Source organism: Sphaeramia orbicularis, chromosome 19 (assembly GCF_902148855.1).
Source record: "Sphaeramia orbicularis chromosome 19, fSphaOr1.1, whole genome shotgun sequence".
Lineage (NCBI taxonomy): Eukaryota > Metazoa > Chordata > Actinopteri > Kurtiformes > Apogonidae > Sphaeramia > Sphaeramia orbicularis.
Window position 1 is genome coordinate 23,909,510 of NC_043975.1, and position 144,179 is coordinate 24,053,688.

At 37.0% G+C, this 144,179-nt stretch overlaps 1 protein-coding gene and 1 long non-coding RNA gene across 2 annotated transcripts in view; one reads left to right on the forward strand and one right to left on the reverse strand.

The window, feature by feature from the left end:
* Nucleotides 1–45,576: 45,576 nt before the first annotated feature.
* Nucleotides 45,577–90,316, forward strand: LOC115439220 (heparan sulfate glucosamine 3-O-sulfotransferase 3A1-like). The gene is made up of 2 exons (XM_030163010.1): nt 45,577–46,379; nt 89,447–90,316. The coding sequence occupies exons 1-2, from the start codon at nt 45,850–45,852 to the stop codon at nt 90,066–90,068; spliced, it is 1,152 nt and encodes a 383-aa protein (XP_030018870.1). The 5' UTR covers nt 45,577–45,849; the 3' UTR covers nt 90,069–90,316.
* Nucleotides 90,317–136,736: 46,420 nt separating this feature from the next.
* LOC115410737 (uncharacterized) overlaps nt 136,737–144,179 on the reverse strand; it is a 14,967-nt gene continuing 7,524 nt past the window's right edge. Inside the window, exons 2-3 of the long non-coding RNA XR_003934127.1 lie at nt 141,302–141,312; nt 136,737–136,747 (exon numbers count right to left, since the gene is read on the reverse strand). This is a non-coding gene — a long non-coding RNA (uncharacterized LOC115410737). The remainder of the gene's footprint in view (nt 136,748–141,301; nt 141,313–144,179) is intronic.

Below are 144,179 nucleotides of genomic sequence, written 5' to 3' on the forward strand. Positions count from 1 at the left end.
GGGTTTAATTAGTGAAGAATTCAGACCCAAGCATAGCATTTACAGTTTACGTAGACCACAGGGAAATGTTTAAAAATACATAATTCCATTTAAAAAAGCAAAATATCACTCATTTAACAAGATAGTACTTTGTGAATGGTAGTGCATACTGTACTATGATGCCACTGCTGGTGTACTGTATGAATTTCTCATCATTTAGATCATGTTATCTGCTTGTCAAGAACTAAACCGCAACACTTAGAATGACACCACTGTAACAGCAAAGCCAACAAGACACTTACACTTCTCAGCCTTGGTAAAACAGCAATGGATCAAATTCCACAGTGTGTCAGTTTCCTGACAACAATGTATTACTACATGTAATTTTAAGGAGCATCCACCAGTGCACTCAGTTTATTTTTTTCAGCAGTCATTTTTTTCAGGTAAATTAAAGTATTTGTGATGCAGTGACGCAAGCCAGGGCAGGCAGTCAAATCTCAGTCTGTAGCTGACACAGCATGCAGGCTGAGGCATACTGTACGGAGCTTAAACAGCATCTATGCATTATGTACTAGATGTCTTCATAAACAGGAAAACTACTTTCTGTATGAGTCATCATAAAAGTCACACGTAGCAACAGACAGCGCCGAAATCTCTAAACAATTTCCTAGTCATTGTATTTTCCACTGCAGAAAAATCCACTTATCTGGTGCTACAAGCTGTTGTAAACAAATGTTAAATATACTATTTGACCCAGGTCTAGGGCCCATATGGTTTCCTGCTGTACTTGCATCCCACCAAATAAGAGCACCCATGAATTCTCCATTTATTCGATGGCATCAGCTGGCACGTTGCATAAAGCCAACGGACAAGAGCACAGTGTTGGTACAACACCGCGGTCCTCAGGCAAAACAGCGTGGCACTAAGCCTAATAGAGACATCGCAGAGGCCTATTAGCACAGATGGTTGTCATATGTATGCAAATAAGGAGCAAAGTGAATCACGTAGCCCCATCAGCACCACCTGTCTGCCTCACACAGCTATACCAGAGTCCCCCTGCAGCATCCTCACACTCTCACACACACACACATCACCAACCATCCAAATCCCTTTGGAGGGACGAGTCTGTTCTTCCCAATCTACAGCTGTATATTAATTAGAGTAAAGACATTAATCATCATTTTGTTCTTTTTCAACAGCAGACGCGAGACTGGCAGAGCCACGAGATGGACAGATACGAGCGACACAGAAGAAAAGGGTGGATCAGTTGTTCTTAGTCTTTGTTGGGGATGTGCCTACTTGGTTGGGTGAGGTGTTAAGTGGGCTTTGTGGTCAAGGAGCGCTGCACCCAGGGGAGCTGGCACACTGCCCACTTCCACTGTGTCAGAGAGAGAGAGAGAGAGAGAGAGAGAGAGAGTGCACTTGTACTCTTTTGTATACATGTATGTTTGACAATGCCTCTGGGGAGAAACGATTCATTCCTTTTGCTGACATTAGTCATTTTAACTATATATGACACTCTAAGGCTATTATTGTAATTAAACACCTGATTAAGAAAAGATATCTGTGAAGTTACAACAAAAAGTCTATCAAGAACTGATATTGAAAACTGAAAATTAAATTACAGTCTGTTCTATGTACAAGTTCTATCTGAAAACTTCAATAGATGAAGTCTAACTGCATTTCTAAGATATAACTTCAGTGTCCACTGGGGGTGAGTCAATCCCCACAGACCCCCATATTAAAAAGGCCAACTTTAAAAATGTGTTTACTTTAAGAATCTGCTGTTAAACAGAAACAGAGCTACTAAACTGATTTTCATTGTTAATGTAAAAATGATAATAAAGATCTGAATAAAAACTGAAATAAATATCTTTACAGCCAGGTAAAAACATATTTTGGACTTTATAGTTTATTTCTCTCTTTGTGACAACTGTTCAAGGGGTTAATTATTATTATTATTATTATTATTACTATTATTATTATTATTGTTTTGTTTTGTTTTCAACTCACCTGCAAAGCTAAAAAAGTATGCATAATTAAGAGAGTGGCCACTGAGATTGACAGGTGAGTACCGTCTGCTTTACCAGCATTATCACAGGTGCTGATTCAGACATTCAGAACAATTGTTTATTGAATAAAACATTTTTTCTGTTGACAGGCAGCATCGTTGTAGTTGTGCTCAAGGAATTACATTAGAATTGCCATCAAACGATTCTGTCACGAAGGTCGCTGATTACACTTAGCAGCATATATTAGCACAAGTTGATGTTAGCATTAGTTTGCATTGTATTATAAGGTCTGTCAGCTAGCCTGCTAATTAGCCCAAGTAGCTGGAATTAGTGTGTTTATACATTTCTCAACACTGACATTAGTGTTTCCAAACATAACTGTATCTGTTAACATTTATTAAGCGGCTAAAATAATTTGATGGCGTTTGTGTTGATTAGATGTCATCAGTGTTTTCAGGTCCCACTTGGTTCTACAGAAACAACATGGTGACATCCATGTTGTTCATGTTGAGGGTTCAGAATTGCAGTTCAATCCAATGGGAGATGTCAGGGAAGGGTTGTCCCCTATTTATACACCTTCTACGATCGTAGTTAGTGTTGCACATTTTTGCTGCTGTGAAGGACCAGAGGAGAGGTACTAAAGAATGAAGGGCTTAATATTAATAACATGAGGATGCACAGTTTTCACACATACAGTCTTTTGAGTCAGATTGACCCATAAAGATCCAAACATCCATCTACCAAAATCAACTACTGTAAATGTTTAATACCTGTTGATCCACTAATCCTATCAATCCATGTAAATATTTGGTGTGAAAAGCAGTTTGTCATCTTCTCATGGTCATCAGATATGACCCGTTTGGATGCTCAGAAGCTCCATAGTGAATGTAAACACTGCAAAAATCTAAATCTTACCAAGTGTATTTTTCCTATGTCTAGTCAAAATATCTCATCACACTTAAAATAAAGCATAATCACCTTAAGAGTAACTTGTAAGTCAGATATAAGAACTTATTTTTAGACAATAGATCTTGAAAATCATATTTCAAGAAATCTTACCTCGATAATTTTCACTTGTTCCATTGGCAGATTTTTTTTTTTTTTTTGCTTGAATTAAGTAAAAAAAAATATATCTCACTGAAAAGTTACTCTTTAGGTGATTATGTCTTTTAAGTGTGATGAGATATTTGACTAGAAATGAGAAGAAAACACTTGGTAAGATTTTGATTTTTGCAGTGGAAACACCGTAATCTTCGACAACATGGATTCATTAGTAAAACCCATGAAGTTTGATAAATGACAGTGGATGGAGACACTTGGTTTATATTCAGTTAATAATAGATTTTACTAAAAAAGTCACTTTTTCTTCAGTTTTGTCTGTTTTTGATATAATAACCCTCTACTTTACTCTGAGCTTTAATGAACATCTACAAACTTAGTAAATTAAATATAGGAAAATACCTGATTTTCACTGAAAAAACACAAAATACAGAATATAATATTACAATAAATGGTGATAAATCACTTAAGGCAGGTTAAATATTGAGAAAAATTCATTTGGGAACTGCCTCAAAGGTAACACTGGGTCCTTATGGGTTAAATGATAGGCAGTTTAATACTAACGTTGGGGTATATTTGTACAATATTTGGTTGCACCAGAGAGACGCGAGGCCCATCGTAACTATTCTGGCTCTAAGTCCAAACTGTAAATAAAATATGCAGAAACTTAAAAACTTAAAGGAGAATTTATTAGTCTGTGAATATTTTGCTACAGAATAGGAAACAGGCAATATAAATATCTATATTTGGGGAGATGTAAATGCAACAGAAGAAACATAATTTTGAGTAACACTGACAAACTGTTATAAATTAGAAGCTGTTAGTCAGTGAGTTGTCTAAGTCTGCACATTTGCTTGCCATAATATGACATTGCTTTTCCCGCCCTATAATAATATGCTGTTTGTAGTTTATGTACTGTAACAAGGATTTGTCCAGTATTTGTTTTTGAACATGTCTTTTTTACTGTGTTTATTTCTTTTCTTTCCTGTTTACATCCTGTCTCAGTGTAACCTCATTGTACCGCCGTTCTGATAACCCTATTTTTGCTGGTGTTTCTGATCGAACGCCAATACAGCATTGCCAACAGACGCCTTTTGCAAAACATTTAGACTGTGGTTTCACATATTACGTGACACTAAGTAGTATTCAAGTTGACATTTTGCAGCATGTTTTTATTTTGGAGTGCTTGTGTTTTGCTTTTTTCCTCCCATTCCTTCACATTCTTTCCATTTTTGAAGCTGGGAAATTTTGAAAACAGACTATTCCCAGTGTTTCTGAATTGACAAGCTCGATGTCCAGCTGCTTATCACAGGAAATAAAGCAAAATAAACTTTGTAATCCTATGGGTTTAGCCACTTCACACTCATATTAATCCCATGTTATACTAAGAAAAATGTGTTCGACTAAACCTCCTCAGGCACAAACTAAGCAAGGATTAAAGCACAGAAAGAGGAGGATGAAAAGATGTTAATGCAACATTTTTAAAGTTGTGTATACATCACCCTGTTTACATGTAAAACACTACTAAGCAGCTCTAATTTTCAACAAACCTTATTACTGTTTGGATTTATTAGCATTAATTTCAGTAAGAATATTTAACAAAGGCTTAATCTGTCATTCATTTTTTTTTTCATCTGGCCCAAAACACCTTCCATCCTTGGTCTGCTTCATTTGCCTCTATTCAACTCTAAATTCCCTTTCCAGAGAATCACTGTACATAAGCCCGCAGCCCCGAGGAGATTAAGTTGGCAAGATTGGCATCTAAATTTCTAAATCTCTTCTTAAAACATACTTTTGAAGTCGTTTCTAACACACTACTGCTTATCCTTTCTCTTCCCTCTCACACGAGGATACGCATCGTAATGGCTTAATGTTGGAGAAAATGTGCGAATCATTGAAAGGAGTTTAGCGAGTAGCCTGGTACATTCCCTTTTCCCCCTCACAGACCCCCAGAGGGACTGTCTTGTCCTTTAAAGCCTCTTTGGACAAGCGAACACATCACTAAACCTGTTGTCCCCGGAGATTTCGCCTCACACGGTCATCACAAGGAGATTTTAGTGCCTCTGATGGATGGAGCTCAAACCACCGAGTTACTACCCATAGTAATGACGGCAATAGAGAGGGGCCACCCACTGATGAGTCACTGCCTCCATTACGTATTGCGTGGAGGTCCCGGCACCGCTGTTCAGGTACAGCTGGAGAGGGCATCAAGGGAAACGTTAGGGGAATGTTGTATAGTCACCATATGTTTTCATTATAAGCCAAAACCACAGTACTTTGACATATATATCACTGTTCTTTCTTTCCTTTCCATCATATATATTGTATAATTTTCCAAACTGTATTTAAAGTACTTGTTTATTTATGACCGGGCATTAATGGAAAATTAATACACTGGTGACACTTACTCCTGAATGTAGAAGTTTTAACCCTTTCATGCATAGTGGTCACTACAGTGTAGTTATTTTCCAGCTGTTCTCTTGTATATTCATGGGTTTTGTTGTTTTAGTTGCATATCAGCCAACACAGTGGACGCTTATGCACCATCCATTAAACTGACATTCATACCATAACTGTAACTTTCCTGTTCTTAATAAACCTGATCTGCAGTAACATGTTAGAGTGTAAATCAATTGCTAATTGTTATTAGACTGTAATTTTTTTTTTTTCCCACAAAATGTTTTTTTTTTGCATATAATCTCCATCAAGTGAGTAATAACTAGTATTAGAGTATGTTAAGATGTAAGAAAACATCAGATTAGCTGCATTAAAAATGTTCTTATTCCATAGTTTTCACACAGTTTATCACTTTCTGATATTGCGTTTTAAATACATGTTTCTTTGCTTCAAAAAATTAAACACATGGTGTCCAGCTGAGTGGACATTTTTGTAACTCCGTGAAAAACAGGTTCATTAAAAAATTTTCCATCACATTTTTTTTTTTTTTCATGCCTGAAGAGGAATAAAAACACTCGAGGAAAAAAAATCTTGACTAAGGTTCACATAATTAATGCATGAAAGGGTTAAGCTTATGTTACAGTCAGTGTTTCCAAAGTTCAACAATATAAAACAAAGAAATCTAAGAGCTTATCCACTGTAGTTCCACAAAATGCCAGATCTCTGCAGGTATTTTATCCAGTGTAAGAACTGTCATGTAAAAATCTGACAGCTACCTTCAAGATGATCTTCAAAGAAAGCAGTAAAGGAAAATATGGCAACAAAAAGCAGCTCAGTGTAATATTTACAGGTATGGTTGTCATCACAGTCTGTAAAAATGATGCAAGCTTTAGAAACCTTAAAGGTGCGGGAGACTTTCGTGACCAATTTTTCATCAAATCTGTAAAACTAAGCATCTGTAAAACAAAAGTATCACCAATCTGTAAGTTTTTCTGTGATTACTCACCTGAATCTCTTGCATTACGCGCTGCCGGCAGCTGCGCGAACCTCTGTTTCCCACAATGCACGTCGCGACAAAAAATTCCGAAGATGCCTGAGTTACCTCCCGGCTCTGAATGTAAACACATAGTTTTGTTTATGGTGGATGGCACTTCGAAATTGTTCACTGTAATACAAGAGATTCAGCTGAGTAATCACAGAAAGACTTACAGATTCGTGATACTTAAGATATGACTGAGGTTTTACAGATCTGATGAAAAATTGGTCACGAAAGTCTCCCGCACCTTTAAAGTTTCCGGTCATTGACGTCAAAGAGATTATAGTCGCTATGGTTACATGGACAGTATGTCTTCAATGCAATTGAAAGCTGATCTGAAATTCCAACTGTTTACATGGACGTTAAATAAAGTCATCTGATAAGATGTGAGGTTACATGCCCGAAAGCATTTAATCAGAGCAGAACTTTTTCTGACAAGTGCAAAGTGGTTTCACCTGCTGTGAAGCGTCTAATCTTTTTGTAACCATTCTTGATTTGGTTGATGGTTCGGTGGATTCCAGCTTCATTTGTCTTTTCGGGCACTTGTTTGAGTAACTCGTTGTTTGGAACCTTTTCAAGTACTGAGGCATTAAATAATCCTTAAATCCTTTAACGTCTTCAACAGAAAAGATGAACTACACCCTAGCTTTGTTTTGCTACCGCTGTTTTTGTCCCTCCCAGGACTTGTCAAATCACCTTATGTTTCCCCCATGCACAGAAAGAATATATTTATTGCCAACAGACAGAAAGAATAAGAATCAAGGCCTTTGCACAGTAAGTATGTTTTGTTTTTTTCATGATCATGTACCAGTTTGTACACCATATGGACAAAAGTATTGGGACATTGGGTGTTTCATTGCTAACAAGGGCCTGAGCTACATGGCAATAATAACAAATGTCATAATATTATTCGTGGGGAACGTCATATTAAAACCGATATCTAGGGACTAAAGTTAGTATTTTTATTTGTATTTGTATTTATTTATTTAGTTACAGGACAGTGTGCATTGGCATTAGTTGCAAAGAACAAGATGCATGCACCAGATTTAGCAGAGAAGCTAATTTCTACCTGTTGTCCTAGACATACGACCAACATAATAAAATGTCACATGGATTACCAAATACTAATATACTGGAAGAAAACCGTTAAACATGACAGATATAGGCACAGACATATTAAATACATAATTCCAGTTTTTAAACTTCATTTCCCATCATGCAGCATGGTACTGCACTTCCGGTCAACCGAGCTATGTGATTATAAGGCTATTGTATTCCAAAATTACTAACATCTCCCAAAATATTGGTCCTATCAACTTGCCGAGATATTTAATGTGGAGATGGAACTATTCCTCAACTGTAGGTACCAAACTGGCCAGTTAAAATGTCTCAATTTCTCAGAACTGTGCAGATACACACACACACGCACACACACACGCACACAAACACACACAGATGCCCTGAGACCTTCCAGTATTATGATATAGATGCAATAAATCAGTGCAACATTTATATTTCATTTCTTTAGAGTACTTATTATCCTCTAAAACACTTTAAAATGCTTCAGAGTTTGTTTTCAATCACTTTACTTAACACTGCATTTGTATTTTCATTATAATTGATAACTGATAAGTGTTCTACCTCTAGATTTCTGAAATGTCTTTTCAGTTTCTTCTCATAAATAGCCTAATCATTATAGACTACAACTGTCTGTTTTCTACAGCTCTCACTCAGGATGAAAAATCTGTATGCCTTTAAACTTAACTTTAAACTTGATGTGACATTTATTGTGATAATTATTGACGACTGATGTGAACTTTTTTTTTTTCATGGTAATATTTTAATTCAGCAGGAACGACAAGTCCTACAAGCTGTATGAGTAATATGTCCTAATAGTTTTGTCCATTTGTTTATGTATTTGAGGTTCATTACCTGCCACACCTCTTCCAAAGGCACAATCTGGATTGCTATTAAAGTCATTAAGTGTGTATTGAAAGGATTACAAAATCTTCCTTATTGCTGAGTCAGCTCCATTTTGGCTCATTTTGTCAAACACATGGGACTCACTGTGAAAACTTTCTGTGTATTTCATCATGTGATGAGAAATTCTAAGAAATACAGTGCATGAAAAGCATAACTTTATTTGTGCAAATGTCCTAAAAATCTATACAGTTTATGTTTTCCTACTGCATAGATATTAAGTGCCTTATACTAATCTTCTCAACCCGAGTGGAAATTCATTCAGATCAGATCAGACTTTTTCAAATGAACAGGTTGGGACATTTTTGCTCTGATTGGTCTATTATTCTGCATATTATTGGAGTATTAAGGTCAATATGAACACAGCCATTGTTGGTGTCTTTACACAGCTGCAATGAAGCTGCTCACATAGTGCAAAAATTTAAAAAGGCAAACTTTCAACATAATTGTTCACACTCTCTGGTCACACTCTCACTTTCACAGGTGGGATCCCTCTCCACCTAAAGTTTACTTTGTGGAAATATTCTGGAGGCCACAGCTGAAAAAACACATCAAACACATGATAAATTGAGTGTCTTATGGGTGTTTGACAGCGCTGGATTTGCAAAGTCTACAAAATATTCTTTGACTGGGTTATCGTGAGTGTATGGCCCTGATTTGGTCCTTGACAGATTTTGGAGTTGATCCCCTTTAAAGGACATCAATCATTTAATTCATGCTAAAAAAAGTGACCTCATTTTGACTTCGTATTCATATCGGTCTCCTTCACAAGAGACAAAGCGGCACATTGTTGAGATACCTGCGTAATCAGGAGAGTCTCTGGTTGGTGCCTCTTGCCTTCTGACCCTGGTTGTATTATCCACTCCACTCCCTCTATGCCTTATCCAAAGTGTGACCTGAGGAATACTGTCAGCCACGGCTAATGGTAAAGGCACTGTATAGCTAACTGAGAAGCATGACATAATGAGCATGTAAAACTGACTTTGGCAGAGAATTCCATTTTAAACACGTAACACCTACACCATGTACTGAGACACATCATTTATTTAATATTTGAGGTAATTTTCCGCAGGAGTACCAAAATCCTGATGCATTGCAGATCTCACAGTGTGCATTCATTCTGTTTTGTTAATTGCCATCTCTAATTCTCCCCCCTGTAACTGCTCTTCAACCCAAACAAAGCAATAACATAGATACAGCACAAATTCCGCCTGTGGACTTTTCAAGGCTGCGTCCTTTATTTGTCAAATCCATGGCAGTTGTTTGGCAGAGCGAGTTGAGTTGGAGTCTGATTAGTCTCATACCTCTGTCTGTAACGCCTCCAACTTTATAGCAGGAGTTCCACTGAGTTAATAAAGACGCTGGAAGCCTTCAAGTAAAGCAGCTCTGTGGATGAACGACATCTCACCACAGTATAATGGTGCCTTTGTGAACCAGTGGCAGGGATGTGGAACTTCATCGGTTGGACATGTCCACCGGGGCCAAATTAACTTTGTCATCCAGTCTCTGTCAGATGTTTGCAACATTTATCAGAACAGCATCAAGCAAATGCACCAAAATCAGCTTTCCATATACATATTTCTATATGTTAATATGAGCTTGACAGTGGGTCATGAACTGCAGAAAGAGCTGATGTAATGAACACAATCACAGAAGCTTTGTCAGCCCTTGTAAAATGACAGGGGGAATTGTCCCCTGTCTGTTGAGTGTTACACTGCAGAAAAACACATTCAACACGTCTCTTGCATTTCAACATGATTACAACATGAAATACAGTATCTAATTTCAGCCATTAGGGGTCTGTTAATCAGAACTAAAACAGAACTTGTTTGGATTTACAGACAGATATGATGTAATTTTTTTTTTTAATATCAGCAAATAATGTTCATATTATGCAAATGCTAACCTAACAGATTAGTTCACTTATGTGATAGAGGGTTATCTATTACATTACCTTAACCCATTAAGACTCAAACAGCCACTGCCAACCAAAATCATCTACTGATCTGAAACGTTTAATAACTTCTGAGCCATTAAACCTATTAATACGTTGAAATAACTGGTGTAAAATACAGTTTGTCATCTTTTCATGGTCATCAGATATGACCCATTTGGATGTTTAGATCCTCCGTATTGAACATGGAAACACCATCATCTTCTACAATATTGATTCACCAGAAAAACCCATGGAGTTGGATCAATGACAGTGGATGGAGACACTTGTTTTTACATTCAGTTATTGATACTGTTGCTGAAAAAGTCACTTTTAAGTCAATAAACCTCAACTTTAAAGTGAACTTTTATGAACATCTAATATGATCAATAAATTAAATATAGGAAAATACATGATTTTCACCAAAAAATACTAAATAAACAGCATAATACTATAATAAATGGTGATAAATCCCTTAACAAAGGTTACATAAGGAGAAGCCATCGATATGTATCACAATACAAATCAAATCACTATTTTTGTCTAGTTTAAATTTTCTGTTACTTATAAGTTAGTTGTGAATACATCAGAAGATTGTTTTTGATTTAAATATGATTTATTTTCTGTCAGAGGTTGAACATGACAGATGTGCTGAAGAATATTATACAACTGTTTCTGATAAATAAAATAGGTACATATATTTAAAACCAAACTATACATCTGACCAGCAGCCAGAAGCTTTCAAGTTTTAAAAGAGAACACAAACAAAACAGACCATCTTCACCAAATAATGTCGGGGGTATATATGTGGGGGTGCGTTCCTTAACTGCCGTAAACCGAAAATTAAACCTAACACACTTTGAACACCTGACTCTCGGCTTCTATGCCGCACTCTACTTTTCCGTAACCCAGTTGTCCGAGTTCTCAGTCAAATTTTCTCCTGAGGGAACACTCATTACCTTCCGCTGCAGCCCAAACATTAGCACGTGTGCTGTGGTTGCTCTTACGCCTGTGCTGTGTGCATCAACCGAACTTGACATGGCTCTAGCATGATCGGTTCAGTGCGTCACTACTAAATTATGATTGGCTGTTCTTATGTCTGTCAAAACATGGACGAATGAATTCTATCAAAATTGTATCGAGCATGTCTCATATTTCTATCGAGGAAAAGTTATATCGTGATATACAGGGTGGGGAAGCAAAATTTACAATGAACATTTAGTTGTTTTTCATAATGTTTTCATAATCATACCTAACACTATTATCCATACCTTTTCAGAAACTTTTGCCCATATGAGTAATCAGGAAAGCAAACGTCAAAGAGTGTGTGATTTGCTGAATGCACTCGTCACACCAAAGGACATTTCAAAAATAGTTGGAGTGTCCATAAAGACTGTTTATAATGTAAAGAAGAGAATGACTATGAGCAAAACTATTACCAGAAAGTCTGGAAGATAGTATTAAAGAAGAATGGGAGAAGTTGTCACCTGAATATTTGAGGAACACTTGCGCAAGTTTCAGGAAGCGTGTGAAGGCAGTTATTGAGAAAGAAGGAGGACGCATAGAATAAAAACATTTTCTATTATGTAAATTTTCTTGTGGCAAATAAATTCTCATGACTTTCAATAAACTAATTGGTCATACACTGTCTTTCAATCCCTGCCTCAAAATATTGTAAATTTTGCTTCCCCACCCTGTATATCGTAATTGTTTTATCGCCCAGCCCTAATTATACCTTTTAATGACTTACAGTAATGGGAATGTCTTTCTCTATTTGAAATCCACAGAACTAATATTCACAAAGTCGTTCTTTCTTTCACCTCTTGCTTCATTTAAACGACTACACTTCAGCCTGACTGTAGCCAGTTATTGACAAGTCATTAACACACATTTCTCTAGTGAAGTTGACAGGCCGTCGTAACCTGTTGTCTTTGTAATGAAAAATGACAATTGCGCACATCCCTTTGATTGATTAGTGCATGCAATTACTGTCTGTGCCATAGAGCTGCATGAAAAACAACCCGCCATAGCTTCCACCCACTACACTGTGTGACATTTTAATCTATCAGCAGATTAATGGGACAGTGGTAGAGTGGAGAATATTCCACTATTGATTTTTGTCTGATGAATCAAATGGCTCTGTTTCAGTGACAGGTTTACCATATATCTTGTCAAATCTGACAGATTTTGTGTGTGGAGAAGAGAGAATAGATACAGTATGAATGAATGACTGTATGAACATGACTTTATGAGACGAGGGGAATGTTCTTTGGCCTATCTATTTTGAAGCGGACCTGTTCACATATTTGTTTGTTGCTCAAGGGAGTCCTAAATATTACAGAGGGAGCCCATTGAGAAAAGAAAAAAAAAAGGATAAAGTAGTGTTCTTTGGCGCTGCTGATTTACAACCCGACATTAATTGGGTTGTAAAATCAAATCCAGAGTTGTTTCAGGAATGCCAGAATGTGATTCCCGGGCTTGTTTACAGAAGAAACCCAGCAGTCAAGGACACAGAGATAGTGAGTTAGAGAAAGTTAGATAGTAAGCGAGGAGGAGGCAAAGCATTGGTGGGAAAGTCGGGAAGATAAAGAGCTTGTTAAAAGAGAGAGGGCAGCTTAAAGAATGGAGACAGATGGACAAAAAGCAAAAAAAAAGGAGTCGGAGTAGGGAAGTTTGGCCCGTCATTTATAAGCCTGGTCTGCTCTGCTTCACTCTGATTAATACTGCCTCTGATTTATTTCAACCTTGCCGCATTGAGAATCTGTCTTACCAAGAAATAACCAGCAGGTCCGACGTGTGAGACAGAGAGAGAAAAGCCCACACTGAAACCAATATGACAGCATGTAACCACTACAAAAACTCAGCTGGAGAATACATGCATATGTAGCAAAACAGAAACAGTCACTGACAGAGAGCAGCTACAAGAACCAATGTTGAACTTGGAATTAACAGTCTAAAGAAGAGGGTTTACAACCCAAACTTTGTGGGTCTTTAACACATCCACAAACACAAACAGTGCATATTTTCCTCTCGTGAAGTGAAAATAAATGACGATGGTGAGACAGAGTTTTCCAGCAGTGCTCATGCAAACCCTGGTGTTTGCCGGCTGGACAGGCTTTGGAAGCCGAAGGGATTTGAGGATTTTATCGGCGACAAGGGGCTAATTTGCACATGATTAAGAAAACACACAGTGTAAAGTCTCTCAGCAACACAAGAGATTCAAAGGGGAGGCAGGCACCAGAGAGGTCAAAACAGAAAATGGATGGGAGCCCGAAGCGGCGGGGGCAGATATGCAGACAGCAATCCTATTCTAAAAGGCTTACAGAGAAATACATTAAAATAGCCATTACTTATATTTATTATGGGTGAGTGCAATGACATAATAGCTTCTTTTGGATTGTATGTGTAATTTCAGTGAAAACGGAGAATTAGATTAAGGTAAATATTTATCTTGATCTAATCCTTGAATCATTAAAATGTCATTACACAAGTATATATTATTGAAAATCAATATTCAATCCAGAGTCTTCATCTGGAATAGTATCGCAGTAAATGCACATTGCCACTTTTATACACTAATGCTCCTGCTGAACTCCTGAACCCTCATTATCCGTTTCTGTTTTGTCCAAAATATTATTCTTTGCCATGATCATTTACATATGCATCAGACTGTTATTATTTCTATTATGATTATGAGACCCTTGCCTCACATCAGTCCCGTGGAGCACTTAGGGTTAATTAGGTGTAAAGCTTTGCAGACAGAAATGCCTTACATAAAATGGCACACATTTGACTAGTTCATATTGCACATGGTTGCATATTGTTATTCGTCCAGACCCCACCCGACCACTTTATGTGTCTGACTCCATTTCTCTTTGGCGTCTTACCCTTCCCTTGTTATTTCTCAGCCACAGAGAAAGAACAATGCATTTCATCATGTTAACCTGCCTCTAGTGACTACTTGTACTTTAATATCCTTCTCCAAAGCATATGGTCCCCACATCCTCAACCACACACATCTAAAGCATATCAAAGTATGCAGACCCCTATATCATTGAAAATGAAATCCATAATAATATTAGATTTTTGAATGAGCTCAATAAACATCAAATCATCATCATTATAGACTTTCATCTGGAAGGTGATCTCAAACTCTAAGCATCTAAAATTAACTTTAAGTGAAAGAATATGTGTATTTTTCCCTATTGTTTTTTGAAACAATATTTTCTTGATAAATACATTTATTTATATTATCTTTGTACATGATTTAATTATATATTTAGTAAAAAGAAAAAAGCTGCCCCATATTTTCCTAGTTTGGATATACATTACATTGGTCTACATTTATTTTTATAAATTTTTTTCATTATCTGCCTCAGAGATTAAAGGCGCTAAATGTTATATATTTTCATAAGACGAATTGGAAAACAAATGACTGAAGTGCTTGTTTGCTGCTGTTTCATTGTGTATGAAAGTGTTACTGCACAAATAATTTGGTTTATCAATACAATAGATTTATGCATTTTCCACTAGAAACAACCTGAAAAGTGAATAAAGTGTCATATGCAGACAGTGTTTTGGAGTAAATCTAAATTTAAATAACAAAACTATTATTATATTATCATTTTTCAACATTGTCGTAGCAAAAGATTTTAACCCTGTAAAGCCTGAACCATTAAATCATTGACAGAAAATTCCAGTTCTTTGAAACTGGAGCCTTTATTGATCCTTCTGAACAACCAAAAAGTTTATTTCAAATATAATATAAAATAAATATATATGAGTTTCAATTTTGTATTGTATTTGATACGTCGGGCCTTAATGCTCAAATATTATTATTTTTTAACAAACAAAAATGTAATATAACACAAACATGTCTAACAAATTGGTAATTCTGTTTCAAAACTGGCAAAGTTCTGCCTCCTTCCTCATTAATGACAGTGTTGTAGTGTCATTGGAAAGGCCTCGGGTGAACGAATTCCTCCCCCTGGTGGATTATCTGTGCATTGCATGTATCTAATTATATACATCAGGTTTTTCAAGAAAAAAAATCACACTGATCATGTAGAGGGCTTCAAAACTCATCTATCAAATATGATACATTTGGCGTTATAGGGTTAAAGTCTGTTATAGTTGAACGTCAGTTGAGTCAAATGGAAAGGTGCCATTTAAAGCATTAAGTTAGCAACGTTTTGTTGGAATGAAATGTTATGTTTATAGAAAGACAAGTAAGTTTTGATCCCATTTAAATCATGCAATCATTAGCAGATATAATATTTTGTAAATTAAAAGCTAATTTTACAGGTCTTGAAAGTCAGTTTGTTCTGTTGAAGTACCCGACTATGAAAATATGTAAATAAAAAGACTACACGCCCAAAAGTTGTGCAAGTGCGGTTGTCAAAACTCATCACAGTCTGTTCTGAGTCATTAAAGATGTCTGTGAGGCTTCGACATAACCAGACGTGGTAATTTTCATCTCTTTTTATATTTTTTTTCCCATTGCAGTCAAAGAACATCATTAAACAGACTAACTTAACCCTTTAACAACTGCAATCTCTCCAGCGCTGCATTTTGCACTTTACAGCATTCATATTACTGTAACTCCTGAACCGTTTGCACTATCCACAAAATTCAAATGGCATTGAAAGCTGAGATCGTGAGCTTTTCACCACTATATAATACTTTACGGCAATAATGTGGGAATCTATTACAAGTAGAAAGGAACCATTTCAAAGACTTCCACACAGGCTAAAAAACACCTGGAAATAACAAAAAATATGAAGCCATAATATGGATTCTGAATGTTCAGGACCTAAAAGCATGTTTGAGCAGGTGTAAAATAGTTGAAAAGTTTTTTTCAATCTCAAAAAGTTTCATTATGGACATTTACAGTTTTCTCTGATATTAAATATGTTAAAAACTTCATGTCCTTTTTTTCTTTTTTACTAAAACACACTGTTTTAAGCATTTATTATTTACAAGAAGGATAATTAATGGCCTGATATTGAAAGTTAAGTTCTTCCTGAAAACAGAGGTGCAAAATAATTGGCAAAAACGACATTTTCTGAAACTTTTAATGCAAAGAAAACATGAAGACACCAAGGCGGCCTGTTATGATGGCAGTCTTAAAAGGGTTTAATGGGTGTTTAGTGTTGGAGATGTGTATCACGTGCAATGATAAACATAGTCCACTGGGTCATTTTACACTAAAGTATATGTTATTCCTACCTTCTTTATGACAAACTGTGACTTCCTTGACTTGTGATATTATATTTCAGATTGATAAACACCAGCACAGATATGTACCAGCACTTTGTGATTTTTATCTGTGAAAAGCGCTTTATACATAAACTTACTTACTTACATATGTGTAGTTGACAGGCCAGTTCAAAAGGCATAAAAAAGAAATTCCTTGTCTCTTACCATGATCATTTTTTCCATCTCTGCCATTCTAATCTTAGCTATGCTCCTATATTTCTGGACAGACGGAAGGCTTACATTCCTTTCCAGGTAGAACAGACTGATAGGTCCCATCATTTTTGAAGTAAATGTGCTCAAAGACCTCAAAATACATTTGTAATTTTATGGCCACATCATTAGCAAACATCTGTTTTCAGCAGTAAAGCAAACTCTTTTGGATGCTATTGCCAAAAAGACAGTTTTGTATATGTGTCCAACTGTTCAGAACTGTTCTAGCTGACATGTACTGACTGGCATCTTTGAGATAAGCTCAAAATGACCTAAATTGTCACTAGTGAAACAGTGACAACTAAAAGCACTTACTGTGCAGCCAGAGGGAGAGCTGCCGATATTGCAACATGAAAATATTAAATGAAATTTTTGAGATATGCTGAGCTTACTGCTGCCTGCTGTTATTTTGGGTTTGAATAGATAATGTAAGGATCTTAGTTTACATCTAATACTTTAATGCTTAGTTTTTGTGCCAACTGGAAGACTGAACCATAGAGGCTCTAATGTAGAAGTGGAGTAGTGGAGATAAGGGCAATAGCAACAGGGAGCAGATAAACAAGAAAACATGGACAGCAAAAATGTCCCCCCTGAGGGATGATAAAGAGTGTATTAAACACTGAATGTCTTTGTTTCACACTTTCCCCGATGTGTCCTAATAACCAGTTGTGGCAAGATGAAGAACTCGTCTAATCTACTGTACACTCGTAATCCTTGGAACATTCGACAGATTTGGACAATAACAGTACACATGGCTAATAAAGCCATAAAGGACAACAACCTCCTTCTGCATATAAAAGTAGGCCAGTCTTTAGGGCTAATGTATCCTACAGAGAAAAGAGGAAAAAAAAAAAAAAAACCAGAGGAAGTCGGAGCTGACACTGAGACATGGAGATGTGCTACAAAATAGTTTACATTAGAAACATGGTGTTCATTTAGCCAGATAAGCTCAGTTCAGAGGTCTTTGCATGGGGCTCAGCCTTCCCTTTGCTGTCAGTACAAAGCCCAGCTCAGTGAAGGAGGAGGAGGAGAGCAAAGAAAAAAAAGGGTAAGACAGCCTCTAATTAGCTATGCAAATCCCAACGCGTATGGCGGATTGAGTTTTGAAATGAAATTGGTCCGTTGGATCTTCTCTCTCTTTTTTTTTTTTTTTTAAATCTCTGCCAATGTGACCAGCTAAGCAGGGGTGGCTTGAAATGGTGAGCAGAGGGGATGGAGAGGTTTTCTTATTAGAATTAGTCCTTCCGACTATAAGGCCCTAGTGAGCAGTTATCCCTGCACTTGCTGCAACACACACACACACACACACACATACACACACACGCCCATCCCCTTATGGCTAAACACTAGGCTGTCAGGTAATGGAGGTTCATCAGTTTTCTGTCCATTACAGCTCAGTGTTCCCCTGGGACTCCTAACCAGAGGTTGGAATCTGTTGCTGCTTGGTTCTGCAGAAAAAAAAACAAAAAAACAAAAAAAAAAACACTACTGACACTGAGGTTTCTGTGACATAGATCTGTTTTGTCCATTGAGTGGTGACAAGAATGTAGCCTCCAAGTAATTTCATGTACATGCTTAACACATACAGTTGTGTCAAGTTCAAATAAGGTTTAGGACCACTAATTAGCACGCTAGCCAGCCTAATTAGCAGGCCGGCCGACAGACCGTGAACGTGGACATGCTTGTGCAGTGTGTGAGTATCGAACGGGTAGTCTTGTCTTAAATTGAACACAGCAGTTGTGCACATACTGGAATTGATGGCTAAACAATCTTTTTTTTAGAGGTGATTTGCAACCAGGAGGAGCATTATCTCCAACATTTAACCCTGACTGCAGCCTCTCAGAATATCTATCTTCTGGAGCAACAAAGACAAGGAAGACAATAAAACTAAGGCTAGTTATGCTGTAGCTTCCTCTGCCACTATTTTCACAAGCTTGCTGTTCTCTCTCCTTCTGCTACGTTAAAAAAGCTGCAAATTGAGACCACAGCTCATCTAATGGGACACCAAATAAACCCTGACATTTGCTAATTTAGCTAAGTCACGCTAATATGATATTGTACATGGAATTGAAACATTAGTGTAACCAAATCCACAACCGCAACAGAGCTTTCTGCCAGGAAAAAAAAGGCAGTTTTACTCAATTAACAGAAGCGCAAGAAGTCCAACTCTGTAGGCGAACAAGCTGTCAGTCAACACCCACATGGCAGACGATGTGGGCGTTGATTGACAGAGGAAGAATTCACAAAAGAGGCATTTATGAGGGTCCATATAAAGTGAATAAGACCAAGAGGATGTCTGGAAAAATAAATGACAGACTTACTATTTCTAGAGAGTGTGTGTTGGAGCCAGCATCTACTGGTCATTTCGTAGTATTACAACCTAAAGACACTCCGGTGTGTTTTCACACTGGGTATACAGATCCTTGCCGTACCGGATACGCTCCTACTTTTCCTGCAGATGTTGCGTTCACAAGCACAGCCCATAACCGAGTACTTGTGGATGTTACTGGGTCGAAAATGTAGGTGGCGGTGTGGAAGGAACTCTGTCGCTATCCAACAAATGCGGAAGTGACAAAACCTTATGTTATCAGCGACTGTTCTGTTCATAGGCAATGCTTTTGTATCTGTTAGCCTGTTTGAGTCAAATAGAAGAAGTCCCTGATATATCGCTGAGTGTTTGATTAGGCGAGCCTTTGCCGCACAGATCTGAGGCTTTTTCAGGAGACCACAGGAGCACCGTCTATGGTCTCGTAATTAAGTCACTTCTCGGATCGCTTTCTCACTGCAACGTACCGTACTGGAGTCCATGTAGGCCATACCCGGGACTATCATCTCAACCAGACTCGGGTACGGTACTTGTGCATGGAAAGTTTGCATTCACATTGATAAAATTAAGCGCACTTTGGGGTCCAGCGTACTCAAATACAGACTCAAGTACATAGTGTGAAAGACATTATCTTAAATATGAAGCCATAGTTCTTTCCCTTTAACTAAAACAAAAACAATACCGATAGAATACATACAAGAAAAGCAGTGATTGATATTATGGGCTTCATGCATATCCCGTCACTGCTCACTAATAACATATTTTGAAATGCTTGACTGCTAACATTGCCAAAAAATGCAAAGCCTCAAACCTCAAAATAATTTTCAACTTGACCAAATAATAATCCCAGTTATATTCTACAACACAATATGTAATTCTGTTAGGAAAAGCTGTATCTTAACAACTTGACTTCATGGTCAAAACTGTTCTCGTTGCCATGAAGTCATTAACCTCAGACAGTGCGGCTGAAATCCTAGCAGTGACTGTGGTGAGTTTTTAGAGTCCTCATGGGCCAGGGGTTAGAATTAAACCATGTAACAAGCCAAAATGTGGCCGTACATTAATAAAAACTGGCCAACTCAAATTTTCCCCCCTTATGTCTAATCCCTAATACTTGGGGTGCTGTCTCAGAAACAAGCTTCACATTGTAATAAAAAAAAGCTTAAATCCTGGTGGTTTTTGAAAGAGCACGGTGTTGCCCTCTCATAAAAGCATGAATGTAATTGGACCAGTGCATGTCCTAACCCCAAACAGATCAAAGGTTAGCAAAGCAGGTACTCATTTAGCACGTCAGGGATTAGCTGCTTCTACTGAAAATGTGTGTGGATCAAAGTTATGTTCTAATATGTGACTTGTAATTAGTTTGGGAGAGGAGAGGAGAGGAGAGGAGAAACGAGGAGAGGAGAAACGAGGAGAGGAGAGGAGAAACGAGGAGAGGAGAGGAGAAACGAGGAGAGGAGAAACGAGGAGAGGAGAAGCTAGGAGAGGAGAGGAGAAATGAGGAGAGGAGACGGGAAATGAGGAGAGGAGGAGGAGGAGGGGAGGGGAGGAACGGGGAGGAGAGAAGAAATTAGGAGAGGAGAGGAGAGGAGAAACGAGAAAGAGAAACGAGGGGAGGAAAGAAGAAATGAGGAGAAACAAGGAGAGAAAAGGAGATATGAGGAGAGGAGAAACAAGGAGAGAAAATGAGAAACGAGGAGAGGAAAGTAGAAATGAGGAAAGGAGAAATGAGGAGAGGAGAAATGAGGAGAGAAGAAATGAGGAGAGGAGAAACAAAGAGAGGAGAGGAGAAATGAGGAGAAGAGGGGAGGAGGAGAAGGGGAGGGGAGGAAAGGTGAGGAGAGAAGAAACAAGGATAGGAGAAACAAGGGGACGAGAAATGAGGAGAGGAGAAACGAGGAGAGGAGAAACAGGGAGAGGAAAGAAGAAATGAGGAGAAACAAGGAGAGAAAAGGAGATATGAGGAGAGGAGAAACAAGGAGAGGAGACGAGAAACGAGGAAAGTAGAAATGAGGAGAGGAAAGGAGAAACAAGGAGTGGAGAGGAGAAACTAGGAGAGGAGAAACAAAGAGAGGAGAGGAGAGGAGAGGAGAGGAGGAGGAGAGGAGAGGAGAGGAGAGGAGAGGAGAGGAGAGGAGAGGAGAGGAGAGGAGAGGAGAGGAGAGGAGAGGAGAGGAGAGGAGAGGAGAGGAGAGGAGAGGAGAGGAGAGGCTCTTAGTGTTGACATTGATGAGTTGGAGCTGTTCATGACACAAGGCCAGCCCCAGTGGAAGCCTTTCGGGCTTTGTTTAGGAGAAAGGACATCTCTAGAAGTTGCCCACATTGCAACATTTGGAGATGTTCCAATCTGTTTGCACCACTGCGCTCCCATGCAAGTAATAAAGATTGATTTAAGTGTAATATAAACTGTTATGTACCAAGGGCACAATGTAAACCAAAGCCCAAAAAAAGAAATCTATCCACAGTGTACACAGCATGTCTCAATCACAACACACTACTGCAAATTAAAACATCCCCCAAGTCTGGTTTTAAAGACCAGCTAAGAGGTTTATTCCAAACTTTAGCCCTCGACATTTTAGGGACAGGTTTATTGTCTGTTATAAATAGCTTTAAAACATCTCTGGCTTTTAAGAAATTCCCATGTGATTTGATGGATCACATATGATCTAATAGGGTAATTTTCAACTTATTCTAGCAATGTGTTCCACTCTCATTTGTTTTCACTGTCTGTCCACTTAACTACAAATTAGATGTACTTGTATTTTATGTGAGTATTTCCATTTTATGCAGCTTTATGCTTCTGCCTCAGGAAATTATTTAACATTTTTTTAAATTCTTTTCCCATTCAGTGTATCTCCAAATGTGTAGAGTTTGAATGTTTGGGATAAACTAAAGTATTTCCATTATGGGTAGAGGAAATTCTCCTCCTCAGCTAAATAAACTGTTTAAAAGCCCTCTTGGATTAGAGAAAGCTGAAAACAGTACTCCTCAAACGTTGTATTTTTTGGAGATATAGGTTCTCACAGGACAGTGATGCTACAAATATGATGATTGTATTGAACAAAAGCACTAACAAGGACTATTTTTCTGCCAGCTTTTACTTTTCATGTGTTACAGACTTGTTGGCTTACATTAAGTTTTTTATTAAAGTCTATTTTATTAGAGCCATAAAAACCCAAACATCCACCATCAACCAAAACCATCTCAACTGTTCATCCACGAATCCTGTCAATACATGTAAATAATTGGTGTAAAATGCAGTTTCTCATCTTTTCATGGTTATCAGATATCACCCATTTGGACTTTCAGAGGCTCTATAATGAACATAGAAAAACAGTCATCTTCTACAACACTGATTCACTAGAGAAACTTGTTTTTATGTTCAGTTTATGATAGATTTTACTGAACAAGTCACTTTTTCTTCAGTTTTTTCTGTTTTGATATAATAACCTTAGTCTTTACTCTGAGCTTTAATGAACATGTACATGATCAGTCAATTAAACGCAGGAAAAGAGACAATTTTAGCCTAACAGCCATTTGTTAGCATTAGCCAACTCCATTACTAAACTAACGTGGGTCTCAGTTGCCTACATCTATGATAACCAGTGCTCAACAAAACTTAGCACGAGAGAATATGAACATGACAGTTATGAATTTGTGGATGAATTACGTTGATTATGTGATCATGTTAATTTTGACATGATGTAAGGCATTGACTCTACTGTTTGACTACTGTTTTAGTGTTCTTAAAATTAACACACCAGTCTCATATACCTCACAGGATTCACACCCCCGTTTCTGAAGTCCTCAATCCCTAAACTGTCCACTCAACCACAGAAGTGTGTGTGAAGAGTTCTATGTAACTATGTAGGCTTCCTACAATGGAGGGTGTAATGGGCTGAAAAGACTAACTCTGTTAACTTTTGCATTTGGAGCAGATTATTTGCGTTTTATTTTTATTCCGGATTTTTAACCCATAAAGACCCCGTGTTACTTTTGTGGTAGTTCCCAAATGTTTTTTTCTCTATATTGCACATTCTTAAGTGATTTGTCACCATTTATTATGAAATAATCCTTGTATTTTATATTTGTTCAGTGAAAATCAGGTATTTCCAATATATAATTCACTGATCATATAGCTGTTCATGAAACTCAGATTAAACTTGAGGGTTATCATACCAAAAACAGAGAAAATGGAATAAAGAGTGACTTTTTAAGTAAAATATATCTTTACCTCACCATAAAACAAGTGTCTACGGCTGCTGTTATTTATCAAACTCCATGGGTTTTACCAGTGAATCAATGTTGTAGAAAATGATGATGTATTCACTTTCACTATGGAGCCTTTAAACGTCCAAATGGGTCATATCTGATGATCATCAAAGATGACAAACTGTATTGTACACCAATTATTTACATGTATTGATAGTATTAATGGATATCAACAGGTATTAGCATTTTAGATCAGTAGATGTTTTTTGTCACTGGTGGATGTTTGGGTCTTTATGGTTTAAACACATCGGTATCTCACTCAAAGCAACTTTGAGACAACCCAGTAAAAAGAATCCAATCACGAGGCCAAGAACATTTAAAAAAAAATTGATAGGCTCATTTGTTCAGCAAGAAGGGAATGTGTTCACACAGAAATCGAATAAATAGCTAAAAACAACTTTAAAAAAAAAAAGTTGATATGGACTAGGGGACACAGGGCAGGCATAATTTATTCCAACATATGCTTTTACTTAAGAGACATTTTTGTGAAAACTAATATGTTTATTATGATCGGGCAAGTGACTATTTTAGGTAACTTCTGCATACATTACAAGACAGTGACAGTAACAGTTACAGTGAGTTAACAATCTCAGGTCCAATGTGGTCTACAGGGTCTGTAAGGTCCACCTCTGCATGAACAGTGAGTGTAGATGCTTTGTTAGGTACCATGAAGTAATGGTACTAATGTAAGGAATGATGTTCAGAGGGATAATGTGGATGTTGATAGGTGTCAGGATCAGCACTTATGCTGTTGTAATGTTCTAAAAGTGATCTTCTAATGTTCTAAAATACATGTTCCTTTCACCTTACATGTGTTTTTCTTGTATTTTTTATATATACTTCTTGGATTTATTTTTGCCACTTATGGGTAAGGAACCAAATATGGTAACTTTATTTACCTTGATTTTCTATAACAATACATACATATATATATATATATATACTATATACTATATACTATATATATATATATATACTATATATATATATTTTTTTTTTTTTTTTTTTTTTTTTTTTTTTTAAATTTCACAAAAGTAATTAAGTTGGTTACAGGGTTTCTGCAGGTATCAGCAAATCTAATTTAATGCTTTTTAATGCCACTTTAAACAAACTTAATGCCCATGTCCAACTCTCTTTCGCCCACAGCATGAGCACACTCACAGCATGTTGCATTCCAAGCATTATGGTGTTGTGACTTTGGTATCGGCCATAAACAATAGTCAATCTAAAGGGTTTCCCCCTGTCAATCCATCACACTATACTTCTGATCAAAATTATTAAATGTTTTATCTAATCAAAATAACATCCTGAATAATGATTGCTTTTTTTTCCATCGAGAGTATTTAATTTTTCAATGCCTCTCTGGACATCAAATTTAATGCTTTTTTAATGCCATTTAAGGACTTAATGTCACAAAATCTATTTAATGAATTTTAATGCTTTTTTAATAACCCCAAAAAACCCTGGATTATGTCTTCCAATACACACTAGGTTGATATAATTATTCTATGAGTGCCGTATAAAGAGTTAAATAGTTCTTTTTAAGTGGGGGTGGTGCCCCCCACAGGAAGATTATTTTTCAGGTTTTATTAGCACATTTACTTAACTTATGGATCTAACTAGTTCTTCCACTACTGCTCTGTATCTTAGTAAATTCAGATTAGAATATTCACAAGGACTGATTTATTTTTGCTGTCGTGTGTTCATTAACAGCCTAAACAACAGTGTAAACACAGCATAAAGTAATTACATCTTGCAGTACATCAACGGCACAGTTATTTTTACAATAACACTAGGTACATGACCATTCTAAAAACAAAACCCATACCCTTCCTGAGCCCTGCATAGTAACTATATGGCTTTGCACATTTTCAAAGGAAAGACAGTAAATCTGCTTTGGAGACTGTGACAGCTGGGGCAGTGTGTGTGTGTTGTCTATGTGTGCATCACCAGTCCCATGTTTGGACTGGGTGTGGTATCCGAGGCCTGTAGACTAGACTAGGATTCATCCTGTCTGACTGAAGCTTATCACCGGACTGGCTGTCACCTAATGAGATATCAGCAACACTGTGTTTTAACCCTGAAGGACAGAAAACACATGCATAAACAGCAGATTGAGCAACGCCTAACCCATAATTTGTCCACAAAACCATTGTTTTAGTAAGGGCTGTCTGAAGTCGCTGATTTGTAGCTTCTACAGCTTTGATGAAAGGCATTCTGGTACAGTTTTTTCTGTCTTATTTGCTTATTTCGAGATGCTTCATAGACATTATTTAGAACTGGATCCATCAACGAGCAGCTGGGATCTATCACAGTGACATTACACTGAGCTTACGGAGTTTAGTCATTACAAAGAGAAACAGCAAAGCTACAAACGTTAGGAATGCAATGGGCCATGTCGTCACACTGATCTTTCTAATGCCAAGAATGCCCAAACCACAATGAATGACAGTCCGCATCCCGAGGATCATCTCCATTAGGTTTCATTCTGCTGGGCAAAGCCTGTATCAGTCTCTGCATTCCTGTGTAGGCCGGGTGTCACGGGGTGATAGTGTGTGCTAAATGTGATGCATTAGGTGCCAGTGGGTAAACAGAAAGTACTGCTACCAAAAATGTTATTAGCACACTCCACAAGAGGTTCTAAAAGGATTCCAGATAAAGAATAAAGGCTCGAAGCAAGTGTGTTGCAGTTTGTGGATTACTGCGTGGCATGGTAAGGCATTCTTTCCAAAGATGGAAGGACTAAAAGTGGGATAGTGCCAAGTGTGAGAAGATCCCAGTTGATGCAAAAGGCCCTAAAGAGTGAAGAGAACTAATCAGAGTTGCTTTAAGAACGGAAAGTGCATATGAGTGCGTGTGTGTTTATGGAGCTGATGTTTTTCCAGTCCATCTGGAGCCTTCCATGTCCTGACTGTTGACCTCTGTCCTCCAGCTGATGGCTGTCTGCAGTGACAGCAGACATTAGATTTGATTGACAAGGTGGAGTGGAGGCCGTGGCATGAAAAAACAAAGTCAAAGACTGTATTACACTATCTTGCTATTTATGAGATACATAAACAAACAGATTGGTCATTTTTCGCATTAGTTTTTATTATTCGTATTTTCAGTTTGATTGATTTCAGTTGATTTTCAGTTTGTTTTTGGTTAGATTTGTTTTTGTTCGATGTTATGAGTGCAAAGTTTCAGGTTTTATGAGGAAAGTTTTGATTGATAGAAGCTGAAATAGGGTAGGGTTAAAAACAAAGCATGACGTAGATATATTTTACAAAACAAAATTAACAATTAACATGAGGGCAAATGAAAATTGTGTTTACCTGCATTTATTTTTCTCTTTAGTTCAGTCTGTATTGTTATTTGGAACCCTTTTTGACCATGCAAAATTCAAACTTGCAAATACTTGAAGATAGATTCTGTTGATTTAAATGTTATTTTGTTTTTGTCTTATTTTGCTTTGTTTTGTTTTATTTTGTTTCTTTGCATGTTCTAAATAAATAAATAATTCATAAATAAATTATGTTCATATACAACTATATTGTACCTGCAGAATATTATTTGTTGTAAACACTAGTATCTTCCTTACATTAAATTTCATGATGAAATAATAATGAACTGTTTAATATCACACAAACTATTTACAGACACTATATGTCATTCCACCAAAGAAATTTGCCAAGGTGATATAGGGTATTTGTTGAGACATTCTTCTGTCTTGCAGCAAAATTTATTTAATCAGATTTTCAGTTTAGTTGTAAATGAAACTGCTGCTATTATATATCTGTTGTATTTCAGCCATGTTTTTGTTAACCCTACAAAAGAATAAATGAATGAAAAACTCGATTTTGTGACAAGATTACTTGAGTTCTGCCGTGACATAATTGGTTTATGTAAATTTAAAAATTACATTAACGCAGACTGTGGTGATTTTAATGACTACACTGACAATCAGAAAACCTTGTCTTTCTCAGAAATTGCTATGCTCACCCATCAGCGCCATTAATCACAGCAAACACACAAGTCCTCCACTAAGCTGTCCCAGTGCCACCGGGCACGCAAGACGCCTATGAAAACCCTCATCCGAGCAGACTGTGACATAAACTCCAGGATTTCCCAGGTGTTTTGGAGGAATGACATCACATCGCCTCCGTCTGAACACAATGAGGACTTTGAGAGGTGCCGGTGAGAACAGTCAGCAAAACAAGCTCAGCACCATACATCAACAAAAAGGCCCCTTCTAAATAATATGGAAAGTGGAGATGAGAGCCAAAGCAGTTCACAAGCAGCTGAATCCAGTTAACGCCTGGAAAAAATTATAGAAACATTTGGGCTGGGGGTGAGTGTCGAGGGGACACACCAATGTCTGACAATTTAGAGGGGTGTGTGTGTGATGACAGCTGAGGGGAGGTATGCATATTCAGAGAAACAACATTCTTTCTCACAGCATGACTTTATGTAGACATGCACTCCTAGCTTGTCTATTTTTTGATTTTGGCACACTGGAAACAACTGGGTGTTTGTGTGTGAGCCGCGAGCTGTCAGCCTTACCTTATTAAAATGTCATTGACTCTTAAACTGCATATTTATGCAGTGTTAACCAGCGCCTGATGGCAGAGCTCACATATAGTTTCGTTCTGGCTGGCAGGCTGAGTCAGACAGACTGTGTCAACCAGAGATAAGCTTTATTACACAATGTATGCATAGGGCCTGTTTGATTGATGCTCCTCCATTATTATTATGTTCTGGCTAGGTAATGTATTCCGGCTTCCATAAAAGACCAGTTCTAAATTACTTGTGTCAAATTGTGGCAGCAGAGGTGTTGGCCCTATCTCCTCTATCTGTACATCGAAATGAGGTTGCACTGACATTGTGAAAAGGGAAGTAGATGATGTGCAGTTGCGGCCGTTGAAAGCTCAGCAACTATAGATTTATTTCCAATTAAGTGATAGTTTTTTAATTCTCTATGTAAATACACTCTTCTACTTTTTTTTTCCATACACTTCGAGGATATCCATTTAAAAAAGAAGCTGAGAAGTCCATGTTTACTTAGCGTGCCTTGTGTTAACGGATACAGTGAGGCTAAAACATCCTCAAAGTTTATTTACTACATGTAGTTCAGATCCACAAATTATTCCTGTCGGACATTTCAAAGCAACAAAACTCACTCATATGCATGCATGGAGCACTGAGAATTTAGCCTTAAAGTGGGTAAATATTTTGCACCTTCATGGCCTAAATGTCTTTTTGATCTAGTTTTTAGCTGGAGACCTGGTTAATACAAGCATAAAATATAAAATATTTGCATGAAATTCGATTGATTCAAGTGATATTTTGCTTTTTTAAACGGAATTAGGCATTTTAAAACATTTCCCTGTGGTCTACGTAAACTGTAAATGCTATGCTTGGGTCTGAACTCTTCATTAATTCAACTCCACAGGTTCATCTTCAACCCTATTTCTGAGTAATGACACCAGAAAAGTAGTTTTGAGCGCTGGCCCTTTAAATGCACATGAACCACTTCACATCTCACCCCCTCCAGGTTGCTGGCTGTGCTGCTCTGTCCTGTTCAACCAACAACTGAACATTTTAGGTAATTGGCTCGAAGTTTGGACATATTTTCAGTATGGACTACAACCTCTGACAAACAAATATGTCGTACACGGAGAAATGTTCATTCGAAGTCTTGACCTTATATGTGCAAATGTTGTGGCGTAACTAGTTATAGACGTAACAAATTAAAACAGGTTATAGAAATCTGCTTGGTTTTTGCCAAAATGAATATAAAGATAGCTTTGCAGCACCTGAAGGGTTCAAATTCAAACTTTATGAACTATTAGGGTCCAAATACACAAATAAATGTACCAAAGACTAATAAAAGTGGGTTTAGCAAAATATTACCCCTTTAAATTGGAGAAAAAAGTTTTATTCAAAGAATCTACAAGTAGTATTAACACCTTAACCCTTTATCGGGCAAGTGACGATTTTTGGTCATTTCCATACACATTCACATTCCAAGACAGTGACACCAACAGTTACAGTGAGGACAGTGAGTCAACAATTTCAGGTCCAGTGTGGTCTACAGGGTCTGTAAGGTCCACCTCTACATGAACAGTGACTGTAACTGCTTTGTTAGGTACCATGAAGTAATGGTACTAATGTAAGGAATGATGTTTAAAGTGATATAAAGATAGCTTTGCAGCACCTGGAGGGTTCAAATTCAAACTTTTTGAACTATTAGGGTCCAAATACACAAATAAATGTACCAAAGACTACTAAAAGTGGGTTTAGCAAAATATGACCCCTTTAAGTGTAATTTTTTTGTCAGTATTTTGTCGATGCACCTCATTTTCTGGAGATATATAATAAGGCATTTCTCATTTGTTTACATCCATGGTAAAAGTCTATCTCAGGTCAAGATCTTCATTGCCTCTTTTCTACTCCTTCATAGTGGAGACATGGGATACTGAGTAATGGGGATGTCAACAAAAGACCAGTTTCACAAAAAAAAAAGACTTTTGAGGGATTTTCAGATTTTTTTTTCTACATTTAATAGTTATTGTTGAACATGACATTTTAATATCCCACTTGTGGATTTTTTTAGATTTTTTAAAAAATCATTAAAAGCCCATTGTTAACATATGGCTAAAATAAGATGGACATAAAATGTGATCATGTCCAAAACTAAACTCATCACCTCACTTGTCCTGCTCTGTTGTGCTCTTACACATTATGCCATTCACTGATTCTATAGATCAGGTCAAGCTTAAGAGGGCAGGACTTTGCAGGAGATGTAATCATGTGAAAAATTTTAAAAAGTTAGAGGATAATCACTGTTAATGTGCAGCTGTGGTGCAGTTTGTTTATAGCCTAAAGTTATTGTTATATTTCACACTTGTTCTTCAAAAATAAAGGGGTTTTCAGTTGTAAAGTTTATGCTGTTGTGAACTATTATAAACCTTTGTTTGCTGTGGAACATATTTTCCTCGATAATATGAAAGCTAAAGGAAAATCCCATTCTCTTTTGGTCAAGGGAACTCAGGTGACATTAACCTACAAAAATGCGATATCCCTGTAGCCCTCTGTTCCCAGTTTTCGTAACATATGGCCAGATGAATCACTCCTAGCCATCCTACAAGCATTAAAAGTCATATGAAAGGTTTAACACCATGTTTTATTCTCATTTCCTGACTTTGACAGCTCATCAGAGTGAGAAAGGATCTCTTCTTCTTGGACCAAACTAGAGGTATGTGTTAAAGGTGTGCATGGAATGCAACACTTTAGTCTGATTAGATGGAAATTGAGAAAGCAAAGGCCCCAAAAAACTAAAATTCGAGTGCAGCGCAGTATACTGTGTGGGTGAAGGGAGCAAGACAGCTGGGATACAGAGGGGTCCACTCTTGGGAAAAATCCACATAACTGTTAGCCCAGATGTGGCCCTGTTTCGATTGTCAGAGCAGTCACATCTGTCTCGCTTGTGCGATCACTGTGTGTGGGTGTCTTTATGTTTGTGACTGTGTATAAATGTGTCTGTGTGTGTGTCAGGTCCATTTCCTAACATATGTGGCTTTGTATATGTGTCTACGTGTCTACGATTTTTCTGCATCCTTACTGGTGCTGATGGATGTCAGTTAATGTTCTGTAGCACAGGGACTCACATCCCTTAATGGCTTTAGCAGTTTTACCCACTAAACAGTCCACCTGACTTCCGCAAGGCTCTCTGCAGTTCCAACTGCAACACTTGTGCAACATTTATTGTTTAGATTACTTCACTCACTCTGCAGTGATTAACTTTAAGTGACTCTGTTGTAAAGACAGACATTTAGGAGTCGGTTCTGCAGTGAATTCTATAGTAGCCTCACCTAAAAGAGAATAGAAGAGGGGGGAAATTTCCAGATATAAAATCAAATGATCTATTTTCAAAGTGTGTCTTTGCATTTTTAACAAATAACTTTTCATTACATTCTTTAGTATCTTTCAGAGGTCGTGTTTTAGCCCTTATATTGTACTCAAATTCAATCCAGTTTTGGGCTTAAATGTCATGTTTACATACATTTCTTTCTTAGGATCAGAACAAGGCTCATATGTTTTATATCTTCCACAAAATACATTTCTCCCTTTTTTGTAATCACTATATAAAAAAAGTTACATTTGTTGTCTTATTGGTCAAATTTAATCCAATAATTATGGGTTCTTTATACAAAGAAATACTTATGAAATGCTGCCAAACCCTCATAAATAACAAAAATGACAACATAACAAAAATAATAGTCATTTAAATCCCATAATAATAGGATAGTATTATTGTGTAGCAATATTAAATTATGCTTCATACCAAGACAGCATATTGACTTGGCACGCAGTAAATATCCCATGCTGGTTTTCATGGTAAAGTATCCATTAACAGTACAATGTTACAACAATATAGTATTTGCTCATTTTAACCCATAACAAAATATGCACAAGTTATTTTGGGAATTATTTGAAGATGATGGTGATGATGATGATGGTCAATTCATCATGAGAAATAAAATAAATAAATTGAACCTACTTTAAACCAACAATAATTTGTGCAAAAGCTACAGAAAAAAAATCATGTCAGTCTATATTATGGTTATGGACGAATACTAGTGAAAAATGAATTGAGTAGCAGATAAAACATTATTGGATTTTAATCAGTGATTTGTGTGTCAATGTGCATGACTTTCAAGCACATTTAACTCCCCAAAAATGCAACAATGCAAGCTTAAAAAAAGAGAAAACAGTTGATTGTATGAGTTATGCATAAATGATTAAGTTAGAATATGCATCTTTACTGGTAAATTATAAACTACGTGGCTGAGGTAGACGTTTCCAGGAATGTAAATGACAATCCTGTGTCAAGTGGCTTCCTGCATCTCCTGTTGCAACCTGCGAGTCACGTCAGAAGTCGCTAATTGACACCACACTTCAAGTACGGTATCCAACCTTAACCTCAAACCTGCTTTTAGGTGAATCAGTACTCTTGCATGCATGCTGAAATTATCCTTGCCTAAAAGGGAGCAATTACAGACTTTTCATATCCAACATAAGTAAAGGTCTGGCATATCTGAAAAGCTACTTTGAGCAGCAAAACTTCAACAATAGTGTGTCAGACAGTGATTGTTCTGTTTTTCTGAACTTCACTAAAACAGTCATTTTGAAGCTGTCAGGGCTAAGAGGTTAGACAAAAGACTAGACACAAAAACGCAGCAGTCATGGCAACACTCAAGCAACAGCATGCAAACACAACCTTGTCACTATCTTCTGATGATGTGCTGTAGTTAATAAGGTATCATTCACGCGTCACTTCTTATTAACAGCTTATGCAAGGCAGAAATTTAATTAGACTTCTGGGTTTAATGAAAAACAAAAGAAACCTGGTTAATAGAAGATGACTCAAGTCATTTCAATGGACCCTGACATTAACAAATAGGCTTCATTACACATTTTCCGTCTGACCAAGCGAGATCTCTGATGTAAATACTGTGCAGGCATAGAGGTCAACTCCTCACCTACGCATAAAAGATGAAAAAGGCGGCGTTATCAGCTGTGAAATATGTCGGATTTATTGTCCGGTTGACAACCTGCTCGGTAATGCAATTTAAAACAACTGTATGAAATCTTTTAATAAACTTCCCACCCATAATACAGAGCATGCACTGACCTGAAAGTTGCTTCGTCAAAAAAAAACGTATCAAAGATTTTCGATTATTAGCATGTTTTATGTCTTTTAGGAAGTCTGGTATCAACATCAGATGTAACCTAATTCCTTCAGACGCACCCCGAAACATACCAGTCGCTCCAGTTCTCATGACCTCGGAGTGCATTTTGACAAGAAGGACCAAAGCCAGGTGTTTTCAGAGGCTGAGGTTTCCAGCTCAGTTGTACCTGAGAGCAAAAAAAATGTCTTAAATCTGACATATATAATATATATATAAAAAAAGAGGTTTGACTGAGTATCGCTAGCGCCTTGTGGATGATCCGGGAAAAAAAGAGAACGTCTGTGCGGTAAAAATGGAAGGCGATCAATCTCCTCCCAGTCACTCCAACCTGACTCTTGCACTATCCCATCCATTTGTCATTAACAACGCGGCCTTCTCCAGCTGTAAGGCAATATCCGCCGTATCCAGCTCCAGCCTTGTCTATCACCGCATCTCTGCTCATAAACCCGTTAGGGAGTTCATTAAAGGGTGCAGGGTGGGCTAGGATCTGCAAAAACAGCCCCCTTCCATGCATCACGCTGCACACTGTCAGGTTTCTCAGCTCTGACAGCAGCTACCTCCGTCACCTTCAGCTTTACTTTCACTGAAAATGATTCTAACTACACACAATAATCACACAAACCGAGGGTCGTGTTTGTGTTGGACAGCGTTCTGATTCTCACATGTCTATCACAGTAGAGGCCGGGGGCTGACTTGTGCCTCAGTGTGGGCTCGAGACCGCAGTTGTTTTATAGAGAAAGGTTTCTGTGTCATGCCTGGGATTGATATCACTTTTAAAGAAAACAGGTGAGAAATGAGCACGACCAGGCACAACAGGATTTTGCCAGCGTGTGGTATCTTCTAAATGAGGAACATCACACTGAAAAGTTGTTTTAAATTGGTCTGATCACAATCCGATTGCCAGATGTTGCCACTGTTTATTTGTGCAAACCACAGAAATGTTATATGAACCTAAATTCTAATTCATACTAGTATATGTGTGTTATGATTTTTAACCGATACACTGTACTTCAACTCTGTGTAGCAGAATTTATGCTCATATGTGATTGGTTTTTATATTTAGACTTAGATAAATTGACTTGCAAAGTATTTTTTATATCCTACTGAGACCCAGGAAAGTAAATGTTGGGTTTTTTTGTTTGTTTTTTTTTTACAAGTAAAGCTGTGAACCTCTTGTCCCCTCAGACGACAAAAAGGGATTGCTGGGTCTCAGGAGGATATTTAATCCAAACCACAATCTTCTCCTAACATTAAATAAAACATGTTAGGTATCTGGACTTACAGAAAAAGTCTGCAATTTTAAAAATGACTCACAATGTCTGTAGTAATATTGGAAGTTTTAAAAGATTTGTGCATGTTTGGTTACATGAAGCGTCAGTGTCTTGTGCTATTGTAGAAGTTAATCCACACAACTAATACAACAAAGACAGTCTTGGTTGACTAATCTATGATAATCACCTGCACGGTGATTTTTAACCCTTTATTGGGCAAGTGATTATTTTTGGTCATTTCCGCATGCTTTACAGGACAGTGAAAGCGACAGTCACAGTGAGGACAGTGAGTCAACAATCTCAGGTCCAATGTGGTCTACATGGTCTGTAAGGGCCACCTCTGCATGAACAGTGAGTGTACCTGCTTTGTTAGGTACCATGAAGTAATGGTACTAATGTAAGGAATGATGTTCAAAGGGATAATGTGGATGTGGACAGGTGTCTGGATCAGCATTTATGTTGGTCTGATGTTCTAAACGTGGTTACTTTCACCTTATATGTGTTTTTCTTGTATTTTTATTAAATATAGATCTTGGATTTATTAATTTTTTTTGCCACTTATGGATAAGGAACCAAATACGGTAACTTCATCAACCTTGATTTTCTACGTAACAGTAAAAAATTTTGAAAAATTTAACAAAAGCAATAAAGTCTTGTTATGTCCTCCAATAACACACTAAGGTTGAAATTTTGAATTTCAGAGTATTTCTATGAGTGCCCTATAAAAGGTTAAGTTGAGGTTTCTGGTTATTTCCTCTAGTACATCACTGACCCTCTTCTCCCCTCTTCAATGGCATACAATACTAGTTAAAGTTAGCTTTAAAATGGAGCCAGTTAATGTCAAGAAATATCCAGTTCCCAGCACAACATATGAATAGTAATATTGAACGTTTAAACCAAGCCACAGCCGTTTCTATCCAAAGAGACAAGGACCTGAGCTACAAATGAAGCCAAAGCAGAAGTATTCTAAAGGTATAATGCCACTGATGGTCACTGGGGTTGGCTCCAAAAAAAAAAAAAAAAGTCCTGGCTCCCATAGACTTACATGAAATTTCTCAAAACTGAGTAAATAACTTTTTCCAGGAGTCATTCTAGTCTCATTGGTTCCTCTGGTAAGTGATCTGGTGGTCCAGCCTTAATTTTTTCCTTCTTTTATTTCATCTCAGCTCAGAAATAAGGGGTACATGTCTGCCGTGTCGAGCTTTGATTGACAGGTTTGCATGAAACCCTGCTTGATTCAGTTCATTTAATAAAACCTTTTTTTACTGATAGTCTATTGCAGTTGTGCTTAATAGGTTCCAGTATTGAAAATGTGTAATTACTTTTGTGCACTGAAGTTTACTGAGTTTGTAAGCTAGCACTTAGCATTAATTAGCTCACGTCTCATCCCTTGTTCTGCCCCTTTTTTTTTTGTGTGTTTTTTTTACCAAATATGGTCATTTATACCTCCAAAAAGCCAACAGTGCGATAGCCAACTTGCAAATATGGCAGCTCAGAAAACCAATGGGTGACATCACGGGTTCTCCATCCACTAATTATATACGGTCGATGTTCTAACCTTAACCATAACCTAAACCCAGATACTTACAGGATGTAAACTCCAGCCTCTGGTTGCATACCCTCCATCACCCCAACCACCTCCTGCCTATTAAGGCATGGAGAAAAAAAAAAAAAAAGCACCATTTCTTTCAATAACAGATCACATTGAGGTTACAAGCGTCAGTTGTTTGGAAGCACATACAATAGCAACTTATTATTTTTTGACAAATTACATAAAGATTGTCCATATCTGCGGTTCCCAGAAATGAATAATGTCAACATTTACTTGTACTGATCAGGTTGCTGATCACTATGATATCATCAAAGCAGAGATTTAAGTCTGAGCTGTGGTTGAACAACATGCCTCAAAACCACAATATCACATATTCAATGCTCTACCTAATATACATTTCCATATGGTCTGTGATACTGTATTTTGTCAGTTATTTGACATGAAACATGGTCATTTGCCAAAATAAAGATTGCTGCTGCTCTGCTTGTACTGTACTACATCTGGCCAAGGCTACGCGGCAGAACACAAGGACCACAGAAACGTCATACAGTTATTGCAGTCAGGCAGAAAAACACCTCATTCAACAAATGATTGCTTTAATCGATTCTGCTTGGCCTCCATCATTGCATTATGACACAAAACAGCATGAAGATATCCTGGCCAGATTGCACACACAAACCCTCAGTCCCACACAATTTCAGGCTCAGTTAGCAACATGGTTAATTCAAACTCACAGTTGGAGGATCTATGCTTTGTGATTACCCTGCCCTGTGGAGGCTAAAACAACCCACAGACTAGCTGTCTTCTTTGGATGTATGAGCAGATACTTATCTGCAGGAAATGGCAGATCAGACTTCCACATATTGCTTTTTAATGAACACAGCACACTGCTGTCCAACGGGGCTCTAATGGGCTCACATGTGTCACATCATCTGAGCTGGTCATTTGGATGCCAATATCAGTCTCATATCACGCAACACCATCTACATTTTGGCCTTGTCCCAGGCAGGGATTGGGGTCAAAAGGTCAGTATGGTGTGTATTTCGTCCTGGACTTTGTGTCTCTTTGTGTAATGATACTATCATCTCTTCATGCAGCCCTAGTCTACAGGACACTAATGTACAGCTTTCCAAAAAAAAAAAAAAAAAAAAAAAAAAGTTCTGCTGCTGTTTTCAAGGCCAACAGTGAAGTATATAATTCACAAAACTTCTGTATGCTAAATGCTTGTTATTTTCATGTGCATTTAAAGGGCCAGCGCTCAAAACGACCTTTCTGGTGTCATTACTCAGAAATAGGGTTGAAGATGAACCTGTGGAGTTGAATTAATGAATAATTCAGACCCAAACATAGCATTTACAGTTTATGTAGACCACAGGGAAATGTTTTAAAATGCATAATTCCATTAAAAAAAAAAAAGCAAAATATCACTCCTTTAAATCACACCAACTACATATGATTAAAAACCGAAAGTAGTCTCTTTCTCAAACATATATATTTAGACAGCCTTCAAGTGGACCATACATTTCTTAACCTTGACCACTGTGAATCTAATGAAAGCCGAGTTAAATTTTTTAGCTAATTCAATAAACTTTCATATAATTGCACTTTCAGAATTAGATTATATCACCTCTCTATGAATGACTGCAGATAGCTACTTTCTATCTTTTCCTTTATGGTCCACTTCATCAACTTTTGTCAGCTGTTATCTTGAAAATAAAATAAATTGTTATTCTACAAGACCTTTTTTTATGAGCCATATGTTTCTTTCTTTGTAGCTTTGGAGCCTATAGACGGTGCAGCCAGCCCTATCTTATCCATTCATCTCTGTACTGACATTGTGGAATGCTCATTTATTTTTTCTATTAGACTATTTTAAAAGTTAGAAAACAGCTGACAAATGCAGATTTTTGGGTGGTCTATGCCTTAAATAGCATTCAGGTTGGCCTATAAGGACGATAGCACAGTAGTAAAACATTTGCCAACCTCTTTGTCATGTTGATTGTGTTTTTTGGTCGTGCTAAAGCATGTGTGGAGTCTGACTAAGTGGCAGTTTAGCTTTAAAATACTTTTTCAGTGACCCTTAACTATAAAAGTTGCTGTGTGGAACAATATGTGCCGCACAGGCTGGTGTAATAGATATGATTTATTATTATTATATATGGACTGTAGACTTTACATCAAATAAGAAAGGTACAGGCAGCTTCTTAGTAGGTTCCCTTGTCACTTGTCAACAAAATCTGCCACAAGAAAGATGTTTTTAGTACAACAGCCATACAGACGTGCATGGAGATTAGTATGTGCCATTAAAATTCATGTAAGTAATGTTTTTTTGCCCTGAGTACCAGACCTACATGTTCTACAGAGACAGACATGGAGTGACAAACCCTCGGTCAGTGACAGCCCTCCAGACTCGCTCCTCCTGCTCGCTTTTAATCAGCTGCATCCTGCTGCCTCTCGGAGGAAGGAATGTGACACGAACTGCAACACACCACACACACTGTAAACCACAGTGAGAGGCATTTCAGACACAACACACACCTCACATTTTTAACTGTTAAAGATTTTTCTCTATAAATGTGTAAGGTTGTAAATGGTATAAATAAATGTAATATTTGGTATTATCTTGTTACTGACTGTAAGTTTTGATGTGTATTTGTTTAACTTTAACCCATGAAGACCCAGTGCTATTTTTATGGCCATTCCAAAATATATTTTTTTTCTCTAGATTTAAGTTTTCTTAAGTGATTTATCACCATTTATTATGACATTATCCAGTGTATTTTGCATTCTTTTTCAGTGAACATTATGCATTTTCCTATATTTAATTTACTGATCATGTACATGTTCATAAAACCTCTGATTAATGTTGACGGTTATTATATCAGAAACAGAGAAAACTGAAGAAAAAGTGACTTTTTCTGTAAAATATGTCATTAACTGAACATAAAACAACTGTCTCCATCCACTGTCATTGATCCAACTCCATGGGTTTTACTGGTGAATAAATGTTGTAGAAGATGATGGTGTTTCCACGTTCACAAGAGAGCCTCTGAAAATCCAAATGGGTCATATCTGATGACCATGAAAAGACGACAAACAGCATTTTACAGCAATTATTTACATGTATTGATAGGATTAGTGGATAAACAGATATTAAACATTTTAGATCAGTAGATGGTTTTGGTCATCAGTGGATGTTTGGGTCTTTATGGGTTAATCCTAATCACTACAGTATTAAATTAAGATAAAGAAATCTTAATGACATGCTACATCCTTCTCTGCCTGTGGCAAAAGTCAGCAAACCAACATCTGTATATACAGTAAAACATGATAAATGAAATTAAATGGCTGGTGTGCTTTATTCAAATCGGTTGTATGTTGACATTCAAAGTCTATTTAGAGAAAAACCCACTTCAAATGAGCATTAATCTGATTACGAGGACAATTTATTTGAGTTTCCGTGCTCAATAGAAAGCCTTCCTGTTCTGCGCATGGCAAGCCAATGAAGCAGAAGGACCCAACCTCGATGAATGGCCAACAGCTGTGTATATAGAAGCAAGTACATTTCCTCTCACAGCGAAAAAAAAAAGCACCCGGTTTAAGTAAAACATTGACCGTATCCTGCAAAACAAGGTCACACAGTACTGACGAGAGCGGAATTTTACATCTTCCATGTAAGTTTTGCATTAAAATTTATTTTCGAAATTTCTTACGGGATATGGGTTGGAAGGATCCTAGTTATCCAGCTGAGATTAAGTGAGCAACGTATTTCAGCTATTAAATAAAAATGGTTTTAAGAGATGAACTTCTGGAGCCAAGATTTGAGGCTTGTGTGGAAATTAGTGATGCTCATAGTTCAGACATGGAACATCTCATAAATTATATCCATATAATTTTCATGCATAAATCGTTCTTTACTAGCTGCATCTGTTTTGAACCATATTTGCCCCATGGCGCATTGTACTCTTTTTGTCAATATTTAAATACTCATCTTAAATTTTAGTAACCTATTAAATGTATATACCATTAAAGAAGGAAATATGTCTAAAACTAAAAATTAATATTGCCCAAAACAAAAAAAGCAGTATCTGAACATTACAGATTTCAGGTTGAGAAACGTAAAGCCGTAACATTGGCAGTAAAGATGTCTCCTCCAAACTGACAGCTCCCAAACCTCAGTTCATAAACCTGTCTGGAGATTATGTGCATGGCTGAGACGCAGAGTCTAACTACTTGGCCAGCACAGCAGTGGAAACAATTCAGCATGAGTCTATTCTCACTGTTGATTGTGCATTTGAGGCTAATGCACAATTCTAGGTATGGTTTATATACTTCTGTGAAGCAACAATCAGGCAAAGATAATTCAGTCACTCCTTATTTGGTCCCGCTTTGGCACTTGTCTGCTTTCCCATGCCGTACTCTGAGAATGTATTCACAGTACAAAGTAAAATACAAGACCAAATTCGAAGGGTAATAATAAACAGTTTGTGTTTGTGCTCACTTTCAACTTACAACCCAAACTCGGCATCCAAAATTCCAAAAAGGCTGCGTCACTGTAGCCGTAGTGCTGTAATTTGGATAAACGGAGAAGATGAAAGCTGTATTACGCTTTTACATGCCTTCTAGACTGCTTGCACATTTCTCTAAAAGCACCAATGTCTGGGTGTGTAATTACACACTAAATGCTTTTTTTTAAGTATGTGGTTGCTGCCCAAACATTAACCCAAATGAAATGGGTACATCGCTCAGGGACTGTTCCAGATTTTGATCATACTGTATTTAGCCAGATGGGAACAACAGTAGTATTAGTATAATCAATGTGTTTAATCAGCAGGTCCCAATGTTTTGGTAAAGTTTTGTCCGCGTGTGATTCCGAATCTCATTTTTGATAGATCTTTTTGAGAAGGTGAGCCGAGATGATTCCCAAAACTGAATTATTTTACAGACACACTAAAGAGGAAGGCTGTTATTTCAAACTAAAGGAAAGGAAAAGATTAAACATTTTGTGTGTAAAAAAAAAAAACACTTTAAAAAAATCAATTTATCATCTTGTGCAACCATTAATTTTTAGAGTTATATTAGAGTTAAAGTTATGTAATATTATGGACTTGTACTGTATTTATTATATACAGTTGCTGAAAAAATTATTAGATCACCCTTGTTTTCTTCAATTTCTTGTTCATTTTAATACTAACGGTACATTTGTTTGGATAAATATAATGAGAACAACAAAAATAGCTCATATGAGTTTAAATTCAGAGCTGATATCTAGCCATTTTCCATGTTTTCTTGATAATAACCAAAATCACTTCAGTTCTTACATCAATAGCTATGGCACTGTACTGACAAAAAAAGTGCTTTTAGACATTCCGTGTTTTCTTTTTTGTCTGTTTTAGTCACATGATACACACAGGAGTTAGTACTTGATTGCATAACCATTGTTTTTGCCTACTTTTGATGGACTAATATTTTTTTCCGCGACTGTATATTATTTAAAAAAAAAAAAAAAAAAGTCATTGTTCTGCCTTTGGCAATGCACTTGTTACTTGCATATGTGTATGGGTACATTTTATTATATGTACTTTTAATGTTACATCTAATAGTTTAAAATCTGTTCATTTCATTTGATTGTTTTCTATTTAATGTGAAGCACTTGTGTTGCTCTTCTTAAAAATCCCTACACAAATAAATATCCGATTATCATTATTAAAAAAAAATAATAATAATGCAGTGCTATTAACAGTTAAGCAGATTTCAGTGTTTGATGTGTCAAAGAAATTAATTCAACATGATTTTTCTGTGGAAAAATTCAAATTCCTCTGAGAAAAGACAGTTATGTGAAGACATTTGACCTTTGTGAGGGTATGCTGGGTGTGATCACGCTTGGTTTGGGGGGTGGTGAGCATCTTTCCTGTGTCAAGGCTTCAGAGAAAAGACAGGGGGGTGTGATTTGTTAAATGCGGGACACCCCTTGTATTGTTTCGGCAACATGGGGGGACATCTGGCACTGGCAATACAAGCTAGTGTTGGGGTCTCCATCCTCTTTCTCGAGCAGTGAGCTGTGCAGCATTGAAGCACTGCCTGCACATTCTCATGCTAATACCCAAAAGGCAAGAGCAGATGTGAAACATTTGGTTCTGTTCTTGTTCACTTGTAAAGAAATAATGTGTCCCGTTATCATTTTGCTTTTTTTTGTTCTCTGTATGTCATAAAAAATGGGTTCATGACAGGGGCCATCGTCCTTGGTGGCCTCAGTTAAGCTGCAAGAGAACGCTTTAAGACATGATTTGCCTACTTGTGTTTAAAGCATCAGTGTGAAAAGTAGTAATTAAACTAATGCTATATGTTTATTTTGTTTTATATTATTCCTGCAACGACAAAATGTAAATCGTTGATACATGTGTGGCTTTTAGCATAGCATTTAGCGTGGGGTTTTTTTGTATGCTACTGAAAGTGTGTATTTTCCATTTCCTTTCTGTTTAATATGCTTGAACCAAACATGCATATGTACGTATACCGAATTTCAAAAATAAAATAAATGCACATGTTCATTGTATTCAAAAACTATAATAAATTCAAATTCTAATATGCATTGCCATGTATGGTATATCTGTTTTATATAGATAAGATACTATTATTATTACTTCTGTATTTGTTCTTGAGCTGATGGAAGAGTGAATTTACACCTGGAGATCAATAAAGTTCATCTGTATTTCTTTTTCATATGTTATAAACTATATCTAGAGAAGGTATGAACTGTATGTATGTAATAAGAGTATGTCACCTTGCAGAAGGGGTATCAAACATGTGGCCCACGGACCAAAATCTGCCTGCTAAAGGGTCCAATCTGGCCCCCGGGATGAAAATGAATGAAGTAGAAAAATTACAGAGAATATTAACAGTCAAGGATGTTAAAGTCGTTTTAGTTCAGGGGCCACAAAAACTTCAGTCTGATCTCCAGTTGATCAGACCGGTAAAGTAAACCCATTTTTACCCTTTGTTTTAATGTGAAACACTGCAAAAGTCAAATCAAAAGAAAACTAATTGCAGTTTTAGTAATGTTATGCCTGTTACTATATGCTTTGTGTCTTTGTGGATCCACTGCGATCTGTGAGTTGTAATGCACTATTGTTCTTAAGAAATTTCAGTTTGTACAAGGTTGCTCAGGTTATTTTCAATTTTTGTGATACTTTGTAATTTTAAACATTTTCATAATATAATTTCACTTTTTTGACTAAATAAAGAGGAAAAACCTGGAGTTCTCATTATTTATCCATTATTATTATTATATTATTTTACTAGTCCAGCCCACTTTAGACCCTTTATCAGACAAGTGGCTATTTTGGGTTATTTCTGTATACATTACAAGACAGTGACAGCAACAGTTACAGTGAGTCAACAATTTCAGGTCCAATGCGGTCTACAGGGTCTGTAAGGTCCACCTATGCATGAACAGTGAGTGTACCTACTTTGTTAGGTACCATGAAGTAATGGTACTGATGTAAGGAATGATGTTCAAAGGGAGAATGTGGATGTGGACAAGTGTCGGGATAAGCACTTATGTGGGTCTAAGGCTCCAAAAGTAATGTTCTAATATTGTAAAATACATGTGTTTTTCTTGTATTTTTCACATTTAATTCTTGTTTGTTTATTTGTTTTTTGCCACTTACAGGCAAGGAACTAGGGCTGAAAGATATATCGTTATCGTATCTATATCTAGATATGAACATTCAAGATATTAATATCGAAAAAGCAACAATATAAATTTCCCCTGCGCTTGCCCTGCATGTACAGCTCTGGAAGTCACAACAAATTTTACTTTATGTTAATGTTAATGACTGGCAGTGAGTTCTTATAAATAAAACTGCACTTTCCACATTCTTTTGTATTATTTTTATATTTTTCTGAAAAATGCTTGGTTTTCACCGAACCCGTAGTCATATCGTATCGATATCGAGATATCTGGCATGAACATCGAAATATGAAATTTTGTCCATATCGTTCAGCCCTACAAGGAACCAAATATGGTAACTTCACTGACCTTGATTTTCTACATGACAATCAACAATTTCCCAAAATAAAGTCTTGTTATGACACACTAAGGTTGGAATTTTGAATTTCAGAGTATTTCTATGAGTGAACTATAAAGGATTAAAGCTGCATGTGGCCCGTGAACTAAAATGGCTTTGACTCCCCTGCCTTACAGATAAAATATAATACGTGGCAACATCACAGCTGATATAGGGGCATACAGAATGTCACACATCTCGTTTCGTTGTGCCATCTTTTTTCATATTGCATGCACCTTCCTACACTTGTATCTACACTATACACAAAAACTTAAGGATATTTTAATTTTAGGGCTTTTTTTTTCAGTTAGGATTCTTGCAGAGCGCTTTTTACTTTTTGGTGTCAACTGAATTGAAACACATTTTTTAGTGAGCAGACATAGTTTATTTACAAATGGCAAAAATTACAAAAAAAAAAAAAAAAAAAAAAAAAAGACCAAAAAATTTTTAACCCTTTCAGGCATAGTGGTCACTATAGTGGACAGATATTCTCCAGCTGTTCTCTTGTATGTTCATGAGTTTAGTTGTTATAATTCCATGTCTTTCTGAGACCCAGCAATGCATTTTTGTCCTTTTTAGGGGACTAAAGTTTGACAGTTTTAATTTTAACAAAAATGCTGTTCATTGCAAAGGGCATTCCATTAAAAAAATAAATCAATTAAAATAATTTTTAAAAAATGTATCTGAAATAACTTGCATTTTGCAGTTTCCAATCAAGATGACTGTTTAATGTAAAAAAGCTAAAGATTTTCACTTTACTGGGTCTCAAGAGGATATCAACCAACACAATGGACGCTCATGCATCATCTACACTGATATTCAGACCATTACTTTAACTGCTTTGCTGTTCTTGATAAACCTGGTCTGCACTAACATGTTTGAGTGTAAATCAACAGCTAATTTTCTCAAACAAAAAGTTTTTTTATTTTTATTTTTTTTATGTATTATCTCTATGAAATGAGTAAAAACTAGTATTAGAGTATGATGAAATGTGAGAAAACATTAGATTAGCTGCATTAATGTTTTTATTTCATAATTTTCACACAGTATATCGCTTTATGATGATGAGTTTTAAATGTATGTGTCTTAGCTTCAAAAATTTAACGCATGGTGTCCAGCTGAGTGGACATTTTTATAACTCCATGACAGAATAGATTCATTAAAAAAATTCAATCACATTGTTTTTTCATGCCTAAATAGGAATAAAAACTCTGCAAAAAAAAAAATCTTCTCATAATTCATGCATGAAAGGGTTTAACTACCCTTAACTTTTTGTTTGTAGTGTATGTCTCTTGTCTATAATTTGGTTGTGATAGGTGCGCGTCTTGTTCTCGCCCACCTGGAATGCCATTGGCTCCTTTTTGCATACGTCTCCTTCTCATTGGCTGTTATGGTGTCTGTCATCTAACCTGTCATGCGACACAAGTTTACAACTCTATACACGTGCGGATGGTACGTCAGGGCTGTACTGGCATCCTATAACAGAGCAGGACATGACAGTTTCTAATTCACCTGAGTCAATATATGCTTTGTACACAGACAGAGTCACTGGTGTCCATGAGTATTTTTGCGCACCTTTAAGCAGCTGGTTGCCTATGTGTATGTGTGTGTGTTATTTTTATTATTATACTATTATTATTATTCTTAGGGGATAAGAGGTGGATGAAGAACACTCACTCCTCGGTTCCTTCATGGCGAGAAGACTTAATAATGTGCGCCTAGAATGGCTGTGGCTCCTACACCGACCACCCAGGGACCGGTATGGCGTTTAGCCGCATCAGTAAATTGGACCCCCCGTCCCGAGGCATCTTCAGGAAAGCGGCGGTCATGCTGTGCTCCCTCCTCACCTCACTTCTCCTCGTGCACTGCCTCGCGGACCGCTGCATCCCCACCTCACCCCCACCGGCCAAAGCGTCCTCCAGCCGGGCCGGGGGTCTTGTTCTCCGGGACTCGGGTTCGGTTCGGACTAAGAGACTGGTGTACGAATGGACCTCCGGCTCGGGGCTCGTGAGGCGCTCCTCGCGGGATGAGCGCGCGCGTCTAGAGGACTCTCTCATCCTTCCGCCTCCGGATTTAGTTTCTTCCAGGAAAGTGTCGCCCAGGTTTGCAGGTAAACTCAGTCCTCTAGGGGAGGGAAGCAAGAAGCTGCCCCAGGCTCTTATTATCGGGGTGAAGAAGGGAGGGACGCGGGCTCTGCTGGAGTTTCTGCGGGTTCATCCGGACATCAGAGCCGTGGGAGCGGAGCCGCACTTCTTCGACCGCAACTACGACAACGGACTAGAGTGGTACAGGTGAATATTTAACACCTTAATCATGGACGAACATAAACTAACACTTAGTGCATTCCAACTCGGTAAATTAAACTTTAACTCATATTTATATAAAATTAAGAAAGTGACATCTAAAATAGAAGTTAATAATCTAAATTTTAATTGATGTCCCTCTTAAAATAGCCTCCACTTCTGCATGTTATTAGTCATTAAACTGCCATGATGATAGATTTTGTTTGTCCAACTTTTTATTTAGGCACTACATCAAAGATGCATACATATGTACATAACAAAAAAAAAAAAAAAATCTTTATTTAAGATCTCAACTTTTATAGAAGTAGCCTAATTGCTCCTGGAACAAGTATCGCCGTAGACAGCCTGTTGATTTATCACACCACATTAGCCCTGCTTTCATTAGATGTTATCAGGCTGCTCATTTAGTTGCACATTTCAGGGTTGACTGATTTTAAGTTGGTTTAGGTCAGTGCCCTGCTAGAATAAACGGCTTTCCGACTTGATTAGGCTGGGAAATAAGACAAGAATGAATCAAAGTATGTAAAATAAGGATTAATAAAACCCTGTAAAACAAATAAAAACAAACAGTCGCTCTTATGGATCATTTATGTCTTCTATTCCTTCTCTGTGACTTGTTTTAAGTTTTTAAATTTAATTATTAATATCTCTCTCATATATGTTGGATGTTGGCTTTTTTCAACTCAACAATTTATCCTTTATTAGATTATCGTATTTCTTAAACAGACAAATAATAATAATTACTATTGTGAGCAGTCATAAAGCTGTTTTCTTGATTATTACACATCTATCTTCAATCATTCTTAATGGTTATAACCTCTATGACTGTTTTGATATAGTTTTAAATCGAATTAATTACATCCAAAATTGTTACAATTAGAATATTTGCAAAATCATGGATTCTCTTAAATGTAATAAGGTATAATTTAGAATTGCAATACCTCATACTAATACATTTAACCTAAACACTTTTTTTTTAATCCTTATTGAAAAAGGATCCCAAGTTCACAGGTTTGCAGTTCATTTCTGCCTACGAGGCATTTCCAGTCTGAAATTGTGTGTTCATAGAATTGAGGTCAGTCCCTGCTTGAATGGAAGCAGAACTTCGTAGAAACTCAGATCCCACATAAATATATATTTCCCCTCCCTCGATGTCTCTATCTCCTTAAGGAAGAAGACGCTGCATTTTTCCTGCTCAAGTCGAATTTGTGATTGATTTCATATGTCATAGTGAGTGTGTGTGTGACTGAGTGTTGTGTGTTCACATTTCCACAGGCCCGTTGGGAATAATGACTCTCCCTCTCAGTGGTTCTCTGTCTAATGGGGCATTGCCGACATTGCAGCTCTGTTATTAAGAAGGATTAGGGCTATAATGAAAGGTTACCTGAGTGTCTCAGGAGGTATAATTCACCTTTTGATTGAGTTAACACTACACACAGCACCCACTAAAAGCCTTGAGACAAAACTTTTACTCTCGCTCCCTGACAACTCCCTCCAGACCCTCTAACTCACCCCCCACCACCCCCACCTCCAAACACTCTGGCTCTCTCCCATCTCCCACTCACACACCTCCCTCTTTGTGCCTCTCTGAGAGTGAACATTCTCTTTTTGCCATCACTCTTTCACACCCTTCTGTTTACCTATTCATCCATTGTGAGGTTTTATATCCATGAGGGTCCCATCTATCCCAAGGAGTTGCCAAGATTCTCAGGAATTTGGACCATGCCTCCAAGGACAGACCTTAGTGCCGGTTCCCCTTAATGCTGTCCATTTAAAACAGAAGAACCCTTGAACTGAAAAGAGGAATAAATAACTGTTACAGCAGCATGGCCCACTCTGCAGGAGTTCATCTGCTCGGTGGTGGAGCGCTCTTGTCAGTTCTCCTCCACAACATCTGAGTCTTCCTCTTGATCGTCTTTGTGTTTTTGTGGAGGCTTCAGATTGAGCCACATTCACTTGCGGTTGTTCAGGTCATGGAGGTGTTTTTGTGTCGATCAAAACCAAGAAATAGGTATGATTATATAGTTAACCTAAACCCTCTTCTTAAAACTTCATCCCAGTCTTAAAGCAATGTACTTATTCTTTTTAATACTGTTAGCTTAGTATTTCAAGCTATACAAGAGTTCAACCAGATTTTGACAGGAAAGCCCACTTTCATTGTTATTGGGTATTTCCAGTAGCTAGTGAACAGTCAATCATACTTTCGTACAATTAAAATAATTTTAAAAAACAACCTGTTGACGGTTAAGCAAAACAAGCCCAGCTTTTCTGTGACTAATCACTGTGTCCAATTTACTTGAATTATGCCATTCTTTCATTAGAAACTGTGAATACTTTAACCGGGAAAGCTTCCGTCTCAGGAGACTCTTTGTTTATTGTCAAGTCTGATATGTGTCCTCTGCATGAATCACTCGTCTATGTCCCTATGGGAATGCGTGGAACATTCTTTAACACCTCTAAGCTCTTAATGTGACGTGGCAACATCTCCAGCCTTCTTCCAGCTTTCGTGGAATTATACTTGTCTGGCTTGTTATGGGAATTTCCATCAACTTGCCTAAAAGTCAGTCACACACCCAAAGTTGTGATGTAAAAATCTGTAATTTATGGAGAGGGTAGAAGTTATGAGTCTGCTGAAGTGACAGAGAGTGAAACATTGGTTGTTTTAAATGCTTAGCGTCACATTTAGGTTTCCAAGCTTACGAGAGAATGTAACCTTCAGTCTTCTAATGCTGTCTTGTAACAAAGTACACATACTCCATTACTGCACTCCATATTTATTTTTCTACTACTTTTTACTTTTACTGCGAACATTATAACACAAATATCTGTACTTTCTAATTGTTAAGCTTTCAAAACAGGCCATTAACTTGATTTTACATCATTGTAAACCTTAAAAAAACATCAAGACCTTTTTCAACTTAAAATAATGGAACAAAACTACGTAGATAAGACCATATACTGATGTATATATTGGTGCATATCACACATAATAAACATAACACGATGAAAAAGACAGAGGAGAGACTGAACCATGAAAAAAAGTCATTGCAATGTTTAATTTTCTACAGCTGACATTGAAAATTAATTTGCACATTTGCGCTGAAGTTCATTGATAATTTTATTAACTTCATTGTTTTTATTTTATTAGAACTTAGAATGGTTCAGTAGACTTCACACTGTGTTAATATGACATGATTTTTGACTAGCTTTGCACAGAAACAGATAGAATTGTAGATAAAGGGTTTTACTTCTAATCTTAACTTTTTCACTTTTAACCTTCCTCTGGTGTTAGGGTCAGCTGCAACCTATTTTAGGTTTTAAATGCATGAATGAACCACATAAAATGTGTTTATTGCATCAAGGCTTTTTGACTTTGTCAGGAGCCTGTATTTCAACAAAATAATACAAAAAAAACTTTTTTTCACTAAATTATGAAATGCTGGAGTTGAAATTATGACCTTTTTTGTTGTTAAGGTCAGTTTCAACCTAGTTATAGAAATACTATTATAAAGCAATAATTATAGTCAAAACTGAAATCATAAGTGTACCGTCAGCCAACACACTGACTGTCAGCTACTCTAACAATCATGTGAGCTTTTGGGGATTCTCATTTTGCCTTGTTATCCTGTTTACCTGCACAAAAACAAAACAAGCAAAGAGGGCATGTCCACACATGTGAGGTCAGTTCAGTATAGAGTTTGTGACTGCAGAGTGCACATCCAGGGGTATACTGACAAAAAAAAAGGCTCAGAGGCTCATACTAAAAATATTAAAACCAATATTTTCAAGGATAAGGAAGCCTAACAAGGTAACCAAGAGATGAGAAACAAACTGGATGGTAGATAATTGTTTTTAGTGTATTTTACAGCTGATTTAAGACATGGATCAAAACCAACCCGTTAACATAAGAGATGGTAACAGAAAGATAACACAAGAGGAAGGTTCCATTAGGAAACAAAGTAAATCAGTGCATGTATCCTTTTTTTTATACAAGTTTCTTCTTCCTTTCCTGCTCTGACGAAGTGATATCATTTTGCTAACGTAGCAAAGATGGCATATTTGAGCCGTCTGTGTAAAATGTGATTTTCACTTGCCACACACCTTTTGCCCACAGGCGTTTTTCCAAAGCCCCTGTTGTGCAGTCTTGGTAATTTCAAACCTATTGTCAAACAGGAAACCAGCACCCAGCCCAATTGCCCAGTCAGTCAGTGTTACATTTCACTACACATTTCTCAGCGGCGTATCTGTATAATCAAACACAACCTGTTAGGCTTTTGTTGTTGAAATGGACACTCGAGTGAACAAGGAGGTCAAGCACAAACACTGTGAAGTAAAGCAGAGGTCTGAACCACAGGGTAGTCAGTATTATGTTTTGGCCCTTCTTAGGTTACTGCACGCCAAGCTTTCACCTGTCTAGACCAAGGCGCAGTCCCTGTTTGATGTCTGCAGACCGGTTGGATTAGGCTTCATCAGATCCCTTAATAGGTTAATTACCCTTCATAAAAACATGCGTGACCCGTTAAACACAAGGGTCCTGTGCCGCCAGCTCCACCACACACAAACACAACTATATTCAGGACCCGCATGCAAGCTTTCCTCTTTCAACTTCTTACATTTTTAACCCCACACATTAACGACGGCTTCCAATATTAGCTTTCCAAGCCCTTAAAAGACATCAGAAAATAAATATTCAGGACATAAACAAATGTATGTTAGCTTGTACGTCAGTACATGTTAAAAGGGTGATTTAAGTGAGGATTATCTAAAAGGATTTGGACTTTTGAGTACTTGAAAAAAGATGAAAAATATGTGCTCAGCCATAAAAATTATATTAATTTAGGGAATTCCCTGTATATGATACTGGGCGTATTTAAAAGCACAATCTGTAATGGTAATAAAAACAGGGATTTAATCATAAAAGCTGTGATTCAAATACAGTCAAAGATAATATCATGTGCCCTCTTTGAATTCATAGCAATTAGTGTTTTTTTTCCAGATTAGTTTAGACAGTTGGAATTTTTTGACGCAAGTCCATTGTCTCCTGCAAAAAATAAAAGCTTATAAATTAAAAGTGGAGACAGTGAAAAGCTGTCGAAATGAGGTCACAATTTTCATGTCTTGGCTGTGTTCACAGTGGGTGTCAATTAATTGGGTGGCAGAGTTTAAACTCTGGCTTTGTTTGCCACTGCCTGACATTTCATTTTGAGCCTAAAGTGGTTTGGAACACCAGTGGAAACCATGACACAACTCTAAATGGGAGTGGTGAGATGTTAATAGTGAAATAACTGCTGAAAACTTCTTTGAGTTTTGTGTCATTTAAGACGATTACGCTGTTCTTGCAGGGCATTTGGTGAAAAGTGTGGCCCGCACTAAAAATATACAAATCAACTTATTCCATGTATGTCTGCATGTTTACTGTGGGTCCGATCCACGTTGTCAGGGCAGCTCGAACATGAGGCCAAATCTAACAGAGGCCGGTGTGTGTGGCGGTGTGTTTATGTGTGAGTATGTAAACCGTAAGCACTTCTAGTATATACATCTGGCCCTGGCTGTTGCCCTTGAATGCAACATGGCTAGAAATACAGGAATGACATGTTCTCAGAGTTTTAAATAGATAGTTGAATTGAAAATAGTCCAGTGTTCGCCACCTGCTTCTTTGGACCCAATCACACAAGGTGCATCCACAGTGGTGGTGTGAGATTAGAAATGTACGCCTGCGGTTGCCTCATGGAGTCCTAGAAAGGAACCATTTTTATCAGCATTTCTCCCAGACACAAAAAGACTCATAAAATAATCTATATTAAACAATGTTTTTGACAAAATCAAGAGTAGTAGGTGATAAATACTGATACAGATCCAACAACTATACAATTTTCTGCATTTTTAATCCCCTGATAATTTAAAATCTCTAAGGAACTCTTATATTTAAACACAATTAAAAAGTGGGTCATACTTTAACAATGAAGATGTGGGATATCTGTAACATACAGGGAACATGTAGACATATTCCACCCAAAGATGAAAATAAATCCACATATTATTGACATTAACAGGAGGGGGGCTTGAGTGGTTCAGTTTTTCACTAAGTCAATAATAGCCGTGTTTCCGTCAACATCATCAAGTACTGTGTAAGGAAAGGCATGTAGAAACAAGAAAAAAAACATTTTGTATAGTTTTACATTTGGATAAGGTGTAGCTATTCTACATTCTGACATGGCAAACATACTCATATATAACTGATCAGCTGTTTCTAGAACCTGTTTGTTACATCTTCCCAGATATTTTCATTGCAAGAGGTCTGTGGGGAAAGATGATACTCCTCTGTTTTGTAATTTTGTGAATATTTATCACAGTTGTCCATAATACAGTATAAAGTCCTTCTAAAAATTACTAACTGCAGGTAACTTGTGTTTTTTTCTCTGTGTTGGGGATGTATCTGAACATTACTTGATATTCTCTTAGCATCTAAACAATAAGTAAACTTGACTTATGTTTCCTAACTTAGGGGCAGGTTTGCGGATGGCAGGTGGAATAGAGACCAGCAGAGGTCGAGGGGTCATGGGTGGGGCTGTAGAGGGCACACACACAGCGGACATAACGTGATCACTACACACCTCCTGAGCATGATCTCTGAGCTGCCTTTGGGCTGTGAAAGTGATTATCGTGTGGTATAATTGTAAAACAGGGACCCTCACCTCCTGCGGAAAGCATGCAACCCATCAGCGGCTGTAGTCCCCTCCTCACCCACTCCTTGACCTCCGCCACCCCCACTGATATCTTTGCATGCCCTTAGCAGCTGACCCTAGGAGGCCCCATGCAAGGGAGGTAGAGAGGAGTAAGGGGACTATCTGAAGTAATGCCTGTCAGCAGCTGCCCTCAGGCATCCTGGGAATCTGCCCCCCGACGGGTGGGTGAGGACAGGCAGCAGGTGCAGGCTGCTCTGCAGACACCACCTGGATCTCCACCAGACGCTCACACCTGACGTATTCACCTGACACAACTAAAATAAGAGCTGTTTGTTTTCTTCGTGCAACCTAGCAAATAGAGGAAAGCTCCCAGGCTACCTGTGGAGGAATATTTCAGGCCCCAAGGATCAAGAACTCCAAGAGCTTTGATGAACATGTGCGGAAAGCGTGTGTGATTGATCACGGTCAGGAGGGTCACCTAGGCGGCCGCCACAGAATGTGCCACCCTCAGAGTTCACAGTGCTAACAGATGGTACTGTAACTTTGGGATCGAGTTACTCTTGTTTCTAGGATTCTGTTGTTTGTTCACTTTTGTGTTTCTGTGTACACAAGTCAGCAGCAGTTTGACCCCATCGTATCTTAGATCCATTCAGCCAAGCAGCTGTTGGTCTTTTTATGAGGTATTAGGCCATACATTATGAAGCATTTATTCTGGGATTCATATTTCAAAAGGACCACTTGAGGTCATTTTTTACTGTCCTTGCCTTTACAAAAATACATGCACTATAAAATGGTGATCTACTGAAATCCATGTAATCATCTTATAATTTCTGACATGACAGAATTCGAGATGTGTGACCTTTCAAAGACACTAGCCTCAGTGTTCTATTTTGATGCAATATACCTGTAGACCTTAACTGGTTTAGTGGGTTTCAAGTCATACTTGTGAATGTCAGTGATGTTTATTTTGCTAGAGCTCTGTGGAACCCTGCCAGGTAATGTTTTCTAACATCACAGCAGTTCTGCCTTCAGGCACTTTACAAGCAGTATGACTGAAATGAAAAAAGAAAAAAACATGTTTGCAATTTTCTTCTTGTACTATATTTCAGTTCTTCGATGTTTTGAGTTTTTGTTCTTGGCAGTCCAAGGTTGATGGAAGTTAAGTGTTATCCTTGCACAAACAAAGAGAGGCTGTAACCCTATCATTTGGCACTGGAGAGTCATGAGCAAGAAGGGGCTTTAGACTGGAGCATTTCTCTTTTTTCATTGAACAGAACTAAACAAACCACAAAACAACCTCCAGAATTCATGCATATCAAGACTTTGAGGATTTGCCAGAATGCTTTAGGATTGTAGACACATGCAGCCAAACCCATGTTATTTGGGCACAGAAGGGCTCGGTAAATGATGTATAGATGGAGCATGTATGTGTTACAGCCCTCAGTGGTGTGGATTGGCAGACTAAGCCCACGCCTCAACGTGATGGATCTCTCTTTCCCATCTTACAGGCAACAGCTTTATCACAGGACAGGGAGCTTTTCGTATTTTCCACGAGAGAGAGAAAAAGACAGAGACAGACAAAGAGAAGGAGAAGCAAAGCTATGGAAAGCCTGGGAACCAATAAAAAGAAGGAAGCCCTCTCCTCTTGGGTCCTCCATTTTCCGTTCCAACTGTTGTGTTTTGTTTAAAATACTTGTGCTCCATGTTCATTTTTCTCTGGCGCATATCTCCATCCTGTATTTCAAGTCCCTGTAAAATTAAAAATCAGTTAAGTATTTACCACTCGGGGAAGTTGAAGGTTCATCTTTCCAGTGTGTTACTTCGGTTTGCTCAGCAGGACTCCTCTGCTCTTTTCTAGGGTCTTTTTTTTTGGCTTACCAACCAAAACATAGAACGGTTCCCTTTGGTGTGTCTCTGCCTCTTTGCTTAAAGGCATGGACTCTGACACATTTGCCATGTGCGTTATCTGCAGCTGCCTGTGTGGTGATAGGATGGCACCGAACATCCTTTTTTTCTTGCTCCATCGGGGCACGTCCAGTGCCAGTTGCTTTGGCAGCATCCGCTTCGCAGACATGGGCAGAGGCCATGCCAGACGGCACCTCAGGCACAACCTCTTTTTGACTGCCCAACCTCTGTCTGTCTCCATGCAAAAAACAGAATTATACTGTAGCAAAGCTTAAGGTCCAAGTGTGTGTGTGTGGCTCTTGGAGTGCATCTGAAATGTAGGACTGGCATTTTTTGGCATGGCTGACAAAGAGGCCAACACATTATTTCCTTCAGATGTTATTTTTGAGCTTTCATCACCTCTACATCCAGTGTATTCTCTATATTCCTGCAAGATGATGAACAAAGAGTTGCATGGTAGCGATGAGTGAAATAAAACATGTTGAAGATTAGGGTTTGGCAGCACTCTAGACCATGACCAGAAATCCTGCACAATTTTTAAAATAGCTAATAATGGAGGTGGTGAATGGAGAGAGAATGACAGAGTGGCATTTAATCTGCCTTGAGCACTATTTTATTCAAACAGAAGCACTGCAGATCTATTGCATGTGCGGTTTTAAAAAGCTACCTGGTTCTTCAAGTCGAAGTCCAGCTGTTTAAACAAATGCTTCACATAACGTCTATTGTATTTCAGAATTGAATGATTGTATAATACAAAAGAGCTATTCACATCGATCTAAAAAAAGGATTTTCCTTTTCAACTTACCAGTTAAAAATGTAACGCAAATATTGAACTGGTCTAAATCCCAGATTAAGTTATTACCATTCCACTTTACATTTATTTCATTTTTTCTTTTTTTTTTTTTTTTTTTACCATGCTGCTTTTACTGAGTGCCAGGCGGCTTGATTAAAGAGAGGAATGTGTTAGAAAATGAGTTTGCCAACGCAGCGCCGTTTATTGATAGATGGAGTGCAACAGCACAGCCTACATCTTTTTACATAAAGATGGAGGAGGGTGATAAAGGGTGTGTGTTGCACACAAGCCTTGATGGATATGTCTGCCTACAGAGGAGTGCAGGGAAGCCACCCAGTAATTCAATTAATCTTAACCTGAACACTAGTAATTGCTACTGTAACTAGGTCTGACTGTACGTTCAACTGAAGGGAGATTGCTGTCAAAGGAACATGTGTGGTTAATAGAAATAGGAAGGAACATCCTTGGTGCTCTGGACTCGCACAATGCAGGATTTTTTTGTTTTTTTTCTTTTTACCTTTATCCTTTTTCTTCTAAAGATATGGATTTGCATGTTAATAAGAGGAGCAAAGATCTAGTTTTTTGGAGTTGTGTACCAATATGACAGAAGAGAAAGGTGAAGCATAGCAGGGAAATTATGGCTGCAAAAACTGCTTGATGCTTTTCCCTTCTCTGTAAATACAATATGATTATTTTTGAAAGGAAATGTCCACTTAGGGCTAAAATTTGCTTTTGTGGAGGTTCACAATAGGCATCATTTTGGGGTATTTAGGTTTTTTTTTCTAGTAATGGTGCTCTTAAATTAGCACCATGCATGAATGGCATCTAAATCAATTCTTTCAAAAAGGCATAAAATGACATTAAAGACCATTAATTAAAATGTATTTATAAACTGCTAAGAGTAGCCAAAAACTACATAGCAGTAATTAACATCATTTCATTGCCAGTCCTTACAAAAGTACAGTATTCAAAATGTCTTAATTTCTCACTGATCTGTATTTATAATGGCCAAGGTAAGCAGAAGATAAATAAAATCTCCAGCCAAAATGTATGCAAATTGGGTAATATCTGAGTATTTCATGAAAGAGTAGACAGTGAAATTATGATTGATTCATTTACTTTTAACTTATTAACTGAAATATTCAACTTTTTAACTGACTGACTGCAAAAAATGTATTGTGCCTAGTGTGGTTTATATGTACAGTCATGGAAAAAATTATTAGACCACCCTTGTTTTCTTCAATTTCTTGTTCATTTTAATGCCTGGTACAGCTAAAGGTACATTTGTTTGGACAAGTTTAATAATGATAACAACAAAAATAGCTCATAAGAGTTTAATTTCAGAGCTGATATCTACCCATTTTCCATGTTTTCTTGATAATAACCAAAATCACTTAAGTTCTTATGGCATTGTACTGCCAAAAACAGTGCTTTTAGACATTCCATGTTTCCTTTTCTGTCTGTTTTAGTCACATGATACACACAGGAGTTAGTACTTGATTGCATAACCATTGTTTTGGATGACTTTTGATGGTCTAATAATTTTTTTCTGTGACTGTATGTCTGAATGGTTTTTACAGTATCTTTTATACAGGTGCCCCTAAATTTCAATATTAGAAAATAGTCTCTTATCTCTTATCCTATCTTATCTTGAAAAGTCTCAGATATGTGTTGCATGCTCCATTTAGAAAGACGCACTGAAGTGATCATTCTCATCTGGTCTTGTACATATCAGTTGTATAGGAACTGTTGCCATATGGGGTTCAGTTGCTAAACTTGAATGAAAGGATATTTGCTGTGAGGCAACTAGGATGTTCTTCATCTTCACTTTGTACCTTTCTCCACATCAAACAAACGCAGGTGCAGCATTTATTGAGTCCAGTGGTCAGTCCTGCTCATTATTTTCCTTTTTCTTTTGTGTGAAGGACCTATTGAACTACGTAACGAATGGTTGTGGATTGTCAGAAATGCTTTGAACACACCCTAATATATTGATCCTATTGTCTGCTGAGGTAGAACAACAGTAGTTGGGAGGTGTTGACCCGAGGAGACTTTTTATGGGTTGGTTTTCTGGAAGCTGGACACCTGGAGAATAGCAGATGCATCAAGTTTACCGTAAAATCTATTTTTCTTACCCTCTTAGGGCTCATTCTTTTGCCACACCTTCTGTAATTCTTGTCAGCAGCTCATGTCCCGTTCTCAGCACTATTAGTTCCTGTCACTGAGCTCCAACTAGGTCACCAATCTACATGCCAAACATTTCTCAAATCTGACACTGTTCTATATGTTGCACTTCATTTGTGCATCATTGCAGTCATTTTTATTTACGCAGCTGGCTAGTTGTGGGTCAGCTACGGTCAGTTTGAACTAAGGGTGTAACAACATTGCGGAGCCTGTGGGACTTGACATGAGCCCAAGTCATTTTAACCGTCAAACATGTGGTGGGGCCGGGGCTCATTATGTCATTATGTTGTCAGGGAGATTGTTTACTTTGACATCTCCGACTCATACAGAAACATCGTCCGCTCCATTTATACCAATATTATCAATAGAACAAGAAAGGTGGTTATTTAGAATCAGACGACTACACGGATGTACAAGATGTAGAATTCAGAGACTCCTTTAACAAGATCCTTATCCACTGTGCTCACCCCTGTGCCTCCTCAAACGTGCCTACATCAATTATTAATCCAGCCAATTAGCAAGGCTGCATTATTCACCAGGAAGTTGTGATCACATCCATTAAGTGAGCTGCAGTGTCTCAGTGTGGCTTTCCCATGTGGTGCTCTCAAAGTCTGCACAGTGTCCATATTTGACCACCAGTATAATTTGTAAGACTTTAATTCACATATGCAGGCCAGACCACATGCACTAGTAGTGAATCATGATGTAATGTTTGCTTTTATGGCTTCACCTTCAACAGGATATGCCCAACATAATATATGAAGTAGCAGAATTATCATAGCTAACTTAAACTAAAAAGATGTTTACTTGAAATAAAAACTAAAGTCATATACAAACTAAAATTGATAAAATATTTGCATTTGTTTTCTCTCAATGTTAATTTTTCAGTGTGTAAAAGGATAAAATGTGTTTACACAATATGAGAGTAGTTTTGTGGATCATAATTGATTGTCAACCTAATCTTATAATACTTTTAAAACAATTAGACCACCGTTCAAGCTAAATGGGTGCTTCTATGAATCTGGTCCCTGAAAACAGGACAGAGGGGCAAAAAATTCAAATCAGATGTAGGCTAATGTTATAAAGCAAGTTTGGAAGCACTTGGGTTTATTTTTAAAATAAATACTTACTGAGATAAAAGAGAACTATTTTTCAGATAAACACCTTTTTATATTGTTTTACATAATATTTAATACAAAATCTGAATGTAACATGGTCAAAAGGACACGAAATTACGTGCTACTGTTTTTTTAATATCTCTTTATCTCTCAGGTACATTTTGGGAATCTAACTAATTATGCAAGGCAGAGTGTTTCACAAAAATGACCCCTGTTGCAAAAAACATTCGTGATTTAGATGCATTTAAATGGGCAGGTTCTGTATGTAACACAAGTGACACAATGGGTTACACACATAAGCCTGGAATGAGACTGAGATTCCATGAAAAACCTGCATGTCTGGATTAGAAAAACCACTAGGATCAACAAATGTAACACAGTGGTCTTTATTTATAGCGGTATATAAGCACCATTTACAGCCATGTTTTCCAGATCAAATGCACTGACACCTAGGTAGCTTTTCATGTTCAGTTTTGGGTCCCATTTTTGGCCCCAATATATTATTAAAAATTCATTAATTTGGGATGGCTCCATAGCAAGAGTATAATTTTTTGCATTTATCTGAGGTCATCATTAGGTACATCCTGAGGGGAAATTTGTCTAAATTTCTCTTTTATTATTGGGTCTAAAAAGTTGGCAAAGTGCCAGGTACCAAAATGTACCCAGTTTCATAGAAGCACCCAAATAAAAGTGAAATACTAAAAGTGAAACCTACTACTACCTACTTATGCATCTGTTCTAAAACTTGATGGAAATCATAATAATAATAAAAAAAAAAACATAAATCTAAAAGACTAAACTGAATAAAAACTAACCTTTGCATTTTTTTCATTTTTATCCATCAGAGAACCAACACTGTCACAGATAAATGACAACTTATTTGAGGTATAACCACTTTCTTTTAGGGGTTTGAAGAAACCAGTAAAACAATGGTGATCCCTCAAACCAAGAATCACAGGAACATGATTTTTTATTTGTCATGGCTTTAATTTGTGGGAGTCATCAAATCAATGTAAAATATGCAAATGCCCTTTAACTCTAAACAGGAAGTAATGTGTATGCTGTCCTCCCACTGTTTCCCAGAGCAACCACAATAGAGCGTTCTCCTTATTGCTTGTCACTGGGATTTATGGAGCCTTGAATCTCTGAACCAAAATCACTTCCTGTTTTCCTTGTGTTTACCGGCACACACGGCGGACGGCCATGCATTTGATAAAAGTGATTTATTTTCATTTGCTTATCTGCTTAATTGATGTCCCCCAGGCCTCCCTGACAACCATAATTTCATTACACAAACAATTTAGAGAAGTTTGATTAACACAAATGAGAGTTCAGGGCCCCGCTGGTTTACATGTTGCTCCTACACATTCAGAGGTCACGCCTTCCTGCACATTGACTCAAGGCTAACCCCCTGTATAACAGTCATTCATAATAACTCCCTATTCATAATAAAGAGCAAGAAATACATTTTAATTATCGCTCAATTACACTGTTGTGTTATTTTAATTTTGATTACAAAACCTGTGTCAGAATTAGAAACACAAAACATTTTAATGATCATACTGTAATTTTACATGCATTTCACACCCTTACTGAACCTTAGCATCCTGGGAATGAGCCAATATGTGGCTGATTTAAAACCTTTGCTTTTCACTCAGATTCTCATTATGGCCATTGAGATGCAGCTGTATTGATTTTGTTGTTTAGGATTCACAAGAAGCATTGATTTATGGGCCTTCTGAGACAACAGAGTGTAATTAGGCTCATTTTGTCAAGGGTTCACCCCAGTATCGCCTCAGCAATAGAGGCTCTCATTGATGATTCTGTACTGTGTTTGCCCTGCCCAGTTGTTATGTGAGCGCTAATGTAAGAGGCTTTAACGCACAAGCACAAAGCACTACGAACGCACTCGCACACTCCACACTACACACACGCACAGTCAGTGGTTGTCGTGGGCAGGTCTGCTTCTGACATACCATTTATTAATCATATTATTTTCCACTCAGCCCAGCGGCGGCAGCAGCAGCAGCAGCAGTGGTGAATATTCTCTTTCACTGCCCTGTTTTTTGCTCTTATGTTTCTTTTCTCTCTCTTGAATCCAACTGGCTTTTAAAACAGGGCCTGCTCTGGCACGGCATAAATCCAGCAGGAGGGATTTCCCCCTCACCCACAAAAAGCTTTCGCTTTTGGCAATCTACTGTGTATTTGCACATTTCTGGCTCTCCCATGATGAACTCTTGAAGGCACATTATAGCACAATTGACCTTTTGAGGACGATTACTTTAGGGCTTTAGGTGATTGTACTGACACGCAGGAAACACGCACAGAAACAGCACAAAAACCATACATTCCACTGGGCAAATTTCTATACAACATTTAAAGAAGTAATATTTTGCTTTTTAAAATGGAATTATGCATTTTAAAACATTTCCCTGTGGTCTACATAAACTGTAAATGCTATGCTTGGGTCTGAATTCTTCATTAATTCAACTCCACAGGTCCATCTTCAGCCCTTTTTCTGACTAATGACACCAAAAAAGTCGTTTGAGCACTTGCCCTTTAAATGCAAATCAGCCACTTCATGCCACACCCCCTCCAGGTTGTTGATGGTGCTTTCTGTCCCATTCAGCCACTTGTGTTCATTAATACACCAACAACTGAACATTGTAGGTAATCTGCTCGAAGTTTTGGATATATTTTCAGTTTTTGCTACAACTGCTGCTGCTGATAAACAGGTATGGCGTACTCGGAGAATTGTTCGTCAGAAGTCTTGACCTTATATGTGCAAATGTCATGGTGTAACTAGTTAAATGTAACAAATTGAGCAGGAATTGAAACAGGTTGTAGAAATGCACTCAATTTTTGCCGGAATGAATATAAAGATAGCTTTGCAGCACCTGGAGGGTTCAATTCAAACTTTTGGAACTATTAGGGTCCAAATACACAATAAATGAACCAAAGACTAATAAAAGTGAGTTTAGCAAAATGTGACCCCTTGAAGCATTATCAACCTCATCTGCACATGTGCAATAGTTACAGGTCCTGCAATGTCAAATAAAGTAATTAACACAAACACGTCATGCATGCTAGATCTTTTTGATGCTTGATACAAAAAAGGAAGTCGTATGGTTCACATTTTCCAACTAATCTACAAGACAAGTCTGTCCAGTATAACGTGATTTACTCTGATTCACGGGTTCTGAAAACAAGAGAGGAACAGGAGAAAAAAAAAAAAGAAAGATTTGGTTGCAAAATGAAAAGCATCATCACTTATAGGAATTATTTCAGCTCCAGAAAGGATGATGTTGAGACGAAAACAGACACTTTGTGGACAGTGTCTTGTACATTGTTGCCACACAGCGGGCAACACATAACTCTGTATGCAGCGCAGTGTGCAAAGCCAGAGTAGAAATTTTCACATGCTTCTGCCAGTATTAAATCATATGATGAAGGAGCCAAACTGAGCTATCGGTGTCATTGGTGAAAATTTCAGTATTTTTTCATATTGCAATATATACTGCAATGTCAGTTTTACTAATATTGTACAACTGCCCTGCACACTGTGAATAAATGGCATTTTTAAACACATTTGCTATTAAGTACCATTTACATCAACTGCTTACTTGCAACATTTACTTTAGCTTGACGGCCATTTTTTCCTATAGGTTTACAATTACGTTACAGGCCACTAATGTAAATGCAAATGTGATTGAAAGTGGTTCATAATAGCCCCCCATTCAACTGTCACGAATATGAATGGCATTAATATGCATTTCGTTTTGGTTTGCTTCTTTCCTCACTAAATGTGCTCTCTTGAAAGATCGTGTACACCCAGCCCCTCCTCATCATTGTCTTTACAGTCTATTTATTTATTTTCTAATTGTGAATTGGACAGGCCATATTTATTCACAGCCACAGCCTTATTCTGTATGGAAGCACATCTGTCATTCAAGCTTGGCAGAGTTTGACTCAATAACAGCACAAATATCCAGCCATTATCTCTCTGCGGAGTACTACTCCCTCAATGTTAATGTTTTTTAGGACGATTACATCAATTTGAAATATTGAAAAATAACCTTCTGATTGATAACATGAATCATCAAGCCTTCGTCCCCTCCCCCTTGAACACCTCATTTACCATGTCTGCAGTGGCATGCGATGGAAGCGCCTCTTTGCAATCATCTGCTCTCAACAGCGAGCCCGGGTTGTGGGGCAGGTTTAATCGGACAGGTCTGAGTGGAATTAGAACATTTGTTATTGCACTGATTCCGGCAAACAGCTGCACAGGCCATGCCTTGGTAATGCAATACATAAATACACCACAGACTTGCTCGTAAAAAAAAAAAAAAAAAAAAAAAAAAAAGAAGTGCAGCATCTCTCATGAAGGAAAATGTGTGGCTCACATTTTTTAATGCTGGACAGAAAGCACTGACATGATGCACCATTAAAAAATATTAATCTGGGTGCCATCCAGCAGACAAACTCTAAGCCTTTGGACATTAAAGGGCATCATCAGTTCTCTCTTCTTCCCTGCATTCCAGTTCTATTAAGACTGCACTGAATCGAAATCACTACCTTTGTTTATAATAGGATATTTTTCAGTATATAAACACTATTGCCCACCAGAGTTGAAGGAAATATTTTACCTCTACTCATGAAACAATTAGTGACAATGTGATTTATATTTCGTCATAGATCAAGTGTAACTGGGACTCAGTGTGTAATCAGAGGTGATTACTGACATGTATAAATTGAGGAATATTCCAACTTTATGGGTAACAGTGTATATAAGAGTAGCAAGCTTTGAACATTTGATCAAATGCGTTGTGCGATTTTTTTTTTTTTTGTCTAAATCATCACTCAAGAAACAGTAATAAATGGAAAAAATAAAATAATATAAACATGTCTTTACTATGACTCTGTTAGATGATTGTATGAATTAATGCTTGGCCCTGCTCATATTATTGAATGTCTGAAATGTCGATGTGCTGACTGATAAATTGTCTTTATCGCTTGATAAGAAAAAAATCATTTTACTGTGACGTCGTATGCAAATATTTGGCCAATTACATGAAGCCGCATCTACCATCAGATTATAAAGGCGTAACACCATAATACTTAAGAATGTTACTGCATAGCTTTCCTGAGGCCTGATACCTTGATGCAGTTTATGAAGAATCTGTTACTGGTTTTGTTTTTATCAGCACAACAAAATCAATCATTTTTTGGCAGATTTATGTAGTTTCTTCAGTGCACTGAGTTCAGTATGCCACTGAACAGTTGATGACATAAATATTGTTCTTTAATACCATAGTAAGCCACACAGATACAATAAATCATATTGATAATTTGTGTGTTAGATTCACAGCAGAATGATGAAGAGCCGACAGTGGTCAGCAGTAATGAGCTTTGGGAGGTGCCAAATCAAATCCTACTCAGAGATCCACAAAGGTTTTGGCCGGTCCTAATTGAGGACTCATGTCCTAGTTGGACCTGTTGATTGTCTCCAATCAGAGGTCTGGGATTTTGGCAGTAAATTTGTGCATTTGCTTTAATGGAAAAAAGAACAAATTAAGCGAAATAATGTACTAAAGAGCAGAAGTTACATGAAGAATGGCAAGAGTTAAAGGAGATGTTTAATGTCGTTTTAGAATGATGCATCATTTGTGTCAGTGGCTTTGTCTCTGTCCTCAAACTCAAAGAAAAACTCAAAAAGAAAAAGAGCTTTTTAGAACAGAGGAAAAAAATCTTTCAATACACTATACGCATTGTCCTAACCCCCGACAATGAGGTTCTGCTCTGTAATTACATTCTATTTCTAAAACCATCCATCTTTGCTCACAGAGAGCTGACAGGCTAAAACATTAGCACGTTGTCAGCGGCTCCTCAGACGCCGCAGTTCTCCATTACACTTCATATTATCTTGCACCCTCAATGGTGTTTCCAGTTTCCCAGATGGGGTTTACCTCTCAACAGTCTGGGGAGGAAGAGGAGGCGCTTTCCTGTTGCGTGGCCAATTAGTTCAGCCAGATGGGGCCTCCTGGTCTCTCACTGGGGGTCTGCTGAATTCTGGGTCACAGCCCAGCCCCAGGCAACCGCTGGCTCCGCTTTAGCCATCCTGTGTCGTTTTAGCCACTGTGACATTCCACACTGGGCAATTTTTCACCTTTTCTTTCAGCGTCAACCTGTTCTCCTTTCCGCCCCACCTCACTGGCACTGCTTACAATCACCACAAGTTTGCGCAACTGTTGCTGATAGCACGGCGACCTCACCACACCTCAACATCACCTGTTCATTATGCACGGCACTGCTGCCTCAACAGAAACGAGCTGCAACCGAGTTCCATTTTCCCCGGCTATTTATTTAATGGATAATGCAAGGAATGCAAAATGGAAATCACGCATTCGACCATGTCTTTAACCCCCGACTCCTCCCTGCCTACCTTCCAAACTGCATTCATTCTCATCCCCGGTGAGCATAAATCATTTTGGTAACTTGTTATTACCAAGCTCATTATGTATTCCCCCCGATGTTTGAGGAGAGGGCAAAAAAAAAAAAAAAAAAAATCAAATATTTAAAGCTACTGGATGTATGTAAAGGAACATAATCTTCATCTGCCTGTGTCTGTTTCTCTTTGGCAGGGGGGAAAAAATCCAGAGAGAATCTGCAAGCATGTTTCTAATGAGTTTATGTCAGAAGATGTGATAAGAGGGAACATTCATACATGCTAATCTCTGCCCCTCTGCTTCTTCTGTGGTGGCAGGACGGCAGAGAGGGTGGAAGCTCGCTGGTGAGCTCGCTTCAGCTTGGCACAAAGATGAGGAAAGCGATGTGATGGTGCCAGACACTTTGTATTCTGAGCCTGGGAGTTGAGGAATAGAGGGAGGGAGGAGAGGGAGGGAGGGAGAGAGGAAGGGAGAGGAAGGAGGAGATGAAATAGAAAGAGGTAATGAAGAAAGGCAGCAGGAGATTAGAGGGAGAGAAATGTAGGTAAGAGGAGAGAGAGCGAGGTGAGATAGAGAAGAGAAAAGATGGAAAGGGGAGCGTAATGGGGAGAGGGATGTGTGTAGACATAGGAAGAGAGAATGGAGACGGTGTAATCACTTTTACACTCCCTGATACTGCTGTCGGCCTGATGCTTGACTCTTATCCTCAACCTCCTCTGAACTACCCTCGCCTCTTGTCTTACTCTGTCTGTCTTGCTTTACCCTCCTCCCTTCTTGCTGTTGCTCAACAGAAACTCAAGATTTCTGGTTTTGCATCAGAATCAGAATCATGTTCATTGCCATCTAAGTAAATGGGGTTCACATTACTGGGAATTTGCTTTGTGGTTTGGTACATACAAAGAACACGGAGTAGGTAAAAAGCATGCTGTAAAAAAAAAAAAAAACAGAATAAAATAAATCAACAAGTTATAATGGACTATCAAATTTTGCTAAATTTACAATGTGGACAAAAGCAATGTGTTATTTTTGTTTTGTTCAATCAGGTCAGGTTTAAGTTATTTGACTAAAAGATACAGTTTGTAAAATTAAGAAAAGAGTTATTAGGGTTACCACAGGGGGCAGAATTTTCACCAGATTTTCACCAATCCTTTGTCCACTAGTGGTATCAGCTAGACTCCTCACAGCTTTTTTTGGCCTCTCCACTGTCTGTCTAACCCTAACCCTAGACACCAGATGTTTATTATGTATATCTATACCTGTGGTTCTCAACTGGTCTGGTCTGGCTTCAGGACCCACTATCACCCCTCAATGACAAGCTGCGACACAAACTGATATAAGTTAAACTTCTCAAATTTATTTAATGAAAAGATGGTATGTTTTGAACCTGAGATAATACAGAATATCACAGACTGAAAACACAGAAGGCAAGTTTAATGATGAACCAAACTGACCAGCAGGTGGTGATGCTAAAGAGGGAGATATTTCCTTTAACATTAAATTAGGTACATTTTAACCAAAACTAAAAATGTGCACTCAGTCAAAAATTAAAAGTGCATTAAGTCACTTATTCAAGCATTAAACACACTGAGGTTTTTCTCCAATGCAGGTAAAACCATATCTGATTCCATGATTTGAATAGAAACTGTTGGGCTGGGTTGTTGGGGGGTGAATACACAGCACTCAGCTGCATAAAAATAAAGCACAAAATTTGTTTCTTCACATTATTTTTTGCCTAAACAAAGTCTCGCGACCCACTTTTGGGTCACAACCCACCAGTTGAGAATCACTGATTAGATCCTATTTTTAGTCCCACCTATGCAGAGGTTCCAAGCAGGCCAAAGCAATTCTAAATGTAGACTGAGACTAATGAATTGCTTGGTTGTCTGAACTGTGATCCCATGATTTTACAGTGATTCCCAATGTGTCTTTAAGCACAAAGTGGGATTGAGTGTGAACAGCATGTTAACCTGCAACAGAGTAGGACTTTAACACAACACCAAAACTATTTCTTTATCACAGTCTGTCCAAACTCTTTATTAGTTGTTGAATGTTTTGAAATAAAATATTAGAAATACCCTCTTTTAAGATGCATTATGCAGGATTTTGTTGCAGTATTTATAAGTGAGGTTGCAGAATGGAACACCCCTTACCTCACCTCAACCTATTGTTGCCATATGAACAAATGCAAAACACACAATACGTTCTTGTTAGTGCCAGTGTTTACAGTTATTTGTTATATGGGCTACTGTAGAAAAATAAAGGTTAAATACAGTAGACTCTAAGCTATAGAAGCAGCTCCCTGATTAAAAAAAAAATCACATTAATTGTTATTTTCATGTGATAATACACTGTTGAAAACATATTTATGAATGTTAAATTATATTTTCATGAATATTACATCCTACACCATGCCCTTTCGTATACTTCAAAAACTGTTAAATATCAAATATTTGGCTTTCATTGTGTTACAAAGATTTAATTTCATATGAAAATGATGTTTTACTGCCGTTTGCCACTCTGCTACCCATAGGCTCTGAGACAGCACTGTAAGTAAGTAAAAACTGTAATATAATTCAGCCTGGTGGAGCCTGAAACTGACACCACCCCACTGCTGGGAGCAACCCCACCATGTCTGAGAGCAAAATACAATGATGTTCTGAATTCATAGTGAGATGATCTGCCAGCCTGTGTGCTCCGACTCTGCTGGCTAAGATACTACTTGACTAATTTTGGCTTCTCCATGTACTTGCATGTGAACAGAACAATGAGGCCTTTTAAGAAGTTGTGCTATTTTAGAAAATCCCAGGCGGCGTACAGTCAGAGCTCTCACAAGAAAGCCAACTAGACTAAGACTGGGGCTTTCAACCTGTCACATTTTTTTGCATTCGTTATGTGTGGGCTACAGTACATTATGATTTAGAGTGCAGTCATGCCACTGTATTATTAGCTTCATTAACATACTTACCTGTGCTGTGGGTGTAAAGTAGAAATGTTTTACAAGATCAAATGGATACTCTGACAGCGATTGTGATCATTTCCACAAGCTTTTCATTTGTGCACAAAGAAATTCGGCATTCTATCATTGTATTGGCATTAAAAAAGATTATATACATTATATCAATAGCCTGTATGCACATTAACCCATTAAGACCCAAACAACCACAATCATCTACCAGTAAAAAATGTTCATTAACTTCCACTAATCCTATCAATCCATGTAAATAATTGGTGTAAAATACAGTTTGTTATCTTTTCATGGTCATCAGATATGACCTATTTGGACGTTCAGAGGCTCCGAAGTGAGCATGGAAACACTGTCATCTTCTACAACACTGATTCACCAGTAAAACCCATGGAGTTGGATCAATGACAGTGGATGGAGACACTGGGTTCATGTTTAGTTAATGATTAATTTTGTTGAAAAAGTCACATTTTCTTCATTGTTCTGTTTCTGATATTATGATAGTTAACTTTAATCTGAGCTTTTCAAGGTCAAGGTTACTTTATTTATACCCGTAGGTAGATTTGTTTTGCAGTCTAGGTGATTGCCTTGGCATTACAACAACACTTACATTGAACATGCAAGACAGGTACTTGATCACGCTTACAGACAGGACAAAAAGACAGGACAAAACAAAAAACAAAACAAAAATTGCTCAGTGTTCCACCATTCATCGGTATAGCAGCATGGATAAGTAAATAAAATAGGTGAGATCAAATAAATAAAAACACGATGCAATAAAACACAATAAAAACCAGAAAAGATCAAAACAGATAAAACAATAAAAACAATCCGGGATAAAAACCTGAGTAAGAACATACAAATAAATAAAAAATTTAAAAAAAACTGGAAGTCACATAATAATAAATAGAGCAAAAAAAAAAAATCTGAACATCTACATGATTAGTAAATTAAATATGGGAAAATACCTGATTTTTATTGAAGAAACACAAAAGACAGAGGATAATATTATAATAAATGTTAATAAATCACTTAAGAAAGGTTAACTTGAGAGTAAAATTAATTTGGGAATTGCTGCAAAAGTAACAATGGGTCTTTATGGGTTAAAACTGCAATGACAGAATGTAATGTTTGATTATGTGTTGCCTGCCCAGCTCATAAATACATCAGCATGTCACTTTAACAGGTGTGGTGTTCAGTTGCTACATTATTATGCTGGCAAAAATAATACACTTCACTTGGAAAAAATTAGCCAGATTTTGCAAATTATAGCTAAATAAGTTCACTGTGTTTGCTTGTAAGCAGGTACAAGGACAGCAGGCCACAAAAGAAAACAAAAACTAAATCAGTAACCCAGAAAAAAAAAGACAAACCACCAATTTTCACTTTCCACATTGAATTCCATTATAACCAAATGATTACATGAACCACCTCTGCATTTATCACAGATGGGTGACAGTGACAAAACGTTAGACAATAAATGTGACTTCTAAGGTGTTGCCATGACACATTATTAAATGGTCTTTTACTTAAAAACCTAAAACATCTGAAAGTAGTTAAATTCAAGTGAAGTTGATATGTGTTTAAAATAAAATGGGTGAAATTCAACCTTTTTTTCTACGAGTCTTCATCAAAATACACCAACGTCAATACCTAGTCTAATTTTCCAAGTCTCCCATCGTTCTTTCCTTAAGCAGCCCTTTCCTCACATCTCCTGATTTTAATCTTGATGATTGTCACTGCAGTCATAAGCCTGAATAAATAGCTTTTTTTCTGTGTTGTGTTGTTTGTTTTAAAATGGAAGCTCCGTCTTCACCCCGTGTTAATGTAAAACGGTTCACAGCGGTGAATATTCTTACGCATCCTTCTTCCCTGTGGACATCCATGACAGTAATTCATTCATTTTTACATGAGCTTCCCACTGCATGTGTGTCAGCCCTCATGAAACACAAGCCATCCCACTGCTATGTCTCTTATAATGAAAGCAGATGCAGGTAAAAACCAAAGCTACTCGTATTAGAATGGTTGACTGTATCGATGCCAGAATTAAAATAAGCTGCAATTTATCATCAGCTCCACTGTCTTGAGGTGTTTATGGCTAAAGATAGGTTAATGGAGGGACCACAGATAAGAATGATTCAGGTTTGAAATGAATCTCTAACCAATATGAATAAAAGCGTATTAAAATAAAGTAAATAAAATAAAACCTGCTGTTCCACAAAGTCCCACCCATTTCGCTGTGCCCCATGGGACTTTATTTTGGAAAAAGGCCTGTTGCATTGCGTTATCTATTACACATAATGTTTGTCATATCAAAATATGTATTAAAAGTCAAGAAAGATGGTATAGAAGCATGTAGTTTAATGTGAAACTGCTCAGTGGACTGCATCTCACATCATGGGTGGATACATGTCACCATCACCAAAATGACCGTTACCTCTTTATTTTACCTCATTCTTTGCGAGCAAGATGAAAAACTAATAAAAGAGGCTAAAATCATGACAAGGTTGTTCTCGCTAAAGCTGCAGAGATCTTGAGAGATTGTCAACAGAGAACATTGCAATGGCATCTGGTTCTCAGCAGTTTTACAACAAACTGCAACTTTCCTGACTTGTAAAACTAACTTTTAACCTGTTCCTTCCCTCCTCATATATGTTAATGTTTGCCTATTTACCTATTCAGTTCCAAAGCCTGTAGGTGACGAACCACACGATCAATATTCATCACTGACACCTTATTTGAAAGATAATAACCTCTAGAAAATGTCATTTTTTAGAAATACATACACTAGTCTCAATAGCTTCAGTCCAGGTGATTCGTTCACTATCTATGCTCCAGTGCTGAGGAACATTGTGAAGTAAACATAGTGACCCAGTTGTAGAGAATGTAGGCTATGTTCAGACAGCAGGTCTTAATGCACAATTCAGATTTTTTGGTGAAATCCAATTTTTTTGTTTGCTCGTTCATATTGCACATTAAATGCGACTTCTATCAGTTTTGAGTATGAACTGAACGCGACCCTGAAGTGACCCACATGTGCAAAAGAGGTCCTGACATAATATGTGACCACATAGGCACGCAATGTGTTTATGGAAGTAATATGTGTTTTTCCCACCACTTCTCTTCCTGGGACACAGAATTGCGACGTTTGTCACATTTCAATGACGTAAAAGTCAATAAATGTGACCTGGCCGTTCAGACTGAAGTTACATTGTAAAAATATCAGATGTGTATCGGATTTAGGACCACATATGAAAGTGGCCTGGGTCGGATTTGAAAAAATCTGATTTGTGCTGTTCAAACTATCTTTATCGATTGGATACAGGTCACATAGTGCAGAAAAATCAGATTTGGGCCACATTCCCTGCAATCTAAACATAGCCTAAGCTTTCTAACAAGGTATCGCCTGCATTTTGTATTAAATACTGATGTGTTTAATGTAATTGAAATGGAGAGGTTGAAGTGATATATGTGTAAATAATGGCATAATAAAAAAGGATAAGTATTTTTTTTTTTTTTAATTTAACCAGGAAAAAATAAGTCACTGAGATTAAAAAATCTATTTAGTAAGAGAAATATTACATGTCTCTTGCCACTGACTGTAACATAATTTTTTCATTATTCTTATTTTTGGCTAAGTGGACATTACCATATGGGTTTATCTTCCTCATGCAGCTAAAATTTACAATTTTGGTTTACATTGTGGACTTGTTTCTCATAACTTACTGATAGTGTTAGTTTTGCACATTTCTCCAGCCCTACCCTCTTGTCTAAATATGGACAACTTTTAGCTCTAAGAAAATAAGATGGCGGCAGCCAAATGCCATAGTGGCTATATCTACTTCTTATAAACTCTACATTACAACATGCATTTTGGGAGATTAAACAGTTCCTTTTAAGCACTTATGTATATGAGCACCTTCTTCTGTTAGCTCATGTTTCACTGATAACTCTAAATGACCAAGGCTGGTGTTTAATAAGTCGTCTAATGGAAGACAATGGAAGAAGTGCTGCAGCAGTGGCCTGTGCAGAGGGATTTTACCCTCAGAATAAAACTGAACCTCTGAAACCATGACCGTGTCCCATGTAGCTGTTTCTTGATTGAAGTTTAAGGAGAAAAAATGAAAGTACAGAGCAACACCACGCACAAGAGGTTACATGCTGTTGTGGGGATGAAGGGGGTGGGGAGTGGGGAGTTGGGTATCTCACCCCAATAAAAAGGAGAAATGTCAGATGGGATAAGTGTTTGCTGGTGAAGATCAATACCACCACCGCTGAGGCTGGAGAAATGTTCGACCAGTTGGTGTCAGTCCTCAAGAGAGTAGGAGGTGGGATTGTCTTTTGCCAGCACATCATTTTGTGCTGTGTTCATAGGAGGATCTGAAACTGGGCTTTACTTATCACACTTTAGCCCTCATATTTTTTAATCACAAGCTTTTATGTCTTTTTTCTGAGCTCTAATATTTGACTCAGTTCTTTTTTCAACAACATGCAGGCACACAGACAGGATCCGTTCCAGCGGAAATGTGGCTCATAACGAATATCTTTTCAGTGACAGTCTATGTGGCATATTCAGCACACGGAAATGTTTATATTGATGTTTCAGCAGCTTGAAAATCACCATGGTAATGGTCCCAAAGACAAAAGCCCTAGGCCGTTTGTCGTGGGTAATTATCGCAGAGCAGTCCTCTCAAGCCTTCCATTTGGCTCCGAACAATTCACATTTAATTTTGCTCTCATATGCGTTTGACACACAGGCTTTTTTTTTTTCTTTATTCAAATCGAGCTGAAATGTAGAATTTAAATACTCATTCAATGGTTTCTGTTTGAAGCAGTTGTTTTCTATGATTTTTTTTTTCTCCATTGGATTATTCAGTAATAGAAACTATGGTCCAGAAAAAAAAAAAAACGCAACTACAGAGATACCACTTAAATTTCACTAATGAAGCACAAGTTAACATTCAAGACCAACAATACCTTGAAAATGAGCTTTGGTATTAAACCCAACTTTAGTTGTCTTATCTCCCACGAGCTGTTGAGGTCCCTGAAACTGACTTGGCACAAAAAAATAGCATGAGCTGTTTGCCAAAGCCGATCTCGCTGAAGTGTCATGTGCCATGCTCTCTGAAACTCTGAACAGTGGGTCACGGAAATATGAAAAAGTAATGTGCCCGCTGTGTCTGAGATCCTCCTCAAAGAGCAGACACATACTGTACACCCATGTTAGATGAGATACAACGCAGAGCTCTTCCCTGGGTTATATTTAGTGGTTAGAGCTTGTAGTGATTTGGTTTAAGGAAACATAACTACACTGCAAATATATGGCCTCATGTCTTCTTGCTTCTCTTTCAGGTGGTATGGGTTTTTCAGACTCCAGGTAATAATCAATATGGGTTCTACATCTCAGTTAATTACCCCCAAAAGACCCATTGTTACTTTTGTGGCAGTTCCCAAATGATTTTTTTCTCTATATTTAACCTTTCTTAAGTGATTTATCACCATTTCTTGTAATATTATCTGCTTTATTTGGTGTTTTTTTCAGTGAACATCATGTAGTTTCCTATATTTAATTCACTGATCATGTACACTACAAACAAAAAGTTAAGGATATTTCTTTTTTTTTTCTTGTCATTTTTGCCATTTGAAAATAAAACTATGTCTGGTCATTAAAAAAATGTGTTTTAATTCGATTCATTCACAAAAAAGTAAAAAGCGCTGTGCAAGAATCCCAACTGAAAAAAAAAAAAAAAAATAGGCCAAAAATTAAAAATATCCTTAACTTTTTGTTTGTGGTGTAGATGTTCAATAAAGCTCAGAGTAAAGTTGAGGAATATTATCTCAAAAATAGAGAAAACTGAAGAAAAAAGTGACCTTTTCAGGGAATATATCATTACTGAACATAAACCGAGTGTCTCCATCTATTGTCATTTATTAAAACTAAATGGGTTTTACTGGTGAATCAATGTTGTAGAAGAATGACGGTGTGTTCCACGTTCACTACAGAGCCTCTGAATGTCCAATGGGTCATATCTGATGACCATGAAAAGATGAAAAAACTGTATTTTAACACCGATTATTTACATGTATTGATAGGATTAATGGATCAGAAGTTATTAAAACACTTTAGATCAGTGATGGTTTTGGTCGACGGTGGATTTTTGAGTCTTTATGGATTAATGAACATCGACATGGTCTGTAAATTACTCATAGGAAAATACCTGGTTTTCACTGAAAAATGTGAAGATTGTATTGTAGATAATATTGTAGTGAATGGTGATAAATCACTTGGGAAAGGTTAATGTACAGAAAAACTTGGGAAGCTGGAACAAAAATACTTCATGGTCTGTAAGGGTCAAAGCGTCGTGGAAAGACATTTGATTATTGGCTAAAATTTACTTAACGGGTCAAATGAGTGGTCATTTTTGTCAAAAAAAAAAAAAGTAAGAAATGCATAGAACTGTGTCGAAACAATGCTAATACATTTGTGCACAGACTACTGATATTATTTGATAGTGGAGGCTATATTTTAAGAAATATTGGATTTTGAATAGCATGTATATGTGAAAACTGTTGCTGGTGGACGGACATGACAGTGGACGGACGTGACATTACCCATGATGATCTGGTCAGTACCAGTACTTTATTAGTAATAAACTTATATACTTACTATTGCTAATTATCCTCTTATTCATAAATATTAGTATTGTGGATCTAAAACAATAACAGCTGACACAAAAACACAAAATGTGGCAGTGGACGGATGTGACATGGTTGTTACAGATCCCATCATACTGATGCTCGGCAGCCATGTCACCGTTTCCACAAATGATCCCTGTGCAAAAACTAGGATCAGAATTATTTATTGTATAGTTTATCATCATACTAAAGAGTAAATAACAATATAGAATTGTTATTTCTTTATAAAATGCTTATTATTAGAAAACTGTTGATTTAAAAAGTGACGTGTGACATTCTTAATGTATGTATTGGCGTAACATAAGCAGGATGGATCAGCACCATACTCCATATTGCAACCTGTAAAAATAAAACGTGATATGTAGTATAGAATCTTGTAAGAAAATTTGGGGAATCTAAAAGAATAGAATATTTGTTTTTCAGGTAAATTCAGTTAAAATAGAACTTGGCCATTTGTGACATGAAAATATAGCATTAATTGTGATGAAATTGGACATTTTTGACCCGAAAACATAGTTCATATGACCATCAACATGTTGCAACAGAACTGAAATCCTGTACATTTGCATAACTTGCATTTACCAACACAAAGTTCCTTTGGGGATTCACTTTTATGGATTTCTTATGTACAAAGACATAAATAAGACCTCTAAGCAAATTTTAGCTATTATATGAAATCAATTTGCAGTATATAAAAGGAAGGGCTACACCTGCAGTGTCTATTTCCTTCTTGCTATTTTCTCTCACTCTCATCTACTTCATCCTCTCAGCCCCTCACATCAACCCCCTCCCCTCCCCTCCTCTCTGTCGATATGGAGTCTGGAGCAGGAGGTGAGCGGACTGTACTAGCGGAAGTCTAAAAGGCTTTGAGTTCTCAGATCACTTGAAAGTGTCCCACAGCCTCTCTTCCTCCCTTAGTTACTCTTCCACCACAGTTAGAGAGAGTGAATAATTCACGAGTAAGTTGCCATAAAGATAAAGCTTATTTTTCCTCCCTTACGCAATAAACCGGGGACTTACACTCAGCGCTGAGAAAAAAAAAAGAAGGATTCTGTTAAAAACACTGCTGATATATTTATAAGAACATACTGCAAAGCTAACTCTATAAATTTTTTACTCAATCGCATAGTGGTTGTTGTATGGAAAGAAATAAAAAAAACAAGAGGAAACTTTACACTCAGTGGTAAGGAAAACTACCAGCAGGAAGATTTATTTATACAAGATTGGATGAAAAAAGGTTTTAACGACAATGTATGATACAATATTATTCTTATGCTTCTTTTTTAATGACTTTCACCAAGTAACAAATTGCATAGGTTTGATTATTTTTTCTTTGCCAGACATTATTTATGAGTCTCTAATATTTGAGCGTGCATGGAAAAATAGAAACTTTCCAAGCATAGCCAGACATATCAAGATGAATTGCAATGGCAACATGCCAGCATTGAGGCTATAGAATACAGCGCGCTAAAATGTGAGCAGATAGCACGGTTTTGTTCGCCTCTGTACCATTTAGTGTTGCCTTCCTCCAGTCAACTGTTTGTGGCCTGGTCTTTAGAGGGTAATAAGTCTTGTAATGTTGAGAAAAATTCTTGTGGATTTGTTTTGACTGAAGAAAAAGCAGCCTGTGGTTGACAGTGACTAATTTCCTGTCCGTCTCACCCTCTGGCCAGCTACCTCTCGCTTGTGAAACCAAATCACATCCTTTTGTGTAATTTGAAACATGCACAATCATCAATCACGCAATTAATTTCCTGTTTTTTAAAGCGTTTTCAAGGATTTTCATCCACAGTGGCATTGTTATCTTACGTGTCCCCGGTGTAGTGCAAAGTTCTTTTCCTCTCTTTCTTATTCTTTATCAAAATATTGCCATTTCCCAGAGGAAAACACTACACCCTGTCCTCCCATGTTTTCCATGAACAGATGACTCTCTTATCTAGTAATTGTCCGTCTCTCAAAATTGCTTCCTATCCACGAAAGTTCCCACTCACAGACCTACTGTGGATATTTTTGTCTTATACATTCAGAGGCAATTTAATCATGTTTTCTTTAAATAATAATATATTAGGTTTATACCTCTATCACACACAAATCGTGAGGACATGATAAAAAAAATAAATAAATAAAAATTCTGTTTCTTTTTGCAATTTAGGTTGCAGTAATCCTATGTAGCCATGTTGTAGGACTGTTTAAGTATCTGGAGGGGGTAGGATTTAGAGCTGTGAGGAGCAGTTGTGAAAGCAAAGGTGAAGCAGTGTGCGAGGATTATAAATCTAGTGGAAGGGAAAAGGTCAGGTGGACAGATCCGGGAGGACGGAAGCAGCCGGGGTCATAGACCAGACGCTCCTCCTGATCAGGTACGTCTGCCTCTGGGAGCTCACACCTGTAATCCTGAATTATAAATGTCTGCTTGACTCTGCACTGTGTCACAGATGAGGATACCAGCCACACTGCAGCTCTTAGTCTTTGGGAGATTCCATTAAAAATCTGTTTGTGGTGGGATGATATTGAAAATATAATGAAAAACAGGCACCTTTTAAAGCACACATAGTCAGTGTACAGAGAATCAGAACATATCAATAAAACAAAGAATAACACACACATAATATATAGGAATATACACAAAAAAGAGAATGTAATGAATAAAATAAAGCCAGGAGTTATATGTTATATTATGATCTGACATATGAAATAAAAAAAGTGTTAGTTTTGTTGTTGCGCTGTAATTTACAGCAACATGTTTAGTCTTTTAAGTTCACGACGAACTGTTGCAGATCTAAACCACTACCTCAGAGTCAGAATCAGATCACTTTTATTGTCATTTCAGCCAATTACGTCAAAGATGCACTGCAGAACGAAATGACGATGCCGGGTCAACACTAAAAATATATATTAAAAAAAAACAAAAACACCTGAGATAAAATAAGTTATAAATACTAGTGAGGTAGTGTAATAAATAAATAAATATAAAACGAGAGAATAAGTTTGTACTTATTGCACAAATAAGTAAAAAGTTATTGCACAGTTTTCAGAGGTAATTGCACATCCCTTATTTCCAGACCTTTATTTAAAAGACAGATAGTGGTGGGAAAGAAACTGTTCCTGAACCTAGCAGTTTTGTATTTCGGGCTGCGGTATATTCTACCTTCTACCTTGAATTGACAGGAGAATTAACCTAGCATACACCTGGGGAGGGTCTCAATGACTCAGAAGAAACCATGTGACACATGTGAACATACAAACTCTACACAGAAATGCAGTTTCTATGTATGTTTCAAGAACCGATCCAAGATATTTCTACAAAAAGTCAAAATATTACAAGAAAAGGGGATTTTTTTAAAATATTGAATAATAATATTACAGTCTGAACTGTTTGTTTTTGATAGTATTGCTGTGTCGCTACATTATTTGACACTATGTTAGTTTATTTATTTATTTAACCTGTATTTCACCAGGTGGGTCAATTGAGAACCAGCTCTCATCTACAATGACGACCTGGCCAAAAGGCAGCAGTAGGCAGATAAAACAGGCAAAAATGAAACAAAACAAAGAAACAAGTCACAAGTTACACAACAGTCACATAACAAGCCAAAATAGTGCTAAAAGAGAATATTATTTACAGCATTTATAGTGATATATATTAGTTAATCATATAATTTTAATTAAGAAATTACATGCTGACCTAATTACAGTTTTCTATTATTGTAACTTTATTCTCATAACATTATGACTTTTTTATTTTACCATTTCATTATCATTAGCACAGCGTTTGCTTTTTTTCCCTGATAGGTTTTTCCTAATAGGGCTCTATTAAAGTTTATTGAATCTTATCTATTAATGTATTTGTCACATGCTTAGGAATTTGCACAAATGGTCTAAATGAATGAAAAAGAAGCTGAATTAAGTAGGAGTTTATAAAGTTTATAATATTTCAAGGCCTTTCCATGTGGTTATTTTACTGCATCTATTCATTGAATTTGCAGAAAACATACTACTTCTGAGATCTTATCATTTTCTGTGTATGAAATGACCTTTCAGTGCGTCAGTAGAGCAGATTCTGATCATATTACACAGCCATAAGGTGAATTAGATTTTACAGCATTTATTTTGTTGTTCATTAGTGATTTCCATGGGCATCCCAGAGTAATTTGCAGAGGTTGTTACCCACCGACATCACACATCACATCTCTGCTCTTGCATGCCGTTATTGCTGCATTGGCTTTGCTGCAGGCGTTTGCAGCCCGCGGGGCAGGTAAACGGCTGTGCTGTTGCACAAGGTTGACAGAGCGGTAAAACTCTGCGCTCAGAGAAGTGGGCTTTCCCCTCACCGCACAGCAGCCATTACTCTAAATCAACCCCTTCCTCCTCCGCCTTCTTTTTCTCTGACCTCCGCTAGCATCCACTGACCTGGAAAATATCTGGCGAGTCCAAGCCACCAAGAGCAGGACTGGCCCTCGCTTCGCCTGCAAACAGCAGAAATATTGAGCCAATTACAAGATTATTATCTGGTGGTAGTGGCAGGGGAACACTGTGGGAGTGTATTTATGTCTGCCAGGGCTCCCTGCTGGAAGAGGAAAAATGAATCAAAGGCTTGTGGGGGAGAAGTGGACAAGCACTCATGCCCACTTGCCTCTATGTCTTTGCAACGCCCGTCAATTGACAGACATTGGCCGGACTCCAAGCGTGTTTCTAAAAGGTCCCGGATAACACCAGGAAACGGCCCATTCAGAGTTGATCACTTGTTAGTTTTTTACTCCTCCCTAATTCATATGTCATACTGTCATATTGTGCATACAAACCTTTTTCAGACCTTACAGTGCATTTAGAGTATAATTTTTTTTTTTTTTTTGCCCTTTATATAACAGGCAGACATGAGTCACAGCCTGTATATGAGGGCAGAGTTAAGTATATGAGGTGGATTTGGGAGTAAAAAGTGTTCAGCTGGGAAACGAAAGCAGTGATGCATCAGACCCCGTACTCCAAAACGCTTATTTTATAGACGAGTCTACAAAGGATGCATTGAGTGATGTACTGTATGTTACTGTGTACATTGGACGTGGTGTTTTAATAGGGAATAGAACCTAGGCTGAATAAGTCCTGGCAACCTTTTTCAGCTAGTTAATTCCATATGAGAGAAATGACGTATGATTACAGCATGTGTTATTATGTTCTGTCTTGTACAGTCTATTTGTTTGTTCTAAATTTCTTAGTCATCTTAAAATAATGACTTTTTTACTCTTCAGAATCATCCAGAGTCGCATGCCAAGTAGTGAATTTGATTTAACAAGAGCCTCCGTTTCATGTGTGGTGTTTCTTATTTCGGTTCGAGTCTGTGTCATGTTTCATGAGTGGATCCATGCTGCCTATGTTTCATGCATCAGTGTGCTTTGGGAGTCGTATTTTAGCAGCACGATGAAGACATCAAAGCAGAATGTGGAACTGCAGTAAATTTTAGGCTCTTGGAAGGTTTGTCATCTGTTACATCACCTACCCTGCCAATAAAGTTTCATTAGAAGGCTCTGCATGCTCCTGTAGAATGGAAAGAAACAGGCCATTGTATTTCTCATACTGTAAAACCAACCATTCCTAAGGCCAAAACTGAAATTTAGATATGAGATTTTCTCTGGCGTTTTCATCCACATTGGTGTGCATTAGTGTGGATATGATTAAAGACGCAATATTTAACATCAGCGTCTGCTTGTGCGTGTAGATGTAGCATGTGTTGGAGTCTCTATAGTGTCTATTTCTGAGCTAACATTCTGCTAGTTCTTATGGATGCAGAGATCTGGGAAGGAGCACATTCTTTAAGGTATGTTAGGAAAGTTTCACCAGGGTTTCTGCAGATATCAGCAAAACTAATTGAATGCTTTTTAATGCCATTTTTAATGCAACTTTAAACAAATTTAATGCCCATGTCCAACTACAGATACAGTTTTCTATATAGTTTTATGACAGTTTATCGTCAACAGGCTTTAACCAGTCACTGAATATTTCCTCCTCCAATCACTTCTGCTGAAACTTGCATGTTCCCATTTTTCCAACATATACAGGGTGGGGAAGCAAAATTTACAATGAATATTTTGTTGTTTTTTTCTCAGCAGGCACTACGTCAATTGTTTTGAAACCAAACATATATTGATGTCATAATCATACCTAACACTATTATCCATACCTTTTCAGAAACTTTTGCCCATATGAGTAATCAGGAAAGCAACGTCAAAGAGTGTGTGATTTGCTGAATGCACTCGTCACACCAAAGGAGATTTCAAAAATAGTTGGAGTGTCCATAAAGACTGTTTATAATGTAAAGAAGAGAATGACTGTGAGCAAAACTATTACAAGAAAGTCCGGAAGATACTATTAAAGAAGAATGGGAGAAGTTGTCACCCGAATATTTGAGGAACACTTGCGCAAGTTTCAGGAAGCGTGTGAAGGCAGTTATTGAGAAAGAAGGAGGACACATAGAATAAAAAGATTTTCTATGATGTAAATTTTCTTGTGGCAAATAAATTCTCATGACTTTCAATAAACTAATTGGTCATACACTGTCTTTCAATCCCTGCCTCAAAATATTGTAAATTTTGCTTCCCCACCCTGTACTAATATTCCCTCCACTCTTTCGCCACAGCATGAGCACTCTCACAGTATGTTGCATTCCAAGCATCCAATGTTGTGACGTCGTGTATCGGCCATAGACAATAGTCAGAAGGTTCTGCCTGTCAATCATCACACTATACTTCCGATCAAAATTATTAAACGTTTATTAGATCAAAATAAATCGTGAATAACAATGCTTTTTTCCCATCAAATGTGTTTAATTTTTTAATGCTTCAGAACATCAAATTTAATGCTTTAATGACATTTAAGGCCTTAATTTTCATAAAATATATTCAATGACCTTTAATGTTTTTTTAATGACCTGCAGAAACTCTGTTCACATATAACATATTTTTTTAAATAAAGCATTTTAATGTTAAGTACTGGCACATATTTGTGTGCTTACATGTAGCTTGTGATTGAACGTGTTTGTACTGAAAGTTATGTAGCCTCTTCAGGTGTTCACTCTGGTAATGCTACGCAATGCAATTTACATATTCTGTACATTAACATAACCAGAGCGTCAGTTAAATGCAGAAAACAGAACACAAACAACAAGCACTTAAATGGGTAATATTGAAAAGTCAGACATCAGCATATGTCATGAATAATTTCATATAACGAGAGGCCAATGTGGCAAACTTTTCACCGCTAAGTTAACAGTAAGCAAATCCAACAGTACAAGTATTATTTCTCTGCTGCTAAACTCACTAAATGAGCCAAAGAAGAGCAAAACTAAAGGCCACACGATGAAGCAATGATGATGAATTTTGTCAGATATACTGCTGTTTTCTGATCATGACTTGATTTTCTGTGAATAAAGCCTAGATGAAGGCTATGAGCTAATCCATTGTTTTGAGTTGCATTGAAATGTTTCCGACTACAGTGGCAGATCCAGAAAAAAGTGAGGTGGGGGGTGGGGGGTGGGGTGGGGGGGTAGCAGGAGGATGGTTAGGTCCAGGGTCGGAGTCCCAGTGTGGGTTCAAGGGGGCAAAGCAAAGCAAAATTAACATTATAAATGCTTGAAATCACATAAAACTGTATTTTTTTTTTTAAATTATCATACACTAATAAAATGAATAGAATTTAACCTCACTAATGTGACCACTTTTGGAACCAAAGCGAAGAGTTCATTTTAATAATGTTCTCAGTTATGCCATTGAATTCTATTACATTCCAAGTAATTTACAATGAGAAACAACAGGATACAGTAGAGGTATAGGCCTGTCTGTGACAATTTTGTGTGATTCACTCAATCACTGGCTGTGTTCAAACATTTTTAATATTCAGTCCATGCTGTTCTATAGTTCCCACCGTATAATAATATACATATACATTCCATACTTTTTGTGGCTGCCTGTTTGTTTTTCCGGTATACAGACCCAAACGCTGCAGGAATATTCAGTCTCTTTATGATTAGACTTTAGTCTAGCGTGGGCATGTGCGCAGTAGAACCCCACCACCACCACCACCACCACCACCAATACAAGAGAATGAAGAAGCTTGGGATGCATATATTTGCCCTCTGGAAAACAAATGAAAAGATAGTTCAGTAGGTAACGCAATGGTCTACGAGGTGGGAGACCAGGGGTTTGAGAGTGGTCAATTCTTTTTAACATTTTGCATGTTCAAACGGGGGTGCAGTGCCAGTAGGTAAATCCGCCTTTGGACTAGAAACAAATGGCCCAGGGCTTAACAGGTTAACTCAATTTAGCTAACAAGTCAGTTTCCTACATGAAACACTGATTTCTGTGAAGACTTGGTTTTTCCATGAAAATACAACAGTACTTATCCTCTACAGAAGCTTACTGTTAGGTCAGTAAAGGAGTTAGCCAGCATGAAATTCACAGTGCAAAGCAGACACCAACACAAACTGCATGTAAGCACACAAGTTTGTACAAATCCCACTATTGAACTTTTAATACCTGTAATACATTTCTTTCACATATGTCATCTATCTAGCCTTTAATCCTGTGTTTCCAAAATTTAGGGAGGGAGCCAAAATGGGTAGCTGTTTTTTGCCATTTGGAAGGAAAAATATACAACAATAACAGGAGATGTAAATTCATATTACTAATAAGAGTGTTGTGAAAGAATTTAGATGTTGACCTGAAAAATCCATTGTAAAATGTGGAGGAAAACAACACGACAAAATGTAAAAATGAACAAACAAACAAAAAAAACGATATGAAGTGACATAGCTAACAAGGCTGAAATTCCATAAAAGATGTAACAGGACAAATACTATGTAACAGACCCAACAGGAGGAAAATGATGCATGAGACAAAACAATAATTGACAGTTGTAGATCTACAATATGGCAATTCATGATACATTCTTGTAAGTTTGGGTCCCACAGAGACAGTGAAGTCTCAAGCTGAAAGTTTGGGAACCACTGCAAGTTTTAATAATGAATTCATATCATTTATGTAGATAAAATATCAAATTATCTATGGTTTTTAAAATGAAGAGTTTGAAAGCTTTTTCTATTTTTATGATTATAATGTAAATGAATGCTATCTTAATTCAAAAAGTATTATCAGTGGTTGATGTTCTAGTGCACGTCACGTTGAATAAAGTGAGGGTTTAATTCTTTTTCCTGTAGTAAGAGAACCAGGTTGGGGTTTAAACAGTATCTGTTTCATATACACACAGATGAAATTGAACATTTTTCCAGAACCTATAAAATTTACATCAACCTGAATACATGAGTGCTTCATGACATCCATGCTTTGACTTTTAAACATGGCTGGCTTCATGTTGCACACATACCTCATACCTCACTGACCCTGAAAATCCCTCCAGAGTGGCCCTCCACCAGCACACTGCTGTGAGTGCATCGACCACAGAACAAGCACGACACGCTATCAAATATAGATGCTACCTTTAGCATAGGTTCATTTCTTTTTCATAACACAATAATGTTTTTTTTGCATTATATGTTTTGTCAAGAGTGGTTTGAGGAGTCTAGGACGTCCCAAATCAGCACGTTGCCAGCAGGCAGGAAGATGCGCAGGATGTCTGGCATCCCGTTTATCGATAAGTAGTCGCCATGTTCTTTTTTATTGACTTGTCAGCTTAGCTGTTGCATTCCCAGATGACTTTTGTTGACCTGGTGGAGTCTTGGAGGACCATTACACAGTCCACTCCAGACTGTTAGTACATACTGTTGAGGCGATGAGGGAGAGCTGATGTGAGGAGAAAGAAATCCTGTTCCTATTCTGCTGCAGAAGAGGATGCAGACACTGAGCTCAGGGGTCAGGTGATGGTCAATGCTGCTGACGGATGTCAAGACCGCAACACCTGTGTTGACGCTCTTAGTCTTATCGACTGCTTCCCGAGTGTCCCCTTTGGGTTGACCTCATGATCTGTCCCTCCCAGAGTAGATGCACTCAGTGTAACTCAGCCACACCGACTAGATGTATCTTGACACTGGCCTGAAGGTATCGACTTATGGCTTTTAGATCTGTTTCACTTCTCACTGGGCTGAGCCGCCAGCTGCAAACCACATATTTTGTGCTGTTTCTTCATTTGACGAACATACTTAGCGGCAGTCATCAGAGGTACAATCATGGTTAGCAATGATAATGATAACCAAAATGTGTCCAGAAGAGAATCTAGAAGGTTTTCCTTTTTTCAGTTGTTTTTTAACAGATCAGTTGTAAATACGAACAGTAGATGTTTGTTCAAAAATGTGAGAAAAAAGCTGCATCTAACTTTTCTGTCACTCAAGATACTACAGCCTGATCAATAAATTGCCAATTGGATATTTATAGATATTTTGTCTGATAGCGGGTGGTATGAAATCTGTTTTTCTCCCACATATATGCACTTTTTTCTAAATTCAAGTTGCAGTAGCTATATATTCTTGCTATATTTCTAGCAAAGTGAACTTTAGATTTATTTTGTATTATAAAATTTGGTATTAAAAATGCATCTGTTGCATATCTTCGTCTTTGCTTTTAAAGACAGTCATTGAGACATAATTAAATTATGTCAAAATAATTAAATATTGTCAAATAGAAAAAATAATGTCAAATAGAAATCATTTCAAAATAAAAAAAAATAAATTGGAATGCAAAAGTCTTAGGTTGATTTGATCTTATTTCTTTTTATTAGGGTACAACAAGAGGCTGCAGGAAATATGCATGCAACATTAAAACACAAAAAATAAGAACTAAATGGCTTCTACAGGTAGAATTCAGTATTAAGAGTGACCTCTATTTGGATTTAGCACATCTTAAAGTCTCTTGGATCACTTATAGATTTTTTTAGATGTATAATTTACAAGGAATCCATCATAATGTCAGAATAAAAGTTTGCAGTTTATGGACAATTTTTGGTTTAGTTTTTGGTTTGATTGGAAAAGGCCAATTAATTCCAGGACATCCTCAAATACAAATCTGCTCTTACTATTACCAGTAAAAGAGGTACTACATTTTAAGAGTGGAATAATTATTATTTTTCTTCTTGTATCTTCAAGTGGTGTGTAAAACCAACAGTGAAACAAGCCGTCGCATTCATCCCGACAGCTGGTGTCTTTCAGAAATGCGCTCCCTCTGTGTAAAGCAGGTCTTCGGCAAACATCTCAGCGCCCTCTGTCTCATTTTGTTCTGTGTATGTTAAACGGAGCATGATTGTTTACCAGCCTGTTTACAGGGCAGAAAAACGGCGCTCAGCGGAAGCAACGAAGGAATGAGGGGAATGAAGACGTTCTTTATATGCAGGTGCTGGTGGACGCTTCCATGGTGCGACCACAATGCACGGACCTATAAACAAGAGCCTGAAGTGTTGAGCGCTCTTCAGTATTCACATTGTGGAGACATTTGCAAGGTCTTCCATCCTTTAGGGTCTCAGCAGTTCTGTCATGGCTGGCAAACTGTGTCTGCCCTGGGAGTAGCCCGGGCCACTTTGTCAGCGCCAGCCCTCGCTTTAAGCAGCACCAGCCAAGCAGATGAATAATTGACGCTTGCATTCTGTACTTTGGTGAATTTTAAAGCTGTATTCTGCAGAGGCTCTAAATGGCAGAGGGAGGGAGAGTTAATCATTCATGGGCTGCTTTTACTCGCTTTGCTTAAGGTCACTGTCCTTAAGGTGGTTGGTCCGAAGGAAGGAAGGAGGATGAGGAGAGGGAGTCAAGGGGTGACACGACTGAATGGGTTAGCTTGTTTCGCTTTCCTTTTTCGAAGCATGGCAGAAAAAAAGGGAGGATATGAAAACAGTTGACTAAAATACAATGTACAACCACATCTTATGACTTTCAACATGTTGACATTAGCAGGCTCTGTTTCTAAGCTAATTGTAGCGAATGTTGCACAGTAGAGGTGCAAAAACAGTTGGATGGATGGATGGATGGTAATAGGGATGCACCAATACATCTTTTTTCCAGACCGAGTACGAGTACTTACATTTGAGTATTTGCCGATACCGAGTACCGATACGAGTACTTAATCCCATTCCAGTTCTTAGTTCCTTTTGTAAATGTGCTTTATTGTCGTTGTCATTAGTCTGACTGGAAAAAAGTGCTGCTACTGACATTTAATGTGTTGGAATGAGCATTTCTCAATTAATCCACCAGGGGGCGCCGCTCTGAATTAACCATACTGGACAAATACCACGAAGAAGAGTAAAGTTTTTTGAGAAGAAGAAGAAGAAAGTCAGTAATAACAAATATGGAGACGACAGAGGCAACACTAATGTGATACTAATATTGCAGCATTTTCGCTAGTAAGGTTTAAAAGCTTAGCTTCAGCAGGTAGAGAGAAGAGAAATGAGTGATAAGTTTCGTTTTCACTTCCGCTGGCGGCGGTCCGCACCACTCCATACTCCCGGTGGTATTCTCTGTCTGGGTACGCATTCGCCAGCACCTGGAAAATGGATGGAATGTACGCAGAGGACGGACAGAACGCTGCGTACGTATCTGTCTGTGTCTTTAACGTTACTTGCAGTCAGCATTACTTTTATCACCGCCATGTATTTTGAAAAATCTCCACACTCTTCACACTCCCCACACATTATTCCACCGCCGTGTACCTGCTGCACTGAACTGTGAATGTCACACGGCTGTAAGTGGTGCATCGGTGCATTTGTGTTGGATATCTTTTACGAGTAAAAATACAAGTACACACACTGAGTATCGGAGCCGATGCCTGATACTCATATCGGTGAATCCCTAGATGGCAACATCTAAGGCTACGTTCAGACTGCAGGCAAATGTGGCTCAAATCCGATTTTTTTGCCCATATGTGACATGTATCCGATCTGTTAAAGACAGTTTCAACAGGACAAATACGATTTTTTTCTAATCCAACCCCGGCCACTTTCATATTTAGTCCTAAATCTGATACCCATCTGATATTTTGCAATGCAACTTCAGTTTGAACAGCCTTTATCTGACTTTTATGTCATTAAAATGCAACAAACGTCATAATTCTGCGTCCCAGGAGGAGGAGCGGCTAGAAAAACATACTTACTTCCGTAAACACAGTGCGTGCCTGTGTGGTCACGTATTACATCAGGACCTCTTTTGCGTATGCGAGTCACTTCAGGGTCGCATTAAGTTCATACTCAAAACTGATAGAAGTCATATTTAATGTGTAATATGAACGAGCACACGATGGATTTCACCAAAAAATCCCAATTGTGCATGAAGACCTGCTGTCTGAACGTAGCCGAGAACAGTCAGTAACACTACACTAAAACTTTACATAAGTACACAATTACATATTCATCTTACATATGACCCAGCAATGCGTTTTTGTTCTCTGCAGGGGACAAGAATTATCCACTGCAAAGGACAATCCAGTAAAAAATGTACCTAAAAAAACTGTTGCATCATGTTTCCAATCAAGGCAAATATTTAGTGTAAAAAAAAAAAAATTGTAATTTCCTGGGTCTTAGAGGGTATTGAACCTTGAAAGTCTGGGATTCACTAATTGGCCTTTAGCAAAACCCTATTATTTTATGCTTGCTTTAATTTTTTTTTTTTTTTGGCCCTGAAGTCACATGGTCACTGCTGCTTTTTTCCCTCAGAATTTGCTTGATACTGTATGTAGATCATGTCAAAACACAGACACTTAAAAACAGCAAATCTCCAGTGGATGATTCATAAAACTATTCTCACTCCTCTTGGTGTCTGAATAACATACCTTGCAAAAAGATTAGCTGCAGGACGTGATAGTGTACGCTGGAGAGGCTGGTTGGTTCAAGTATAAATATTTTATTATCAGCACTACCATAGTATGAGGAGAGAATGACATTTTTCTTTTCCTGCCATTGACAGAAGAATACCCTCTTTCAAAAGGGCCCATGGGAGTGACACTCTTCATTTCATAAGCCCTCAGGCTGCTTTACGAAGCACTTCAGTTAACAAGTGCACATTATTACCACAAAAATGTCAGTTCATCTATAAATATTCGTGAATGCGGAGCTCTCAAACTCTAAATCAGCATTTGATCACGTCTCCTGGTAGTTAATTGAGCTCAGAGAAAAAGACATCCGATAGAGATCAAACAAATAGAGAGTGCTACATATGTTATTCTTGACTGATTTTTGGGTCTGAACAGATTTAATGTTTATTGTATTTGAAGCAGTTGTACCGCTGTGACAGTCAAACAAACAGAAGTTAAGGTCAAACAAATGTTCTCTCTCTGCTCTTTCATTTCTCAGAGACCTGATGCCTAAGACACTGGAGGGCCAGATCACCATGGAGAAAACTCCCAGTTACTTCGTGACCAGAGAGGCTCCAGCCAGGATTTCAGCCATGTCCCGGGACACCAAGCTGATCGTGGTAGTGAGGGACCCGGTCACCAGAGCTATCTCAGACTACACACAGACGCTGTCTAAGAAGCCTGACATTCCCTCTTTTGAGAGCCTCACCTTCAAAAACAGGACTACGGGGCTCATCGACACCTCATGGAGCGCCATCCAGATCGGCATCTATGCCAAACACCTGGACAACTGGCTGCAGTACTTCCCCATGGACCAGATCCTGTTTGTGAGCGGCGAGCGTCTAATCAGCGACCCGGCCGGAGAGCTGGGCCGAGTGCAGGACTTTCTGGGACTCAAGAGGATCATCACAGACAAACACTTTTACTTTAACCAGACCAAGGGATTCCCATGCCTCAAGAAGGCAGAGGGGAGCAGCAAGCCCCACTGCCTGGGCAAAACCAAAGGGCGGACCCATCCCAACATTGACCCTGAGGTGGTGCAGAGGCTACGGGACTTCTACAGGCCTTTCAACATGAAGTTCTACCAGATGACAGGGAGGATTTTTGGCTGGGATGATTGAATGTGTTAGTTTTCTATCACTTATAGTTCAATGGGGTACTACGACTAATGCCACTGATGATATCAGCTGGAATCAATTAAAAATTTCCCAGGGATCAGATTCTACTAGTATGATCTTTGATGAGCCAAGGTGATACTATGGTTCAACCACACAGATCGCACACTGGTTAAGCCAGAATTATCGCTATATTAACCCATAAAGACCCAGCACTACTTTCGTGGCAGTTCCCAGATAATTTTGTCCATATATTTAACATTCCTAAGAGATTTATCAGCATTTATTATAAAAGAATCTTCCATATTTTGCATTTTTCAGTGAAAATCTGGCATTTTCCAGTGTTCAATGTATTGATCATAAAAGCTCAGATTGAATTTGAGGATTATTATATCAAAAACAGAGAAAACTGAAGAAAAAGTGACTTTTTCAGTTATATATATCATTAACTGAACATAAAACAAGTGTGTCCATCCACTGTCATTCATCGAACTCCATGGGTTTTACTGGTGAATCAATGTTGCAGAAAATGACGTTGTTACCACAGTAACTATGGAGCCTCTTAACATTCAAATGGGTCATATTTGATGACCATGAAAAAATGACAAAGTGTATTTTACACCAATTATTTACAAGTATTGATAGGACTGGTGGATCAGAAGTTATTCAACATTTTAGATCAGTAGATGGTTTTGGTCGACGGTGGATGTTTGGGTCTTTATGGGTTCATATGTTTTGAGTCATCAAGTCAAGACAGGGGACACTGAGCCAAATCTCCGAAAACATCAGGGCAAAGTTTCAAGTTGGCTCTTTCTTGATAAACTGACCACAGATTTTAAGTGGAAACAGCTATAAAATCTAACCAACAGTTTTAAATTTAAGCCTCTTCCTTTATTGCCATTATGACTCGTAGCTGCTGCTGGTTGAACCGAGGAAGCTGTGCTGAGTTGAACTGATCCTAGCAGTGATAAAACATCATAATATATGGAAAAATTAGATTTTGAGAAGAAATACATGATGTATGGATCCCCTAATGTCATCAAAGGTGTCATTGGTGAATTATTTATTTTGCATTAATAACTTTGGAACACACAGACAAGAAAATCAAGTATCTTATCATAGTCCCAGATAAGATAACCCATTTTCATTAAAAAAATAAATAAATAAATAATAATAATAATGACATACAAACAATATATGAATTATCACCTTTTAGGTCTTTAGGGGCTCCAGACAAATATTTGTTTACCTTCAGTCATGCAATTTTACCTTATTGGAATGATTTTTTTAATCTCAAAGTCTTGGATTTTTGTTCCTTTTCAGTGGCCATAATACTCCATTGTACAAATATGGCCTCTGCACTAACCCTAAGCAATACATGGCTGTGAAAGGAGAGAATGAGGCCCGATCTCCCCTCAGTGGCACCTCAGATATGCAATTTTTCCACTGATACATTTTCATTATCACAGCTGCCTCAAATCCACAACAGTGGAGGTGAAGGATTTACATCACATCGACCTGCACTATCAGAAGAAGAAAAAAATAAAAAAAACTGTGTTCTGTTTGGACGTCCACGACTGTGACGCAGAAGTTATTTTATGCAGTGCTTCTTTAGGAAGATGGGAAATCACATTGTGTCCAGGGGCTTTTGATAAAAGCTGTTACTGAGTGATTTAATGCTATATTTTAAACATACATAGCTGCTTTGGAATTTTAACATTTTCTAGCAAAAGATTATGTAAAGTAAAAAAAAAAAAAAAAAAAAACTGTATTTTTGAAATGTATTTATTCAAGAAGTACATAAGCAGTATGTGTGTATTGTGAATAACTCCTCAGTGAATATTTTCTTGTATTATTACGCTCCCTATGACTCTTGAGTTGTTTTATACTGTACGCTAAACATGTAATCCTTTTCATTTCTGGCCATCCCGTCTAATATATACTGACTAAAATGAACAAGCGTAGAGTACTTGTCTCCACGTAGCTCTCAGTTCCAGTGCTGCGAGTTTGTTATTTCAAGGGTCGTTTCTCCACCTTCACTTAATGAAGTTACAGGCTAAGATAGCACTCAGTGTTATTCAAGCAACAGCGACTCCGGCGGAGGGAGAAAGACCTCCCGAACTGTGACTCAGATTTCCTCAACATGCCTCCTCGTGAATTGAATACACTTGATGTCACTGGCCTTCCTTGCCTCGAGGCGACGTGTGCGTGGAAGTCGTTTTAAACCCAGGGAGCAGCAGAACAATGGCTGAGTTGTGTTCCTAATTTGTGTCTACTTGTACTGTGATACACGTTCTGAAAGCAGATGTGCCTCAAAAGACACAAAATCATCAGTGTTTCTCTGTGCGAGCGTCAGAAAAGAACCAGATTCTTTGGCTGTTATTCTACCAGCCTGAAGTATCTGTTCTGCAGTGACTGTTGTTTACTTAAACCGGTGGGATTTTTTTAAGCACCGGTTAAATAAAGATGTTACATGTAAATATTAGTCTGAGACCAGCGCCTGTATGTATGCATATATTTTTATTTTTTATAGCAGTAACTCCAGGATAAACTCCACTGCATAAAATGTAATGGGATACTTTATCCTCCATGAGACGGAGAGAACATTAAATTAATTCAAGAGCTGCACACACATCTTACAGCTTACTGCAGAATCATCAGAGCACTCTCTCGCTCCTTTCCTATCTCCACGGTTACACCTTCACATATTGTCTCTGCTTATCTCCATCCAGCCTCCAGGGCAGAGTGTCAAAGGAGCCATTGAGGGTTTTGAAAGATGCTCGCAATCTCAAAGCCTTATTTTAGGTCTCCTGGTAGCTTTTTGGCAGCGTGAATGTTCAGACTTAAGAGACTAAGGAAAGCAGTGTTGAGAAAGTTGTCGAGCTGCACTCCTGGGTGTTTTAGTGCATTGAAATGCAATTAGTGGTTAAATGCAGCAACACTGAAAGAACCGGTTAGTTAAAATATTCTACATCACAGGTGTCAAACATGCTTGTGAAATGCAAAAATAGAGATGAAGAAATTAACAATCATTTTAGTTCAGGTTCTACATGCAGACCAATTCAATCTCCAGTGAGTCAGACCAGTAAAATTCTATCATAATAATCTATAAACACTCACAACTCCACATTTTTCTCTTTGTAAATGTAAATATTTTCATGTATTTACACTAAAACAAAGTATAATTTCACAAAAAATGTGAATAATCTGAACAAATGTGAAGAACCTGAAATGTTTTAAGAAAAATAAGTGCAATTTTAACAATATTCTGTCTGTTACTAAATATTTTGTGTGTCTGTAGATCCACTGTGATCTGTAGGTATAATGAACACGTGTAAATGATAAACTGAGGCAGAATATTGTTAAAATTACACTTGTTCTTTCAGTTTGTTCAAGTAATTCACATTGTTTGAAAGGACAGTTTGTAGATGTCAACATTTTCATTGTTTAATTTTACTTTTTTCACTGTAAAATATAGAGAAAAGTTTGGAGTTGAGATTTTTAATATATTATTATATTATTATTTTATTGGTTTGACCCACTTCAGATCAAATTTAGCTGAATGTGGCCCCTGAACTAAAATGACTTTGACACACCTGTTCTACATCTTAGGAAAATTGGTGTGTAACATCAAGGTTATTAGAATCAATACACTAATATTCCACTATTAGTAAAGATATTCTAGTATTCAAGATTTGATGCTTAGATCAGAGGTCTCAAACATGATACCCGGGGGCCAAATCCGGCCCACAAAAAGGTCCAGTCTGGCCCTTGGGATGAGTTTGTGAAATGCAAAAATTTCACTTAAGACATTAATCATTTTAGTTCAGGTTCCACATACAGACCAATTTAACCTCAAGTGGGGCACATCAGTAAAATACTATCATAATAACCTATAAATACTCACAACTCCAAATTGTTCTGTTTGTAAATGTAAACATTTTCATGTCATTTTACTGTATTTACACTAAAACAAACTATCATTTCACAAAAAATACAATCTGAACAAATGTGAACATTTGAAATCTGAAGTGAGTGAAGTAACTTAACATGTGTAATAGATAGATAGATAGATAGATAGATAGATAGATAGATAGATAGATAGATAGATAGATAGATAGATAGATAGATAGATAGATAGATAGATAGATAGATAGATAGATAGATAGATAGATAGATAGATAGATAGATAGATAGATAGATAGATCTTTATTGTCATTGCACAATCATGCACAGTATAATAATGCAGTGAAATTAGTGCTCAATACTTTTCGGTGCAGAGGAGAATAAAAAGACAATAAACAGAGTTCAATATGCACAGGACAATTAAAAAGCGCAAAAATGTAAAAATATGCTAAAAGGTAATATAAAGTGCTAAACTGAGACATAATATTGTTAAAATTGCACTTAGTGTTCTCAAGAAATTTCAGTTTGTTTATGTTATTCATATTGTTTTAAAGGATAGTTGGTAGATGTAAACATTTTCATTGCATAATTTTACTTTTTTCACTCTAAAACATAGAGGAAACTTTGGAGTTCACATTATTTATATATTATTATGTTATTATTTCACTGGTCCAGCCCACTTCAGATCAAATTTGGCTTAATGTGGCCCCTGAACTGAAATGAGTTTGACACCCCTGGCTTAGATATTCAGAATAAGGAGCATTTTCTGATTAAGACAATTTGGATGTTGCATATGTGGATATTATTCCATTATGAACACAGTTTTTCCCATTGATATGATGACATTTCACCATAAATTTAGTTTCTAAGAATAGTGAAGAATCCAAATTCTTCTGTGATATTCACTCAAAAATAAAAATAAATGAATAAATTTTAAAAATCTAATTTATTTATATAGCATCACATAACAAAAGTTATCTTACAGCACTTTACATGTAGAGCAAAAAAGACCAGATATGTTTTCATGACTGTGACACATTTTGCTGTAGTCTACACTTTGAAACTACATCATGTGCAATGTTTTTGTGTTTTTTGCGACACTGTTGACTATTTGTGACAAAACATGATCAGCTAGTCATGCTTCAGTAGTTTAGATATTTCAAGAGAGTTCAGTTTTGACTTATCAATCTTCATTATATCGCTCTTTTATTTATTTATCTATTTATTAATTTTTTTTACCTATTTCACCTGAAGTAAAGAACCTGCCCTATAATTCTGCACACCTTAATATGGGGTGTTCATCATTTTGGGCCACACCCTCTTTTATTATACAAAATTAATATCGATTAATTTAACAAGAAATTAAATTCATGTAGTTTGGAGTTGGAAAGCATGCATAAAAACGATGATATGGTCCAAATGTTTTACACAGTGTACAGTAAAAGGTGTCAGTTATGTAAAACAGTAACAGGTAAATGGCATAGCTTTTCTTTGACCAATTTTGCCAAAAGCTGCTTCTCTATTCTGTTTCCAAAATGATGCTCTGCTGCACAACACTCAACAGGTGCCTCTCACACAGCTGGAAAGGTCACTTTAATGTGTAAAACATGAGAGACAAAATGAAAATCAACAGGTTATTGGTCTGTGTTCCAGGCCCAGGGGAACTCTTTAGACAGGCATCAGCTGCATGAAGAATATATAAGTCTGAAATGAGGTTTGATTGCAGGTTTTGATGCACAATTACTTGCCTTTTTGTGCATTGGTACAAAAACCCACTAGTGTGAGTGAGTGTTAGGCTAAAATAGAACCTCCTTTTATCGTCAGATGGAGAACCACACCTCCTTTTACACAATAATCCATCAAGACCCATTCAGCCATCAGCGACCACAATCATCTACTGGTTTAAATTTTTTAATAGCTGTTGATTTACTAATCCTCTCAATACATGTAAGTAATTAGTGTAAAATGCAGTTTGTCATCTTTTCTTGGTCATCAGATATGACCCATTTGGACGTTCAGAGGCTTCGTAGTTACCGTGGAAACACCATCCTCTTCGACAACATTGATTCACCAGTAAAACCCATGGAGTTGGATCAATGACAGTGGATGAAGACACTGGGTTTATGTTCAGTTTTTTGACGTCTTTGCTGAAAAAAAATCACCTTTTTTTTCAGTTTTCTCTGTTTCTGATATAATAACCCTCAACTTTAATCTGAGCTTTTATGAACATCTACATCACAGGTGTCAAACATGCGGCCCGGGGGCCAAATCTGGCCCGCCAAAGGGTCCAGTCCGGCCCTTGGGATGAATTGGTGAAATGCAAAAATTACACTGAAGATATTAACAGTTCTTTTAGTTCAGGTTCCACATTCAGACCAATTCAATGTCAAGTGGGCAGGACCAGTCAAATACTATCATAATAACATATAAATAATGACAACTCCAAATGTTCTCTTTGTAAATGTAAATATTTTCATGTATTTACACTAAAACAAAGCATAATTTTGCAAAAAAATATGAATAACCTGAACAAATATGAACAACCTGAAATGTCTTAAGAGAAGTAAGTACAATTTTAACAATATTCGGCCTGTTATTAAATGTTTTTTTGTATTTGTAGATCTGCTGTGATCTGTAAGTTATAATGAACATGTGTAAATGATAAACTGAAGCAGAATATTGTTAAAATTACACTTATTTTTTCATTTTGTTCATGTTATTCACATCTTTTGAAAGGATAGTTTGTAGATGTAAACCTTTTGATAATGTAAATTAATATTTTTTGCTCTAAAACAGAGAAAAGTTTGGAGTTGACATTATTTATATATTATTATGTTATTTTACTGGTCCGGCCCACTTCAGATCAAATTTAGCTGAATCTGGCCCCTGAACTAAAATGAGTTTGACACCCCGATCTACATAATCAAATAATTAAAAAAAAAAAAAAGGGAAAATACATGATTTTTACTGAAAAAAAAAGCAAAATACAGAGGATAATATTATAATAAAGGGCTCTCCCCCTACTTCCCCCCTTCTCTCCCAGTCTCTCTCTATCTCTTGTTCTTTTTCTCCTCCTTTACCCTCTATCTTTAACCCCAACTGGTCAAGGCAGACGTCCATCCTCCAGGAGTCTGGGTCTGCTCCAGGTTTCTGCTGTTAAAAGGAAGTTTTTCCTTCCACTGTCACCAGTCACAAGTGTTTGCTCCTGGAGGATTCTGTTGGGTTTCTGTAAATTGGCTTGAGAGTCTGGTTTCGACCGGCTCGATATGTAAAGTGTCATGAGGTAGCTTTTGTTATGATGTGGCACTACAGAACTAAAATTTGATTGATTGATCGATAAATCACTTAAGAAAAGTTACATTTAGAGAAAAATTTACTTGGGAACTGCCACAAAAGTAGCACTGGGTCTTTATGGGTTAAGAAATGCTGAATATCAACAGGTTTTTGTATACACACAAGTATCAGCTACATGCCATACCTTTCAAAGAATGAAAGAGGATTGCTGTGTTTGTGTAAAACACAACAAAGCCGCTCAAGCAACTTTAAGTCAGAACTTTTCCGAATGGAGAATTTCCACTTACAAATATTGTGGAACTGATAAAGAGAATATTTTGTACTGATGGAGTACAAACATTAACAAGGATAGTATTATTCCAAATATGTAAGTATTCTAAATATGTCATATGAAGGAGTCCTTTTTCCAGATGGAGCATTTTCTGAATAAGACATGTGACATATGTCAGTATTATTCTAGTTTTATGGGGATTGTTTGGCCATGCGTATAATCAAACTCAGACATGTATGTTGTTTTCAGTTTCAGCTGCAGGTTATGATGCAGGAGTCCTGAGTAGAGACAAAGATCCTCTCTGGTACAGATGGATGGTCTGAGGTAAAATTCACATCCCACATTTGGAAGGAGGAACACCTACTTTTAAACATCGTGAACAGGTTTGTGGAAATGCAAATATATCAAAAGCCTCTCCTTTTCCTGAAGGTGTTTGGAGGAACAAAAGACCTATGATGAGTTGACATAGTGGAACATCTATCACCAGTGGAAAACTCATATGTCTGCTTGTAAACAGGAATTAAGGTAAGGTAAGGTAAGGTAAGGTAAGGTAAAGTAAGGTACAAAAATAGAATAAAATCAGGTACATAAAAAACCACAAAACCAGTGAAAAATGAAATAGAGAGAAAAGTAAGAAATTTATTATGTAAATAAATATAGAATTAGAATTAAAATTAACATTAACATTATTATTGAATGTTAATTTTCACTAGCCATGTAAAAAGCTTCTATAGAATTTAATCTTGTAACAGCAAAAAAAACCTGAATATTTTCTTCATGTAAATGTATTCAGTAATAATCAGACACATGAGAAACATGATATCTGTTGTTTTCCTCCACCTCCACCTGCTGCTGACGGTCCTGAGGTAAACCAACGGTGACTAATATCACCTTATGCCTGTTTTCTCTTCTGTGTAGGTTAATCTACTGTTCAAACACTTGTGTTCCTTCTCTGTTCTGTGTGTTTTCATTGGCTAAAGGAACTCCAGTCTTTTCCTCCTGCTGTCTGCTGACTGATTTGAAAGAATCGACTGGTAGGCACTTAGCAGTTGAACTACGATGGAAGGAGGAAACCTGTTGAAAGTTGAGGAATCTGTCAAGCTTTATTCATGCTGATCGCTGCTGAATTTTAGTGTTGGGAGTAACGTGTTACAAAAGTAATGCTTTACAGTAACAGATTATTTTTTGCTGTAACGCAGTAGTGTAAGGCATTACTAATCCATTTTCAGTAATATTTTACTCGGTACATGTTCAATAGCATTTGCATTACAACACACTTTTTGCCCATACTTTCGTTGCTCAAATGAAAAAAAAAAACAAAACACACCAGCAAGACCATGAGACCTTAACCCAGTGGTTCCCAACCTTTTTTGGCTCGGGACCCCATTTTAACATCACAAATTTCTGGCAACCCCGGAAATTCAAAACGGAGATATTTTTTTGCTAAAATTAATTTGTTTTTGATGACGCAATACTTTGCTATACTATGTTGCAAATAAATGTTAATTTTAGACGACATTTAGTCTATATAATGAATATTATTATGGACAGAGGCAGAAAAGCCAGGTGTAGATTACTGCACAAAGTGAGAATTTTATTTTCCTTGGTCAGGATATGTACAGTCAGTCCAGCTTGAATTTACAAGGCTGACAATTAATACTGAACAAACAAGAACTCAAACTATGAATTATGAAAGAGCTGCAGCATCTGAAACTGACCACAATGAACATTTGAAAGATAAACAGTACCACAGTGCTTCAGTTTCAGCTTCAGAATTTGTCATGTCTTCTATGTATTGGGATTGTCTCTCTCAACTTACCATATATTTTTTATTACTAATTTAATTTTTTTTTTCATCAATTACTAGAAATTTCAGGCAACCCCATTTGAATTCCAGGCGACCCCATGTGGGGGCCTGACACCAAGGTTGAAAGGCCTTAAGGAATCAAAAATGCGTCAGGTGAGTTCTATTTCCTGTTGGTGTTCAGCCAATGGGTGAAGATGGCAGAGGACAGTACATTGGTCACATGGACGTATGCTCATCACTAACCCTAACCCTGCTTTACAGAAGCTAGTTAGCATGATCCATGTGATCAGCAATGACAAGGTAAGCTAATGTTTCTATAACTAGTTACAATTCTTTATCAATTACGAATTTATGCTGCTTTCCAGGCAACCTGTAACTCGTGTTTTTCCAACCTTCTACCGGTGAAATGCACTGGAATGGCAGTCAAACCTGTGACTTCCCACCCATGAACTCGTACTAGATCGATGTATTCCCAGTTCTGAGTTCTGACGTCACGTTGCAATGGCAGCACCCATGGATGCAGTATTTATGCAGATTGTTTATTAAAACAAGGTATTGCGCTGACATTATTTGTCTGCAAATGTTCTGTGTAATTAGCAGCTACTTTAGCGTTAGCTAGTGTTCAGTCCAATGAGTGCAAGAATGAATTAATATGAAACACGTATCCAAACATACAAATACCATAACATAAAAGGTAGAACAGCTTCTCTTGCCTTATGCACCGTTTTTCCTCCTCTTCCCTCAAATAAGCAAAAAGCAAGCACCTTTGGCGATAGAAATGACTGTAAATGAGCCTAACGTACGGTCCGCCATGCTGGTTTGTTTACCTCTAGCTCCCACAATTCCTTGCCCTCAGGCAGTTTGGCGTGACTTGCCTGGAACGCCACAAAGTCGTGAGTCATGGTTTGAAGTCGTGACTTACGGGCTCAAAAACTGGCCTGGAATGCAACATTATCCTTCCTCCTCGAACATATAAAACGTTGACAAAAATGAAAACGTTCCTGCTGGGATTTGAAATCATAGACCATAGCGTTACTTACTGAGCGGTCCTTCCACATGTACTTCGGAGCACAAATTTATGCATCCCAAGGCTCTCCTATCTCTTATATTGGGGGGGGTTATTATTTGACTTTCTCAAAAGTAATACAGGCATCATGTAATGCATTACAATTCTGAGAGAATGTTATAAGGAAATGAATTACTTTTAAATATTAGTAAAAAGTAATCTGTAATGTATTACACTTGGACAACCTGCACAGACAGAGCTGCAGGTCAGAAGGAAGGGGAGGCTCATGTCCATTTGTTGACTTCTACAATTTGCTTGTTATTCCTTCCTGAGAGGGTCAGCGGGGCCTCTTCAGCGAAGGTTCCTCACAGTAATAAACAGAGACAGTTTTCATCCTCCCCGCTCAATTCTCTGAAGGGTAGCAAACGCCGAAAGAGAAAATGGAATCGCAACATCTGCTGCGAGACGGCGTGCAGACCACCCCTGTCAGAGAGCATTCAGCTCAATATCAGTGGCATGGACCAGGGGATAAGTTGAAGTCTGTCTATTGAAAAACAGCTGACCGCATGCAGTGGTTTTTGCAGAGGGCGGGGTGGGCTGCTGCAGAAAGACAGGCATTTCTGGTAGCTTGCAAATCGCTTTGATCTGCTGTTGCTTTCTTCTTAAATTCCCCTCCTTTTCTTCTTCTTTTACATCATTCCATCAGTTTAACGTGTAGATGTGAAGCACCTGTGTGGAGTCACCTGTGCACAATTAAGCAGCCTCCGCCCTCCTCTTAACTCGCAGCTAAGCCACAAAAACATCCTCTTATCCAGGCGCCCTTCTCTCCACACGCAAAGCCTGTTTTTGCACACATGGACCGTACTGAAATGCAGCAAAAGATGGGTGGGCTGTATGATAACAACCTCCAGCACTTTAGAAAAACAAGATTTGGAGAGTGTGCGTGTGAAGTGTATGCACTGCAGCAAAATGAGTTTCAACAAAGTAAAAAAAAAAAAAAAAGTAAAAAATCCTTGTTTCTGGGAATTGAGAAATAGTTGACCAGAGCATGTTTTTCATTATATAAGTTATCTCATTTTAAGAAAATACTGTGTGTTAATCAGTTAATCAGCTAACAATCAAATGGACAACAGTGGTTTGTGTAATATCCCTGCAGAGGAGCGAGATTGTTTATTTTATTTTAAGAGTGCACAGAGTTACAGTTTAAGAATACTCAGACTATATTATCCCATAAAGACCCAGTGCTACTTCTCACATGAATATTTCTCTCTAATAACCTCTGATGTATCACCATTTACTATCATTTTATCCTCTGTATTTACATTTTTCACTGTAAAACATGTATTTTCCTATATTTAATTTCCTATATTTGATTTAGATTATGATTATTATTATACACTACAAAAATGTAAATCTTACCAAGTGTATTTATCTCATCACACTTAAAAAAAAGACCTAATCATCTAAAGCGTAACTTTTCAGTGAGATATAAGAACTTATTTTTAGACAATAGATCTTGAAAATCTTATTTCAAGAAATCTTACCAAGATAATTTTCACTTGTTCCGTTGTCCACTTGTTTTGCTTGAATTAAGCAAAAAATAAATAAATAAATAAATAATAATAATAATAAAAAAAAAATCTTGAACTCAACTTTAATCTGAGCTTTTATGAACATCTATATGATTGGTACATTAAATATTGGAAAATACCTGATTTTCACAGAAAAATGCAAAATATGGAGAATTATTTTATAATAAATGCTGATAAATCTCTTTGAAAATGTTAAATACATAGAAAAAATCATTTGGGAACTGCCACAAAAGTGGCGCTGGGTCATCTTCATCACCTTCTACTACATGGATTCACCAGTAAAACCCATGGAGTTTGATCAGTGGCAGTGGATGGATACACTTGTTTTATGTTCCTTTAATGAGATCTTTGCTCGAAAAGTCACTTTTTCTTCAGTTCTCTCTGTTTCTGATATAATAACCACCAACTTTAATCAGAGCTTTTTATCAAAATCTACATGATCAACAAATTAAATATGAGAAAATACTTGATTTTCACAGAAAAATCACAAAATACAGAGGATAATATCATAATAAATAATGACAAATCACTTAAGAAAGGTTACATAAAGACAAAAAAATCATTAGGGAACTGCCACTAAAGTAGCACTGGGTCTTTACGAGTTAAGGACGATTTGCTTAAATTTTGTAATTATTATTTTTTTTGTTAGTTTTAAGGCCCATTATGGTTTGCCAGTGTCAACACTAAGGAAGCAAAACGTGCTTACCCTGCTGGTAGATTTTTTTTTGCTTAATACAAGACAATTTAGTTAGACTGAGCAATGTTTTGCTTCTTTCTGGTGGGGCTGTTTTTGCAGTGCGTGTTGAGTATCACGTAGGTCATGTAAAATGATGAAAGGATCAGAGAGGCTGCTTTGAAGATGATTTTGCAGAAGTGCACACAAGCACAATCGTTTGTGCATCTTTTTTTGCACGCGCATTGAAAATATGTTTACATACACACAAGCGCACATGTACCGTATGCTGACCCACCGCAATCCAACACAGCCCGTCACACACGATCACAGTCGCCACCTACTTCTGCCCCACGGAGGGACACGGAGGGGATCAGACCTCTGTTTTCTCTGGATCTCAGAAGAGAAGCCCTTAATCCCTGGCCTAGTCTGAGCAAATATCTCCGGCAGGCACGCTCCACACACAGCCGTAATCAAAACAGCCCAGGGGATGACTGAGTCACACTTTCAATTTCAAGTTTGCTTTATCTAACATGGACTGTGTATTTTAAAGAGAATCCTGCAAACTTCAAAGCACAGTCACCAATCTTATCTGATGCACTACGGCCACATATAGACTACGGTGGCTGTTTATCTCGCAGAGTTAAAGCAGGTAAACATGTGCACTATAAACATTTACATTAAACACACAGCGTAACATTAACCATGAATGGTGTGATTCGTTAACCAGTCCCAGCTCAGGAAACTTCCCCTGAGGAGCTGGTAAAGACTTTGATATTCTTCCTTGAGGATTCATTTCTTTATTCATATTGGACTGCAGTGCAGATTTGTCTCATTGTGACAGAACAGAAGGATTGTGGCTGGCAAAAAAATGTACAGAAAGAAATGTTTAGCTTTGCAGCGCAGAAATGGTTGGTTTTAGGTTTAAAGACATTCTCAGGAAAATGACCAATTGTTTGTTCGTGATGAAAAAGCATTTCACCAAAGGTTTGCATGCGAGTAATAAAATGAGGGATTGCTCTTTGAACTGTCACTTCTGTGCTTCGAGTACAGCAGACAACACACAAAATTAGCAATTAAGATTGTCTGAGAGCAAGACTCTTTCCAGACATGTGTGTTTTGACTCTGAAGTTTTCACGCATCTTTCCCCTAAGAAAACCTTTCTTCAAAGAGCTGCTGCTTTTCAAAGGGTGATAATTGATCCTGACACATGATTAAAGATGTGTTCATGTTAAGCTCAAATTTTCCTTCCCGTGGATGAAAAGCAGGGTGACAGAACTCTAAACAAGACGGCCAGATTGTCTGAGGGGTAGAGCCTAAATGTCCTCATGGGAGGAGAAGTTTGCCCTGAGAGTTTGAGGCTCTGTCAGCTCTGCCACTCAGCGCTGGAACCTTTTAGTCACACAAGCAGAAAATCAAACACGCTCCTATATACACTGGTCTTTTATCTAGCTTTTGGACATTCCTGTTTAAGTGTTTGCGCAAGTAATTTACATAATGTATATGAAAAGAGTTCTAAGATTATGAACTGCTGTGGGAAAACTTCTAACTAGATTAGAGACCTAAATAAAACTACTCTGAAAAAGAAATGATGAAACCCAAATATATAAACCTCTTATGTCCAGAAGAGTTATTTTTCAGAAAACTGGAAAAACAATGTATATTCTAAATAAATGAATGGACTTAACTTTCCTCTTGTGTTAGGGTCGGCACTGACCCATTTTAGGTTTTAAATGCATAAAAAAACCTCTTAAAATGTGTTTATTGCATCAAGGCTTTTTGACTTTGTCAGGAACCTCGATTTAAAAAAAAAAAAAAATAATAATAATAATAAAAAAATTTTTTACTAAATTATGAAATCCTCTGGTTGAAATTTCTGCAGCTGACATTGAAAATTGATTTGCATATTTGTGCTAATGTTCATTGTTTATTTTATTTACTTCATTGTTTTTATTTTATTAGAATTAAGAATGGTTCAATAGACTTCACACTGTGTTAATATGACATGATTTTTGATTAGCTTTGCACAGAAACAGATAGAATTGTAAATAAAGGGCTCTGTTTTACTTCTAATCTTAATCTTTTCACTTTTAACCTTCCTCTTGTGTTAGGGTCGGCACCAACCCACTTTAGGTTTTAATGTATAAATGAACCACATAAAATGAGTTTATTATATCAAGGATTTTTTGACTTTGTCAGGAATCTCAATTTCAACAAAATAATAATAAACAAAAAATTTTCACTAAATTATGAAGTACTCTGGTTGAAATTATGACTTTTGCATTGTTAGGGTCAGTTTTGACCCAGTTTTAAAAATAAGATTATAAAGCAATAATTAGAGCCCGAACTGAAATCCTAAGTGCACTGTCAGCCAACACACTGACACCCAGCTCCTCTCCCAGTCATGAGCTTTCAGGGATTCTCATTTTGCCTTGTCATCCACTTTACCTGCACAAAAACAAAACAAGCAAAGACGGGCATGTCCACACATGTGAGGTTAGTTCAGTCTAGAGTTGGTGACTGCAGAGTGCACATCCAGGGGTATACTGACAAAAAAAGGCCCAGAGGCTCACACCAAAAATATTAAAACCAATATTTTCATGGGTAAGGAAGACTAACAAGGTAAACAAGAGATGAGAAGCAACCTGGATGATATTGTTTTTAGTGTATTTTACAGCTGATAGAAGACACAGGTCAAAAACTTGTTAACATAAGAGATGGTAACAGAAAGCGAACACAAGAGGAAAGTTAAGAGATGTAGTCACGAACTGTTTTTGACTTTTCATTGGTTAAATATTTCTAAAACCATCAAGCCAATGTAAAGACTGACTAACAGAATCATTAACCCCTTCATGCATGAATTATGAGAACCTTAATCAAGATTTTTTTTCGTGAGTGTTTTTATTCCTCTTTAGGCATGAAAAAGGCAGTCAAATTTTCTTATGAACCAATTTTTCATAGAGTTCCAAAAATGTCTACTCAGATGGACACCATGTGTTTAATTTTTGAAGCAAAGAAACATGTGTTTCTTATTCTTATTGTTTATTATTGATATATTGTGTGAAAACTATGAAATAAAAACATTTTTAATGCTGCTAATCTGATGTTTTCTCACATTTTAACATATTCTAATACTGGTTACTACTCACTTCATGGAGATAACATGCAAAAAAAAAGGTTTTTGTTTAAAAAAAAAAAAAAAAAACCCTGTTAATTACAGTCTAATAGCAACAACAAACAATTCATTTACACTCAGACATGTTACTGCAGATTAGTTTTATCAAGAACAGCAAAGTTACAGTAATGGTATGAATTGTAACGTATGGGATGATGCATAAGTGTCCACTGTGTTGGCTGATATGGAACTAAAACAAACAACAAAATCCATGAATATATAAGAGAACAGCTTTGAGTAACTGTCCACTGTAGTGACCACTACGCATGAATGGGTTAAAAAGACCAAAAATGGACTTATGAGGTTTCTGTCTGACAATGACAATATGCAAATTATACCAAAATTTAACAAAAAAGTTCATCAGTAAGACACTGACTTATGTAGAAGTGATCCAGTTTAGTTTTCAATATTTTAACAGAAAACATGAAATAAAAAGTGTTTAACTTGCACTTAAAATGGGCCAGTTTGGTTATTATAACTAGTACAGGTGTAACAATAACAATATGTTTGACTTATACCTATTTATTATTATTATTTTATTATTAGACACTGGCCTTAATAATCAGTGTTAAGCATTGAAAAGTGAATTTGTGCATTAAAATATGTAAAAATGACTTATGTTAGACATTTTAATAACGTGTTAAAAGACATTAAAATAAAAATAAAAAAAATCAGGGAAATGTACTTATGCTTACTAATGTTACCTGTGGATATTTCATTACAATTATATGTATATTTTACAGTAAAAGAGCCTGTTAACAGACTCACCTTTACATGTGTTTTTGGATCTGTGTTTGCGTTGTCAGCGTCATGTACTGGTTTAAGTGCATTCAGACTATGGTTGTCGTCAATATGTGATCGCACCGAACCACACTCACTGTTTTACATATGAAAGGTTGGAGTGGGTGGATTCAAATGGGGTTCAATGATGGAAAAAAATTCAGTTCCTTTCCTTATATGGCCCACAATTTGGAGGTTGTAATTTCAGTGGTTAACTACACTGGACAATCAAAAAACATCCCATATGGAGAAACATCAGGAACAATTCATCTGATCTTGACTAAATCATACATGTTGATTCCAAATGTGGAATCAGAACATCTCCAACACAGAGGTAAAAAACACTCACTTTACAATCTTGCGCCAATATCTTTAATCGCGTATTCACAATCTGAGGATAACATATGCTACATTTGTTAAAGTTACATACAGATATGCTTATCAAGCCCATTCAATTATAAACCTAAGTATCAGAGTCCATTAGATCGGATCAGAATTGTTAAAAAATGTTTTAAACCCACACAGACACGACGAAAACACACAAACTCCACACAGAAAGACTGGAACTGGAATTGGTCATTTGTGGATACGATTTATTTTTAGATATTAGAAGTCACTGTACTACTGTCTTTTAATTGTTTTTGTATCGCTTTTATACTTTTATTATACATTTATACTGCTTATAGCTCTGACTTCTATTTTAATTGTATATTTAATTTTTTTATACTTACACTCTGAGAGACCTCTACATAGTAATTCCTATGTACCTGAATGTGAACAAATTGCAAATAAATCTATCTATCTATCTATCTATCTATCTATCTATCTATCTATCTATCTATCTATCTATCTATCTATCTATCTATCTATCTATCTATCTATCTATCTATCTATCTATCTATCTATCTATCTATCTATCTATCTATCTATCTATCTATCTGATTAAAGTTCCTGTGATGAAAAAAGGGCAAATAAAACAGACTTAAACACATACAATCCACAAAAATCTGAGTTTTTATAAATCTGATTTTCAACCTAAAATGTCATTTATATGTGACTAAAATGTAGAGAAACACACATTTTGCATTAGTGTGGATAAGACATAAATGTATTCCACTACTCCAGAGACTGTAACATTTATCACCTAAACTAATAGATGGTTATACTGGTGAATGCTTAACCCTTTCATGTATGAATTATGAGAACCTTAATCAAGATTTTTTTTTCTTGAGTGATTTTATTCCTCTTTAGGAATTGAAAAAACAATGCCATTATTTTTTTTATGAAGGTATTTTTCATGGAGTTGCAAAAATATCCACTCAGCTGGACACAATGAGTTTAATTTTTGAAGCAAAAAAACATGTATTTACTGTGAAAACTATGAAAGAAAAACATTTTAATGCTGCTAATCTGATGTTTTCTCACATTTTTACATACTCTAATACTAGTCATTATTCACTTCATGGAGATAATATGCAAAAAAAAAAAAAAAAAAATTGTTAATTACAGTTTAATAATAACATAGAACTGATTTACACTAAAACATGTTATATCAGGTTTATCAAGAGCAGCAAAGTTACAGTACTGGTATCAATTGTAGTGTACGGAATGATGCATGAGCGTCCAATATGTTGGCTGATATGAAACTAAAACAACAAAATCCATGAATATACAAGAGAACAGCTGTAGAATAACTGTCCACTGTAGTGGACCACTATCCATCCATCCATCCATATGATACCAAAACTAACTACTACATCACAGTTGGTGACCCCTGCGTCACCCAAATGCCTGTTATTTTTAGATAATAAAAAAGGAGTATAGATCAGTGGCATCAATAGAGGAAGCTAGGGCACCACCCTACCTGTCTCACATGAAGAAAAAGACGACAGGAATTACCTAAAATGATTTTACAAATACATGAATATTTAAATAAACAAACTATAAATGATACAGCCAGTGAGTACTGTCTATAACCTGGATTCAAGTGTAGTTTAAAAATGTTTGTCGATGCAGGAGAGTGAAGTTTGAATCCCGGTGCGAGTGGTAACATTGATATCTTTTAACCCTCATGCTGATTTTCTTTTTTTTTTTTTTTTTTTTTTTAAATACCATGTGATCTACCTATACTACCTCCACTCCTAGTCTAAATGCATTGTTCATATTATCAGTGGAAAAGACACTTGTCAAGGACATACCTTTACAATAGAGTCCAATGTGATGTTATGAATTGTATAAATATACACGCCACTTTTGATTGGTGTGTTATCTGTAGGCATTATAAAATTTCCGCGTGTATGTCAAATAGCATGCGATTAGTGGTTAGGGTTAGGGGTTACGGATATGTAAACCGGAGATCTTGGCATAAACTGACCCGCAATCAAATGGCATTGAATAACACGCGAAAGGATGAAAATGTGTACATGTAGCATGCCAAATGCCATAAGAACTGGCGTGATATACAATGCGATTTCATGAGATCAGTCTGTAGAGTCATAGAAAAATGTGTATGTTTGAAGGATAGACGGGTGAAATTTACTTAAAAAAAATACATGGCTGAAAACACATAGTATCTATTTTATTTGAATTTAAATCAATATTTTAAAATAGTGGAGCATGTGCTCTAGTGGTGATATGTGGTTGTAGTGCATCCGAAAACTGACAAGCATATTGCACCCCCCGAAAAAATAATTTCACCAGCCGCCACTGGTATAAACATACACAGAAACAGACTAAACGGTTACAACTTACTTTGGAGAAAAATTAGCCTGCGAGGCCTGAAAAAATAGCTCTAAATAAATCATCACACACTTATTCCCATTTGCTGCACGGCCTCTGTTTGCCTTATGAATAAATGAGAACTCGCCCCTGTTTACCTCCCACTCATTACAGACACTGGCCCATCGCACTCAGCGCTCGTCACACACTCACAGACACACAAGTTGCATTGTTGCTCAAAACTCGCAAATTGCTTTACACCTCGGCTCACGTCAGGTCTCACTCTTTGCCTGTTTTCCGGCAAACACCCACGTTGACTGCGAAGTACAAACACAGATGCAACGACACACATGTGCTAGGAACTTAAACAAACAGGAACTGATCTTATTTCTGCGGTGTGTCGTGATACTGTACATCTACTGTAGCCTTCGTGTGACTTCGGCGCACAATAAAATCTCAAACGCACAGAGTACACACTGTTTCAAAAGGAGACGGGTTAATAATTAATGCAGTCAGAGTGCCATAGTGCTGAGCGAAGGGACCGCATGCAAACACCACAGAAGAAAAAGTCAAGAGTAATTATTTATCACCCAAGGCTTTAGCTGTGGACGTGTCGCTGAACTGGCCTGGAGTTAAACCTTATGAGGTGTTATAGACAGATTCAGTATTCCAGCTCAGACTGTATATTTTGGTGGAGCAGGTCAGGGCACGCTCGGGACTGATGTGAAGATAGCAAGGCAAGCGATGGGAAATCTGAGCCGTTTGGTCTCGTCCAGTGCAGCCAAGTGAGGCAAACCCGTCCCCTTGGTTCGACTGAATTAGATTTAGTCCGTCACTTTTCAACCTGTTTTGGGAGCGGGCTTGTTAATACTGAACATGCCTACCACCCTATGACATATAACACCATGCGTGTTTATCCAAGTGTCACTCCTTGTTCTGTCACTCCACCCAACTTGGGGGGTTCCTCCACTCCTTCTTTCTCCCTTTTAGTTAAGGTTTGTCTTACTCTGACAAATGACAGTACCATAGAGGTCACTGTGTGAAGTATGTACCGGCTCCGGCTGCTGCAAACAGAGCCTCTCGCACTTATAAATATGACAAGTAGAGCACTTTGTTTCCTTTTCATGAGGCGCTGTGTTTTTATGGAGGTTTGAGTGTAATTAGGTGATGGATTAGTTTCTGGGGAACTTACCGTAATCAGCGAGATTGTATGGAGAATGATTTACATGTGCTGCCAAGCATTTCGCCACACGCCGACTTTGTGTGAGTGTAATGTGTTGCTAAACATACTGCTGCCTGGCCTTTAAAACACACTCATAAACTTTGTGGACATTTCTAAGGATGGTGCATCTCTCGGTATTTTTAGTGTTTCATGGTCAGACTGGTGTCAACGAACATGAAAATGCTGCTGGAGAAAGAAAAGGAGAAGATAAAATAGACTGGATGAGTTGGCATATAAAATACTGCCTTTTTTTTTTTTTGGTAACAATAAAAACTGTTTCATAATAGATAACTTTTGTGCATGTCAAAATGCACTAAATGGACAGCAGCATTGTAGAGTGGAATTATGGTGTGAGGCGTAGGATAAACAAACATCAGTGCACATATACAGTGATGTTGATGCATTTTTTGTTGCATACAGTGACATTCAGAATGCTAAAAGTCTGTTCCCCGGTATACATGCAAGCACAATAACAACAACAACAACAACAATATACAACTACTACTACTACTACTACTACTAATAATAATAATAATTGTTGTTGTTAGTGATCTAAACTGGAGTTTTATGTGGATGAATGGCAAAAACACTTGAGAAAATATCAGTTTATCCACATACCTAACATACATACATACATATATATATATATATATATATATATATATATACATATACATATATATATATATATATATATATACATATATATATATATATATATATATATACAGGGTGGGGAAGCAAAATTTACAATAGTTTGAGGCAGGGATTGAAAGACAGTGTATGACCAATTAGTTTATTGAAAGTCATGAGAATTTATTTGCCACAAGAAAATTTACATAATAGAAAATGTTTTTATTCTATGTGTCCTCCTTCTTTCTCAATAACTGCCTTCACACGCTTCCTGAAACTTGCGCAAGTGTTCCTCAAATATTCGGGTGACAACTTCTCCCATTCTTCTTTAATAGTATCTTCCAGACTTTCTCGTAATAGTTTTGCTCATAGTCATTCTCTTCTTTACATTATAAACAGTCTTTATGGACACTCCAACTATTTTTGAAATCTCCTTTGGTGTGACGAGTGCATTCAGCAAATCACACACTCTTTGACGTTTGCTTTCCTGATTACTCATATGGGCAAAAGTTTCTGAAAAGGTATGGATAATAGTGTTAGGTATGATTATGACATCAATATATGTTTGGTTTGAAAACAATTGACGTTGTGCCTGCTGAGAAAAAACAACTAAATGTTCATTGTAAATTTTGCTTCCCCACCCTGTGTGTGTGTGTATATACATATACATATATATGTATATATATATATATATATATATATATATATATATATATATATATATATATATATATATATATATATATATATACACACACACTCACACACGGCATGAGTGAATCTCCATAGTCTCCTATGTGAAAACAGAAAAAACAGCCTCACCTTTTTGGCTTGTTTTGACCTGTCTATCTTACTGACAGAAAGCAAGATATTAGCATTTTAGCTTTTATTCCAGATTGTATTTTATGTATTTTATGTATTTTATGTATTTCGGTCCACTAGGCTACTAAATAGAAATTAAGAAAGCAAACCTGTCTGTTATCAAGTGTTAACATTTAACTGAAATCACTTGGTAGGCTTTTCACATAACATTTACTAGTTATCAGTGTGGGAAGTGTCAGTGAGTTGCCAATAGAAGAACAACATACCACTATAATCAAGTTATATTTCAATCACCTTTATGGTATCATTTATACATACTGTCTTGGAAAAAAATATTAGACCATCAAGTCATCAAAAGCAATGGTTATGCAATCAAGTACTAACTCCTGTGTAAATCATGTGACTAAAACAGACAGAAAAGAAAACATGGAATGCCTAAAGGTACTGTTTTTGTCAGTACAATGCCATAGATATTGATGTAAGAACTGAAGGGATTTTGGTTATTATCAAGAAAACATGGAAAATGGTTAGACATCAGCTCTGAAATTAAACTCTTATGAGCTATTTTTGTTGTTATCATTATATTTGTCCAAACACATGTACCTTTAGTTGTACCAGGCATTAAAATGAACAAGAAATTGAAGAAAACAAGGGTGGTCTAATATTTTTTTTCGGGACTATGATGGTTGTCTATTTAAAGGATACGTTAACAAGTCAAGAACGTTGCAGTTTGTGGTAAAATTGTCTCATCATAACTGTCTCTACGATTTGTTCAGAATTATTGAAGATGTCTCCAGTTCAATGTGACCGAGTTTGCAGCTATTTTCACCTCTTCGAATACTTTTTCATCTCACTCTTGAAGATTCAGGTAAGATATACCAAGGTTTTTGGTGTTGGTGGTGTATATCACATGCTACAAGAGATGCAGTCTGTTTAGCATAAAATAAGGTGTTTCTTTAATATCATTGCCATAAACCGTGACTTTATTGGCTTGTAAAATTATCTTTTAAAATGACAAACATCATACAGGGGTTGGACAAAATAATGGAAACACCTAACATTGTGGCATCATAGAAGGTGTTTCCGTTATTTTGTCCAACCCCTGTATGTGTAAATGGTGGCGCAATTGAAACAGGATCAAAAATATTATGTGTCTGTCACCATTAAACGCTGTTTATATTCTTTAACCCTTTCATGCATAGTGATCATAACAGTGGACACCTATTCTCCAGCTGTTCTCTTGTATGTTCATGGGTTTTGTTGGTTTAGTTCCATATCAGCCAACACAGTGGCTGTTTATGTTTTTGTTCATCCCATTCACTGATATTCAGACCATTACTGTCAGTTTGCTGTTCTTCATAAACCTGATCTGCACTAACATGTTTGAGTGGAAATCACCTGTTATTTGTTAGACACAAAGGTTTTTTGTTTTTTTGTATGTTATTTCCATGATGTGAGTAATAACTAGGACTAGAATATGTTAAAATGTGAGAAAACATCAGATTTGCAGCATTAAAAATGTTTTTATTTCATTGTTTTCATATTACTTTCTTCCGGAACAGGATTAGGGCCACTGGATTTAATCTCAGAGTTCTGACTTTAAACTCAGAATTCTGACTTTTTTTTTTTCCTCATAATAATAATAATAAGAAGAAATACATATTGGACTTTACTTTATTCTGTTTTTTTCCAGTGGCCCCAATCCTCTTCTGTACTTTCTGATATTGGGTTTTAAACACACGTTTCTTTACTTCAAAAATTAAATGTATGGACATTTTTGTAACTCCATGAAAAAAAAAATTGATCGCTCGATTGATTTTTTTTTTTTTTTTTCATGTATAAGGAGGAATAAAAACACTCAAGAAAAAAAATATTTACTAAGGTTCTTGTTATTCATGCATGAAAGGGTTAATATTTTTTTCACCCTCTTGTCCAAATATAGTCCCCTGTGGCTCCAAAAAAAACAAGAACACAACAGCCAAATTCAGCCTCGAAGCTTCCTTTTCCACCTTGTTTACTTATAAATAGAAGCTTGAAAATCTATTATTGAAACACATATCCTTTCAAGACATTAAAAGATATTGTTTTCCTATAAATAGGACCAAAATAGTTTATTATTAATATATAACAGGCCACAGTGTCTTATACATTTCAATATGAGCCTCATCTGATCATGTAGTGCAACTATAAAAGTCTAAGTGAAATCATCTTCTACAAAATGGAATACAATGAGTTAAACAACTGTGTCTGAATGCATAGATCTACATTTTTGCATAATAAAAGAATGAAACAGGCTTTTTCTTGAGGACTTTGTGCAGTCTTGTCAGAGGTATGCACTCTCGTATTTGCATCTGTATGAATGTCGGTGTGTGTGCAGGACTGCGTTTGTGTGTCAGGTAAGTGATCCAGGTGGATGGCAGCAGAGGGGCTCGGGTGTCCCGTTTCAGGCAGCAGCTGGTGAGCGAAGCCTGGCCGAGGTCACCCTCAGGGACCCCGCCCCCTCGTCACCTACTCCCCCTGTTCCGCTCCACACTCGCCCCGTCATCGTCATCTGATCTGAGCTCGGCATACATGGGAACAGCAACTCTGCCACATGACAATGGAGCTCTTTTAATTATCAGGGACAGTGTCCTCGCTCAAGTGATGACGGCTAAAATGTATTTGCTCCAGTCATGAGATGAGCAGTTCAGGCATTCAGCCGTGCAGCCTCAGAGGCATGGTGATAATTGATCACACTGTTATGGCGTGTACACCATACAAAGGCCACGTAGGTGAGCTGTGTTACTTTTAGCCCAGATTACCACAGTCTCAAAGCATTGTGTAGTGTACATTTACAGTAGTTAATATGCATGAAATGTATCCTCAGATGAGAGCCAAGATATCGGAAAAGTGCCCGTGGTTGCAAAAGGGAGAAAGACAAAGACATTTGAAAAAAAAAAAAAAAAAAAAATCATTATTATACACCGCATATACACTGTCATGTAATTCCATTATTTAGGAGGTTGTGCAATTCAACTAGAAATTACTTCCATTTTCTAGACTGTCATGAACAGCTCTGGAGAACAAACATATGTGCACTTGTGTATTGTAGATATCAGGGGTGCACCAATTATGAAATTGTGGGCAATTATTTGCAAAATGCCAGTGTTTTCCATTTTGTTTTGGTGTTTTGGTTTTTAATCACACTATAATTGAATGACCACAAATCAGACACATTTCTGAAAAACTTTTGATGGCACTATAACAGAACACACAAAGTCAAATAAAGAACAAAAAATAATACATCACAACATAATAAACCATAAAAATTTGCATGTTTCAGGCCTTTCTTGGTTGCCTACATTCATGATAATTACATATTACAAAAATCCAAATTGTGATATTTCTACTCTCTTCCAGGTCCCTCAGTGCCTGTTTCGCAGCAACAGTGTGACGCTTAGAAATGGATGTACGAATCTTACATAATGTACCTTTAATATGACACTGCCATCTGTGAATGTTATTATATGTGCTGATGCCACTTGCAGCCAACAAGACCCATATCAGCTACTCATGATTAATCAGTTATATTGGGGTATTGATTTTGGTTCGAGTTGTTTCTTTGTTTGTTTGTTAACATTCTAGCAGCAAAAGTATTGGTTGAATTCATACCAAATTGGGTTTATAGATTGCCAGTGACACAGAGTAGATCCCATTACATTTTGGGAACAGTAGGTCAAAGTTAAAACTTTTTGAATTAATTTTTAATTTATTTCCCCCATTTACTTATAAGGGGCAAAATTTCAAATGTCTGTAGCAGCAAAACTATTTGTTGAATTCACACCAAATTTGGTTTAAAGATTGCCACTAACCCAGAATGGATGTCATTACATTTTGGGAAAAAGTTTTAATTTTTAAATTTTAAAGTTTTAATTTTTTCTATCTTTTTTTCCCCATTTACTTATAATGGGCAAAAATTCACCAGATCGCCAGTGACCCAGATTAGAAGCAATTACATTTTGGGAAAAGTAGGTCAAAATTAATTTTTTTAATGAATTTTTAAAATCTTTTTTCTTCTCCCATTTACTTATAATAGGCAAAATTTCATGTCTATAAAAACATCAATTTTGTTTGAATTTACTTCAAACTTGGCACATATTTAGAGGCAATTGATATGCTGACATCAGCACACACATACTGTACACATGATGACATCAGCTGGATCGATGCCAAAATAGGCTACAATATGTGCGAGGGGTGGGGTTTGTTGTGCCTGGCATCACTTGTTATTAGTGAATCCCTAGTATAAATGGATAGAGGAAAATGGGAAACACATACAAACGGACAAGAAACAGAGCTCTCCCTTTGGACTTGGGATTTGTATGTGATTACATTTATCTTACATATTCATATTTCCTCTCTCTACATTTCCCACTTCTCTAGTTTTCTTATTTCATGGTGTTCTAATCTAACTAAAGTAGTCAGTTTGTGTTTTTTTTATGATATCTGAATCCTTAAACTTAATAGGACCTAATATTCGCAAACACTGCATGTATGGGATTTATTAGCATTGTCATAAATTATGACATGCACTATTGTAATGTATTTCCCACTAATGAGAAATGGGGTTAATTCGTTTGGCCTCTTTATATTCACCAGTGCGTTTTCTGCATTAAGATAACAGTGTAGAGACGGGATGACAAAAAACGATGATAGAACACAGAGTATGTTATTACACGGGGTCAAACAAACATTCTTTAGCTATAGCAGCGTCCCAGCTGATGCCGTCTGTCCATACCAGAGTGAGCAATTCAGGAGGATTCTATATGTGGGACAAATTAAACAGGCTTTATGCTCTGGATTTTAAAGCATGGCCTCTTCAGCTCACCAAGGAAATTGAGTTTGTGACCGAAAAAATGCACTTTCCTCTTAACCCCCTGACCAGCCGTCACAGACACACAAACTTTCTCTTTGAAGGCTAAACGGGCAGAAACGAGGGAGGATTGGCTGTTCCAGAGAGTTATGGAAGCCCTGATCCTATTACCCGCCCCCCTGAAAAATGTGTCTGCAGGCCCCAGGAGCTTTTAACCTTTCGCTGCTCTGCGCTTTGATTCATGGGGGCGGTGGCGCTCTCATGCTAGTGTTGCTCTTTGTCAATACTGCACTGGCCACCGAAAAATCTGGAGCCGGTGCATTTTCGCCAGGAGGTGAGTCTGACTCTGAGTGCAAGGGATTCCCTCTATTCAGAAAAAAAAAACGCTATGTAGTCCCCTAAACATAAATGAAAAGGTAAGTTCTGCCATCTTTTTTAGTGGCAGGTTTTTACTGAAGCATGTTGTGGTTTGGGAAATAAATATTTCAGTAAAAAGTGACGCTGGAGAAGTCAGATGTTGGCAGTGATCATGCTATGACTATTATTATTATTATTATAGGAAAAATAGCTCCACTATCCTGGACTTCCATCATCACTCTGTAGACCAGTGGATCTCAACTGGTCTGACTTCAGGACCCATTATCATTGCTCAAGGACAAGCTGCGACCCAAAATTATAAAAGTTAAACTTCTCAAATTTAATTAATGAGAATGTTTGTTTTGAACCTGAAATACAGAATATAAACCAAACTGACCAGTAGGTGGCGATGCTAAAGAGGGAAATATTCCTTTTAGCACTAAATTTGGGTCATTTTAAAGCTACGTATGACTTTCGTCTCCAATTTTTCATCAGATCTGTAAAACCCGAGTGATAGCCTAAGTATCACGAATCCGTTAATCTTTCCGTGATTACGCACCTGAATCACTTCCCTCACGGTGAACAACTTCGAAGTTGACTCCATCACAAGCAGTCTGTTTGTTTACATACCAAACCGAAACCAAACCATCACTTTTTGGAATTCCACACAGCTGCAGCAGCACAAAGCAATGAAGCTGTTTCTGTGTTTGTTGCTGCTGCAGCCATACTGCGGCTGCATGGAATTTCCATTCCCACAATCGCAGGAAATCACACTTCACAACAAAATTCATAACAGTTTGTTATATGTATATGTATTACAGTTGGGCTAATGCTCTGAAATACATGTTCCTCTAACCTTACATGTGTTTTTCTTGTATTTTTTTATAGATACTTGTTGGATTTTATTTGGCAGTTATAAGAAACCAAATATAGTTAATTCATTAACCTTGATTTTTTACATAATAATTTTTTTTTTTTTTTTTTAAATCTCACAAAAGTAATACAGTCTTGTTCTGTCCTCCAATAACACACTAAGGTTGAAATTTTGAATACATTTCTATGAGTGCACTATAAAGTGTTAGCAATGTAAGGATCTAAATACACTTTGGGATGAATTTGGGATGAATGGAAATACAAATAAAGCACCTTGTTATGTAAACAAATGGACGGCTTGTGATGGAGTACACACAAAGTTGTTCACCGTGAGGGAAGTGATTCAGGTGTGTAATCACAGAAAGACTAATGGATTCGGGATACTTAGGCTATCACTCGGGTTTTACAGATTTGAAGAAAAATTGGTGACAAAAGTCATAGGCAGCTTTAACCAAAACTAAAAAGTGCACGAAGTTGAAAATTAAAAGTGCATTCAGTCACTTATTGAAGCATTAAACACTGAGGGTTTTGTCCAGTGTAGCTAAAACCATATCTGTTGTAGTTGGCATCATACCTGAGTTTTACCATATTTTACATTTATTTACATTTACATTTATGCATTTGGCAGACACTTTTTTCCAAAGTGACTTACAGGGGAAAACCAATCAAATCAATCAATCAATCAATCAATCAAATTTTATTTATGTAGCGCCAGATCACAACAAAAGTTATCTCATGACACTTTACATATAGAGTTGGTCAAAACCAGACTCTAAGCCAATTTACAGAAACCCAACAGAATCCTCCAGGAGTTTTGAATAGAAACGTTTGGGTCTTCTTTTATGCTGTGAAATGTCTGGGGTTAATTAGCATTGCAGCAAATTACTGCCACTTTCTGTTGGGGGGGGGTGAATGGACGGTTCACAGCTCCATAAAAAATAAAGCCCAGATCTGTTTCTTAAAGGAGTGATATTTTGTTTTTTAAAATAGAATTATATCTTTTCAAACATTTCCCTGTGGTCTACATAAACTGTAAATGCTATGCTTGGGTCTGAACTCTTCATTAATTCAACTCCACAGGTCCATCTTCAACCCTATATCTGAGTAATGACACCAGAAAGGTCGTTTTGAGCGCTGGCCCTTTAAATGCACATGAGCCACTTCATGTCCCACGCCGTCCAGGTTGTTGACTGTGCTTTCTGTCCCATTCAACCACTTGTGTTCATTAATACAACCAACAACTGAACATTTTAGGTAATCAGCTCTAAGTTTGGACATATTATCAGTTTTTACTACAACCGTTGTTGCTGACAAACAATTATGGCGTACTCGGAGAAAAGTTTGTCAGAAGACTTGCGGAAGTGTGCAAATGTTGTGACATAACCTGTTATAAAATATAACAAATTAAGCAGGAATTAAAACAGGTTGTAGAAATCCACTTGATTTTGGCCAAAATGAATATAAAGATAGCTTTGCAGCACCTGGAGGGTGCAAATTCAAACTTTTTGAACTATTAAGGTCCAAATACACAAATAAATGTACCAAAGACTAACAGTAAAAGTGGGTTTAGCAAAATATGACCCCTTTAATGTTATTTTTTGCCCAGGTAAAGGCCCACGACCCACTGAAAATGTATTCCTTGTAGTATTCAGGGCTGGAAGACTTATTGTGTGGCATGTGCAGAATGCTTTAAAGGAGAACAATTAAAACCACTTGCATCTGCAGATAAATATGCTTGCCATTTAGTCAATTGTGGGACTCCCTTGATGTCAACTTAGACATTTATGAACCTGTGAGGAAGTGTTTCAGTCAGACACAACATGTCTCAGTCCAAAAGTTGGATCCTCATGCATTAATGAGACAAGGACAAGGACACACACATAATGCAGATGCAAACTCAAATACATGTTTATTTCATAAGAGCTCTGCACAGTTCATTTCCCTCTCAGTGTCTCAGTAGGTGAACCAAACACAGTGTTTCCAAACAAAACCGTCGCATCAGTCAAACAGAAAATGCACAAGTGGGACAAGGTGTGTTCGCTTTTTTTCTTAATATAAACTTCAATGCCCTGTCAACATTTATAATAGTTTAAATGTTAAAGATTTACATGTGCTTGTGTGTTCACGTGGAGTTTGTCTTGTGGTGTGTGTTTTGTGCTGGTTTGCTGGTGTAACTTAACTATAGTAGAAGCCTGTGTTGGATACCGACAGAATCGAAGAGACACAATGAAGAACTCCAAGTAAACAAACCAACCCAGTTCATCCACACAAAAATAAGTGCAAAAGCCAATATTCTGGAAATGGATTTAACAAAAATCAACAAATGACCAGCTCCGAGTAGAAAAAAGATTCCAAAATATTCCAAGAAGAATCTTTCATTTGTTAGAATGGTAAATGAGATTTTTTTTTTTTTTTTTAGGAAATCATCTCAGAGGTTAAATGTGCTAAATCTTCCATACTTTGATTAGATGAATTGGAAAACAAAAGACCAAAGTGCTGGTTTACTGATGTTTTCAACGTATATGATAAAGTGTTATTACACATTACACATGTTTTGGTTAATGTACATGAATACAATAGATTTATGAATCTTCAATTTGAAAGAACCTGTAAAATGAATGTACTGTCATGTGCAGACAGTGTTTTGAAGTGCAGGTGCGGAAAAAATTATTAGACCATCAAAAATCATCTAAATCAATGGTTATGCAATCAAGTACTAACTCCTGTGTGTATCATGTGACTAAAACAGACAGAAAAGAAAACACGGACAGCCTAAAAGCACTGTTTTTGTCAGCACAATGCCATAGATAGTGATGAAAGAACTGAAGTGATTTTGGTTTTTATCAAGAAAACATGGAAAATGGTTAGATATCAGCTCTGAAATTAAACTCTTATGAGCTGTTTTTGTTGTTATCATTATATTTGTCCAAACAAATGTACCTTTAGTTGTACTAGGCATTAAAATGAACAAGAAATTGAAGAAAACATGGGTGGTCTAATAATTTTTTCTGCGACTGTAGATCTGGTCGCTCTAAGACAAACCCATTCTTTCATTAATTCTTAGAATTTCACATTTTGACCCAAGACTGTATCTAAACAAGCATTTTAACTAAATTTTTCTTTATTAGTGACTTTACTTTTATTCTGGAGGCCTTTTTTACTTGTAGAGCGGTGTAATGAATAATAGACAAACTGCCAGAATCCACACTGAACAGTGAAAAACTTTCAGTGTAATTGACGGTATAATTTGGGCACTTAAGCATAGCATAATTAGTTCCGCAACTCAACTTTCTGCATGATGAAATGCAAAGAGGCAGAAAATTAAGGAAAGCTGACAATAGGGGACGTCAACAAAACCTGAAGTTGTGCTGTTTTGTCGCTACTTTGCGTTGGTCCAATATTCTTTGACAATCGGACGTACGCTGGCCCCTTAGAAATCTACTTGTGTGGTAGTTCATAACTCACCATCCACCTCAGCTAACGTGTTGGCTCAAATACCACAGAGAAGCTCTAAAAACAGGCATTAAAGTAGTCTAAATCCCCCAAGTAGCTGTGTGCTTAGCATGGTCTCTGAAAGGTATCCAACCGTTTATGTGAAACCTAAGCACTTCTTGATCAAAGGCTTTCAGACGACTGTGAGGTGAATGAGGAGCCTTGTAGAATTCTCAGTTGATTACATTTTTTTCCAGCCAGTGTGAGAGACTGTGTGTATCTGGTGTCTCCAAAGACAGGAATCTTTCACCAGAGAGAGCGGATTAACACATCAAATCCAGCCCTTCAATCAAAAGGAAGGTAATAGAGCGATAGAAAACGTCTGTACGCTGCCTCATGGCACGGTAGATTGAGGCTTTCTCATGAGCTCAATCCAATGTACACACTGCACCTTAGAAAACATGACAACAGACGGGTCTGACATGATGATCTGAGAACAAGAGCACTGATCAGGACCAGGAACATCAGTGATAGTGAGGAAGAGGATGACTGAGACACAAAAAAATTGAATATAGTAGTCACTGATATAGTCTCACTGCCTGGTGAGATAACCCTTTAACCCCTGACGTGTCTGTGGTGATTGTTCTGAATGTATGATTAATTTTAACCCATAAAAACCCAAACAACCAACGGCAGCACAAACCTACTACTGACATAAACTGTTAAATACCTGTTGATCCACTAATCCTATCTAGACATGTAAATAATTGGTGTAAAATACAGTTTGTCGTCTGTTCTTTGAATTTATTCAGTTTTTGTTAACATCTACATGATATGTGAATTAAATTTAGGAAAATAAATCATTTGCACCAAAACAAAAATGTTAAATACACAGGATAATATCACAAAAGAAAACGGTGATAAATCAGTTAAGTAGGGCAGAAATAGAGAAAAATTCATTTGGGAACTGCCACAAAAGAAGCTTTTTTTTTTCCTTGTCGTTTTTTGTTTTTCCTGTTGTTGAAGTGTTATGGTGGTTTTTCTTTTTTTTTTTCCCCTTTTTTTTTACTGTGTTTTTACCAACTTTTGACCATGTAACTGTTTTCTGGAGTTTGACCAGATGTCAAAAAGCAGCTAGACTTATTTAGAAAAAAACTACAGGGCCAAAATTCATATAATTGTTGTTGTTCAGTGTGTTCCAGTTCACAGTTCACGTTCAGCATCCTAAATCTCTTATTGATGTACATTCTGAGTGCTTAAAACACACAGTAAAATAAAACCACTGAAGAAAAGGAACACAAACACATACTCACAGCAGCTTTTATGACACTTAAACAGACACAAATTCACAGCAGCACGTTTACCTGGAATAATGTCTCAGGGGTTAAAGGAGTAAAAGTTGATAAAATACATGCATAATGTTCTTCACTTGACAGTATTTGCACATTTCATAGAGTTAGGTTTCTTTTTTGTAGACCTAGAACAGGGGTCGGCAACCTTTACAACCTAAAGAGCCATTTTTGTCTCAAAAAAACAAAGAAATCTGACTGGAGCCATGAAAAATATATTTAAACCCATCTACATTTTACCATGAGGTGGCTGCTCTGCTGTAGCCTATTTGGTATTAGTTTGCTATTTAACTTTGTATTTACATTACAATAATGCAATGTCTGGTGCATTTTTGAAATTATACAACTACAAGAAAAAAACATTCATGATCTGTACAATTTTTTTTAATGATGGACATTATTTCCAAAACATAATTACATTCTGTAATGGGGAAAAAGCGCAACTTTCATGTGTAGTGGCTTACTTATAAACTACGAACAAATGTAAAATTGAGCATCTTGTACTGAATTTGGAAAGAAAATAATCCATATTGGTTTCTACGCTGTCAAAAAATTATCTTATTCTGTGTAAAGACTGCACATTTCTGCAGATGAATAAAGTTAGAATAGATTTAGGCCCATAACAATGTTAAAAAGTAATGACTCATTCTGTTCATTTCAAAATGTTCCTTATGTTTTTTGACCAGAGGAGCCATAGAGAGATGCTAAAGACCCATATGTGGCCCCGGAGCCACAGGTTGCAGACCCCTGACCTAGAATTACTATTGCGACAACTTACAAATTAATTTGTCTCTAAATGTCACATCTCCTTTTATTCTAGTATTATCCTCTGTATTGCATTTTTCAGTGAAAATCAAGTATTTTCCTATGTTTAATTTACTGACCATGTAATGTTCATCTAGTAAATTCAAAGGTTATTATATCAAAACCGACAAAACTGAAGAAAAAGTCACATTTTCAGCAAAATACATCATTATATGAATATAAAACAAGTGTGTACAACAACTGTCATTGGTCACATTAAATGGGTTTTCTTGGTGAATCAATATTGCAGAAGGTGACAGATTCAGTTTGGAGCCTCTGAACATCAGAATAAGACACACTTGATGCCATAGAAAATCTGAGAAACTGCAATTTATCTGAACTGTTGAAGTGAACTGATAGGATTAGTGGTACAGAAGTTATTAAACATTTCAGATACAGTAGATGCTTTTGGTCTCTGAGGATTAATTGAGATGTATCTCAAAGATTAAAAAAGATTATTTGCCATTTGTGCATATACACATAGGAATTCTTGTGCGGTCGTTCAGAGAGTCAGATAAAAATAAAATACTAGAAAAACACATAATTCTATAAAAAAGTCATGTAGATCGAGATATATATATATATATATATATATATATATATATATATATATATATAAAGTGCATAAAAAACAATGACCCAGGAGACAATAAAATAAAATAAATAAATACACCGCAAGGAAATAGTCTAAACAAGCTCATATACATATATATATATATATATATATATATATATATATATATATATATATATACATACACATATACATGTACACATACATTATATTGAACAATACCCAAAATTCTTTTGCGTTGGCCAAGATCCTCACTGTGGCAGGGAAGAAGCTGTTGATGAAGTGTGTTGTGTGTGTGATGATCTAACGAAAATGCATTGCTTAGTTTTGTTTCCACATTCTCTATTTTGGAAAATTCCACAACATTGATCTAACTCCTCTCCTGCTTGTACCATAAAGCTCCAAAAGAATAATTACTCTATTGCAGTTCTGAATAAAAATACCATGTGTGTTAATAATTGCAGGTGTTACTTGATTTACACTGTTTTAACTAAGAGCTGAAGTCTGCACAGTCCTCAACGGTAGCGGTGACATGGTGAGCTTGTGTTTGCAGAAACTTGACCCCTGACCCCTTCCTGCCGGCTCATGACCCCTCTCAGTGACCCATCAACAAACTAATTTGTCAACAGTGAACTTGTGGGTCTGGCTCCGGCCTCTGCACAGAGCCCTTTCTTCACAATCAATAACACAACTTTGTAAATACATTAAAACAAGAGAAAAGCAGCCCAGTCCTTGGTGCAGGGTCATGAATATTGATGCATACTTCCACCTTGGTTTGAGCATGTTGTCTCAAAAGCTAACGTGGTGTTTAAGGTTACATTTATGCTGTCCTTAGCACCTAACACACCCAATGACACAGAGTTTCTTTGCAAGTGAACTTCATAAGTGCCTACAGTGTTGAAGAGTTCCCTTTCAGACCTATATCAGTGCAGTTTATATCATGTATACTCTTAAATATGAATTGTCATTTATTCTGTTAAAGATTTTGGATTACTTTAGCATTCTTTTATATTAGTAATGCATGCAAGTCGTACAATAGTGTTACATAAAGCCACTATGAATGTGTATGCTGCAGAAAGATGTGGAAAAACAAAAGCAGTGTGATATTTTTTTTTCTGCCTGAAGAAAATGATAAACTATTTCCATAACCTTTTATTTTCCACACCATCAAGACAGAGAGAAAACAAATAAAGACGAAAATAACACTCCAGTTTTTATTTTATGTTCCAGAGGAGAACACCGTGCTTATGAAGTTTAGTTTATAAAATACACTTTATTGCCTTGAAACAAATGTAAGCAGAAAAGCACTTTGTCTTGTCTCTGGTTTCTTGAAAAGGAAACTCATGAAATAGGTAAGAATGACTGAAAATAAATAATGATAGAGCTTTATTGTTCAATCACACATGCAGCCCACCAGTTGTTATTCAGTTCTCTTACATTTTGTTTGGACAGATGACACTGAGAAATTAGTGATACATTTCAAATTCAGAGACTATAGCCCCAAGATCTTTTGTTTCCAGGTATTGATTCACCTGAGTAAAATAAAAAATCCTGGTTATTTGTCTGATTTGGATTTCCGCCACATCTCAAAGTTCTGGAAAACTTACTCAAATCAGGCTGATGACATATGGATGAGTGATGAAGCGAACTGCAGTACACCTCCAGACCAGTATGTGGCAGTAAGAGGAAGATGAAGGCCAAACAAGCACGATGAAACTATAAACAGCATTCCTTGTGTTTCACTAAAAATCTGATCTGCACAAAAATATGCAGACGTCCAGTTAAACATTAAGGGTTGAATGTAAGTGTGAGTGTGTTCCACCAATCAGCATACTTCAGCACACAGCCCCGCCTCTCAAGAATTTTGGGGAATCTGAAAAGGGGCCATATTTAGCCCAATTTGATTTCCAGTGGGCCGGACCAGTCAAATAATAGCATAATAGCCTATTAATAATGACAATTCCAATTTTTTTAGTGCAAAAAATAACATTAAATGATGAAACTATTTCAATCCAAAACAAAAAAGATATTAATAACTGGAGAAAACTGAAATTTCGGAAGAAAAATTGGTACAATTTGATCAATATTCTGCCTCAACCTATGATTTCTACATGTGCATTACAGATCAGACCTACCAAGGCACAAAACAGGCAGAATATTGTTAAAATTGCACTTATTTTTCTTTAGACATTCCAGGTTGTTCATATTTGTTCAGGTTATTGACGTTTAATTATTTAAGAAGACCAGAATGTAATGTTCTTTGCAATAAATCAAAGAGAAAAATTTGGTGTTATTATTATTTATAGGCATAATATCAGATTATTTTTCTCACATTAAACCAAGAAGAACATTTGGAGTCATTATTTCTAGGTTATTATGCTGTTATTTTTGAGTTTGATGCCTTTGACTGTTAATATCTTCAGGGTAATTTTTGCATTTTGCACTTTGTAAATTCATCTCATGGGCCAGATTGGACCCTTTGGCAGGCCGGTTTTGGCCCCTGGACTGCATGTTTGACACCTGTGCATTAAAGGGTTAATAACATCTGTCTGTCTGTCCGTCCGTCCATCTGATTACAGTTCCAGTGATGGAAAAAGGCAAATAAAACAGACTACGATACACAAAAAGTTTTTATGAATCTGATTTTTAACCTAAAATGTCATTTATATGTGGCTGAAATGTAGAGAAACATACATTTTGCATTAGTGTGGATAAAGCATAAATGTATTCCACTACTCCCAAGACTGCAACATTTATCACCTAAACTCATGAATGGTTATACCGGTGAACGCTTCAAATGTTCTAAAGTAATGTTTATGTTCTGCAAAAGAAGCCAACATGATACACAAGCAAGCCAGACAGTTAAAGTCCTGTGCTGAAATACGGTCTTATGTAAAACGGAATGACATACTTAAGTGCAGGAGCCTGAAAACGTGACTGACACTCAGGAGAAAATTCAACGTATGATTGGCACGAGTTGTTAATGACTGATGGTGGATCCTGCGGTGTGGCCGCAATCCACCTCCGCGAGCCCCAGCGTGAGCCCAGCTGTGGAAACACTTTGCTCCAAGGTTTTTCCATGTCTCCTATGACCAACATATTAGCAGCACCCTCTTTATAAATCTGTGTCATGCATGAAAGCAAGAAAAAGAAATTTAAGAAGTCCTGTTAAGGTAGTGCGAGGAGACCATTGATGATTTAATGTTCCTTTACCTCATACTCTCTTTATCAACTTCTCAAACAGACACTTTGCACCCCTTTTACCTCTTTTCCTCTGTCTTCCTCGATCTACTCATAAATTAACAAATATACAGCCAATAATATTACAAATCAATTAGGACTCTCATTTTTGGATACTCCCACGCACCATAAAGTCTCACCACAGCATCCGTCAAAGATATGAAGCTCAAGGTTGTGCATGTAGAAATGGAAAACAAGGAGCAGTGAAACTAACCGTGCATAATAAACTATAAACTGTGAGCTCGATTTAACCCATAAAGACCCAAACAGCAACGACGACTAAAAGCATCTACTGATCTAAAATGTTTAATAACTTCTGAACCACTAATCCTATGAATACGTGTAAATAATTGGTGTAAAATACAGTTTGTCTTCTTTTCATGCTCATCAGATATGACCCATTTGGATGTTCAGAGTGTCTGTAGTTACCGTGGAAACACAGTCATCTTCTACAACACTGATTCATTAGTAAAACCCATGGAGTTTGATACATGACAGTGGATGGAGACACTTGGTTTACGTTGAGTTAATGATATATTTTGCTAAATAAGTCACTTTATCTTCAGTTTCTTTCTATTTTGATATAAAAACCTTTGAATTAACTCTGAGTTTCATGAATCTCTAAATCAAATATAGTTAATTAAATATAGGCAAGGCAGGTTTGTTTATATAGCACATTTCATGTCCAAGACAATTCAAGGTGATTTACATAAAACATTAAAAGCATTACAGCAGGGAAGCAATAAAAAGTATAGACATAAAAAAAAAGTGTATGTGAATGGTTTTTATGGATGTTTTGTGTTATTGTAAAAAATATACAGAGGAAAATGTGTGTTAACAAAGGAAAGGAGGCAGATCTAGTTTGATTATTAGTTTGTAAAAAGGGGGTGGGAGTCAATAAGTTATACTTCGTCCCACTCCTTTTCGAGTGCAAAAAAATTGTATTCATTTGTTTTGACCATGTTGTATGATTCTTTATCTATTGATTCTATGTGCTTGAAATAACCTACTACTACTACTACTACTACTACTACTACTACTACAAAAATAAATAAAAAAACAACAGATAAATAGATAAAACAGATAAAAACTTTAAGCTTAGGAAAATAAGAAAAGATAAGATATGCCTTTATTAGTCCCACAAGGGGAAATTTCAAAATACATAATTTACAGTGAAAAATGCAAAATAGAGGATAATATTACAATACATGGTGATAAATTGCTTAAGAAAGGTTAAATAGAGGGAAAAATTCACTATGAGACTGCCACAAAAGTAGCACTGGGTCTTTACGGAATAATGTAGTCCGAGTATTCTTAAACTCTGACTCTGTGCACTCTTAAAATAAGATAAGATTCTGTTTTTGATATAATAACCATCAACTTTAATCTGAACTTTGATGAACATCTACACGATCAGTAAATTAAATAAATGAATAAATATATGATGTTCACTGAAAAAACACAAAAATACAGTGGATAATGTCATAATAAATTGGGATAAATCACGTAAGAAAAGTTAAATATACAGAAAAAATATTTTGGAACTGCCACAAAAGTAACACTGGGTCTTTACTTGTTAAATCAGTGCTTGTAAACTATAAATTTTGCAACCTCTTATCAGCCACATAAACGTGCCTCCACCCAAACACGTATGTAAGTTTGGGCGCACTGGGACACTCGGAACCCGGTGGCTCCTTGGCATGAGTCTAAGCGTTCGACGGCAGATGGAGAGCGCCTGCATTAACGCTGATGCTATTGCGATTCTCTGAGGCCTCATTCCTCTCGTTTTCCCTTTTCAAGCACTATGAACAAAAGCAGCATTTCAAAATTGTCAAAGCAGCAGAGGGGACTGTGTGAAAATGTGATAAGACAAAACAACTGCACTAAGCACCGGGGCACAAAAGAGACTGTGGAAGGTAGAAAGACAGACCGCTCTGCTTTTGACTCTTGGCAGACTGTGCTCGTGAGGTGTGGCGGCGACTAAATTGGACTAAAACGGACTGAGGATAACTGGTTATTAAACAGTTCACTATAACAACATCATATTATATTAAATCAAGTTTGTGGAGGGTTGAAAATGTTTTTGAAATGATGAAAAAATCTTGATTGTTCCTATAAACGACCATGGTGAAAGAACTTTTCACAGACCAAGACTCACATTTAGTCTAGTCTGTGGATATAAAACTTACTTTAACCCATAAAGACCCAAACATCCATCACCAACCAAAACCAGCTACTGATCTAAACTGTTTAATACCTGTTGATCCACTAATCCTATCAATACATGTAAATAATTGCTGTAAAATGCAGTTTGTCATCTTTTCATGGTCATCAGATATGACCCATTTGGACGTTCAGAGGCTCTGTAGTGAACGTGGAACACCGTCATCTTCTACAACATCGATTTAGGGATGTAACGATATGAAAATTTCATATCACGGTTATTGTGACCAAAATTATCACGGTTATCATTATTATCGCAGTATTGTTGAAACTGTGCTCAAAATGTTCAAAAAGTACTGACATACACACTGACATAATTTAACCTTAGTTTAATATTAGTGTGTTTTTAGTGTATTTGTGTGTATTTCTGTGTGTTTTTTAGTGTATTTCTGTGTGTTTTTGGTGTACATTAGTGTGTCTTTAGTGTATTTGTGTGACTTTGTATTTTGAAAAAGAAAAATAAATAAATAAATAAAATAGAATAAAATAATTCGCACAATATGCTTTCTCTTGGAAGAAACATTCAAATATTAACCCTTAGAGGTCTGAGCCTATTTTGTCCGTTTTTCAGTACTTTTGATTTTGCCTTCATATACTACATAAACAAATGTTTACTATACCCATGTTTGGTATCTGTTTTTTCAGCACAACTTCATCTATCTCATCTGTCCATTATTTTTTTCACTTTAACCTACTAAATCAACATAAAAATATATAAAATCCGATTTGAAAAATGTATATAATTTATGGCATAAATAACACACAGATGCTTAATGAACCTTTTCAAAGACTTTAAAAGTGAATATTGGTTCTAAATATTAGGTATATAAAATTAAAATTGTAATAAACTAAAACTATACTCAAACATTTGACATAAAAGCAGATCTTCACATAGGTGTTTTCTCCAGACAAGTGCGGTAATCAATTACAGTTATCATGATAATTAGAATTTAAATGGTAATACTAACTGTTGGCAATTTTACCGCGGTTTATCGTTATACTGGTAATCATTACATCCCTACATTAATTCATTAGCAAAACCCATGGAGTTTGATACATGACAGTGGAAGGAGACACTTGGTTTACGGTGAGTTAATGATATATTTTGCTGAAAAAGTCCCTTTTTTTATGTTGGTTTATGTTCAGTTAATGATAGATTTTGACTAAAAAACAAGTCACTTTTTCTTCAGTTTTCTCTGTTTTTGATATAATAACCCTCAATTTTAAACAGAGCTTTTATGAAAATCTACATGATCAATGAATTTAATATAAGAAAATACATGATTTTCACTGAAAAAAAGAAAAATACAGACGATAATTATTAGAATAAATGGTGATAAATCACTTAAACAGAGATTAAATAGAGAAAAATTCATTTGAGAACCTACACAAAAATAACACTGGGTTTTTATGGGTTAATTATCTTTTCCACTGCCAATATCATCTCAACTTCTTTCAACTCAGCTCGACTTGGCTGGGTTTGAATGCTAGTACACTGTATTTCCACTGCAGTTGTAGTATTCGCTCAGCACCGCGGGTCATCGTAGCAACATGCCATAAACTATTGTGACATCATCCTCAGCACAACTGCAGCTGTGAGCCATTCCACAATTGTAAGTTGGAATTTCCGAAATAAATTGATAAATTAACATTTTTCCAGGATGGAATAGAGTTGTTTCCATGTAAAATTCGTTGTCAGTTTGGATCGAGCAGACTTGAAAATATGTGCCAGTGTTTTACTGACAGAATGAAAATTGATGTTTAGTATCGCATCAGCCCGTTGAAAACCTCAGCAAAGGTGGAACTAGAAATAGTATCTGATAGTCCGCCAAAGGAATCGTCCAAAAACCTGTGCTGAGATGAGTGGAGCTGATAGTGATAGTGGAAAAGAGGCATAAATGTGAGTTGTATTTCCAAATTGGTGGGTCATTTTGGAAAGAGAGCTTTGATTAAGTTATTGCTAAGTATCAGTTAATGACCGAGGAGCTATAAATTGTTCAAAAGTTGTCAAAGGGAACATATGAGCAAGGAGGTCAAGCAAAGGGAAGAAGAACATTGAGAGGCACTAAAAGGTGCATTTTTGAACGTGTAGCTGGATGGAGGCGAGTCAGAGCAGGCTGGGAGGCAGGGCCCTGGCACCGGTGCTCAATCCATTTGTTCATGGCACAGGCGTTAATGGTTGAGCAGCTCTCAGCCAAAAAACATAAGGGAGCGCTTTAATCAAAACTTGCATGCATTACCTCTGCAGACCTAGGCAAATGTTTGCAGAGGGTGTGCAGGAGGGGAGCGCATAAGCCATTTGGGTGAGGATGATTGGGGAGGGGGGGTTGGTGTTACTCTAAAAAACAACTCCAGCCACATGTTGGAGGGAATTGAGGAATGTCTGCAGTATCAGAATAGTTGCAGGCCATGAAGGTTTGAACACGGAGGTAGGATTAAGGCTGTCAATAGTCCACAGTGTGTCTGATCCTGTCAGGCCTGTGCCGGGGGTTAACGACCAGGAAATCAGTCTCACAGCTCACACACGCTGGTTTAATACTGTGTTGGTCCAGGCCCTTGAAGACCTTCCTCTAGTGGCTGATGAGGTGTCTTAGCTGATTAATGCCACACACAACTTTGGAGGTCATTTCTAGGACTTTAATTAGGCCAGGAACTAACTAAATCACTCTTAGACAATTGAGTTCTCAGAGGAGGACCTTCAATTAGGTTCTGCTGAGGGCCAGAAAACCTGATTACTGTGTTTACTTGCGGGGTAATCCCAAATTTAAAGGTCAGCTGGGAAGAATGTACTATCGGTTACCTACTGTAGATACAGTAGATTCAGACTAAATGAAAAGTTATGTGATAAGTGCTGCAGTTGTTTGGGAGACTCATGCAAAGGGCAGACACACCCAAATCAGATTAACAGGCCAAATTCAAGTAATTTAACCAGCTCTATTGAGAGGTTGATCCCATTACACAAGCCCCCCCACCCTCCCCCTGAAACCTGCAGGAACTGTTTTTTTATGGCCCCTAATTAATTGACCATCAAACTTACCCACCAGCACATCTGTGACAAGTTATCTTATTTGCTGATTCATGGCTCTTCCTGTTTTTAGAGCTCTGTCTAAATAAACTGGGTATTGTGTCTTAATTACATCACAGAGCAGAGGTGAGTGGTCTGTCATGCCTGGGGGCCTTTGTGGAGGGAACTGCAAATCGTGGAGTTCCTGGATTTTCCATGCTCATTATGGACTACTCCCAGACACTGGACCTTTGGATGAGTGTTTGTTTTTTTTTTTCCACCTGAAGTTTGTGTTTTATCTAATCATTTTTACATGGACCATAATCTGGACCAAAACTTTAAAATGTCTTCTTTAATTTGTGTATTTAAAAGGATATATACATCTAGTATAATAACAAAATATGCACAATATCCAAATAAGTGAAAATCTAGTTATAGAAGAATGCATAAAATAAGATATTATTCAGTACTGCCTATTTGTAATTAACTAATACAGACTATCATGATTAGGAGATATTATCACATTTATTAATGATTGTATTTGTAGTAAATAATGACAGTGCATATACATATTATAGTTTATATTAAAAATGGTTGATTATGCAAAAATGACTGTGTGAGGTGACTAAAAAAAATGTATGTCAATGGTTTGTACGGATGCTTTGTGTTTTTGTAAACATATATATTAAAAAAATCTGTTAAAGCAAAGGAAGCAGAATTAATTTAAGTTTCAGTTTGCAAAAAGGGGTCCTTCGCACTCCTTTCTGAGCGCTGAAAAATTTTGTTTGACCATGTTGTATGGTTCTTATCTAATTCTATGTGCTTGAAATAAAACTAACTAACATGCATTATGCAATATTATCCTTGATCCCCAGAACAGTGGTTCCCAACCTTTTTTGGCTGGTGACCCCATTTTAACATCACAAATTTCTGGCGACCCCAGACATTCAAAAGGGAGACATTTTTGCTAAAATTAATTTGTTTTTGATCATGTAATAGTTTGCTATACTATGTTGCAAATAAAAGTTAATTTTAGATGACATTTAGACTATATAATGTATATTATTATGGACAGAGGCAGAAAAGCCAGATGTAGATTACTGCACAAAGTGAGAATTTTATTTTCCTTGGTCAGGATATGTACAGTCAGTCCAGGTTGTATTTACAAGGCTGACAATTAATACTGAACAAACAAGAACTCAAACTATGAATTACTGAAAGAGCTGCAGCATCTGAAACCGACCACAATGAACATTTGACAGATAAACAGTACCACAGTGCTTCAGTTTCAGCTTCATAGTTTGTCATGTCTTTTAAGGATTGTGATTGTCTCTGTCAACTCACCATATATTTTTTTTAGTAATTTTTAATTTTTATCAATTACTAGAAATTTCAGGCGACCCCATTTGAATTCCAGGCGACCCCACGTGGGGTCCCGACCCCAAGGTTGAAAAACACTGCCCTAGAATAAAACTTTACTGGTGGCCTTATTTCTTCCTTTACATTTTGCATATCGTTAGCCTCATAGCATCATTACCTTAGTCATATTTTTGGCCGAATTGTAATATCTGCATAAAATGAAGCAGCAGTGTTTAGAGAGTAAAGTTATGCAGGACAAATCACAAAACAGTATTTCGGAAACCAATGGGTGACATCATCCATCCACTATTAATATACAGTCTATGGTCCTCCAACAGAATAAATCTTTCAGAAATATTTCAATATTCAAGTTGAGGATCACATATAATCAGCTACCGAGGCCTCAGTTACCATGACAGCATTCACAGACCTTAGCTGTGTTGAAAGTTTATAGGTCCGACAGAGAACATGTAAAACAGCCATTGTATTTATGCAAGTCTGAATGTTTGAAAATGTCATTATTAATTATTCTGGTCAAAATCTTAGTTTTTGGTTTTAACATTTATGGCAGTTATGCATTCAGAGGAACACAAAGAGTGTAACAAAAAACTCTGACAGTGAATGACAGCTATTAGAAAAGTGGAAAGTCTGAAAAAGAACATTTCTTAGAGTTAACATGGGGACTGGCTTCCTGCTGACTGCTGCTGTTGATGGGCTACATTACTCAGCTCATAGAGCAGACTGATGAATGGACGCTGCCGCCAAACAACACACTGGATTAAACCATGTGGGTGATGAATTTGGCTAAACTCCTCCTGGTACCTTCGTCTCTTGCCGTCTCTGTCTCCATCCCACACCCACACAGAAAAGTTAATCAAGTCCGATCAAAGCTTTGTGCAGTCAGAAGGAACATGTTTTCTTTCCTGCTTTCACCATTTTATGAGCAACCACAACCTATTTCCCATGTATAATCCCTCTCCTCCCTGATCCCTTCTCTTTGCCTCCTTTTTCCTGTTTCCCTTCTTCAATTTATCCACCTCTGATGGTATAGGCTTCAAGTATAATGTTTTAAATGTTCAGTTAAATAGCCACACTCTGGGTAAAGCTGTTACTCTCTGGGAGAAAGCATCCATTATTTACACAGAGAAGAGTTTTGGGACGAGACTGTTAGGAGGGGGGGTGGGGGTACAGACAACGACCACATTAGTGAGATCACTGAGGTATATTCCATCTTGTTGAGAAGCTGTGTTTCATAATGTGCCATTGCAGGATGTTTTCATGCAGGAAAACAGGAGGAAGGTTTGTGCATCACCACCAGCCGGTGATGAATACAAGTGAAAAGGACATAAATACCGGGAGCCTTCAAAGAACTTCTACAAAACTGCTAGTTATTTGCTTTCTTCAATGACAAAAAATGAAGAAACAGTTTTACAGTGTGTCAAGGTCATCCGCCATAAAACTAACGCAGGTTTTCTGTTGTTTGATTCACAAATTCAGTTTTTCCTACAATAATAAACGTCTCTACATGCCAAAAGACTGAGGTTTGTCAGAATTACGTAGCAGGTGTGAAAAAGCACATAAGGCAGTGATATGGTATCAATATTTTAGTTTTAATTGTGTAAAGGGGGTTGTTTAACCTGATAGGACAAATACACATCAGCAGATAATCCTGTATAACCCTGTGTATTATGTCTATATAAGTACTATTATGTCAATATATAATACTGACTGTAGGATGCAGGATCTGAGAGCTCCCAAAGTTCGATTATTGTCAAATATTAAGACAGAACTTGCAGGTGGATACCTTTGTACTTATTGCTTAAAGCGTGTGAATGCATTCACACTGTCCGTTATGGCAAAACACAACGGCATTTTTCCAGATGTAATCTCAACACTTCTCACCCTAAAAATCACCATTGTAGCAACAGCAGTGGTGACCAGTGGTGTCATTTAAAGGTGTGGGAGACTTTCTTGACCAATTTTTCATCAAATCTGTAAAACCTCAGTCATAGCTTAAGTATCACGAATCTGTAAGTCTTTCTGTGATTACTCACCTGAATCTCTTGCATTACAGTGAACAATTTTGAAGTGCCATCCACTATAAACAGTCCATGTGTTTACAAACTGAGCTGGGAGGTCACTCAAGCATCTTCGGAATTTTGTCGCGATGTGCATTGTGGGAAACGAAGGCTCGCACAGCTACCTTACAGCAGCAGCTGGGACAGACATGATCGGAAACGGCAGGAACTCCCTTCTGTGCATATTCCTCCAGCCGTTTCCGTGTTTCTGCGTGTTTGTTTCATCCATATAATATCACATGGTTGTGTTGTCGCTGCTGCTGGCAGGTGGCTGGGCGAACCTCCGTTTCCCACAATGCACGTCACGACAAAATTCCGAAGATGCCCAAGTGATGTCCCAAATTGGTTTGTAAACACACGGTTTGTTTATAGTGGATGGCACTTTGAAATTGCTCACCGTAATGCAAGAGATTCAGGTGAGTAATCACAGAAAGACTTACAGATTCGTGATACTTGGGCCATGACTGAGGTTTTTACAGATTTGATGAAAAATTGGTCACGAAAGTCTCCAGCACCTTTAAAAAAAAATCAAATAAAACTTAAAAATTAAAATATAAGAACAAAAGTTAACAAATAATGCAGCAAATATCAATCAGAAAATTACATTTAATGGCTGATTTTGTGACAGGTGGTTTGAACAGCTGATTAAAATGCAGGAAAGATGAACATTACATTTCCGTTACAATGTGCTGTATGCACAGTCCCACTACTTCCTGAACTTCAGGCAGCTCCTTTATTTCCTATCTTTCATTATTGAACACACTGATTAATCCAGGTGTGTCTGCTGCTTCTTGTTGTGACTACTGTGGTCAGACACACCTGGATTAATCAGTGTGTTCAATAATGAAAGACAGGAAATAAAGGAGCCACCTGAAGTTCAGGAAGTTGTGGGGCTGTGCATAGAGCCCATTGCACAATGGCTGGTTTGACTTGAGACAACAATAAACTAAATTTGAGCACTTTGCAAGCAGACTTACTCGATCTACATCTGTGTGTATATGAAAATTTATGTGTGCATTTTGAGTTAAATTCATTGTTAAACAAACAACTGTCTGCAGAACAACTGTCTTGATTGTCGGATGTTAACTTGCTTCATTGTCCCTGTATGGAAATTCAGTTACTGCAAAGTAGCCATCCAAATACACACAGTAACTAGCATTAGCATTAGCACATAGCACACATTAGGAGCAGTGAGCTGCAATTGAAGGCACTCTGTACTAACTCCAACTTCATCAGTACTGTGGTTAAGGGCACTAACAGCAGAAATAACCTGTTTGTACCTGTTTTTAATGACATAGTCAAGTATAAATGAGAGTTAAATCTGGAACCTTCTTACTGTGAGGCAGAGGTGCTAACAACTAACCCACCACGCTGCCCAGTAATTTTATTTATCAGCTAACATTTGCTTAGAGGTCTTATTTATGTCTTTGTGCATAAGAATTCAATATAAGTGAAGGAACTTTGTGTTGGTAAATGCATGTTATGCAAATTTACAGGATTTCAGTTCTGCTGCAACATGTTGATGGTCATATGAACTATGTTTTCAGGTCAAAAATGTCCAGTTTCATCACAATTAATGCTATATTTTCATGTCGCAAATGGCCAAGTTCTATTTTAACTGAATTTACCTGAAAAACAAATATTCTATTCTTTTAGATTCCCCAATTTTTCTTACAAGATTATATACTACATATCACGTTTTATTTTTACAGGTTGCAATATGGAGTATAGTGCTGATCCATCCTGCTTATGTTACGCCAATACATACATTAAGAATGTCACAATTCACTTTTTAAATCAACAGTTTTCTAATAATAAGCATTTTTATAAAGAAATAACAATTCTAAATTATTTACTCTTTAGAATGATGATAAACTATACAATAAATAATTATACTAGTTTTTGCACAGGGATCATTTGTGGAAACAGTGACATGGCTGCTGAGCATCAGTATGATGGGATCCATAACAACCATGTCACATCCGTCCACTGCCACATTTTGTGTTTTTGTGTCAGCTGTTATTGTTTTAGATCCACAGTACTAACATTTATGAATAAGAGGAGAATTAGCAATAGTAAGTATATAAGTTTATTACTAAAGTACTGCTACTGACCAGATCATCATGGGTAATGTCACGTCCGTCCACTGTCACGTCCGTCCACCAGCAAAAGTTTTCACATACATGTGCTATTCAATTATTATTGTTATCATTATTATTATTATTATTATTATTATTATATTTAATTTTTTCACAATTCCTGGTCAAGTCGTCAGTGTCTCTTAACTGTTCATCTCGGAGCAACAGAGTACACCACCAGCTATTGTTAGCTTACACATGGAAGCAGCTAATGTCAATAATAGTCCAGCTTCAACCAGACATGTACTTTTAAGTCTCTAAAATGTAACTGTAACATTTATCGTAATAATTCAAAATGGAAGGTTTGTATTTGCACGTGCACATTAAGTTTATCTTTGAGCCAATTCTTACAGCAACCATGACAACAGACGATTTCTACATAGAGGACTGGGGTCAGTTTTTCGATGATGATTCTTCTCTGCAGCTGGAACAGACAGTAGCTAATATATTAGAACTGTTAATTATTGAATTAATGAATGTCAAAAAATAATAACTAGCTTCCATCACAAAACAAACTCCAATACATGAAACTATACTGAACATTAGAAAGGAAAATGACTTAAAAATGCTACAGAAGTTGATGGTGTCGTTTAAAAAATAAAAGACAGAAAGAAAGAGAAATATGACCAAAGACACAGGGATGATGAAGTATAAACATGACAAAGGAAGCAAGAAAGAAAGTGACCAACAGTCTCATAACATTTTGCTTGTTAAACTGTTTCTTTGCTCCCTGCTGTCTAAGGTTAACTGCCATGTGCTTGTCCTGCACTTGTTTTCCAGCCGGCTCTCGGAATTCCAATAAAAGTCATCACATTTTTGTCTGTACTCAGTATCCTGTCTTTGGGCACTGCAAGGGGAGAGGACCCGCTGAGATCTCTTTCACTAACAGATGGGAACTTGTGGGTCCATTAGGCTGAGAAGCACGCTTCAGCAGGTTCAGTCAGGAACACTGCAGAATCTATTGATTCTCCGGTGAAAAGAAAATTACAATCCAGACATCTAGTTTACAATTCTTAGGAGCTTGCCGGAATTTATGCGATGGCGCCTCACTGAGAACTTTTTATCATTCCCAGAAATGTGTGGCTCGAGAAGGATGATGGATGTGCTATACGTTCACCACCTGTGCTTCCACAAACAAAACAACGTTGATTGGCGTCATATTAAAATTCTATCTATTGAAACACACTGAGTTTTGTGAAATTTGATTCCTTCTGCTGTTTACTTTTGTCGATGGCTGATCCTCACACCTTGCAGGAGACCTTAGCCTTGACCCCACAGTCCTGAATCAACCCCATGGTCTGACATTATCATTTGTGCTGGCTGCAGACTGGTAATGGGGGTTAATAGGGCAGAAAGTGAGAGTCTGTCTGCTAAGCTGAAGTAACAAGAGGACGTCTGCACATGCAAACACAACATACTGATGCAGCCGTTATGTAACATTACTCTAAGAATTTGAGTGGATTTTTACCTTTTCAGCATTTCATTGAAGGTATAATATTTAATATTCCTGTAGTAAAATAGCAAAAAATAGAATAGAATAGAATAGAATAGAATAGAATAGAATAGAATAGAATAGATCTTTATTGTCACAGGAACAAGGAAAATCAGTTTGGCAGCTCAGTTCAATTTAGCAGCAAAACACTTAGTGCAAAAGGGACTGTATAAGAACAATAAAATAAAATACGAATATCACAGTGTTAAGAAAAGTGAAATGTGCAAGGGCCTCAGAATAAAATATTAATACACATGTGCTACTAAAGTAATGCTAGAACTCCTGAAATGAACAAAATATGCAGAAAGAATATGTAAACACGCCAGCAACAGTAAATCACAAAAACCACAATTAATTTTGGTTAATGGATTACTGCGTCAGAAAAATCTTTATACACAGAGCAACTATTTTCGCTTTGCCCTGACTTAAACTGTGTGTTCTTGTGAAATACATGTCCCGGTGTTTCTCTGCCTTACTCCAAATACTCCGTAAAATGGAGTCCTGCTCAAATTATCCGGACTGCCCCGGGGGGGGTCGTGTTTTTCAAATTAACTTACCAGTTATGTTTCGGATGGAAGGACCAAACCAGGAAAAATGAAGAATTCACCAAAAAGAAAGGTTGAGGTTTTAAAAAGTTAAAACAAAAACTTGATTTATTGCTTCAGGTAAAAATAGAAAAAGTTACAAAAAAGAAAGAAGTCAGGTTAGCATCAAAAACAATATTCGTCTCGTCCCTCATAAGAAGCTTCTTTGATACATTTGATAGTCTTTTGTGACTCTTGGAGACTCCCATTTTTCCGTGTCATAATTCATCACACACATTATGATAGTTACTGGGCAGAACATGTCAGTCATTCCATAAGGTAACTCTAAGAAAAGCACATGCTGAAAGTTCACTTGAGTTTAACAAGCACCTTGGACACCTGTCAATCAAACCAACTGCAAAGCTTAACCACAAAGAGTTTCAGAAAGTATGCTCTTGCTTAACACCTTCACAATTACGCTAGCATTTCTTGACCACAAAAAATCCCCAGGTTCATAATCTGGTTTTTCTGCTCGACTCTCTTCACCACAATTACTTTCCAAAGTTGTAAAATTAGATCTTTTTCACTGCATCTGACCTTTTCTCCAAGTTCAGCACAGACAGGTGTGAGTTCATCAAAACCACACACATGAACCAAACCTGACTGTTCAGTACCTCTAAAATAAAAATACAAGATACAGTTGGAAAATCTAACTCAGAATATAACTTAGACTTGCAAAAACAAAAAGACTCTTCAAGCAAAACAACTTGTAATGTAAAGATTAAGCAAACAACTTATAACATTACATTTCCTCTTCTTTTCCATTTTGATTCATGATGTATGATTTATGATGTTCAACCAACATTTAAAGCTAGTCAAAGTTACATATTCATCTTCCATTTAATACGATCCGTACTACAAATATACAAAAAAAACAAGACATTTCTTACATATGTTGGCAATCAAATTCAATGATTGGTGATAATATCACCTTTGCTGATGTTAATTTACTTACAGTAACAGAATAAAATGACATAACACAAATATACATCCTAAAATAGTGTGAACAAATCTGTGCTATTTTATTAGTTATAGTAGTTGTTACAGAAAATGTTCTCTGAATTCAACCTCAGCCATGATGTCTCTGCAGCATGTGTATTATTTTGTTGCTCTCATAAGAGTAGGTGTAATTTATAACCCTATATAATTTTAACATTACCTCTTCTATAAATGATTGCATGCAATATTTATGCCATCCACTAGTGCATATTTTATTATTTACCCCCCAGCAACAGAAAGGACAGAACCATGCCTTTACATAAATAATATAAATACAGTACTGGTAGTAAAATACAAGAATGACACTGAATTTAACTTACGGAATTTGGTTTGATCATAGTTTCAGTGTCTAGTAATTTACCATGCATACTATGCCAAACCAAAAAAAAAAAAACATCCTTTCCTCTGGGGGAAACAGATCTTGTTTATGCAGGGAATTTTTTTTCTTTTTTCTCAAACTAACAATGCCAAAACAACAGTTCAATACAAAAGTGATGTGTGCAGGTGTGCATCTTGTCAAACCTTGAAGTGACTGCAGCAGGAAACCATGCCAGCTGTTGGCTAACAGTAAGAGGATAAAGCCAGAGTGAGCACATGCTCAACCAAAACTAGCTGAAGAGTAGGAAAAGACTGTTTTTTGTCCAGTTTGCTAGTGGCTGTGTATAGTTTAGTGAAAACAGCATGTTTTGTACAATCACACTATAAACTGCTGCTGGTAGTTTAACAGTTCATTTTACATCCAGTCCCATTATTTTCATAATTATAGCCCTATATTTGCATTGAAGGGGGAATGTCACTCTTTTACTTGATGCCATTATGGTTGAATAGTTGTAATTGTGTTTTATTGTTAATTGTGTATCATATATGTGTTTTAGGTTGTTTGGACTTTGTATGGCTGCTACCTTGGCCAGGTCTCCCATGCAAAAGAGATTCCCAATCTCAATGTGACTTCCTGGTTAAATAAAGGTAAAATAAAATAAATTTAGTGACAAAGTACCTAGCTGTTTTGGTTGCAGAACATATTGGATTTTTATGTTTATGGGGATTTTAAAATTTTTGTCGAGCGTTTCCTTTTTTCTCCCTTTTTATATGAGAACAAACATGCTTTGGGTGGCAAAGTTGACATAAAATAGGATATTTTTGCGAGACATGCTCACGCAGTAGGCTAGAAAATCAGTTTGCGTGTCTAAGTACAACAGTTTCCTGGAGGGGGAAAAAAAAAAACCTCAGAAAACTAGCAGGAAGTGTTAGAAAGTGATGAAGCAAGGACAGGCTGGGTAGCAATCTGAGAGAGGACAGCAGCTTGTTTGCGAATCCTATCTGGTGCTGGAGCTCCTGCATGAGCTGCTGCTGTGTGAGAGATAATAGTTTTGTCCCTCCTCCAGGACTGGCCCATTTATGAGACAGGAGGAAAGTGTGTGTGTGTGTGTGTGTGTGTGTGTGTGTGGGGGGGGGTCTGATGTAGTGGAAGGATGGATGAAAAGATTGGAGAGGGGGTGCTGAGATTCTGGCTTCGGGCACTGAACAATGTCATACCACCATGATTCATGTGCTGGCAGTTGGGAGGCAGTATTTCATGGCTTGTTTTGTGGTGCTGGTGGTGATTGTCAAGCGATGGTTGTATGAACTGGTGTATACTGACTGTTTACATCCACAGCTGCCAATTCAGTGGTCAAGGTTAGTAAAGGATGTGGCCAATACGAACCAGCATGTTTGCCTCTTCACCTCTCACCTGTTGTGTCGTCAGCTCAGGCTCTTATGTCTAAACTACAGTTGTTATTATAAACTGCACCAGGAGATTTACTACAATCCAGACACATCACAACTCACTCCAACAGCACTGGTATAATGTGATGAAGACAAATGATACAATAAAAACAGTGAGAAAAATTAACTCAGAGACAAACTGCTGCAGGTTTCCTATTTTGCATTGTGCATATTTCTACATATTTACTGTACATTGTCTGCAAACATTAGACTAAGGTGGAGTGAAGTCCTGCCACACAATCAGGAGTGGAATGTGAGTAAATGCTGTACATTTACTTAAATACTGTACAAAGTGCAAATACAAATTTGCCTTAGTTGTACTATTTCCATTTTCCCACAACCCATCACATTAGCTGCATATCACACCACAGTTTTAGTTCTGCAATTTGTAACCCTCTCAATCCTCATTAGGGTTAAATGGGTTAGAAAAGAGAAAGGTGAATGGATGTAAGCAAATATTGTTTTGTTCATTGTTTTGTTTTTTTTAAATGAAATTTATAAGAAATTTATATAATTTATGAAAAGGAGTTAACACCTGAATTCCACTAAGTAAATAGTTCAGACCCTTCCCTTGGATAATAACTGCACTGATTAATATGTTTCAGCTGCGACAAGTTCCTTAACTAACTGATGCAGTGAGTAGCTTCTCATTTCTTAAACAACCATTAACCCATAAAGACCCAAACAGCTACCGTCAACCAAAAATATCTACTGATCTAAAATGTTTAATACCTGTTGATCCACTATTCGGATTAACACATGTAAATAACTGAGGTAAAATGCAGTTTCTCAGCTTTAAATCATACTCAGATATGACCCATTTGGACATTCAGAGGCTCTGTAGTGAGCGTGGAAACACTGTCATCTTCTACAACATTGATTCATCAGTAAAACCCATAGAGTTGGATCAATGACTGTGGATGGAGACACATGTTTTTACATTCAGTTATTGATATCTTTGCTGAAAAAGTCAGTTTTTCTCTGTTTCTGATATAATAACCTTTGGATTTACTCTTAGCTTTCATGAACATTGACATAATCAGTGAATCAAATATAGGAAAATACATGATTCACATTGAAAAAATGCAAAATA

What these genes read in the sequence shown, in the direction of transcription:
- LOC115439220 (XM_030163010.1), top strand. Translation starts at nt 45,850, where the DNA reads ATGGCGTTTAGCCGCATCAGTAAATTGGACCCCCCGTCCCGAGGCATC. An exon ending in AACGGACTAGAGTGGTACAG is followed by an intron (nt 46,380 to 89,446) that starts GTGAATATTTAA and finishes TTCATTTCTCAG; the next exon opens with AGACCTGATGCCTAAGACAC.